This window comes from Marmota flaviventris, chromosome 12, assembly GCF_047511675.1.
Source record: "Marmota flaviventris isolate mMarFla1 chromosome 12, mMarFla1.hap1, whole genome shotgun sequence".
NCBI lineage: Eukaryota > Metazoa > Chordata > Mammalia > Rodentia > Sciuridae > Marmota > Marmota flaviventris.
The window spans coordinates 49,612,886-49,757,064 of record NC_092509.1 but is presented as its reverse complement, the minus strand read 5'-3'; the positions used below and the strand labels follow the sequence as shown (position 1 = coordinate 49,757,064).

The 144,179-nt window shown below is 39.0% G+C and overlaps 3 pseudogenes; 2 read left to right on the top strand and 1 right to left on the bottom strand.

Moving 5' to 3' along the window:
- Positions 1-4,898: 4,898 nt before the first annotated feature.
- Positions 4,899-55,912, bottom strand: LOC114087189 (melanoma inhibitory activity protein 2-like; annotated as a pseudogene).
- Positions 20,054-28,872, top strand: LOC114087088 (E3 ubiquitin-protein ligase SH3RF1 pseudogene; annotated as a pseudogene).
- A 5,235-nt stretch (positions 55,913-61,147) lies between the features above and the next one.
- On the top strand, positions 61,148-127,226 carry LOC114087087 (E3 ubiquitin-protein ligase SH3RF1 pseudogene; annotated as a pseudogene).
- Positions 127,227-144,179: the final 16,953 nt, after the last annotated feature.

Below are 144,179 nucleotides of genomic sequence, written 5' to 3'. Positions count from 1 at the left end.
TGAATCTGCAAGCAAGAGGATGAATCAGAAAGCAGAAGCGAGAAAAGCCATTTGAAAAGGAACAAGAAATGAAAACCACAGTGATCCATGTACTATGGGCATGAGAGGTGTGCTTAGCAGAAAATGACCTGACTTCTAAACATAAAGGGTATTGTCTCCTCAGCAATCAATGACAGCCTTTGGAATTTTGGCAAATATGGTTAGAAAAACAAGTTGCCTTTGTTAAGAGCTAAAACTTTGTGTTTTTTTCTTCATTTTCTGAGATATCTGTAAAATATTTCTTTCTTTTTTTCAAAATTAATTTTTAGGGATGGGGTTGTAGCTCAGTGGTAGAATGCTTGCTTGCCTTGCATGTATGAGGCCCTAGGTTTGATCCTCAGCACCACATAAAAATAAAATCAATTTTAAATTTTACTATTGATACAGGAATCAATTCTTCTATTGCAGATTAGTTCATCACAATATGTTATTCTGCATTTCCAAGCTTCCTTCCTCAAACATCCCCAATTATTACCATTACTATGGTATCTTGAATGTTACCCACATTAAAAATACTATTATAACCACATGGATATACATATAGAAAATACTTTGCATTATTCCATGTTTTATCACACAGAGCAATAATAATTTATAATCCTGTGTTTGCTTCATTCCACACCTTGTTTTTCAGCAGAAGGATTTTTGAGAGAGATTCATTTTATAAAGCAGATAGAAAGGAGATGAAAAGATAGTTTATTCAATCTTTATGAAGCTCTTTAGTTCCCCTAGAAAGCATCTGCTACTTGTCCATTCATCCTTCCCTCAATAAATATTAGCGAGAATGTGGTGAAAAAGGTACACTCATACATTGCTGGTGGGACTGCAAATTGGTGCAACCACTATGGAAAGCAGCATGGAGATTTCTTAGAAAATTAGGAATGGAACCACCATTTGACCCAGCTATCCCACTCCTTGGTTTATACCCAAAGGACTTAAAATCAGCATACTGTAGTGATTCAGCCACATCAGAGTTTGTAGCACCTCAATTCACAATAGTTAGACTATGGATCCAACCTAGGTGTCTCTCAATAGATGAATGGATAAGAAAATGTAGAATACTCAGCTTTAAAGAAGAATAAAATTATTTAATTTGCCAGTAAGTGGTTGGAGTTGGAGAATATCATGCTAAGCAAAAGAAGCCAATCCTAAAAAACCCAAAGGCCTATTTTTTATTAATATGCAGATACTAATTCACAATAAGGTGGGGGGCAGTATGGAAAATAGTGTTACCTTAGATTAGGTAGAGAAAAATGATGGGAGGGGAGGGGAGGGGATGTGGAGATAGAAAAGGTAGAATGAAACAGACATTTTTACTGTATGTATATACATGACTGCATGACTAATATGATTCTGCAACATGTACACTCAGAAAAAATGAGAAATTATATCCCATCTATGTATGATATATCAAACTGCATAAATGCATTCTACTTTCATGTATAACTGAAACAAACCAACAAAAAATAACTAGAGCAGAGCCTGTAACCTCTAATCCCATTTTCCCTTCCTATCATAACCCTCTGAAAATGACCCTATTAGCAATATAGGAATGCATTTCTTTGTGTCCATTTTATATTTTATGTATATGGAATTATATAGTGAAAGAAATAACTTCTTAACTTCTATGTTGTTTGTAAGAATCACATGTCCCACTGCCTGAAACCCAAGTCTCTTCATCTCCTTTTGATAGCCTCCTATTGTGAGTGTGTGTGTGGGGGGGTTTTTTTCTATGAATATATGGTACCTTGAAGAGATTTACCACCTGTGGGTATTTGGGTTATGAAGAAGTATTCTCCTATAATTGCTATGGTAAATGTGTTTAGGTAAATTGCATGTAAGTATTTTTTTTATTTCTATCCTAAGAGTAAATTTCTGGATCATCAGTTACACATATTTGAAATTTAGTATATATTACCAAATGCTTTCCAAAACAACTGTATGAATTCAATCCATTAGTAACATAGGGACACTCTAATCTATCCATGTCCTCACTTACATTTATTACAGTCTGTCTTTTGTTATCTTAGTGATTCATCTGGGTGGGCAATAGTGACATATTGTGTTTTAATTTGTGTGTCACCAATGACTAAGAAACTTCTGCATTTATATAATTTTTTTTTTTAATTTTTAAATGGGGCTAGGGATGTGGCTCAAGTAGTAGCGCACTTGCCTGGCATATGTGCGGCCCAGGTTCGATCCTCAGCACCACATACAAACAAAGATGTTGTGTCTGCTGAAAACTAAAAAATAAACATTAAAAATTCTCTCTTTAAAAAATTTTTTTAAAATGGCCAGAAAATAAACTCTTTATTTCTTAAAAAAATATTTAAAATGTAACATAATGTCCATTGCTTCTAAAATTTTTCTTCAATAGATATGATAAATACTGTTAATCACATTTTTTCTAATATTGTTATTTTAATTAAAATACATAAATAAATTTAACATAATTGGGATTAATCACCATAAATATGGTTTCTTAAATGAACAAATTAGAAATTACAACTGACGTCCAACTACTTTCTCCCTTTTTGTTCAGTTGTTAAAGAAACAACAGGATCCTGCCTCAAATCTCTCCACAGCAAACTGAATTAACCACCATCATCATGGCACTGAGATTATTTTCTACTACTTTAAACCATACCACAGATTCTGAATATATAGTTAGACTTGTTCCTCATATTTCTGTACCTATGTTATCCCCTTGTTTGGATTCCAGTTTACTATCTCTTTTTTTAACCCTTCAGACTCTTTCACAGGATCAAAAGTCCTCCATCTTCCTTGCTCATATGCATAGCCATACCAAGATTCCTGGACCTCTGACAGAGAATAACGCCCACACAGATTCAGCTGTGAGGTCCCTAATCTTTTATTGTCAGATGCTGTAAAACTCATGGTTTTCTCATCAAAAACTCATGGATTTTCTGCTCATGAATGAAGATGTTTTCCATTTCTTCCCCCAAAGCTCAGGCCACTGTCAATAACTTTTCTCACTGTACACCCTTCTGGGCCCCTATTTGGGAATCTGTAAACCTACAAGGACTACATTCTAATACACTTAGGCAAATGGGTGTTAACACATTTCCCTCCATTTTATTCTTATTTCTTTCTTCATATTTCCACTGATATCAATCCGGGCTTATTTGGGTTACTTCACAATGATCTAAAAATTTACCTTCTTACAATTCTCATTTATTACTCTGCTTTGCCACTATGGGGAAGCCTACTTATTTAAAAACAGATAACATCCCTGCATATATACTCTGTGCTTTTGCACAATTTGCTACTCATTGGAATATCATTTTAACCCATGGAATTACTCATACTCTTACCAAACAATCCTGGCTTGAACCAGCACATTGTACCCTAATGACATGCCACTTATATAAAAAAATAAAAAGGGGACTTAACCCACAGTAGAATAATTTTATTAAATTATTCTACTTAATTTTATGAAAATGGGCATCAAATAAAGGATATAAGGGACAATGGGGATCAAGTAAACTTACGTGGTGGCTTATAATTCCTAAAAGTTTTCCTGAGAACTGGAAATTTCTTATATTTGAAATATTCTGTTTACATGACAGTCATGTTTTCTTGCTTACACTTAATATACTCTGATTATTCTAATTTATGGGAAAATGAGCTGATTTTTATTATCATCAATGCCAAACAAGGCTTTAAATCAATTAAAATCTTTCATTAAGCATAAAGTTACTTTCACACATGCTACAATCATAATAAGTAAATTTCTTTGTATAAAGGCATATGCTTTGTTTGGATTTTAAAATATCCCTGACTGCAAGATTTTGTATATAAAACTCCCATTGTTGCTTATGTGATAGTAAATTAATCAAATGAAGTCACACTACCTAGAATCAAATAAAATGAAAATAATTTACTCATAGAATTCATTTTCAAATCATCTTTATTTACAAAATACTATCCTAAGAATTATAATTCCATTAAGCTTCAACTGGAGCAAAAGTATAATCATTTAATTAAGTAAAAGAAGATACTTAAACTAAAAGTGAGAGATAAGTCAAATTCCTTTTGAAGAGAGATCAGAAGCATCAGGTTTCTTGTTGTGGTCTCATTTGAAGGTGGAATCAACCCTGAAGAAAACTCACTTCTACATTCAGAATGTGGAGGTGGGGGAGGAATGCAGCTCTTGGGGGAAGATAATGATAAAAACACCTCAGTGAACAGACATTTCCCATTGGGAATGGAGGGGGTGGTGGGCCTGATGGAAAATAATCTCCAGATGCTCCATACATGTTTCCTGGAGGAAGTAGAGGGAAACAAGGTCCTCTTCTCATGAACTGATTCCTTGGGTCCACTGGAAACAATGCACCTCTGACTGGAGGGGAAGATGAAAAAAACAAAACCAGAGCCAGTTGCTTGGTTTTCAGCAGGGAGAGATGAATCAGGCACATTGGAATTACCAAGATTGAGTTTGGTATCATTTTTACTAGATTCCATTTCTGAAGATAGAGGCCCATCCACTTTATCCAAAGAAGGCATATTAAAATTTCTGTGTTCTGTGGGTCCAGAAAGTCTACCATAAATGAATAATATACATCCTGCCTTTGTAGAGGAAGATATGGATAAGAATATGGTTGGTTTAGTGGAGGGATCATCAGCCTACAGGCATTTTCCCATGGAGGTGACAAGGGCCCAGTATTATAAGACACTCTCTGAGGACCAATTCACCCAACATAGCCTGATTTTCTCCTTTCATTGATAATCTGAGGTCCCAGAGGATACTCTTGGCCTCTTGAGCCTCTTTCTCCTTCCATTGGCACCAAAGATGAGAATATGAGTGGACCCTTCTTTTCCAAAAGAGGACCTCTCATTTAAGATGAAGGTTGACTCAATAGTGAGAGACCGTTTGGGGCATGCTCTCTGCCAAAGGCTGTATTTGAATCATCAAGTGTATAAGCATCTTTTTTTCCTAAAAGTTTAAATTTAACCTAATTTTCAGTTAATTTTTATCTGTTGTAAGCATTTTGTTTCCTTAAAGCTTGAGGAATCTTTTAGCACTCTGAGCTGCTAGCTCATTATAATGTGCTTTTTTTCCCTCACAGTACATAATCTGCCCCTGATAAGAATGAATGGTTCTCTCCAATTCTTCTTTAAGATCTTTGACTTTCTTTCTATAGTTCCCCAGCTGTTCAGTTGTATTGCTGATGTTTTCATCTACTTTGGAAAGTTTCTCCTCTCACTCTACCTGTAATTTCCCTCTCCTATTAATTTTCTTTGGAGTTTTTTTTGTTTTGTTTTGTTTTTTTTTTAGGTATATAGTTTTCTTTGGAGTTTAATTACATTTTTTATATAGTTCAATCATAACATTAAATTTCTTCTGAAGATTCTGATTCTCTCTTTTAAATTGTGTATTTTTGACTGCAAAGATGCTTGCTCTGTCTTAAGATTTTGTAATATATTCTATAAGGTCTTCCTTTACTTCATCTACTTCAGATAATAAAGTAAACATTTTATTTCTTTCTCCTTTTAAGGTTTTAAAAGGGGCATTTAATGCATTTAATTAGCCCCATAAACCTATTCCTTCAAAGCTCCCTTTGGCTGATCATCTAAGTGAGCACCAATTTCTGATTTATCCTTCATTTTTAATTCCAAGTTACCATCATCTATTAGATCTTCTCCAAGTATAGAAGCCCAATCCTTCATCTGCACCAAGTGTTCAGTCAGAGACTTATTGTGATTTTCTTTCTCTCTTAGAACTTGTTCTGCATATACTGTAGAGTCTTCCAATGTTATTTTCTGTTTATTAAGGTCTTTCACTTTTTCTTTCCATACTTCTGCTTCTTGTAAAAGTTGTTTCTGACTATATGAATTTGGGAATTTTCTTTCACAACCTCTTTTATTGCTAACTTAAATCCTTCTGCATTTATTTGAAATATTCTCAAGACTGTGTCAACTTTGGCTATTAGTAACTTGAGGGGTTTTGATTCATCTTCTAGGGACTTAATCCTTCTTGGTATATGTGCTATCAATTCATCCTGTTGAGAATTTTTAGTTTTCTCTTCTTTTAGCTCTTTTTCTAGAAAGAGTATTTAATCCCCAAATAAAATTCAGACCTATTCAGCTTTTCATATATTGCCCCCAAATTTTCTGCTTCTATGGACTTCTTCTCCAAAATGGCATCCATTAAAGATGACTCTAAGCCTTCATACTCTTTTTGAACAAGGCTAACTTTTTCAAGTAGTTGAAATTTTTCTTCAATTAGTCCACCAGGATTTAGAGCAAGCTTTTTCTCTCTTTTCACATAACACCTTCTTCTAACACATTGACAACATATCCACAGAAACAAGAGAACAGGAAAAAATCCAATAGCTGCATATATCACCAACTCCCAAGGATATCTATAAGGATGAGGGCCTGGTTTCATATCTGCAGACAATGATACCAAAGCCCTGTGTACTTCTTTCAGGACCAGTCCCAAATACAGCTGAGGGGCAACCATTGGCACCTCCATCATGCTAAGGCTGCTTTGCTACTGCAGCCACAGCCTTCCCAGCCATGCCCAAACAGGCTGTTGACATTCAGGTCTTTGGTGAGGAACTCAAACCTGTACCAGGCAATGGAGCATACCATTGTGAAACAGCTGCAGAGGAGTGGGGGTGGAGCTGTGGGCATGGGCATGGGAATACACAGTCATAGGCTCCCAGAGGCCTAGCACACTAAAGTGCCTGTCAGGGAAGTTTCGCCCCTTCACTATGCTGTGCATCCTGAAGCAGTGCAGGTTCTAGTGTGTCCCAATTGAGCCCAAGAGGACTCCTCTCCATGCCACCCACCCTTGGTTTAGTTTCAGCCAGGCCAAGGTGGAGCTTATTATGTGCTATTCCATTCAGTCATAATGTCAACCACTTTGATGTAACTAAAATTCTAAAGCATTGTAAAATAATTTAAAGAGTTAGTACATAATATATTTATATTTGTACCACTTGCCCATTTATTGTAATGACTCATTTCTTTTCCTCCCCTCCTGCCTACTCCTTTTTTTTTCTTTCTTCCTTCTTTCTCCTTCTCTCCCTTTCCTTTCCATGCAGTGTTGGGAGTTAAACTGCAAGGCCTTCTCCATGCTAAGCAAGCTCTCTACCACTGAGCTACATCCGCAGCCTGTTGACACTTACTATAGAAGTAATCTGATTTATTTCTATAGGAAAAACTCTCATGTTAGGATATTTCAAAAGTATTTTTTAGAAGAGTTGCTACCATGAGCACAAATCAGTTATGACAAGTTGCTTTTTAAAAGTACAGCATATGTAATATTTTTTTTTAAAAAAAGGAACTTGAAACTTGAATTGGTTTTCATGTCAGTTTTTCTAGACTACCACTTATTTAAGTTTGCAAAATCATTTCTTTAGATGTTCTTTTGACTTCTTATAGGATATAAAAACTTCTAAGTAACTGGGTCAGTATAAATGTATATCAAAAAGAAGGATAAGATGTGACTCTTTGAAATGGCTTTGGCTCCTGAAGGTGAATTATGTTGTTGTTAAGATAGGGTTTATTGCTTGATGTAAATAAAAGACATATAATATATTTTTGTTCCTAGTTATGCTTGAATTGTTGATGAGCCAAATCTAATGTTTCAAGGAAAGCATTCACTAGTAGTCTTCGGTTTCCTAAATATCTCTAAAGTTCAAAGGCATTATGCCACAATGTATGATTAGTCCAATTCTATTTCTATGGCCAGAGTTTTATCAATGTAAACTAAAACACTTGTCTAGTTCCATAGGGTATGAATGTTTAGAAACTTTTTAACAAATGTAGTTATGTGAGGTCACAAATATGTTAATTAATTTGTGGTGAATATTTCACAATGTACATACATATATCAGAATCAAATTATCAGCTGGGCATAGTGTCACATACCTGTAATCCTAGTAGCCACTTAGGAGGCTAAGGCAGGAATATTATAGGTTCAAGGCCAGCCTAAGCAATTTAGTTAAACCCTGTCTCAAAAAAAAATGGGCCCTTCAAGCGACATTTCAGATCCATTAAACTGTAACACCATGTGCTATTCTCTGCCACCTCATGACCCAGAGGCCTCACCAGATGCCAGCACCATGCTCTTGAACTTTCAGAGCCATGAGCTAAATAAATTGTCTTTTCCTTATAATTTACTCAGGGTGACATTCAATTATACAACACAAATCATACTAAGTTTCAGAGAGATACTGGTCAAGGCACACAACTAAACAGCAACACATTTGGGACTCAAATCAATTGCCTTCAGTTCTAAACAAAATAGAAGTAGTTAGTCATCAAGTAAAACACACAAAAGCCAGGCTGCAGTTTCCTCTTTACTTGCCAGAGCTGTTTCTGTTTGGATGTAAAAGTCACTAAATGAGAGTAGCTTGTTTGCATCTACAGCATCTGTATCAAGGTACCTGCTTTCAAGTGAACTTCCTGAGCTTTTCCCTCATCTGAACATGCAAGTCAATAACACTTTTGTAATAATAATAATAATAATCACTATAACAGAGTTATTCCCATCATTAAAGGGACAAACAAAACAGACATCAAATGCTGTTCAATTCCTTCCCATTCTCCTTTTTCCATTTCTTAGTAGAAAGAATAAAAAGTGAAGATTCTTAAAAATCATTTTTCTTTGAAGGGTTATAGGATTTTCAAATGGTACAGAAATGATGATAGCATATCAAATAGTAATAAGACACCAAACCACACCCAGCTAAAAAAGTGAAGCCTGCGGTAATTACCTTTGAGACTTTCCATTCTGAGACATGGGAACCTGGTCTTACCACTTATTTAAATGTGAGAAAGTTTTGCACCATTCATGTCACCATTCCCAGATCACCAGAGATGATGATGACAGTTACAGTACCCCACGTGTTTCCTGAACATTTACAGAGTTCAGGAACAGCAATCCATGCACTTTCCCTAAACTTGTAATATCATTTTCTACCAAAATTCTAGTACTCAAAAATTTTTCTTTGAAACATGCAAGCATTGTGTTGTAGAAAATCAGTAGCATCCTATAATTAGAAACTGGTGAACTGGGTGTGGTTGCGAATGCCTGTAATCCCAGTGGCTCAGGAGGCTGAGATAGGAGGATCATGAGTTCAAAGCCAGCTTCAGCAAAGAGCAAGGTGCTGAGCAACTCAGTGAGACCCTGTCTCTAAATAAAATACAAACTAGGGCTAAGGATGTGGCTCAGTGGTCTAGCAACATTGAGTTCAATACCTGGTACCTTCCACTACCACCAAATAAAAAGACTAGTTTTTTCCTTTCTGACATGCTACCCTAGGAAATGGGAATCCTCATTCCAGAGAATCTACTGTGTATAACTTATCATACACAGTAGAGATATATAACTGAGACATGTCAATTAGCTTGACAAAAGGATTCACCATCACAGTACCATAAGGAGTTTGAAGGAGACATCAGAAGACTCAAGGAGAGATACTATGGGCACCCAGGGAGTCTGAAATATGATTCCTATGAGTTCCAGAAGCATCTATGGATCAAATATAACCAGTAAATGCTCTCATGATTAAAATGATTGTTACAGTGGGAAAAAACATTCCTCTTGGTAAACATCACTGAATCACCCCAGGGGTCCTGCAGGACCCCCCCCCCCCCACACACACACACAAATCACACAATCACACAGACCACTGCAACCTTGAGCACTGTGGCTTGGATCCACTCTGATTTACTGGCACTTATGCCAAGGCAGTTATAAAATACTTTGAATATCACTCCTGGGTATCATCAAAACTTCTTCTTAAGTAAAAATCTTTCTCCCCCCTAAAATTTTAGACACTTTTCCCTTGAGCTATTTGGCAGTGTTTTTTACCTAAAAAATATTAGCAGCTGAAAGTAAGATCCAGCTTCATGAAATGCATCTCTTTCCTATAGTAGATTTTCATCAAATTATGTATGTTAGAATTTAATTTAGAATTTATACACAGCCTGATTAAAGTTCTAAGCTGTGTCATTACAATTTTTTTAAACTATAGAGATAGAGGATTTGCTCATGGATGGTGCAAAACTATATGTTACAACACAATTAATCACTCATTTCTTTGGAACCATGTATTATTAATCTCTTTACTCATCCCAACTAAAAAAACGATTCAACCATAAAAGCTATACAGAGATCATTAATGACAAAGAAAATTTTTGGTTCTTTCCTGGAAATGCTTGAATTTATTAAACTACACAACAGTGCAACATTTAGAATGCCCCTAAAAATTATAGAGAAAGAAGATGGAGGATTAGAGGAGAACTCGTTACGTGATCCCAAGTTGGTGGACAGACGCTCCCCCTCATAGAGCCCTCACCCATGAATTTAAACTTCATGGAGCCTGTGACAGGATTATAAACAAGGGCTGGTCACAAATGCAGTCCAGAACATGTGAAACTCTGAGTTGTTCCATGCATGGAAACTGGCCAGCGGAATTGAAAGCTCCAGAGTTCTGGCAGCTTAGAGACACAGTTTCAGATCCTTTGGAGATAGAACGTGCCAGACTGTGATTTGCATCTCCAGGGGGCATCAGACCAAGGACTGAAGTTTGGACTTAGTGGAGATATAACTCAGTTCCCTCCCCCTCACCAGACACCCCTACGCAGAAACGGGTGGTCGCGCCATCTTGGAAAATCTACCTCATAGCTTTGGGTGGATCTCACGGACAGCGAGATTAGTGATAGATCAACAGTGATGACTTGGTGAGTTCCCAACAAAGAGCATTCAACTGATCATGAGCACTGGGTGACCATGGTGCCACACGCCCAGAGTGATTCCAGGGCTGTGGGGAGGAGTTCCAGTGACTGGGGCCTGGTGAGCAGAAGAAGTGAGGGGGATAGAGGCTGGGAGCAAATTAACGAGACTGGGATTGGAGAGGCTCCTGGCAGGGGAAGGAGAGCAGCCCCACATGGATTTCTTCCTACATCATGAGGGCAGAGACTCAATGTGGAATGCACAACACCATCTACTGGTAAAGAAGAAAACAGAACTCTAAGAGTGCATTTTTCTTTTCTTTTTATTTTCTAATTTTTTTCTTTCACTTTTTTCTTCTTTTCTTTTTACTTTTCTTCCCCCTTCTCTTCCTCTCCCACCTTCCCAAGCATTACTATTTCAACTATGTGTAATATACTAAATGCAAATGAATGTTTAGATGCTTCTTATAGTCTTCCCAAGTACTTAGCTACCCCAAAATACTCCTGTCTATTCTCCTGTTAATAACCTCCTTCATTAGAGCTCTCCTCCAAAGTAGCTAAGATATACTAGCCCCCATATCTTTACATCTTTCCTCCTAAACATAAAGTCCTACTTCTGACCCTCAGTTCTCTATAAGCCATCAGAACCTGAATGCCTTTTATGAAGCTAATGAATTTACTTTAAATTACAATTGAACCCAACATCTCTAGGCATTATCAAAGGAGAGACCTCGGAGATATACAAAAACAACAAAAATTTATAGGAGTAAATAATAACACAGCTGTCACACAGAGCTTGAAAGAAATGTGAGCATCATGAAGAAACAAGGGGAAAAAGGAACACAAACAATGCAAGACAACTCAACAATAGAGGAGTTGTTAGCTGCAGAAGAAAAAATGTCTGATAAAGATTTCAAGATATACATGCTTCAGTTGATCTGGAGTCTCAAGGAAGATCTTAGACAACAAATGCAGACAATGAAAGACAATAAATTACATAAACAAATCCAAGAAGCAAAAGATCAACTCTACAGGGAGATAAAGGTTATAAAAAAAAACAGAAATCCTGGAAATGAAGGAAATTATAAACCAAACTAAAAACTCAAATGAGAGCATCACCAGCAGAGTAGACCAATTAGAAGTCAGAACATCGGACAATGAAGACAAAATATATCATCTCAAAAAGAGCCTAAACAATTCAGAAAGGCTGATAAGAAACACGAACAGAACATCCAAGAAATCTGGGATACCATAAAAAGACCAAATTTAAGAGTTATTGGGATAGAGGAAGGTATGGAGGTCCAAATCAAATGAATGAGCAATCTGTTCAATGAAATAATTTTAGAAAACTTTCCAGACATGAAGAATGAAATGTAAATCCAAATCCTAGAAGCCTACAGGATGCCAAATGTACAAAACCACAAGAGACCCACACCAAGTCACATTATAATGAAAATATCCAACATACAGAACAAGGAGAGAATTTTAAAAGCTACAAGAGAAAGGAGGCAGATTACATTTAGGGGTAAACCAATTAGGTTAACAGCTGATTTTTTCATCACAGACGCTGAAAGCTAGAAGATCCTGGAACAATGTATTTCAAATGCTGAAATATAATGGGTTCCAACCAAGAATCTTGTATCCAGCAAAATTAAGCTTCAGGTTTGACAATGAAATAAAAATCTTCCATGATAAACAAAAGTTAGAAGAATTCACAGCTAGAAAACCAGCTCTGCAAAGCGTCTTGGGCAAAACATTACATGAAGAGGAAATGAAAAACAACAAAAATCAACAGTGGGAAGTAGTACAGTAAGGAGAAAAACTAATCAAAGAGGAAAAACAAATAAAGTTAAATAACAAAAATAAACAAACATGGCTGGAAGTACAAACCATATCTCAATAGTAACCCTAAATGTTAATGGCTTAAACTCACCAATCAAAAGACATAGGCTGGTAGACTGGATTTAAAAAAAGATCCAACAATATTCTGCCTACAGGAGACTCATCTGATAGAAAAAGACACACACAGACTGCCAAGGTGAAAGGTTGGGAAAAATCATACTACTCACATGGACCTTGGAAGCAAGCAGGGGTGTCCATACTCATATCAAATAAAATAGACTTCAAGCCAAAGTTAATCAAAAGAGATAAAGAAGGACACTACATACTGCTAAAGGGAACCACTCACCAACAAGACATAACAATCATTAATATATATATGCCCCAAACAATGGTGCAACTATGTTCATCAAACAAACCCTTCTCAAGTTCAAGAGACAAATAGACCACAACACAATAATCATGGGTTACTGTAACACACCTCTCTCACAACTGGACCGATGTTCCAAACAAAAGTTGAATAAAAAAAATATAGATCAAAATAACACAATTAATAACTTAGACTAAATTGATATAAATATATAGAATATATCAACCAAAATCAAGTGGACACACTTTTTTCTCATCAGCACATGGATCCTTCTCAGAAATAGACCATATATTATGCCATAGGGCAACTCTTAGCAAATATAAAGGAGTAGAGATATTACCATGCATTTTATCCAATCATAATGGAATGCAATTAGAAATCAATGACAAAATAAGGAAGAAAAATTCCTACATCACTTGGAGAATGAACAATAGGCAACTGAATGAACAATGGGTTACAGAAGACATGAATGAGAAAATTAAAAAATTCTTAGAAATAAATGAAAACACAGACACAACATGTCAAAATCTATGGAACACTATGAAAGCAGTACTAAGAGGAAAATTCATTGCATGGAGTTCATTCCTCAAGAAAAGAAAAAGCCAACAAATAAATGATCTCACAGTACATCTCAAAGCCCTAGAAGAAAGAGCAAATCCGCAGCAAATGCAGTAGAAGGCAAGAAATAACTAAAATCAGAGCTGAAATCAATGAAATCAAAATAAAAGAAACAATTGAAAAATTGACAAAACTAAAAGATGGTGTTTTGAAAAAATAAATAAGATGGACAGACCGTTAGCCAAGCTAATGAGGAGAAGAGAGAGAACCCAAATTACTAGCATACAGGATGAAAAAGGCAATATTACAACAGACACTACAGAAATACAGAAGATAATTAGAAATTATTTTGAAACCTTATACTCCAATAAAATAGAAGATAGTGAAGACATTGATAAATTCCTTAAGTCATATGATCTGCCCAGATTGAATCAGGAAGATATACACAATTTAAACAGGCCAATATCATGTGAGGAAATAGAAGAAGCAATGAAAAGATTACCAAACAAGAAAAGCTCAGGACTGGATGGATATACAGCAGAGTTTTACAAGACCTTTTAAAAAAAACTAATACCAATACTCTTCAATCTATTTCAGGAAATAGAAAAAGAGGGATATTTCCAAGTTTATTCTATGAGGCCAATATCACCCTGATTCCAAAACCAGACAAAGACACTTCAAAGAAAGAAAATTTCAGACCAATATCTCTAATGAATATAGATGCAAAAATCCTCAATAAAATTCTGGCAAATTTGATACAAAAACACATCAAAAAGATCATGCATAATGATCAAGTGGGTTTCATCCCTGGGATGCAAGGCTGGTTCAGCATATGGAAATCAATAAATGTAATTCACCACATCAATAGACTTAAAGATAAAAACCATATGATCATCTTGATAGATGCAGGAAAAGCATTTGACAAAATACAGCACTGCTTTATGTTTAAAGCACTAGGAAAACTAGGGAGGGGAACTTACCTCAACATTGTAAAAGCTATCTACTCTAAGCCTCAGGCCAGCATCATTCTAAATCGAGAAAAATTGAAGACATTCCCTCTTAATCTGGAACAAGAGAGGGATGCCCTCTCTCACCACTTCTATTCAACATAGTTCTTGAAACACTAGCCAGAACAATTAGAGAGACAAAAGAAATTAAAGGCATAAATATAGGAAAACAAGAACTTAAACCAGCACTATTTGCTGATTAATCCTATACCTAACAGACCCAAAAGGCTTTACCAAGAAACTTCTAGAATTAGTAAATGAATTCAGCAAAGTGGCAGGATATAAAATCAACACCCATAAATCAAAGGCATTCTTGTATATCCGTGACAAATCCTCTGAAATGAAAATGAGGAAAACTACCTGATTCACAATATCCTCAAAAAAAAAATACTTGGAAATCAACTTAACAAAAGAGGTAAAAGATCTATACAATGAAAACTATAGAACCCTAAAGAAAGAAATAGAAGAAGGCCTTAGAAGATGGAAAGATATACCTTGCTCATGGATAGGCAGAATTAATATTATTAAAATGGCCATATTACCAAAAGCACTCTATAGATTCAATGCGATTCTGATCAAAATCCCAATGGCATTCCTCACAGAAATAGAAAAAGCAATTATGAAATTCATCAGGGAAAATAAGAGACCCAGAATAGCTAAAGCAATTCTAAGCAGGAAGAGTGAAACAGGTGGTATCACTATTCCAGATCTTAAACTATACTACAGAGCAATAGTAACAAAAACAGCATGGTACTGGCACCAAAACAGGCTGGTAGACCAATGGTACAGTATAGAGGACACAGAGACCACCCACAAAATTACAACTACCTTATATTAGACAAAGGTGCTAAAAGCATGCAATGGAGAAAGGATAGCATCTTCAACAAATGGTGCTGGGAGAACTGGAAATCCATATGCAACAAAATGAAATTGAATCCCCATCTCTCACCATGCACAAAAGTTAACTCAAAATGGATCAAGGATCTAGAAATCTAACCAGAGACTCTGCATCTAATAAAAGAAAAAGTAGGCCCTAATCTCCATCACGTGGGGTTAGGCCCCAAGTTCCTTAATAAGACACCTATAACACAAGAATTAAAACCATGAATCAACAAATGGGATGAATTCAAACTAAAAAGTTTTTTCTCAGCAAGAGAAATAATATGTGAAGTGAATAGGGAGCCTACACCCTGGGAACAAATTTTTACCCCTCACACATCAGATAGAGCTCTAATCTCTAGGGTATACAAAGAACTCAAAAAAGTTAAACAACAACAACAAAAAATAACCCAATCAACAAATGGGCCAAGGACCAGAACAGACACTTCTCATTATAGGATATACAATCAATCAAAAAATACATGAAAAAATGATCACCATCTCTAGCAATCAAAGAAATGCAAATTAAAACTACTCTAAGATACCATCTCACTCCAGTAAGAAAGGCAGCCATTATGAAGTCAAACAACAACAAGTGCTGGTGAGGATGTGGGGGAAAAGGTACACTCATACATTGCTGGTGGGACTGAAAATTGGTGCAGCCAATTTGGAAAGCAGTATGGAGATTCCTTGGAAAACTGGGAATGGAGCTACCATTTGACCCAGCTATTGCTCTTCTCGGACTATACTCAAAAGACCTAAAAATGGCATACTACAGGGACATAGCCACATCAATGTTTATAACAGCATAATTCACAATAGCTAGACTGTGGATCCAACCTAGATGTCCTTCAATGGATGAATGGATAAAAAAATGTGGCATTCATAATGATAGGATATTACTCAGCACTAAAAAATAACAAGATCATAGCATTTGCAAGGAAATGGATGGCAATAGAGCAGATTATGCTAAGTGAAGTTAGCCAATTCCAAAAAAACAAATGCCAAATGTCTTCTCTGATATAAGGAAGGTGACTCAAAATGGGGTAGGGAGGAAGAGCATGAGAAGAAAATTACCTCTAGATAGGGAAGAGGGGTGGGAGGGAAAGGGAGGGAGAGGGGAATTGCATGGAAGAGGGAAGGAGACCCCCTTCATTATACAGAACACAGGTAGGATGATGTGAAGGGGAAAAAAGAATTGTGTCACATTAGATTGGGTAGAGAGAAGTGATGGGAGGGGAGGGGAGGGGGAGGGGGGAATGGAAGTTCAGCAGAATAAAATAGACATTATTATTGCTGTGGGTATATACGTGACTGCATGACTAATGTAATTCTGCAACCTGTACACTCAAAAAAATGAGAAATTATATCCCATCTGATTCAAATGTATGATATGTCAAGATCATTGTAGTGTCATGTGTAACTAATTAAAACAAAACAAAACAAAAAACAAATAAGAATAGTTCTTAATGTTTTGGGAAATCACACCACCAGTCTTAAGAATCTGGGCCTAACATGGACCTCCTCCAAGAAAATGTACATATATATGTACGTAGCATTCAGAGGCTCACCAAACTCCTGAAGTATATCTCTGATAGTAAGAAATACAGGTTAAGAATTGGGGCTTTCAGTCCCAAAAAGCCAAGTCCAAATGATCTCTCTGATATGTGGATGCTAACACACAATAAGGGTACAGGGGTTAAAACAGACATTTATTGTATTTGACAAAGGGGAATGAAGGGAAGAGAGGAGGATGGGAATTGGAAAGACAGTAGAGTGAATCAGACATAACTTTCTTATGTTCATATATGAATATATGACCAGTTTAACTCCACATCACATACAACCACAAGAGTGGAATCCTAATTAGAATAAGTTATACTCCGTGAATGTATACTATGTCAAAATACACTCTAATGTCATGTGTATCTAAAAAGAACATTTTTTAAGTTTAGATAAATAATACATTCACATAGATTTGAAATACTGATTGGGTTGGTGAACTTTGAAATTCTTTTTTTGTCCACTTCAAATATGGACAATAACACATACATCTATTAATGTAGAAGAAAATTTAATGTCAGGTTTTTTTTTTGGTTTAGATCACCTGTAGGTGCACTGTTCTCACTGCCTATTCAGCTTAAGAAGACAATAATGTTGGTAGCTTCTATGTTGTTTGTTAAGATTTTAATTAAATTAAGTTTGTATTACTTTTTGTCTGGTTACATGAAAACCCATTGGATGTACATATCATTTCTCCTTTGTTTCATATAATTATTTTCTTTTATTAATATTGCTATTATTAAAACTTGGGAAAAAATCAGGGCTTTAATTTAACTTGACTATTTAAAGGCAACTAAATTTTATGTTTAATTGAAGGCTAAAACCTTTCTTTATAAAAAGAATGTTATCAAAAATGTACAGAAGAAAGGGTAGAAGTAGAAAACTCACCCCCTGGGAAAATTTTAATTTGACCTGATGTTAGATAGCTTTAGGATATTGTTGTTACTTTCTTAGGTGACATAATAACATTGTGCTATGCATGTGAGTGTTCTTATTTTTAGGAGATGCATGTTAAGCTATTTAAGGATGAAGGGCCATGATGATGCAACTTACATTGAAAAAGTTCAACAAATGAGATGGTTGTCAGAGGATAGATGAAGTTAATCAGGGGAAATATTAACAACTCTAGAAACTAGGTGGTGGGTATGTGGCTCCTATTTTACTCTTCCTAAAAATTTCTTTGCTGTTTGAAATTTTTATAATAAATATCTGAAGAAAAAATGTCCCAGTTTTTGAACATTTGGGATACCAGGCAAGAAAATATTAATGTAATTTTAAAGTCTAGGGGGAAACTTAAGGTCTATGTGGATATTCTAATGTAGACAATGATACTAAACTATTTCAAAGAAAAAAAAAGAGTTCATATTTGTTATAGAAACAAGATTAGAAATCAGTACAAATAGGAATGTCTCAAATTAGGGTCACAAATTATCACAATCCAACTTAATTCAAGTAAACTGAAACTTCTTTGCAGATTTGGTTTATTTAAACTTTTTTGTGTGTTGCTATATGTATGAATAATGCAATCATGCCATTATTTTGTTTAAATACAGTTCATTATACAAAGTATAATAAAGTGTTCCTGATCTTCAAAAAAAATATACAGAAGACCCAAAAGGGTGACCATTTATCCTTCTGCTTAACTCTAAACTGTATGAATTAGTTACAAATGGGTACTATCCAGTCAGTAACAGCTTGTCATATGGAAAATAATTAAAATCATCATATAGATTTTTGAAGAAAAATATCTGCATTTGAAGACAGAAATAAAAGTCTTAATTTTCAAAAGAAAATGATTAGCTATTTGCAAATTTACAATTTACTAAAGCCATATCACCGTGATTTCATTACCTAAAGTATGTAACAGTGCCATGAAATTGTATTTGCCAAACAACAGCTTAGAACATAACCACACAGCTAAAGGTATTTGACAATAAATAATGGTTAATAATAAAGAGCCATGCACAAAACAACTGGTCAGAGCTATGAAGATGCAGGGAGACACACAGATGCCCAAGAAAGGCTGTTTCCATGAGCACAACAGGCAGCCACATAGATCACATTGCAATTCAATTTTCAAGTTAAAGATCTAATGGGGTGCTAGGTAAAGCAGAAGGTCAACCCCAAGGGAGTCACAAGTGAAATTCATTGACTTATCTCCACAAACACAATTTCCAATACCTGTAAGAGCCACCATCCCAAAGCAGTTGAGCACACTAAAATACTCCAGTCTAAAGTGTACTTGCCCCTTCCAACTTCTCCACCATGTTAGCCAGCATCTCCTGCAGGATATGCAACAAGAGGAACTGCTCCAGCCAAAAGGTGTAGATGAACAGGTCCTTGGGGACATTCTGCAAGAAAAAAGGGAGAGGAATGAATATGTCACCAGTGTCAAGCATCCAGGCCCCATCTACCTTGGTGTCTGTCCTTCAGCTGCTTCACAGAAAGAGTGAAGGTCCTTGCTACCTCTGCACTGTCAGCTGCTCATCACCACAAGACACTGTCATTACTGCTCTTGTTTCATACATTATTAAACTCAGGGTAACAGTAGCTGCCATGTCTTGAGTGTGTATCCTGACTCGCTCTGCATTGGAGCTTTGTCTGTAGTTCCTGTGGTTCCCTATGACAGGGACTACTACTACCACCAGAGAAAAAGAAAGCAGAGAAGTTAGGTCACTTCTCCAAAGTCATACAGTCACAAAATATTCAAGCCAGGATAGAAATTTGGACTATTCCATCTCGCATGTATTGGTTTCTAATCCATCAAGCATTCTGTTGATTTAAAAAATAACATTTAAGGCTGGGCAAGTGGGAGGTGGTGATACCTGTAATGTGTCTTCACAGAGAGGGGGGCAGCAGAGAAGAGTCTCCAGGGGCTGCTGCACCTGCTTCAGAGACATAGGGAGCAGCAGGCAAGGCTGGGTGGAATCTGCATTGGCCATGGCCACCACTGGGGGGACCAAGAACAAGAAGGAGGAGCCAAGGTGTAAGAGCAAAGTATGACATGGATGTTACATGAATCATTTTAAGAGCTGCACACAACTATGAACATTTCTAAAGATTTTTCTCATTAGAGTACATCAAGATGGATGAATCTGCCTCCTTGGATCTTTTGGAGTGTCCTGGGTTCTTCTGCAAAAGTCTTTCTTCGCCAGCACAGGTTTTACAAAGGATGTTTTCTGGAATCTTAGGTTCCCTCAGTTGTCCCAAGTAGAGGACTCTTGTTGGCTCCCATGATGAGCTTCCAGGTGACATCCTATTGGTCAGGCTTCTGGATGGCCTCAAGCAGAGGCCCTGGAAACCTAGCTGGTGGGGGCAGTGGGACCAACTTCACAAATGCATTAAGGGTTCATGTCAGCACTATGGCTAACTATAGTGCAAAAGATTTGGAGAAATCCCAGTGTGGATGGAAGCCTCAGGTGCAAGCCTGGAGGCCCCAGTGAGGGGTATACCTCTTACCATGTCCTCAAGCATTAAATAACTATGAATGAAAGGACCCTGGAGACTTTAAATTCAGCAAATGTGACATCATCATTTTTTGAGGACACATTGATAAAAACTGGCTCCACAGGGTAAGTCAATGGGATCCATGGCTTTTCCCCAACCAACTTAGTGCAAATTATTAAACCATTGCCTCAGCCCCCACCTCAGTGCAAAGCACTTTATGACTTTGAAGTGAAAGACAAAAAAGCAGCAGATAATGACTGCCTTCCATCTGTTAAGGATGATATTCTGACTGTGATCCAGAGAGTGGATGTAAGCTGTGCTGAAGGAATGTTGGCAGACAAAATAGGAATATTTCTGATTTCCTACACTGAGTTTAACTTGGCACTAAGCAACTGACAGAATGGGATAGCCTTCCATGCCAGAAGTTGATGCTGAAGAAAGTACCTCAGCAGCAGCCCAGAGCAGCACTGCCCCAAAGCAATTCGACATCAAGAACACCACCAAAAAGCACCACTCCTTCACTTCTCTCACCATAGCAAACAAGTCCTCTCATGCATCCCAGAACTGCCAGTCCATGGAGATAAGCCCTCCTGTCCTCATCAGCTCCAGCAACCCTCAGCTGCCACAAGGATCAGAGAACTGTTTGTGCTTTCCTTCAGTGCCCTTTCTCAGATTCATGTGAGTACTGCCATATTCATTTTGACCCCACACCCAAGCAGCCCAGTGACAACTGGCCCCTCGTTCACTTTCTTGTTGGATGTCCCCTCTCCAGGTGCTCGTGGAACTATGAATCCTCCCTTTCAAGCACCCCCTTCTCCTGGCTAACACTGTCCTCTCAACTCCATCCTGCCAGGTGCTGTGCTCCTTCTTCTGGAATGGGACCCAGTCTCATGGCAGAATCCATTGCTCACAGGTGAGAAGATAGAATATTATGAAGATGTTAGTTCTCCCCAAATTTATCTACAGATTTGATGCTATCTCATTTCAAATTCTAGCTGTCAATTTTGTGGAAATGTATATATTAATTCCAAATGTATATATTAATTAACATATGTTAATGCCAAAATTTAATCAGGTATAAATCATCTTAGAAGCTGGGATCATAGTATGGTAAAAGTAATTAGAAAATTATGAATTTTGAGTATTAATTATTCCCAATTTTTCTATGATCTACTTAATTTTTTAATAATGGTTGGATTTAACAATGATTTGCAAAATTTATAAAAAATTGTTCTCATAAATAAGTGTGGGCTGACTTTAGCAAACCAATGATTCCTGGTATCCAGAGAAGTTTAGGTATCTATGATTTTCTTACCATCCATTCTTAAGTACTGGAAGAATATTAGCCTAGTTAAGAAAAAGAAAGGAAAAATAAAATGAAAGAAACTTCAGCCCCTGCCCCAGAATATATAATTTGATTTTCAAGAATAAGCAGGTTTTTGAAGTTATAAATAGGTCAAATTTTTTCTACTACAAGGCTGGCTTTCCTTACAGATTATAGGTAAAGTCTATGGATTTATATCTGGAAAAAACTTTATATAATGTTCTGCAAACCATTTAAGAAAAAGAGGGTCATGAAGTGTTCATGGATCCTTTAAAACAATATTAATTTTGCCCAAAGTCATCTACTCTGGCCACAAATTGTAAGTTGACCATTGAAGTTGCATATTGCTGTAAGAGGTTGGGCTTCGACAATCTTCTGTTCCCTTTGTTTCTGGAGCCCACCATTGTTTGAGTCTTTTCCTATGCTTCCTCTCCAGGATCAGGAACTCCAGGTATCTGTGCTACAGAGGTGCTGAAAAATATCAGGGCAAAACATACAGAACCCTGAAAGCAGGGAAATGGCTTTCTCTCCAGGGTGTTGGATTTAGTGGAAACGTTGAAAGGAGCCATTGACATCCAGGGATGTGGTCATTGATTTTTCTGAAGAAAAGTGGAAATGCCTGGACCAGCTTAGCAGACTTTATATGGTGATGTGATGTTAGAGGTCTATAGAAACCTGGTTTGTGGGTATGTCTTCTCATCAAAACCTAGAATTTTCAGGAAAACAGAACACAAAATATTTTTTGCAAGAATTTATTAAGAAAAGGAAACATCTGGGTGATCATTTAAAAAAGATTTACAAAGATAAAAGTGACAACTTTTAAATTCATAATCAAAATTCATTCATCCAGTTTTCATGTTCATGAAAAGAATTACAAATATAAGGAATGTGAAAGCATTTTATATAAAATTACAAGTATTACTCAATACCAGAGTATTCATACTGGAGAAAAACCATTCAAATGTAAAGAATGTGGCAAAGATTTTAATCAAAATCATGCCATAGTAGACACCAGAGAATTCATACTAGAGAGAAACCATATAAATGTAAAGAATGTGGCAAAGCTTTTTTTGTTTTGTTTTGTTTGTTTGTTTGTTTTTTATTGGTTGTTCAAAACATTACAAAGCTCTTGACATATCATATTTCATACATTAGATTCAAGTGGGTTATGATCTCCCATTTTTACCCCAAATACAGATTGCAGAATCACAACAGTTACACATCCACAATTTTACATAATGCCCTATTAGTAACTGTTGTATTCTGCTACCTTTCCTATCCTATACTATCCCCCCTCCCCTCATCTCCCATCTTCTCTCTCTACCCCATCTACTGTAATTCATTTCTCTCCTTGTTTATTTTCCCATTCCCCTCACAACCTCTTAAATGTAATTTTGTATAGCAATGAGGGACTCCCTCCATTTCCATGCAATTTCCCTTTTCTCTCCCTTTCCCTCCCACCTCATGTCTCTGTTTAATGTTAATCTTTTCTTCCTGCTCTTCCTCCCTGCTCTGTTCTTAGTTGCTCTCATTATATCAAAGAAGACATTTGGTATTTGTTTTTTAGGGATTGGCTAGCTTCACTTAGCATAATCTGCTCTAGTGCCATCCATTTCCCTGCAAATTCCATGATTTTGTCATTTTTTAGTGCTGTGTAATACTCAATGGTGTATAAATGCCACATTTTTTTATCCATTCATCTATTGAAGGGCATCTGGGTTGGTTCCACAGTCTAGCTATTGTGAATTCTGCTGCTATGAACATCGATGTGGCAGTATCCCTGTAGTACGCTATTTTAAGGTCTTCAGGGAATAGTCCAAGAAGGGCAATAGCTGGGTCAAATGGTGGTTCCATTCCCAGCTTTCCCAGGAATCTCCATACTGCTTTCCAAATTGGCCGCACCAATTTGCAGTCCCACCAGCAATGTATAAGAGTACCCTTTTCCCAACATCCTCACCAGCACTTGTTGTTGTTTGACTTCATAATGGCTGCCAATCTTACTGGAGTGAGATGGTATCGTAGGGTGGTTTTGATTTGCATTTCTCTGACTGCTAGAGATGGTGAGCATTTTTTCATGTACTTGTTGATTGATTGTATGTCCTCCTCTGAGAAGTGTCTGTTCAGGTCCTTGGCCCATTTGTTGATTGGGTTGTTTGTTATCTTATTGTCTAATTTTTGAGTTCTTTGTATACTCTGGATATTAGGGCTCTATCTGAAGTGTCAGGAGTAAAAATTTGTTCCCATGATGTAGGCTCCCTATTTATCTCTCTTATTGTTTCTCTTGCTGAGAAAAAACTTTTTAGTTTAAGTAAGTCCCATTTGTTGATTCTTGTTATTAACTCTTGTGCTATGGGTGTCCTATTAAAGAATTTGGTGCCCGACCCCACAATATGTAGATCGGAGCTAACTTTTTCTTCTATCAGATGCAGAGTCTCTGATTTGATATCAAGCTCCTTGATCCATTTTGAGTTAACTTTTGTGCATGGCGAGAGGAGGGGATTCAGTTTCATTTTGTTGCATATGGATTTCCAGTTTTCCCAACACCATTTGTTGAAGATGCTATCCTTCCTCCATTGCATGCTTTTAGCCCCTTTTTCAAATATAAGACAGTTGTAACTTTGTGGATTAGTCTCTGTGTCCTCTATTCTGTACCATTGGTCCACCCGCCTGTTTTGGTACCAGTACCATGCTGTTTTTGTTACTATTGCTCTGTAATATAGTTTGAAATCTGGTATCGCTATACCGCCTGATTAACACTTCTTGCTTAGCATTGTTTTTGCTATTCTGGGTCTTTTATTTTTCCATATGAATTTCATGATTGCTTTATCTATTTCTACAAGGAATGCCATTGGGATTTTGATTGGCATTGCATTAAACCTATAGAGAAATTTGGTAATATCGCCATTTTGATGATGGTTAGTTCTGCCTATCCATGAACAGGGTATATTTTTCCATCTTCTAAGATCTTCTTCTACTTCTCTCTATAGGGTTCTGTAGTTTTCATTGTATAAGTCTTTCACCTCTTTTGTTAGGTTGATTCCCAAGTATTTTATTTTGTTTGAGGATATTGTGAATGGAGTGTTTTTCCTCATTTCCGTTTCAGAAGTTTTGTCGCTGATATACAGAAATGCTTTTGATTTATGCGTGTTGATTTTATATCCTCCCACTTTGCCGAATTCATTTATTAGTTCTAGTAGTTTCTTTGTAGACCCTTTTGGGTCTGCTAGGTATAGAATCATGTCACCTGCAAATATTGATAATTTAAGTTCTTCTTTTCCTATTTTTATGCCTTTAATTTCTTTTGTCTGTCTAATTGCTCTGGCCAGTGTTTCGAGAACTATATTGAAAAGAAGTGGTGATAGAGGGTATCCCTGTTTTGTTCCAGATTTTAGAGGGAATGCCTTCAATTTTTCTCCATTCAGAATGATGCTAGCCTGAGGCTTAGCATAGGTAGCTTTTACAATGTTGAGGTAAGTTCCTGTTATCCCTAGTTTTTCTAATGTTTTGAACATAAAGGGATGCTGTCCTTTGTCAAATGCTTTTTCTGCATCTATCGAGATGATCATATGGTTCTTATCTTTAAGTCTATTGATGTGGTGAATAACATTTATTGATTTCCGTATATTGAACAATCCTTGCATCCCAGGGATGAATCCTACTTGATCATGGTGCACAATTTTTTTGATGTGTTTTTGTACCCAATTTGCCAGAATTTTATTCAGGATTTTTGCATCTAGGTTCCTTAGAGATATTGGTCAGCAGTTTTCTTTCTTTGAGGTGTCTTTGTCTGGTTTCGGAATCAGGGTGATGTTGGCCTCATAGAATGAATTTGGAAGAGCTCCCTCTTTTTCTATTTCCTGAAATAACTTGAAAATTATTGGTATTAATTTTTTTCTTTAAAGGTTTTGTAAAACTCTGCTGTATACCCATCCGGTCCTGGGCTTTTCTTGGTTGCTAGTCTTTTGATTGCTTCTTCTATTTCTTCCATTGATATTGGTCTGTTCAAATTGTGTGTATCCTCCTGACTCAGTCTGGGCAAATCATATGACTTAAGAAATTTATTGATGTCTTCACTATCTTCTATTTTATTGGAATATAGGTTTTCAAAATAATTTCTAATTGTCTTCTGTATTTCTGTAGCATCTGTTGTGATATTGCCTTTTTCATCCCGTATGTTAGTAATTTGAGTTCTCTCTCTTCTTCTCTTCGTTAGCATGGCTAAGGGTCTGTCGATCTTATTTATTTTTTCGAAGAACCAACTTTTAGTTTTGTCAATTTTTTCAATAGTTTCTTTTGTTTCAATTTCGTTGATTTCTGCTCTGATTTCAATTATTTCTTGCCTTCTACTACATTTGCTGTTGTTTTGCTCTTCCTTTTCTAGGGCTTTGAGATGAAGTGTGAGCTCATTTATTTGTTGGTTTTTCCTTTTTTTGAGGAATGACCTCCAGGCGATGAATTTCCCTCTTAAAACTGCTTTCATTGTGTCCAATAGATTCCGATATGTTGTGTCTGTATTTTCATTTATTTCTAAGAATTTTTTGATTTCCTCCTTTATGTCTTCTGTAACCCATTGATCATTCAGTAACATATTGTTCGTTTTCCATGTGATGTAGGATTTTTCCTTCCTTCTTTTATCATTGATTTCCAGTTTCATTCCATTATGATCAGATAAAATGCATGGTATTATCTCCACCCCTTTATATGTACTGAGGTTTGCCCTATGGCATAATATATGGTCTATTTTTGAGAAGGATCCATGTGCTGCTGAGAAAAAAGTATATCCACTTGATGATGTTTGATATATTCTATATATGTCAGTTAAGTCTAGGTTATTGGTTGTGATATTGAGTTCTATAATTTCTTTATTCAACTTTTGTTTGGAGTATCTGTCCAATGGTGAGAGAGGTGTGTTGAAGTCACCCATAATTATTGTGTTGTGGTCTCTTTGATTCTTGAACTTGAGGAGAATTTGTTTTATGAATGTTGCAGCACCATTATTTGGTGCATAAATATTGATAATTGTTATGTCTTGTTGGTGAATGGATCCTTTTAACAGTATATAATGTCCTTCCTTATCCCTTTTTATTAACTTAGTCTTGAAGTCGATTTTATTTGATTTGAGGATGGCCACCCCTGCTTGCTTACAAGGACCGTGTGCATGGTATATTTTTTCCCAACCTTTCACCTTCAGCCTGTGTATGTCTTTTGCAATCAGATGTGTCTCCTGGAGGCAGCATATTGTTGGATTTTTTTTTTAATCCATGTTACCAGCCTATGTCGCTTTATTGGAAAGTTTAAGCCATTAACGTTTAGAGTTACTATTTATATATGGTTTGTACTTCCAGCCATTTTTGAATATTTATCTTTTTTTAAAATTTAGTTTGTTTCTCCATGATTAGCTTTTCCCCCACCCTCTGTCTTTACTGAGGCACTTCCACTGTTGGTTTTGGTTATTGTTTTTCATTTCTTCCTCGTGTAGTGTTTTGCTCAATATGCTTTGCAGTGCTGGTTTTCTGGCTGCAAAGTCTTTTAACTTTTGTTTATCATGAAAGATTTTTATTTCGTTGTCGTACCTGAAGCTTAATTTTGTTGGATACAAAATTCTTTGTTGGCATCCATTGTCTTTCAGTGTTTGAAATACGTTGTTCCAGGATCTTCTCACTTTCAGCGTCTGTGATGAAAAATCTGTTGTTAACCTTATTGGTTTTCCCCTGAATGTAATCTGCCTCCTTTCTCTTATAGCTTTTAAAATTTTCTCTTTGTTCTGTATGTTGGATATCTTCATAACAATGTGTCTTGGCATGGTCTACTGTGATTTTGTATGCTCGGTGTCCTGTATGCATCTACAATTTGTATATCCGTTTCCTTTTTTTTTTTCTGGAAAGTTTTCTATAATTATTTCATTCAGCAGGTTGCTCATTCCCTTGGTTTGAACCTCTATACCTTCCTCTATCCCGATGACTCTTAAGTTTGTTTTTTTTATGTTATTTCCCATATCTCTTGGATGTTTTTCTCGTGATTTTTTACCAGCCTTTCTGAGTTGGCTAGACTCTTTTCAAGATGATATATTTTGTCTTCATTACCTGACATTCTGGCTTCTACTTGCTCCACTCTGTTAGTGACACTCTCATTTGAGTTTTTAATTTGGTTTATAGTTTCCTTCATTTCTAGAATTATTGTTTGATTTTTTTAATAATCTCTATCTCCTGATAAAGATGCTTATTTGCTTCTTTTATCTGTTTATGTAATTCATTTTCAATGTGTTCTTTCACTATTTGAATTTGCTGTATCATATCCTCTTTAAGGTTCCATTCCATCTGTCTAAGGTATTCCTTGAGTTCTTTATTTGACAATTTTTCTGATGACTCTAGGTCCTCCTGAATATTTAGGCTGTCCTGCATTGTTTGTACTCCTTTTCTTCCTTGCTTTTTCATGCTGGTCATGTTACTTCTTGTTCTGTTTGACTGCTGAGTTACTGTTTACTCCTATAAATTTATTTGATGCTTGGGAGGAAATGTACTAGAAGGGAAGGGAAGAAGTCACTAAAGAGAATGAGAGTAAGCAGGTAGAATTCAAGAAAGGGGGAATAAGGAAATTGAAACGCAATGAAAAGACAAAAGAAAAAAATAGAAAATAAAAAAAATTAAAAAATAATAAAAAAAATTAAAATTAAAATTACAAAAATAATAAAAAATTATTTTTTAAAAAATTTAAAAAATGAAAATAAAAAACCCCAAATAATATGAAAAAAAATTAATAAATGCAGTCTTAAGAGTTTGATTAACTTCTCTTCCAGTAGGTGGAGCTGTGCCCACCGGGCTAAGCTTCTCCTCTCAATATGCGGGAACCAATCACTGTGTAGCAGCTCCTCCTCCCAGACTGGGCGGGTCTCCAATCCTGAGTGCCTAGGGCCTTCTCTTGTGTCTAGCCACTTCCCCACTTTTCTTCAAGCCAGGCCCGGCTCACTGGTGACGTTCTCCACAATACTGACTACACGCCAGGTCTGCTGCTTCTGGGAGCCCTATTTTCTTGAACGACTGGGCACACTCTCCCTCTTTGCCATTCCCTCAGACCCTAAGTTTGTGGAGCTTGAGGCTGAGACCCCTCAGCGAATTTTGCTTGCCCTCCGGTAGCCACGCCCCTGGTAGCTGGTGCAGGAGACCTCAGTTGTCAGCACTGGTGGGAGCGGTAGCCGGGGGTTCCGCGCCGTGGGTCCCGCGCCACTCCTGATTCCCTCGGTCTATCGCGCTGACGGGAAAGCTGGGAGGGGCCCTTACGGGGGAACTGGGAGGGGCCCTTATGGGGGAACTGGGAGGGGCCCTTAAGGTTTCCCTGCTGTGTGGAGAGGGAGGGCTAGGCGGTTACACACCTGCTGCCACCAGTTTCAATGAAGTTATCTTCCCCGCCACATTCTGGTGACGTCAGTTCTCTTTATTCAACTTTTGTTTGGAAGATCTGTCCAGTGGTGAGAAAGGTGTGTTGAAGTCACCCATAATTATTGTGTTGTGGTCAATTTGTCCCTTGAAATTGAGGAGAGTTTGTTTTATGAACATAGCAGCACCATTGTTTGGGGTATATAAATTGATAATTGTTATGGAATGGTTCCCTTTAACAGTATATAGTGTCCTTCTTTATCCCTTTGGATTAATTTAGGCTTGAAGTCAATTTTACTTGATATGAATATAGCCACCCCTGCTTGCTTCTGAGGTCCATGTGCGTGGTATGATTTTTCCCAACCTTTCACCTTCAGCCTATGTATATCTTTTCCTATAGAAGAGTCTCTTGACGGCAGCATATTGTTGGATCTGCTTTTTTAATCCAGGTTACTAGCCTATGTCGCTTAATTGGTGAGTTTAAGCCATTAACGTTTAAGGTTACTATTGATATATTGTTTGTACTTCCAGTCATGTTTGTTTAGTAGTTTCATTATTTTTTAAATTTGGTTTGTTTTTCCTCTCTGATTAGATTTTTACCCCCCCCTCCTTTACTGAGGTACTTCCTACTGTTGGTTTTGGTTGTTGTTTTTCATTTCCTCTTCATGTAGTGTTTTGCACAAAATGCTTTGCAGTGCTAGTTTTCTGGCTGCAAATTCTTTTAACTTTTGTTTATTATGGAAGATTTTTATTTCATTGTCAAACCTGAAGCTTAGTTTTGCTGGATACAATGTTCTTGATTGGCACCCATTATCTTTCAGCGTTTGAAAAACGTTGTTCCAGGATCTTCTCACTTTCAGTGTCTGTGATGAAAAACCAGCTGTTAACCTAATTGGTTTACCCCTAAATGTAATCTGCCTCCTTTCTCTTGTAGATTTTAATATTCTCTCCTTGTTCTGTATGTTGGAAATCTTCATAATAATGTGTCTTGGCGTTGGTCTGTTGTGATTTTGAATATTTGGCGTCCTGTAGGCTTCTAGGATTTGGACATCTGTTTCATTTTTCATGTCTGGAAAGTTTTCTAAAATTATTTCATTTAACAGATTGCTCATTCCTTTTGTTTGGATCTCTATACCTTCCTCTATCCCAATGACTCTTAAAATTTTTTTTTGATATCCCATATCTCTTGGATGTTTTGCTCGTGATTTCTTACCAACCTTTCTGAGTTGACTAGACTCTTTTCAAGATGATATATTTTGTCTTCATTGTCTGATGTTCTGACTTCTTCTTGGTCTACTCTACTGGTGATACTCTCATTTGAGTTTTTAATTTAGTTTATACTTTCCTTCATTTCTAGGATTTCTGTTTGATTTTTTTATAACCTCTATCTCCCTGTAGAGTTGTTCTTTTGCTTATTGAATTTGTTTATGTAATTCATTGTCGAACTGATCTTTCATTGTTTGCATTTGCTGTCTAATGACCTCTTTAAGATTTCATTCCATCTGAATCAAATATGCTTTGAGTTCTTTATTTGACCATTTTTCTGATGCATCTAGCTTTTGTATAGCTCCAAGATCTCTCCTTTGTGATGGGAGGAAATGTCTAGAGATGTTGGCTTTTATTGTGATTTAAAGTATATTCATTAGTTTCATTAAAGACCTACAGATTCTGATGGTGTATAGAGAATTAAGGTTTGGTCTTAGGATTTTATGTTAAGGTCGGGAGATGTGATGATATGGAGGTTAGTATATCTTAGCTTCTTTGGGGGATTGCTCAAATACGGGAGGATATTAACAAGAGAATAGACAGGAGTATTTGGGAGCAGCTAAGGACTTAGGAGGACTATAGACCACCTCGGAACATTCACCTATTTGCATTTAGTAAATTATACGTAATAGAAGTGGTCATGCTTGAGAGGAAAGATAAGGAAAAAGTAAGGATAAAATCCAATAAAGAGAAAGGGAGATGAATTAAAAGTAAAATAAAGAAGAAATGAAAAAAATAATAAAATTAAAATTAAAATTAAAAAAAAAAATGCACTCTTAGGATTCTATTTTCTTCACTTCCAGTAGGTGGAGCTATGCTTTCCAGACCAAGACTCTGCCCTCTGGATGTAGGAAACAATCCATGTGAGGCCGCTCCCCCTCTCCAAACCAGATGCCTCTCCAATCCCATTCAGTTAGGGTTGCTCCTGGTCTCAAGCCTCCTCACTTCTCCCGCCAGCCAGGCCTTCCCCACTGTGGTATCTCTCCACAGTTCAAGCTACACTCTGGGCCTCCAGTTTCTTGGATACCCTGCTCTCTTGAATGACTGTTCTTTATTCACCCAGACCTCACAGCTGCTAATCGTGGGAGTTGGGAGCCGGCAGCCTATTCTTTCGTTTTCCTCCAATAGCCACGCCCCGCCCCAGAGCTGGCGAGACAGGTTTTAGTTTTTGCTGCTGGTGGGAGGGGGAGTTGGAGGTCAGTGCCTTTTCTGTTTCCTTTGCCTCTGATATTTATGCCCACAGAGAACTGGGGACAGATTTTATGAGATTTCCCAGCTGTATGAGAGAGGGCCTGAGTGTCACACACCTGTTCTGTCGCCGAATTTGCCATGATGGGATGGGATTTGCCGAACACTGATGACGATGATGTCAGCTCCCCAATATGGTGGCCAATGGCTTCCTTGGTGTGGTGTCCGGTGTGGAGGGCAGATCTGGGCCGTTTCTCTCCCCCATCCCAACCCCAGAACTTGGTCTGGAGCACTGTGGAGGCACGGTTGACAGGACCCCACAGGATCCATAGCTCCGTTTCTCTGTGTTGCTGGTGCATCAGTGTGCAGGAGCCAGCTGGGGGGGGGGGGGAATCAGTCAGCCTGAATCTCAGTGCACCAGTTGGCTCAGATTCACTCGCGATTGAGCCACGGTCGCTGATCCTCAGGTGTTGAAAATCTTCCCCTAGGTTTCACTGCATCCCAACTTTGCTGAACATTTCTGTCGAGACAGCTTCCAGCCATTCTGCAAATGCTCATCACCAGCGCAGTGACATGGGACACAGCGGTGCTACACTGCCATTCACCGCCATCTTCCTTCAATCCCTCATGTCTTTATACATTTACTTTTTTTTTGCATTACAATTCTTATAACACATATATACCTCAGTTTTTCATATCTCTGGTTGTATATAAAGTAGGTTGACACCAAATTCATGTCTTCATACATGTGCTTTGGATAATAATGTCCATCACATCCCACCATCCTTGCTAATCCCCTGCTTCCTCCCTTTCCCTCCCACCCCTCTTCCCTATCTAGAATTCATCTATTTTTCACATGCTCCCCACTCCATATTCTACCATGAGTCAGCCTCCTTATATCAGAGAAAACATTCGGCATTTGTTTTTTTGGGGGGGGATTGGCTAACTTCATTTAGCATTATCTTCTCTAATGACACCCATTTACCTGCAAATGCCATGATTTTATTCTCTTTTATTGCTGAGTAAAATTCCATTGTGTATATATGCCACATTTTTTATCCATTCATTCACTGAAGGGCATGTAGATTGGCTCCACATTTTTTTTATCCATTCATCCACTGAAGGGCAATAGTTTAGCTATTGTGAATTGTGCTGCTATAAACATTGATGTGACTGTGTCCCTGTAGTATGCTGTTTTTAAGTCCTTTGGGTATAGTCCAAGGAGAGAAATAGCTGGGTCAAATGGTGGTTCCATTCCCAGATTTCCAAGGAATCTCCATATTGCTTTCCATATTGGCTGCACCAATTTGCAGTCCCACCAGCAGTGTATGAGTATGCCTTTTCTCCCACATCCTCGCCAACACTTATAATTGTTTGTCTTCATAATAGCTGCCATTCTGACTGAAGTGAGATGATATCTTAGAGTAGTTTGATTTGCATTTCTCTGATTGCTATTGATGATGAGCATTCTTTCATTTATTTGTTGATTGATTGTATATCCTCTTCTGAGTCTGTTCAGTCCTTGGCCCATTTGTTGATTGGGTTATTTGTTTTTTTGGTGCTTAGCTTTTTTAGTTCTTTATATACCCTAGAGATTTGTGCTCTATCTGATGTGTGAGGGGTGAAAATTGGCTCCCAGAATGTAGGCTCTCTGTTCACCTCACAGATTGTTTCTTTTGCTAAGAAGAAACTTTTTAGTTTGATTCTATCCCATTTATTGATTCTTGGTTTTAATTCTTGCATTATCAAAGTCTTATCAAGGAAGTTGGGGCCTAATCCCACATGATGAAGATTAGGGCTTACTTTTTCTTCTATTAGATGCAGAGGCTCTGGTCTAATTCCTAAGTCCTTGATCCATTAAGAGACACAGAATAGCTAAAGCAATTCTTAGCAGGAAGAGCAAAGCAGGTTGCATTGCTATACCAGACCTAAACTGTACTACAGAGCAATAGTAACAAAAACAGGATGGTATTGTCACCAAAACAGACTGGTAGACAGTGATAAAGAACAGATGACACAGAGACTAACCCACAAAACTACAATTATCTTACATTAGACAAAAGTGCCAAAAACGTACACTGGAGATAAGATAGCATCTTCAACAAATAGTGCTGGGAAAACTGGAAATCCATATGCAACAAAATAAAATAATACCCCTATCTCTCACAAGAAATAGAAATCTTGAGAATGTTTACACAATGCATGGAGGAACACGTCCAAGCAAGAGAGTCTCTAGAGCACAGGCCACTAGTAAAGACAGGAGGTGGAATACTTCTTGAAGCTGCAGGAAGTGACTTGAACAGGAGTGTGACTTCCTGCAACTATGTGTGCCAAGATGGGAAAGGGCCATTCTCACCAGGTCACCTTCATTCCTGGGAAGTAGGAAGATGTCTGCCCAGAGAGGTAGGCAGGCTGGAGTTGGGATGGGGAAGCACAGAGAGGAGGTGTTTGGAAACCAGTACACACAGTGCACTGTGGGGGACTAAAGACCCAATTGGACCTGTGATGACTCAGATGTGAGACTTCAGTGGTAACAATGGAAACATCTACTTTATAATAAATTCTTCTTGAAAATTGGCTTATAAATGACATTTTGACAAATTCTTCCTCTTTCATCCAGAAAGACAAATCAGAAAGTTGTGTGCTCATTATGCCTGGGCCTGGGCAATAACAACAATTAAGGCAGAGGATCCAGCCTCATAAAAGAGCTCTATCTACAGGGGGAAAAGGCCATGCACAGACCAGCCTGTTGCAAGGAGGCACTGTGGAGTCTGGGCTATAAGGGGCAAAGAGGAGGACATGTGTGGACTGCTTCAGAGTCTCTAGAAAGTTGATAATTGTGTTAGTCCACTTTCCTTCACTAAAACAAATATGTGAGCTAATCAGCTTATGAAGAGAAAGGTTTTCTTTAGGCCCACAGTTCTAGAGTTGCCAGTCCCTGATGGGCTGGTGCTGTTGCTTTGGGCCTGTGGTGGGGAGGCCCATCATGGTGTGTGGTGAGCCGTTCCTATAGACCGTGGCCGCCATTAGAAGATGGCGCCGGCTTCCACTGTGGCCTGTGATAAACAACTCCTTTTTTGGAGAGTTGGCACGTAATCCCTTATCACCCTATGAGAAAGCTCCACGTGGCAGCTTTGCATTGGGGCTTGAGATGCTTTATTAAGGCTGGGAGGGGCATCCGAGAGGAGGAAGAAGAAATATCAAGGGCCTGAATAAACTGCTGAAAGAAGATTCCTGAGTTGCGTCTTCCTTGCGGGCAAGGGGTCGCGACAAGTGGTGCTGAGACCCGGGAACCAGAACTTTCAGCAGTCAGGGGTGGTGCACCGGTTAGTCCCAGGTAAGTGGGATCCGCGACCAAAGCGGGGTTAGTCCCAGGTAAGTGGGATCCGCGACCAAAGCGGGGCAGCTCCTCTGTAAAGAAAGAGAGAGCATTACATTTTATTGCAGCTGCACTGTGTACTTTCGCTTTTGTTTTTTGTGCTTCTTTTGTTGTTGTGTCATGGGTGCCGCATCTTCAAGTCCGCTTCTCCTGGCCCTAGATGGCCTGTTACGTTCCAAGGGCCTGGAAGTGAAACATAGTACTTTACAGAGATTTTTACAGAAGATAGATATCGCTGCACCGTGGTTTGCATTTTCGGGCAGCCTTACTGTACCTAGTTGGGATAAATTAGGCAAAGATCTTGACTTTGCTTCTGAGCAGGGCATATTAGAGGGTGGGGTGATACCCCTTTGGAAAATGGTCCGTAGTTGCCTTACAGATGGTAAATGCCAAGAAGCTGTGAGTGAGGGTCAGGCCGTTCTTGAACAACTACATGAGGAAAAATCTGAAAGATCACATAGTGAAGTGGCAGAGAGTATCAAAAGTAACAGTAGTGAGAAGGCAAAAGAGCCTGAAGATAAAAATAGGAGAAGGCTCTACCCAGACTTGACCGAATTAAAAACGCCTGAGAACACAAGGGACTCAGAGAGTTCTGAGGACCTTGATATATTGTTACAACAACTACATAAGCTAAAAATGATAAAGAAGAAAAAGGAGACACAAGGCGCGCATGCCTACTGTAAGAAGGGGGAGGGATCTAATATTGGTCAACAGAATTCTGAGGAGGAGGAGGTTGAAAATTTAGAAGAAGATATGATGCCTGTTGCCCCACCCCCGTATGTGGGGGGCAGCCAAGGTTCCGGGAGATCTTTTCATGCGCAAGTTTGGAGAACAGTCAATACAGATATGGGACTTGCGTACCCGGTGTTTCAGGACAATAATAGAGGAAGATATCATGAGCCTTTAGACTTTAAGATAGTTAAAACCTTGGCAGAGTCCGTCCGCACTTATGGCATAGATGCCGCTTTCACTCTTACTCAGGTGGAGGGACTTACTAGATTTTGCATGACTCCCTCAGATTGGGCTAGTCTGGTGCGCGCTTGTGTCTCCCCAGGCAAATACTTGGACTGGAGAGCATTTATGCTAGAGGGCGCGGTAGAGCAGGCTGCACAAAATCATGCAGCGGGATGCCCTGCCTGGGATAAGGATATGCTTTTTATCTAATGCTACATTACCTTCCGCAGCAGTCTGTCTCCAATCTCCGTTCCTGTTTCTTTTGGCTAATGTTACATTACAGGGGATGCTTAATTGTTCTAATGTTACTTGCTACTTGTCTGAGTGTTGGAATGGCTCCTGGACTATGGCAGTGGTTATGAAAATTCCAACCTTTGTCCTGATCCCGGTTACTGCAGATCCAGAATCTTTTCCTATTGTTGAATTGATTAGAGCCCGTAGAGATTTTGGAATTACGGCAGCTATAGTGACAGCTGTGGCGGTATCTGCTGCTGCAGCAGTTACAGCTGGAGTAGCCATGGCCAGCCAAGTACAAACTGCTGCCACTATTAATCAGGTTATTCAACAAACTTCCACCATACTTGAATCCCAAAATACAATTAATCAACATATTTTGTCAGGGATTTTAGCTGCCAACCAAAGAATAGATTTACTCCAAACTCAGGTAGAAGAATTGGCTGACTTGGTGCTTTTGGGTTGTGTTGACCAACGTGCACATTTATGTATAACCTCTGTCAGATTTAATGATTCCAGGAATGCCTCCCGCATCATTGGCGAATATTTGGCCGGAAATTGGTCCATGGCAGCGGAAGACATGATCCAGTCTCAACTAACCCAGATAGCTGTCTTGAACAGTACCCGTGTCGAACCAGTGACTTTGGGTCGATTCACCGATTGGATATCTTCTGCCTTTTCCTTTTTTAAGGAATGGGTGGGAGTAGGCATTTTGGGGGCAATGTGTTGCTTCGGTGTTGTACTTTGTTTGTGGCTTCTCTGTCGCCTTAAAGCTCACCATGCGCAAGAGAAAGCTATGATCATACAAGCTCTTGCGGCCTTAGAAAATGGCATTTCTCCACAAATCTGGCTTGCACATCTTAAACAGTGATTTTCTGGGCATGGCCATTGCACCCCAAGTTAGTTTCACATTGCACTGGGATTGGCATGTCCTCTTCTTTATGCTCTCCCGGTACTGAATAGCCCTTGCACTCTGCAGGTCTTGTTACCATTGCACGCAGATGGGTTTCAGGACTGGTCTTTCTTCTCGGCTACAGACTCTTTACCTTCCTCTGGGGCTTAGGGATTTTGTTGCCAACTTAAATTTTGTCATCATTACCAGGCTACCTGTGTTATCCTACTTCTCATCGTTGTCACGATGCAGGATGCGAGGCAAGACACTGCACTTGAGTGATCCCTCAACGGACCTCAAGGAAAGCATGTCCTATTGCATGCGGGTTTGACGTCCACGCCCCGCCCTACGAAAAAAGGCGTCGGCTGATATGGGATCAGGTCTGGGGAAGGCACCTCCTTAGGACTGAACCATACATTGCAGCCACTTCTGCACAGTGGGATAGGACCTCTACTTTCGCCTGCATTGTTTTATAAAACAGAAGGGGGAACTGTGGTGAGCCGTTCCTATAGACCGTGGCCGCTATTAGAAGATGGCGCCGGCTTCCACTGTGGCCTGTGATAAACAACTCCTTTTTTGGAGAGTTGGCACGTAATCCCTTATCACCCTATGAGAAAGCTCCACGTGGCAGCTTTGCATTGGGGCTTGAGATGCTTTATTAAGGCTGGGAGGGGCATCCGAGAGGAGGAAGAAGAAATATCAAGGGCCTGAATAAACTGCTGAAAGAAGATTCCTGAGTTGCGTCTTCCTTGCGGGCAAGGGGTCGCGACAATGGTGGGAGGGTGTGGCAGAGCAGAACTGCTCCTGTCATCAGCCAGGAAGTCAAAGGGGAGGAGGGAATGGCTAGGGTCCCACATTCCTCTTCAAGGTCACACTCCAGGGGCCTCAGGACCTCCCATTAGATTCTCAAAGGTTCCACCTCCTCCCAGTAGCACCACCTAGTGGACAAAGCCTCAGTAAATGGGCCCTGGAGGATCTGTCAATACCCAAACTATAGCAAGGAAAGACACTTAAAGGATCCATGAAATGGACAAGCATAGCTGTTTCTCATACCCATCCCATTTTGGAGTCCAGTGGCTCTGTGGTCTCTCTGCCCATGCTGACCCAGGGATCCATGCTGGTTCTGTCTGGCACTGCAACCACCTGTAGTGCATGGTTGTCTGTTCTCCCCAGAAGAGAGAAACTGGAGGATTTTGCTCCAGGCCTGAAAGTGAGGGAGATGATCCATCCAATCTACTGTAAGGGCTCAGTCACATGCACCCAGACCAACTTCAAAGGGAGCTGTGCCATGAAGAGATGGCAGGACTCGAGAGCACCTACCCAGCTGTTCAGCTTGATCCTGCCCAGCATCCCTCAATATCTATATATCTACCCACCCACTCCCACATGCACACACTCACAGACATACACTTGACTTCAAAGAGAAAAGTATACCGACAGCATATTTACTAATTACACCTACAAATACTATGCCAATGCCTTGTCCATTATATAACAAAGATTCTCTTTGCCAATTGGAAGGTGAATGAGATTATTTTCTGTTGAATTTTATTCTTGTGAAGGCTCAGTTTCTGTTACAAGTAAATATACCTGGAACAGTGTAATAGCATGAAGGTATTCAGTACTCATATTGATGAGTACATCTTTAGATTTATGGGTGGTTGATACACAGATCACATCAGAATTGATTTGGTTGTTTTGGAAAAGTTAAACAGCTTGTGTGTGTGTGTGTGTGTGTGTGTGTGTGTGTGTGTGGCCAGTGTTGCTTTAGAGTTCTCTCAAGTGGGTCTGTTTTTAACCCATGTCCTTCTTCATTTAAAGTAAGAATTATATTTGGAGCATGTGCCTTTAGTAATTTATTTTGCTTGGTCTTTATAGTGTGTTGGATGATGCACTTCCCAATTCATGTTCACCTTGAACTTTAGAATGTGAGGTTCATGGTCTTTGCAGATGTAGTTCATTTAGGATTATAAGGTGAATCATCACAATTTAAGGGTGTACCCCAAATCAAAGAGGACACAGAGAGACAGAGAAGAAGACCAGGTCAAGACAGAGTAGGCCCTGAAGTGAACAGCACCAGCTGAGGACAACCAGCCAAAGCAGAGACCAGGAGAGATAAAAATTCCACCTATGATCACAGTCTCTAAGGAGCAGCCACGAGGCCCCCTCATGAGAATAACCAGGAGTGATAGAACCACATGGCAGCCAGTCTTTCCCAGGAGAAAAAAAAAATTACCTGTCCTTTTTGACTATTGCTAATTTTAAAAACAATTTTAAACTAGACATGAAATTATACAGCCATCTAACAGAATAGATGAAAAATGAAGGGGAAGAAAAATTCCCCATAGTCCCACATCCTAACACATGGTGCAGTTCCTCCTCTTTCCAGACCTTCTCCTCATCTCTAAGTTCTGCATGGTGCATGCCATTTCCCCCCTTTCTCTTCACTTGATTTTTTTTGAAGATTCTAATTTGTGGAGGTACAGAGGAGGTGTATCTAGTATCAAGTGGAATGGAACCTGCTCACCTACCATGGAGACTCCACTCACTATTGTTGAACTTCTCTAGAAATAACAACAATTTAGTTACTATATTAGTTAATTTTTTTAAAGAAGAGGGAGGGAGGGAGAGAGAGAGAGAGAGAGAGAGAGAGAGAGAGAGAGAGAGAGAGAGAGAGAGAGCGCTTTTTTAATATTTATTTTTCAGCTTTTGGTGGATACAACATCTTTATTTTATTTTTTATTTTATGTGGTGCTAAGGATCGAACCCAGTGCCCCACGCATGCCAGGCTAGTGCGTTACCGTTTGAGCCACATCCCCAGCCCTATATTAGTTAATTTTAAGTGTCAGTTTGCCAGTGTTCCTAGATATTAGACCATGATGCAAAGAAAAGACCACTGACTCCAACTGAAATCAAATTAAAGCAAGCTTACAATTTTGACTGGACAGCTGCCTCTCCCAAAAATCACAGGAACAGAAGACAGCCCCTTAGCTCTCTAAGAGTACAACTTTATAGCACAGAAAGTTACACAAAGTGGGGGGGGGGGGTTGAGAACTTGCAGATAACAAAATTTTGACAAGCATAACACAAAGGCTAGTTAATATTTTAGCTGGCCCTGACATCAGAATTAATTAGGCTCATTAGAGCCTCAGAGAGGGTCATTATCTGGCCAGGGAAATCCAGGATTTTTGAGGTGACACTAAAGTTTTGGAGAGGGTTGTTATCTGGTCTGGGTAAGCCAGACATAGGTGAGTTAAAGGCATGGGCAGGCATTCCAAGCAAATTTACAACATCATAGGGCAGGGTGCACATTGATCACTTTGACTGACAGTTCTGGACTCACAGGTCGAGTGCACACAATCTTGTGACTTATAGTTCTGGACACACAAGACTTGGTACATGCTGTCCTCCATGACAAAATTCCTGGGCACAAAGGGCAGGGTGCACACAGTCCACTATGTCTGAGAATCCTGGACACACAGGGCAGAACACACACTGTCCACTGTGTCTAAAAGTCCTAGAAACAGGCAGGATGCACACTGTCCACCTTGACTGAGAGTCCTGGACATAAGGGTCTGGGTGCACACAATCCTGTGACTGATAGCCCCCAGACACACAAGGTTGGGTGAACACTGTCCACTATGTCTGACAGTCTTGAACACCTGACCAAGTACACATAGTTCACTGTGACTGTGAGTCCTTACACACAGGACAGGATATGCACTATCCACTGGGACTGAGAGTACTGGACATATAGGACCAGGTACACACAGTCCACTGCAATTTAGAGTCCTGGACAGAGAGGACTGAGTGCTTACTAAGAGCCAAGTATATGATGCATGGCATTTTTGGTTGAAAGGTGATGCCAGCTAGCCATTGAGATGATATGATTATGTTAAGATTTGCATTCATATGGATATTGGACTCCTGATGTTCACCTCGGCCTGCTACGGGACTCCTGGAGAGTTCCCATTGGTTGGGGAAGTACAGTAGGAGGGAGTTCCGGGGGAGGAACTCTCTGGCAGTTCCGGGAGGAGGCCGCGTGTGTGGATCGGAAATCTTCCCGGGTGCGTACCGGACGTTGGCAGCAGTTTCAAAAAATAAAGTTTGTTCCTGCTTGAGTGGCTCATGATTTTGTGCCCAGCCAGACTGCAGCATTTGGCGGCCTGTACGGGGAACGCCTGAAGCTTGTAGGTGAGAAAAATTGCTCACCCCTGAGGGAAGGCAACAAAATGGGTGACCATTTCAAAAAACAATGTGTTCTCGTTTTGATTTATCTTGTTTTTGTTTCAAGCTGCCTATCCCTAGAATTTTCTCAGGCAAACTGGGAAAAATGGTTGGCTCAAGGTTTGAAGTTGTTCGGCCCTGAGAAAGAGAAAATTAATACAACGATTCTTTGTTCCGTTTTTGTTTCATTCTGTTTCGGTTTTGTTTTATGCTATCTTATTGGGTTGCATTACCTTTATAGTAGATTAGAAACTAGTAAAAAACAAACCAAAAGACTGTTAAGTAAATTGTTAGAGGTCCAGACTATGGTAGAAAACATGTTAGGTCAAGCAAAAGAGAAGGTCTCTCGAGCTAGTCAGACAGAGGAAGATTTGAAGAAAGAAAGCTTAGAGGAAAAACAACCATCAGGTGGGGAATTACAACAGGAGGCTGCTACTAACTCCGTTCTATCACCAGAGGGCGTAATTCAACCAACAGCTCCATCTACAGCTGAGTGGCCCTCAACTCCCCTAGTTGATGGACAGAATCCTGAGGCAGGACCCCAAAGATTAGCATGCCCTGTACTTGAGCAGGCAGGAGGGCAACGAAGTCACCGTGCTTTAGATTTCAAAACAGTGAAGCAATTAAAGGAGGCTGTAACAACCTACGGGCCACAAGCACCCTTCACTGTGAGCATGGTCGAATCCATTACCAACTTAGACATGACGCCAGCAGATTGGGCTAATGTGTGTCGATCTGTGCTAAATGGAGGACAATATTTGTTATGGAAGGTTGCCAATGAGGAATTTTGCATGGAGACAGCTAGGCGAAATGCAGCAGCCAGTTACTCTCAAAGAAATCTAGATATGTTATTAGGAAAAGGACCTTATGAGGGTCAACGGCAACAAATTGAATATGATCCTGGCGTATACGCACAAATTGCTGTAGATGCAGTTAGGGCATGGAAAACTTTACAGGGGCATGGAGATTTACAAGGACAATTATGTAAAGTAATACAAGGAATTAATGAACCTTACACTGAATTTGTAGATAGGCTTATTCAAACAGCTTCTAGAATATTTGGAGATACAGAACAGGCAATGCCATTTATAAAACAACTGGCTTATGACCAAGCAAATCGTTGCTGCAGAGAGGTCATCAGACAATGGAGACATGAAGATTTAAACACATGTATTAAATTATGTAGAGACATTAATGAACAAGGGCAAGTCTTAGCAGCAGTACAACAGGGTTTAGATGCCAGGCCAAAAACATGCTATAATTGTGATCAAACAGGACATTTTAAAAGGAGTTGCCCCATAGGAGGAGGGTTTAACAAGGCTAGGTATCAAAGGAATAGAATACCGGGTATTTGCCCACGATGCCATAGAGGGAAACATTGGGCTAATGAATGCCATTCTCAAACCACCATAGAGGATATTCCGTTATCAAAAAACAGACAAGGACCAAGTGTTTACCCACGATATCATGGAGAAAGGCATCAGGCTCCATTGCCAAAAAACGGACTGGAGGGCCCAATGCTCCGGGCCCCAAAACCACAAATATACGGGGCAATGGAGGAACCCAGCAGCACCATCAAGGTAGTGCCCAGGACGCATTATCCATTAAATCCCTCATCAGACAAACTAGAGGGAGCGCAGGGTTGGACATCTGCACCTCTGCCAGAGCAGTACTAACTCCAGAGATGGGAGTTCAAATCATTCCCACAGGAGTAAAATGACCACTTCCCCAAGGAACAGTAGGGAAACTAGTACTTACTATTCAGCTTACTGGGTGTTAACTATTGTACTGTGCATTAGTTAGTTTATAAAATATCACTACATATCTCTCATTTTAATCAGATTTTAAGTATACACATGTAAGGTACTCAATGTCAACATTCAAACAAAAAGTAGAGAATGAAAACCTCCTTCATTTCTCTGCCCATAGGGCATTGTGCTGAATTAAATATCTGTTAAGGAGATATGCATTTCTATGTTTTTGAAACAAAAAAGGTATATATTAACACACTTATACTTTTGGAAAGTCAAAATAAGAGAACTCTTCTAAGTTCTCTGAGGACTTTAGACTTATTTTATAAACCTCTGTACAGTATGGCTCTTTGTTTTTTTACAAAGAGTATGCATGGCTTTTGTAATTGAAAAGACATGAGACCAAGCAGAAAAAAGAATGGAAGTAGTTCAAATTTGATCCTTTCAGGGAAGGATTCAGCCTATCCTCTCACTCCTTCCAGAAATGCTTTCTGCTGGGTTGTGTGTGTAGCTCTATGGTGGAGGCCTTGCGCAGTGCAAAATGCCCTGGGGTTCAGTCCCTTTTGCTGCAGAAATGAGCAAAGCAGAACAACAGCAAACAGGGCTGGAGTTGTAGCTCAGTGGCAGAGCACTTGCCTAACTTGTGTGAGGTACTGGGTTTAAATCTCAGAACCACATTTAAATAAATAAATAAAATGAAGGCTCATTGTCAAACAAATAAATAAAAACCAACAGCAAACATTTTCTGGAATGCTGTTGCACAGTAGGGAGGTGAGTATTGGTAACAGTTAGATATAGTATATTTAATCAAGCTGGAAGAAAAGAGCCCACACGTTTTCACCATATACAAAGGGGAAATGTTAAGGAGGTAGGTGTCTTTAACCTGATTTAAACATTGTACCTTATTTGGTGTATCAAAACATCACATGGTACTCTATAAATACATATAATTTTTACATTTTATATATCAGCTACCAATTTAAAATATTTTCCATATTCTCAGAAGTTTTATAAACAACAAAAAATGGATAAAAAGTTATTTATGTATCTAATCAATAACTTCTGAGAATCCTAGGCATTCTCATTTTTATTTCATTTTATATAGGCTCAGTAATACTTATGCATTTTTCTAGGATTTTGGTATTCTCGTTTAATATATTTTGGCACACTATTAAATGAAAATCAAAGTCAAGGTTGCTCTTCAGCAGACATACAAGTCAGGTTTTGGAACTTGTGTTCCTATGATAAGATGTTAGGATGACACAGTCAGTCTCTGTCCCTGCATCAGATCCCTTGTGATACTCTGCCACCCCCGCCCCCATATATCTACTTTTTCTGAATTACTGGATTATTTATTGTATTTATTATTTGTTGTCTGCTTCTCTTCATCAGAATGACACCCACAAGGCAGGTGATTTTTTTTTTTTTTTGTTTATTGATATATTATAAGCTACTGTGAAGCAGTGGTTGGCAAATAGTGGGTACAGTATAAATGCTTGTGTGAGTGAATACAAAACTACCTACAACTCTAAAATGTGTATCTGGTGAATAAAGTTAAGGAATCCTGCCAGGTGACCTGCAAGTAAGAGTGATTGTGTAAGAAAAGCATCATGAGGCACAGGCTACATATTGAGTTTAAGGATGCTTCAGAAATACTATTGGATTACTCCTTCATTCACTCATGCAAAATTAACTTTTATTGAGTGCATACGTATGTTACTTGGAACTGGGAAAACTAGGACAGCTGCCCCTGAAGGACAGGAGATTTTCTACCTCAGGGGCAAGTCTTCTGGGATAAAGGTCAAGGCAAGGTGTAGATCCCCATCTGCGCTAGACTTTTCCTTGGCTCTGAGTGTAGATTTAAATGAGGAAATACATAGAAAATGAAATCCCTTTTTCTTAACAAATAAGATAACTTGGACTCCGGGGTTTCTTAAAGTAGAAACTATTTTGCTTTCCCTCTTTTACCAAAGCAGCAGATTTGAATTGGGGGAGGAGGCAGCTGCCTTTGTCCCTGGGATCAATTCCCTCACTCCCAGAGCAGGTGGCTACAGACTCCCCAGGCCCCACCCTGTAGCAACTGAAGTGCAGGCAGCCTTCCTGCCAAGAGCACCTTCCCAGTGGATGATCTGGTGACTGACAGTGCCCCTGGACCAGGTAAATGCTGCCTTTGCCTGTATTACCTGCTGGGCCCTGGTGGGGCACCTTCAATTAATGAGAGAACAGAAACAAAGTTAGAGGCACCTGCCAGGAACAATAATGCAAGCCAGGGGAACTGGGACTCTCATTGCTGCAAAGCAGATTTCCCTGACATCTACCTGCATATTGCTGTTTCACCCCAGGGGTGACCAACACCAACCTAACATGAATGAGTTTGTTATTGTCTGGTTGTACAATAAAGGAAGGAGAAGCATAGGCCTGACCTTGTGTATCCTATTTTTTTCTTTTTAAAAAATTCTCTTGTGCTGCTGGGGATGGAGTCCAGGGCCTCACACATGCCAGGCAAGGGCTGTGCCCCTGAGTTCCACCCTGGTGCCATCTTCTCTTTCTTGATGTTTCATTCAGTTGTCAGCAGCTGTGTTGGTTCTTACTTCCAGTGCATCCAGAACCTGGCCTCCACTCCATGCCTCCATTTCTCTGGCCTCCCTGGTCAAGCTGTGGTCTCTCCTGATCGCTGGGATGATCCCAGGTGGGCTCCTGGCTTCTCCCACCTGTAGAGTCCTATCTGTAGGAAAAGAGTGGAGGGTATACTACTAATCCTTTCCTTTTTAAATTAAGCACTGCCAGTACTAAAGTTTGAATATGGAATGACCCCTACAGGCCCAGGTGGGAAAGCTTTTGTCTCAGCCACAGGTACTATTGAGAGAAGGTGGGACCTTTAAGAGGGCGGGGGGCAAGTGGGGGGCTTCCTGTTATGGGCCTGCTTTCAGGGGACTGAGGAACCCTGGCCTCTTAATTTCCCACTCTCTGCTTCCCAGTCACTATAAAGTGAGTCACTTTCCACCATGCACTACCAGGGTGATATGTGTTTCACCCCAGACCCAAGAGCAACAGGGCAACCAACCATGGACTGAAGCCTGCAAACAGTAATCCAGAATATTCCTTTGTCTTTCTAAGCTGATTACCTCAGATATTTGTCACAGTAATGGAAAGCAACACAAGTACAAAGCTGGGGAGGGGACCACAGTGAAAAAGGTGTAACAGTGAAAAATTGGTAGAAACACCCTAGAACCAATTCAGGAACATCACCTTGCCAGCACCCCTCATGGCTGCATCCTAGCCCTAGTCCTTCCTCCCTCCAGAAGTAACCAGCCCCATAGTCCACATGCTCAAAGGCTAAGACACCCCATGTACCACTTGGTATGTCTTGGGGCAGGTCTTGGTTTGCAGATTCCTACCATGTGTGTTTTTTTCTTAGACTCTCTTTGTTACATTGGCAGGCCCTGTGACCCATGGAGGTTCTCACATCTGTATTCTGTTAATTCATATTTAGAATATAGTCCACACCTTCCTTTCTCTTTCCTCCATATCTCTTGCAGAATGGAAGCTGGATGTGAGACCTGTTGAGAGTGACCTGTGATGCTGAAAAAAAGTTTTGAATTTTAAAGTATATATTGGGACCTGAGAGAAATAACATTAGAAACAAGATCACAATGCTGATGTCCACCAATTGAAGCTCACAAGGCTATCACCTGTGTTCAGAGTCAGTTTACTTAGATTTCTGTTGGCTTCACAGCCACAGAGAAGCATCTCATAAAGAAGCATGGACCATGCCCCTTAGAGGATTCTGGCTTCTATTCAACAACTTCAAGATGTGAGTCAGGACAGGGACAAGAAGTAAGGTAGCTTAGTGATTGGACATCTTAATTACTTTTGTCTCAGGGGTGGGAAGATTACTGGAGAGTCACAGTCTATGTTGGTAAAGAGGCAGCTGTCACTCATGTTAGAAAAAGGATAGACTCAGATATTTCTGTGGCCTCAGAGTCAGTCTCCAACTAGTTTTTGATATGACTACCATGTGGTCCTGCCTGAGGTTTTCATTCTATTAGCAGTGCATGTTTTGAGTTGGGGAGATCATGGACGAGCCACCTATTGTCAGGAAGGTCATTTCCCTTTCTCAGTTCCTCTCAGGGTCTAGATGAAAATAGCACTGATTTGGGGACTCTTGAGATGGCGGCGAGGGGAGTCCATTGCCCCCGTGTGCCGCATCACTGTGTGGGAGGATGACGAGTCAGGACTGCTAAAGGCTATCTTGTTAGGAATTTCCAGCAATAGTGGGGTGCTCCGGAACCTGGAGGAAGGATTTCCATCACACGAGTATCGGCTGCGGGGACTCAAACACAAGAGATTTGTCGCACGGAGGGTAACACTGCTTATTCAGCAAATCGCCCCGTGGCTAGAGTCTGCAGAGCGCACTGGGAAATGAAGAGATAGCGACGCAGGGATACAGCGCTGCAGTTTCTGCCAGCCGTGCAAGCACCATACTCAGTGCTGAATTCTGGGTTCGAGACGGGGAAGGAAGCGGTCCAATTCAGTTCTCCACAACGGTCAGATCACAGAGGAGGCCAGCGGCCACCATCTTGGAGAGCTGACGTCACCATCCCTGTTTTCGACTGACTGCAGCTCATTCAGCCATAGAACAGGTAATTTCAGGCTGCCATTCTCCTGCGGCTTGCAGACAGATTACTCAGGCTCAGTGCTAGATGACCTGCGGAGACTGCTTCTTGGAGCCTGCTCTTATCGGAGCATACACCGAGCACGGAGCGGCTGAGTTCCAGCTCCCGGAACTGCTCTGGCCCAGGGCTAAGGAACCCACGGAAACTGCTTCTTGGTCCGGGTCCTGCTGAGTACTGTGGAGGTAAATACAAACCGAGCCTTCATGGGCAGTGGCAACAGGACTGAGATGGGGCCTGTGAGGGCCGGGCAGGACTCACCCGTTGCTTTGGTCACCCAGCAAAGGGAACGAAGTGCTGCCATTCGCATAGGATACCAACATGGCAGAGATCTGGTCTCCTGGTAGGGAGGATGAGTCACAGACACCCGAGTCTCTCTTGCTTTGTCTTTGAGCCAGAGGGGAGGAGCCGGGCCACCGCCCGCGCCCGGAGCAGGCCCAGTGGCTCATGGGTGTGGTGGTCGCATGACCCCAATTGGACAGGGGGCGGAGCGGAGCCGCCACCCACGCCCGCAAGGTGGGCAGACCTGCGACCCAGTGGTACGCGGGCATGGTAGGAGGGGCAGGGCAGAGCCGCCGCCCGTGCCTGCAAGGTAAGCAGACCTGCGACAGACTGGCGGGTCAGGCCCAGCGACCTGCCAGCGTGGTACACACGTCACCCCAACTGGAGTAGGGGCATAGCAGAGCCTTCGCCCGCACCCGGATCAGGCCCCGCCGGTGTGGTGGTCACATGACCCCAATTGGAGTGGGGGTGGAGCGGAACCGCCACCCATGCCCGCAGGGTGGGCAGACCAGTGACCAACTTGCAGATCAGGCCCAGCGGTCCGTGGGCGTGGTAGCCTGCCAGTGTGGTACACACAACACCCCAATTGAAGTAGGGGCAGAGCAGAGCCGCCACCTGTGCCCAAAAGGTGGGCAGACCTGCGACCGACCAGTGGGACAGGCCCAGTGGCCTGCCGGTGTGACAGACACGTCACCCCATTTGGAGTAGGGGCAGAGCACAGCCGCCGCCCGTGCCCGCAATGTAGGCAGACCTGTGACCGACCGGTGGAACAGGCCCAGCGGCCGGCCGGGGTGGTAGGCACGTCACCCCAATTGGAGTAGGAGCAGAGCAGAGCCTTTGCCCGCGCCCAGGACAGGCCCAGCGGTCCACGGGTGTGGTAGACAAGTCACACCAATTGGAGTGGGGGCAGAGCAGAGCTGCCGCCCGCGCCTCCAGGGTAGGCAGACCTGCAACCGACTGGCGGATCAGGCCCGGTGGCCTGCCGGCATGGTACACTCGTCACCCCAATTGGAGTAGGGGCAGAGCAGAGCCGCCTCCCGCGCCCAGAATAAGCCCAGCGACCCGCCTGCATGGTACACACGTCACCCCAATTGTAGTAAGGGCAGAGCAGAGCCACCGCCCGCGCCTGCATGGTAGGCAGACCTGTGACCAACCAGCAGAACAGGCCCAGGGGTCCGCGGGCGTGGTAGACACCTCACACCAATTGGAGGAGGGGCAGAGCAGAGCCCCCGCCCGCGCCTGCAAGGTAGGCAGACCGCCGCCCGACCCTGCAAGGGAGACTTTTCGACTATACAAGAGCAATATAAATATATAGGGGAAAAAAACATTTCAAAAACACAACAGTTTCACCAAGCAGAAAGAAACGCAAGCAGTATGAAAAGACAAGGAAAGAAAGGACCACAAGCAATGCAGGTTAACTCAACTTTAGAAGAGGTAACAGCTGCAGCACATGGAATGTCAGATAAAGAATTCAGGATATACATGCTTCAGATGATCTGGAGTATCAAGGAAGACATTAGACAGCAAAATCAGACAATGAAAGATCACTTTGACAATGAATTACACAATCAAATCCAGGAAGCAAAGGATCAACTATACAGGGAGATAGAGGTTATAAAAAACAAACAAACAGAAATCCTAGAAATGCAGGAAGCAATAAACCAACTTAAAAACTCAATTGAGAATACTACCAGCAGAGTAGAACACTTAGAAGATAGAACATCAGACAATGAAGACAAAGTATTTCAACTTGAAAAGAACATAGACAGCTCAGCAAGACTGTTAAGAAACCATGAACAGAACATCCAAGAAATATGGGATAACATTAAGAGACCAAACTTAAGAGTCATTGGGATACAGGAAGGTACAGAACTCCAAACCAAAGGAATGAGCAATCTATTCAATGAAATAATACGAGAAAACTTCCCAGACTTGAAGAATGAGACAGAATCCCAAATCCTAGAAGCCTACAGGATGCCAAATGTGCAAAATCATAAGAGATCCACACCTAGACACATTATAATGAAGATGCCCAACATACAGAATAAGGAGAGAATTTTAAAAGCTACAAGAGAAAGGAAGCAGATTACATTTAGGGGTAAGCCAATCAGGATAACAGCTGATCTTTCAACACAGACTCTGAAAGCTAGAAGATCCTGGAATAACATATTTCAAACACTGAAAGAAAATGGGTTCCAACCAAGAATTGTGTATCCAGCGAAATTAAGCTCCAGGATGGAAGATGAAATTAAAATCTTCCACCATAAACAAAAGTTAAAAGAATTTGCAGCTAGAAAACCATCTCTTCAAAACATCCTCGGCAAAACATTACAGGAAGAGGAAATGGAAAATAACAATGAAAACCAACAGTGGGAGGTAGGACAGTAAAGGGGGGGGGGATAATCAAAGAGGAAAACAAACCATGTTTAGTAACAGAAATAAACAAATATGGCTGGAAGAACAACCCATATCTCAATAATAACCCTAAATGTTAATGGCTTAAACTCACCAATCAAGAGACACAGGCTAGTAGAATGGATCACAAAACAAGACCCAACAATATGCTGCCTACAGGAGACGCATTTGATAGGAAAAGACATACATAGGCTGAAGGTGAAAGGTTGGGAAAAATCATATCACTCATATGGACTTCGGAAACAAGCAGGAGTGTCCATACTCATATCAAATAAAATAGATTTCAAGCCAAAGTTAATCAAAAGGGATAAAGAGGGACACTGCATACTGCTTAAGGGAACCATACACCAACAAGACATAACAATCATAAATATATATGCCCCAAACAATGGTGCAGCCATGTTCATCAAACAAACTCTTCTCAAGTTCAAGAGTCTAATAGACCACCATACAATAATCATGGGATACTTCAACACACTTCTCTCACCACTGGACAGATCTTCCAAAAAAAGTTGAATAAGGAAACTATAGAACTCAATAACACAATTAATAACCTAGACTTAATTGACATATATAGAATATACCACCCAACATTAAGCAGTTACACTTTTTTCTCAGCAGCACATGGATCCTTCTCAAAATAGATCATATATTATGTCACAGGGCAACTCTTAGACAATATAAAGGAGTAAAGATAATACCATGCATCTTATCTGATCATAATGGAATGAAACTGAAAATCAACGATAAAAGAAGGAAGGAAAAAGCATACATCACTTGGAGAATGAACAATAGGTTACTGAATGATCAATGGGTTATAGAAGACATCAAGGAGGAAATTAAAAAATTCTTAGAGATAAATGAAAACACAAACACAACATATCAAAATCTATGGGACACACTGAAAGCAGTTCTAAGAGGAAAATTCATTGCTTGGAGTTCATTCCTTAAAAAAAGAAAAAAAACAACAAATAAATGATCTCATACTTCATCTCAAAATCCTTGAAAAAGAAGAGCAAAACAACAGCAAAAGAAGTAGAAGGCAAGAAATAATTAAAATCAGAGCTGAAATTAATGAAATTGAAACAAAAGAAACAATTGAAAAAATTGACAAAACTAAAAGTTGGTTCTTTGAAAAAATAAACAAAATCGACAGACCCTTAGCCATGCTAGCAAAGAGAAGAAGAGAGAGAACTCAAATTACTAGCATAAGGGATGAAAAAGGCAATATCACAACAGACACTTCAGAAATACAGAAGATAATCAAATATTATTCTGAATCCTTATACTGCAATAAATTAGAAGATAGTGAAGGCACAGATAAATTTCTTAAGTCATATGATCTGCCCAGATTGAGTCAGGAGGATATAGACAACCTAAACAGACCAATATCAATTGAGGAAATAGAAGAAACCATCAAAAGACTACCAACTAAGAAAAGCCCAGGACGGGATGGGTATACAGCAGAGTTTTACAAAACCTTTAAATAGGAGCTAATTCCAATACTTTTCAAGCTACTTCAGGAAATAGAAAAAGAGGGAGAACTTCCAAATTCATTCTACGAGGCCAACATCACCCTGATACCTAAACCAGACAAAGACACTTCAAAGAAAGAAAACTACAAACCAATATCTCTAATGAATCTAGATGCAAAAATCCTCAATAAAATTCTGGCGAATCGGACACAAAAACATATCAAAAAAATTGTGCACCATGATCAAGTAGGATTCATCCCTGGGATGCAAGGATGGTTCAATATACGGAAATCAATAAATATTATTCACCACATCAATAGACTTAAAAATAAGAACCATATGATCATGTCGATAGATGTGGAAAAAGCATTCGACAAAGTACAGCATCCCTTTATGTTCAAAACTCTAGAAAAACTAGGGATAACAGGAACATACCTCAATATTGTAAAAGCAATCTATGCTAAGCCTCAGGCTAGCATCATTCTGAATGGAGAAAAATTGAAGGCATTCCCTCTAAAATCTGGAACAAGACAGGGATGCCCTCTCTCTCCACTTCTGTTCAACATAGTTCTCAAAACACTGGCCAGAGCAATTAGACAGATGAAAGAAATTAAAGGCATAAAAATAGGAAAAGAAGAACTTAAATTATCACTATTTGCAGATGACATGATTCTATGCCTAGAAGACCCAAAAGGGTCTACAAAGAAACTATTAGAGCTAATAAATTAATTCAGCAAAGTGGCAGGATATAAAATCAACACGCATAAATCAAAGGCATTCCTGTATATCAGCGACAAATCCTCTGAAATGGAAATGAGGACAACCACTTCATTCACAATATCCTCAAAAAAAATAAAATACTTGGGAATCAACCTAACAAAAGAGGTGAAAGACTTATACAATGAAAACTACAGAACCCTAAAGAGAGAAATAGAAGATCTTAGAAGATGGAAAAATATACCCTGTTCATGGATAGGCAGAACTAACATCATCAAAATGGCGATATTACCAAAAGTTCTCTATAGGTTTAATGCAATGCCAATCAAAATCCCAATGGCATTTCTTGTAGAAATAGATAAAGCAATCATGAAATTCATATGGAAAAATAAACGACCCAGAATAGCAAAAACAATGCTAAGCAGGAAGTGTGAATCAGGCGGTATAGCGATACCAGACTTCAAACTATACTACAGAGCAATAGTAACAAAAACAGCATGGTACTGGTACCAAAACAGGCGCGTGGACCAATGGTACAGAATAGAGGACACAGAAACCAATCCACAAAACTACAACTATCTTATATTTGATAAAGGGGCTAAAAGCATGCAATGGAGGAAGGATAGCATCTTCAACAAATGGTGCTGGGAAAACTGGAAATCCATATGCAACAAAATGAAACTGAATCCCTTTCTCTCGCCATGCACAAAAGTTAATTCAAAATGGATCAAGGAGCTTGATATCAAATCAGAGACACGCCGTCTGATAGAAGAAAAAGTTGGCTACGATCTACATACGGTGGGGTCGGGCTCCAAATTCCTCAATAGGACACCCATAGCACAAAAGTTAATAACTAGGATCAACAAATGGGACTTACTCAAACTAAAAAGTTTTTTCTCAGCAAAAGAAACAATAAGAGAGGTAAATAGGGATCCTACATCCTGGGAACAAATTTTTACTCCTCACACTTCAGATAGAGCCCTAATATCCAGAGTATACAAAGAACTCAAAAAATTAGACAATAAGAGAACAAACAACCCAATCAACAAATGGGCCAAGGACCTGAACAGACACTTCTCAGAGGAGGAGATACAGTCAATCAACAAGTACATGAAAAAATGCTCACCATCTCTAGCAGTCAGAGAAATGCAAATCAAAACCACCCTAAGATACCATCTCACTCCAGTTAGATTGGCAGCCATTATGAAGTCAAACAACAACAAGTGCTGGCGAGGATGTGGTGAAAAGGGTACTCTTGTACATTGCAAATTGGTATGGCCAATTTGGAAAGCAGTATGGAGATTCCTGGGAAATCTGGGAATGGAACCACCATTTGACCCAGCTATTTCCCTTCTCGGACTATTCCCTGAAGACCTTAAAAGAGCGTAATACAGGGATACTGCCTCATCGATGTTCATAGCAGCACAATTCACAATTGCTAGACTGTGGAACCAACCCAGATGCCCTGCAATAGATGAATGGATAAAACAATGGTGGCATTTATACACCATGGAGTATTATGCAGCACTAAAATATGACAAAATCATGGAATTTGCAGGGAAATGGATTGCACTAGAGCAGATTATGCTAAGTGAAGCTAGCCAATCCCTAAAAAAACAAATGCCAAATGTCTTCTTTGATATAATGAGAGCAACTAAGAACAGAGCAGGGAGGAAGAGCAGGAGGAAAAGATTAACCTTAAAGAGAGACATGAGGTGGGAGGGAAAGGGAGAGAAAAGGGAAATTGCATGGAAATGGAAGGAGACCCTCATTGTTATACAAAATTACATATAAGAGGTTGTGAGGGGAATGGGAAAAAAACAAGTAGAGAAATGAATTACAGTAGATGGGGTAGAGAGAGAAGATGGGAGGGGAAAGGAGGGGGGATAGTATAGGATAGGAAAGGTAGCAGAATACAACAGTTACTAATAGGGCATTATGTAAAATTGTGGATGTGTAACCGTTGTGATTCTGCAATCTGTATTTGGGGTAAAAATGGGAGTTCATAACCCACTTGAATCTAATGTATGAAATATGATATGTCAAGAGCTTTGTAATGTTTTGAACAACCAATAAAAAAAAGAATACAGACAACAATTAATGTTGGTGAGGATGTGGTGAAAAATGTATACTCATACACTGATGGTGGGACTGCAAATTGGTGCAACCACTATGGAAAGCAGCATGGAGATTTCTCTGAAAATTAGGAATGGAACCACCATTTGACTCTGCTATCCCACTCCTTGGTTTATACCCATAGGACTTAAAATCAGCATACTGTAGTGATGCAACCACATTAGTGTTTGTAGTACCTCAATTCACAATAGTTAGACTATGGATTCAAACTAGATGTCTCTCAATAGATGAATAGATAAGGAAATGTAGAATATATAAATATTGAGTTTTAAAGAAGAGTAAAATTATGGAATTTGCCAGTAAATGGTCCAATTTATGATTTACTTTTCTTTTTCAATTCCAAGTTACCATCATCATCTTTTAGGTCTTCTCCAAGCACAGAAGCCCAATCTTTCATCTGCACCAAGTGTTCATTCAGAGACTTAATGTGATTTTCTTTCTCTCTTAGAACTTGTTCTGCATATACTGTAGAGTCTTCCAATGTTATTTTCTGTTTTTTTAAGGTCATTCACTTTTTCTTTCCATACTTCAACTTCTTGTAAAAGTTGTTTCTGACTATCCTGAATTTGAGAATTTTCTTTCAAAACCTCTTTTATTGCTAACTTAAATCCTTCTGCATTCATTTGAAATATTCTCAAGGTTGTTTCACCTTTGGCTATTAGTAATTTGAGGGGTTTTGATTCATCTTCTAGGGACTTAATCCTTCTTGATATATCTTTCATCAATTCATCCTTTTGAGAATGTTTAGTTTTCTCTTCTTTTAGCTCTTTTTTTCTAGAAAGAGTATTTCATGCCCAATTTAGATTTAGAACTATCCAGCTTTTCATATGTTGCCTCTAAATTTTCTGCTTCTATGGATTTCTTCTCCAAAATGGCATCCTTTAAAGATGACTTTAAGCCTACATACTCTTTTTGAACAATGCTAACTTTCTCAAGTAGTTGACATTTTTCTTCAATTAGTCCACCAAGTTTTAAAGCAAGATTTTTTTTTCTCTTCTCACATAACACCTGCTTCTAACACATTGACAACATCTCCACAGAAACAAGAGAACAGCAAAAAATCCAATAGCTGCATATATCACCAACTCCCAAGGATATCCATAAGGATGAGGGCTTGGTTTCATATCCGCAGACAATGATACCAAAGCCCTGCATACTTCTTCCAGGACCAACCCCAAATACAGCTGAGGGGCACCCCTTGGCCATTCCATCATACTAAGGCTGTTTTGCCTACTGCTATTGCAGCCACAGCCTGCCCAGCCATGCCCAAACGGGCTGTGGACACTCAGGTCTTTGGTGAGGAACTCAAACCTGCACCAGGCAACGGAGCATACCATTGTGAAGCAGCTGCAGGTATGGTGGTGTGGAGCTGTGTGCATGGGCATGGGAATTCACAGTCATAGGCTCCCAGGAGCCTAGCACACTCAAGTTCCTGTCAGGGAAGTCTTGGCCCCTTCACTATGCTGTGCATCCTGAAGCAGTGCAGGTTCCAGTGTGTCCCAATTGAGCCAGAGAGGACTCCTCTCCTTGACACCCACCCCTTAGTTTAGTTTCAGCCAGGCCAAGGCAGAGCTTTTTATGTGCTATTCCATTCAGTCATAATGTCAACCAGTGTGATGTAACTAAAATTCTAAAGCTTTGTAAAATAATTTAAAGAGCTAGTACATCATATATTTGTACCACTTGCCCTTTTATTGTAACGACTCATTCCTTTCCCTCCCCTTCTGTCCTCTCCCTTTTTATTTCCTTCCTTCCATCTTTCTCCCCTCTCTCCATTTCCTTTTCTTGCAATGTTGGGAGTTAAACTCCAAGGCCTTCTCCATGCTAGGCAAGCTCTCTACCACTGAGCTACGTCCGCAGCCTATTGACACTTAGTATAGAAGTAATCTGAATTATTTCTATAGAAAAACTCTCAAGTTAGACTATTTCAAAAGTAATTTTAGAAGAGTTGCTACCATGGGCATAAATCAATTGTGACAAGTTGTTTTTAAAAAGTATAGCATATGTAATATTTCTTAAAAAAAGGAACTTGAAACTTGAATTGGTTTTCATGTCTGTTTTTCTCGACTACTACTTATTTAAGTCTTCAAAATTGTTTTTCAGATGTTTTTTTGACTTCTTATAGGATGTAAAAACTTCTAAGTAACTGGGTCATTATAAATATACAGCAAAAAATAAATATACATAAGATGTGACACTTTGAAATGGCTTTAGCTCCTGAAAGTGAATTATTTTGTTGTTAAGATAGAGTTCATTGCTTGATGTAAATAAAAGATATCTAATAGAGTTTTTGTTCCTAGTTATGCTTGAATTTTTGATAAGCCAAATCTAATGTTTGAAGGAAATCATTCACTAGTAGTCTTTGGTTTCCTAAATGCCTCTAAAGTTCAAAGGCATTATGCCACCATGTATGATTAGACGAATTCTATTTCTATGGCCAATGTAAACTAAAACACTTGTCCAGTTCCATAGGGTATGAAAGTTTAGAAACTTTTTAACAAATGTGATTATGTGAGGTTACAAATATTAATTAGTTCATGGTGAATATTTCTCAGTGTACATACATGTACAAATTGTCAGCTGGGCATGGTGTCACACACCTGTAAGCCTAGTAGCCACTTAGGAGGCTAAGGCAGGAGTATTACAAGTTTAAGGCCAGCAATTTAGTGAGACCCTGTCTCGAAAGAAAGAAAGAAAGAAAGAAAGAAAGAAAGAAAGAAAGAAAGAAAGAAAGAAAGAAAGAAAGAAAGAAAGAAAGAGAAAAAACATGGGCCCTTCCAGATCCATCAAACTACAACACCATGTGCTGCTGCCCTCTGCCACCTCATGAGGGAGTAGGCCTCACCAGATGCCAGCACCATGCTCTTGAACTTCCAAAGCCATGAGCTAAATAAAATGTCTTTTCTCTATAATTTACCAAGCAACAGAATTATAGCAACAGAAATCATAATAAGTTTCAGAGAGATTACTTGTCAAGGCACACAACTAAAAAGCAAAACTTCTAGGACTCAAACCAATTGTCTTCAGTTCCATACAAAATAGAACCAGTTAGCCATAAAGTAAAGCTGCAGATTCCTCTTTACTTGTCAGAGCTGTTTCTGTTTGGATGTAAAAGTCATGAAATGAGAGTAGCTTGTTTGTATCTACAGCATCTGTATCAAGGTACCTACTTTCAAGTAAACTTCCTGAGCCTTTTTATCATCTGAACATGGAGGTCAATAACACTGTCATCATCATCATATTCACTATAAAAGAGTTATTCCCATTATTAAAGGGACAAAGAGAACAGACATCAAATGCTGTTCCATTCCTATCCACTCTCCTTTTCCCATTTCTTGGTAGAAAGAAAAAAAAGTGAGGATTCTTAAAAATTCTTAAAAATCATTTTTCATTGAAGGATTTTAGGATTTTCAAATGGTATAGAAACTATAATAGCATATCAAATACTACTAAGATACCAAACCATACCCAGCTAAAAATGTTAAGTCTTGGTCAATTACCTTTGACTTTCCACTCTGTGACATGGGCACCTGGTCTTACCACTTATTTAAATGTGAGAAAGTTTTGCACCATTCACGTCATCATTCCCCAGGTCACCAGAGATGATAATGACAGATGCAGTACCCCATGTGCTTCCTGAATATTTTGAGAGTTCAGGAACAGCTATTTGTACACTTACCCACAACTTGTAATATCATTTCCTACAAAAATTCTAGTACAAAAAATTTTTCTTTGTAAGATGCAAGCATTGTGTTTTAGGGAATCAGTAGCACCCTTTAATTGGAAACTGGTGAACTGAGTGTGGTTGTGCACACCTAGAATCCCAGTAGCTCGGGAAGCTGAGATAGGAGGATCATAAGTTCAAAGACAGCTTCAGCAAAAAGTGAGGTGTGCAGTGAGACCCTGTCACTAAATAAAGTACAAACTAGGGCTAAGGATGTGGCTCAGTTGTCAAGTGCCCTTGAGTTCAATCCCTTATACCCCCCCCCCACTAAATAAAAAGATTAATGTTTCCTTTCTGACATGTTACCCTAGGAAATGGGAATCTTCATTCCAGAGAATCTACTGTGTATAGTTTATTAACTGAGACATGTCAATTTGCTTGACAAAAGGATTCACCATCATAGTACCACAAGGAGTTTGAAGGAGACATCAGAAAACTCAAGGAGAGATGCTATGGGCATCCAGGGAGTCCAAAAGATGATTCCTGTGAGTCCCAGCAGTATCCATAGATCAAATACAACCAGTAAACACTCTCATGATTAAAATGATTATTATAGTGGAAAAAAACTATCTCTCTTGGTAAACATCACTGGACCACCCGAAGGGTCCTCCAGAACCCCCCACAAATCACTCAGATTACCCCAACCTCCAGCACTGTAACTCAAAGCCACTCTAATTCACTGGTACTTATGCCAATGCAGTTGTACAATATTTTGAATATCACTCCTGGGGTATCATCAAAGCTGCTTCTTAAATAAGAATCTTTCTACTCCCTAAAATTTTAGACACTTTTTCCTTGAGCTATTTGACAGTGTTTTCTACCTAAAAAATACTAGCAGCTGAAAGTAAGATCCAGCTCCATGAAATGCATCTCTTTCCTATAGTAGGTTTTCATCAAATTATGTATGTTAAATTTTAATTTAGAATTCATACACACCCTGATTAAACTTCTAAGCTGTGACACTAAAAGTTTTTAAACTATAGAGATACAGGATTTGCTCATGGATGGTGCAAAACTATATGTTATGACACAATTAATCACTCATTTCTTTGAAACCACGTATTAATAATCTCTTTACTCATCCCAAAAAGAATAACGATTTGACCATAAAAGCTATACAGAGATCATTAATGATAAAGAAAAATTTTGGTTCTATTCCTGGAAGTACTTGAGTTTATTAAACTACACAACAGTGCAGCACATACAATTCCCCTAAAAATTATAGAGAAGACCACAAAAGGTGACCATTTATCCTTCTGCTTAACTTTAAACTGTATGAGTTGGTTACAAATTGTACTACCCAGTCAGTAAGAGCTTATCACATGGAAAATAATTAAAATCACCATATAGATTTTTGAAGGAAAATATCTGCATTTGAAGACAGAAATAAAAGTCTTAATTTTCAAAAGAAAATGATCAGCTATTTGCAAATTTACAATTCACTAAAGCCAGATTACCGTGATTTTGTTACCTAAAATATGTAATAGTGCCATGAAATTTTACTCACCAAACAACAGCTTAGAACATAGCCACATAGTTAAAGGTATTTGACAATAAATAATGGTCAATAACAAAGAGCCATGCACAAAACAATTGGTCAAAACAGGAACAGTCAGAGCTCTGAATACACAGGGAGACACACAGATGCCCAAGAGAGGCTGTTTCCATGAGCACAACAGGCAGCCACATAGATTACATTGCACTTAGATTTCTGTTTTCAAGTTCAAGATATGATGGGGTGCTGGGTAAAGCAGAAGGTCAACCCCAAGGGTGTCACAAGTGAAAGTCATTGACTTATCTCCACAAACATGATTTCCAATACCTGTAAGAGCCACCATCCCACAGCAACTGAGCACACTAAATGCTCCAGTCTAAAGTGTACTTGCCCCTTCCAGCTTCTCTACCATGTTAGCCAGCATCTCCTGCAGGATATGCAACAAGAGGAACTGCTCCAGCTCAAAGCTGTAGATGGATAGGCCCTGGGGGATATTCTGCAAGGAAAGAGGGAGAGGTGTGGATATGTTAACAGTTTCAAGAATCCAGGCCCCATCTACCTTGGTGTCCTCCAGCTGCTTCACAGAAAATGTGAAGATGTTTGCTACTTCTGCACTGTCAGCTGACCATCTCCACAAGTCACTGTCATTACTGCTCTTGTTTCATATATTATTAAACTCAGAGTAACAAGTGCTGTCATGCCCAGATTGTGTATCCTGACATACTCTGCATTGGAGCTTTGTCTGTAGTTCCTGAGGTTCCCTATGACAGGGACTATTACTACCATCAGAAAAAAAGAAAGCAGAGAAGTTAGGTCACTTTTCCAAAGTCACACAGTCACAAAATATTCAAGCCAGGATTGAAATTTGGACTATTCCATCTCTCACATATTGGTTTCTAACCCATCAAGCATTCTGTTGATTTAAAAAAGAACATTTAAGGCTGGTCAAGTGAGAGGCACTGACACCTGTGTAATGTCTCTGTGCAGAGAGAGGGACAACAGAAAGGAGTCTCCAGGGGTCACCACACCTCCTTCAGAGAAATAGAAAGCAGCAGGCAAGGCTGGGTGGAATCTGCATTGGCCATTGCCACCACTGGGGGACCAAGAACAAGAAGGAGGAGCCAAGGTGTAAGAGCAAAGTATGACATGGAAGTTACATGAATAATTTAAAGAGCTGCACACAATTATGAACATTTCTGAAGCCTTTTCTCAGTGAAGTACATCAAGATGAATGAACCTGCCTTCTTGGATCTTTTGGAATGTCCTGTGTGTCTAGAATGCCTGGGTTCTTCTGCAAAAGTCTTGCCTTGCCAGCACAGGATTTGCAAAGGATGATTTCTGGGATCATAGGTTCCCTCAGTTGTTCGTACTGGAGGGCTCTTGTTGGCTCCTGTGATGAACATCCAGATAACATCCTGCTGGTCAGGCTTCTGGATGGCAAACCTAGCTGGTGGGGGCATTGAGACCAACTGCACAAATGCATTAAGACCAACTGCACAAATGCATTAAGGGTTCAGGGCAGTACTATGGCTAATTGTAGTGCAAAAGATCTAGAGAGCTCCCAGTGTCGATGGCAGCCTCCAGTGCAAGCCTGGAGGCCCAAGTGAGGGGTATACCTGTTACCATGTCCTCAAGCATTACATTACTATGAAGGAAAGAACCCTGGAGACTTTAAATTCAGCAAATGTGACATCATCATTTGTTGACAACATGTTGATAAAAACTGGCTCCACAGGGTAAGTCAATGGGATCCATGGCTTTTTCCCAACCAACTTAGTGCAAATTATTAAACCATTGCCTCAGCCCCCACCTCAGTGCAAAGCACTTTATGACTTTGAAGTGAAAGACAAAAAAGCAGCAGGTAATGACTGCCTTCCATCTGTTAAGGATGATGTTCTGACTGTGATCCAGAGAGTGGATGTAAGCTGTGCTGAAGGAATGCTGGAAGACAAAATAGGAATATTTCTGATTTCCTACATTGAGTTTAACTTGACTGCTAAGCAGCTGACAGAATGGGATAAGCCTCCCATGCCAGTAGTTGATGCTGAAGAATGTACCTCAGCAGCAGCCCAGAGCAGCTCTGCTCCAAAGCACTCCAACACCAATAACAACACCAAAAAGCATCACTCCTTCACTTCCTTCATCATGGCAAACAAGTCCTCTCATGCATCCAAGAACTGTCAATCCATGGAGATCAGCCCTCCTGTCCTCATCAGCTCCAGCAACCTTCAGCTGCCATAAGGATCAGAGAACTGTCTGTGCTTTCCTTCAGTGCCCTTTCTCAGATTCATGTGAGTACTGCCATGTTCATTTTGACCCCACACCCAAGCAGCCCAGTGACAACTGGCCCCTCGTTCACTTTCTTGTTGGATGTCCCCTCTCCAGGTGCCCATGGAACCATGAATCCTCCCTTTCCAGCACCCGCTCTCCTGGCTGCCACTGTCCTCACCTCCATCCTGCCAGGTGCTATGCTGCTTCTGCTGGAATGGGACCCAGTCTCATGGCAGAATCCACTGCTCACAGGTGAGAAGATTGAATATTATGAAGATGTTAATTCTCCCCTAATTTATCTATAGATTTGATGCCATCTCATTACAAATTCTAGCAGTCAATTTTGTGGAAATGTGTATATTAATTCCGAATGCATATATTAATTAACATATATTAATTCCCAAATTTAAGCAGGTATACATCATCTCAGAACCTGGGATCATAGTATGGTAAAAATAATTAGAAAGTGATGAATTTTGAGTATTAATTATTCCTGATTTTATACGATCTACTTAATTTTTAATAATGGTTGGGTTTAACAATGATTGGCAAAATTTATAAAAACTAATCTCATAAATAAATAAATTTGGGCTGACTTTAGCAAACCAATGATACCAGGTATCTGGAGAAGTTTAGGTATCTATGATTTTCTTACCAGCCATTCTTAAGTACTGGAAGAATATTAGCCTAATTAAGAGAAAGAAAGGGAAAATAAAATGAAAGAAACTTCAGCCCCTGCCCCAGAATATATAATTTGATTTTCAAGAGTAAGCAGGTTTTTTAAGTTATAAATAGATCAATTTTTTTTCTACTACACGGCTGGCTTTCTTTACAGATTATAGGTAAAGTCTATGGATTTTGATTTGGATAAAACTTCATATAATGTTCTGCAAGCCATTTAAGAAAAAGAGGATCATGAAGTGTTTGTGGTTCCTTTAAAACAATATACATTTTGCCCAAAGACTACTCCTCTGGCCCCAAATTGAAAGTCGACCACTGAAGTTGAAAATTGCAGACAAATTTGATTTATAACTAAGGTAATCTCAAAAGTCTAGAAATTTGTTTACCCATTACATCATAACAAGTCCAGAACCCTTTTATCTATCAGATAAATATTGGTTGATGAATGAAAACTAACAAGCCATTAGTCTTCAGGAGCACCCTAGAAATGAGACTATGCTGCATTCTTGTAGGAGGTTACCTTCCACCTATTATTCTCTAATTTAAAGATGACACTAGCAAAAATTCCTTAAATTTTAATTGATGGAAAGCAGCCTGTGTCTTGTGCATTGTGTAGGTGGCAGTTTCTGAGGTTTCAGATTATATATATGGAAAGAAAAGCCCCCCTGGCTAACACAGGAGCTGAAACAAAGGGCAGTAAGAGCTATTTTGTTTCATGAATATTTTTGGACATGGAATATAAAGAAGAATGATGATTTGACTGAAGACGAATTTAGAAGGAGTTGTATATAAATAAGAAAAAGTCTAATGAAAAATGATGAAGATCTCACTGCTCTGAACCATTGGAGAAATGAATCCTATTTTAAACTAAAGATAATACTGTAAACAGGCCAGATTTTATGTTAATATGAATCTATAATTTTCTTCTTCCATGCACTTGAGTTCAACATATTTATGGAACACATCTGCTGTGTTGTGTAACCTTCTGCCTGAGTCCTGATTCCTCAAGTTTCCAGATCTGACATACCTATAACATCTTGAGTTGTTGAGGTCAACCTGAGGATCCTAAGTCCATGAAAATAAAACTCTTGTTCACATTCTGCAATTAAAAATAAGTTAAAAGGAAGGGATTCATAACATAGGGTAACTACTTTTTGAAAAGTCAAGAGACTCTGCTATGTTATTTCAGTTTTAAACCATCAACTTTATATGTTTAGGGCTTTAAATTATGGAACAATCAGGCAATCTTTATATTTAACATTAAATACCTGAATATTATAAATCACCTTAGATGAACATTTATGGGGGATTTTCAGTGAAACTTCTGAACAAATTGTCATTTTATTGTACAGCAATGAATTGTAAAAAAATAATATGCTAAATAATCCTAGAGTATAATTTAGGGAAACAAAAACAACTGGCTTCGAACTTCTGCCTCAGTCTCCATGTGACAGGACACCAGCCTCAACCACACTATTCTGAACATACAAGATTCCTGTCATCTTTGTATTCATTCCAGAATCAACAGCAAGTCTTGTGGAGAGAGCTCTTCCTAAACGTCCTGCCTTTCTTTAAACTCCTAGGGTTCCTTTACTGTCCTCCTGTTCATATGGCTGTTTTACTGACAGACTGAGCCCCAGCATACCAGCTAGAGGTTTTTAACACCTCCCAGGTGCCCCCACATTGATATCTCTGGCCTGAAACTCTCCTGAACTCTGACTCATCACTCAACTGCCCAGATAAATCAAAATGCAACCTGTCCAAGTGAAAATCTTCATGCCTTCACTGTAGCCTTAATGCTGGTTGCCTCCACACCAAAGGGTGAATCCTGAAACCAAAAGTATCAGGAAGGGCCTCTTGGAGGGATTAGGTCATGTGGATATGTCTTTATGAGTGAAATTAGTATCCTTATCAAAGAGGCCCAGGAGCTCATTCACCTGCAGGGATGCATGCAGAAGGCCTCTCCATGAGCCAGAAAGCGCAAGACATGGAAACTGCTGGCACCTTGATCTGAGACTGTCCAGCCTACAGAATGGTGAGAAATGACTTTATGTCTGTCATGTATAAGCTACTTGGTCTATGGTATTTGGTACAAGCAGCCTGCACAGATGGAGACAACCTCCCTCTAAACCTGCTGCTCCTGGAGCAAGATCATGGTTTCAGTTCTCAGGACCTAACCTGGGAGTCACCTTTGTCACCTTTCAGCAGTACATCTGGACAATTGACCCCATCTCTGGAATATACCATGCCTGCCCCAAGCTTTCCTCCACTGTCCCCACTGGATCTCAGCTCCATCTCTCCCAGCCTCTTACCTCTTGCTCTTCAGGCCTATAACAACTCCTGGCCTCTTCTATTCAAGAGCGCACTCTGAATGATATCCCCCAGCATGGAGCAGGCCCTATGAGTCCTCTGCTCCAAGCCCTCTGTTGATTATTCATCTTATTCTCAGTGACAGGAAGGGAAGAGAGCAAGACCAAGAAGTAGATCTGGCTCCAATGCCAAATTTATCCCTGATTTTAGAAAAATGGATAACTCTGTGACTCACTTCCCCCATATCTATTCCTGCTTTAAAGTCACAAGATGTGGATATTTTAAAAGATAGAGGGGTTAGTAGACCAGGGGTCCTCCCAGGCCTCCTCCCCACCATTAAACTCTGACTCACCATGAGGCCTGTGCTCCTGATTGACAGTACTAGCCCTGCACCCCACACCTCCATGTCCTCCTCCTGCTGCTTACAGAAGCTCTATCCCTCCTACAGGCCACTCTGCTGATGCACAGGATCTTAGAGAGTGCGGTGACCACTACATTTGTAACATTGAAAAAATGCAAAGAAAAAAAAAAAGAAAAGGCACAGAAGAAGAGAAAGAGAAAATCTCCTGTGAGGAGTGGGCGGTGGCTGTATAGTTACAAGGGATGTGGTTTATTTTCCTGGCAGGCTTGGAAGTGCAGTAACACAGCCAGGCCCTGAACTCACTAACTCCTAACAGCAATATCTGAAAATGTGGAGAACAATTAGTCTCTGTTTACCAAGGATCCATGATCACTTTCTGGATTCCTCTCCTGTGACATAATCCACACCCTGGGGCCAGGGTACTGCCTGCTTCCTCACAGGCTGTAGCCTCTGTCCCAAGATGCAGATCTTGACATTCACTGTCAACATACTTCCTGGAAGATTCTAACAAAGTTTGTTTTTTTTTTTTACCCACCCCCAGTACAGCTGTTGAGGATTGTTTTAATATATGAACAAATAAAAGGTTAACAGATCTGTTTGTTTACTTTCACATTTCCTTTTCATTATATTTAATAATTCTGTTCAGGATAATGTAAATTGTTCTAAAAATTGTTTTCTTAGTACCTGTTGAAATGTTACATATTTTTTTTTAGCATCATTGTCAGAATTCCTATTTTCATCCCAGTGCCGGTGAAGACAAAGATGAAACCAAACTACAACTTCTTCGAGAGTTATCACAACAAACTGTATAAACTGATACATCAATGATTTATAACTCAACAAGTAATGCTCAATCAATGAGTCGATTTATTTTGGGAGAATATGGACATATTTATAGATTCCTCTGCTTTGAACTGCTTACAGAACTTGCCTGGACTATGTATCACTTGTATGCTTTGTGATCTACCTGTTGATGCAGCGAATTATGGTAGTGCTAGCGTATCTTTGCTGATGTGTCACCAGTGATGCAATTTTTCCTAGGAGCCATCAATTGACTTGGTGTCATGGCATTTCTGTATCCTCCTCCCTTCTACTAGTGATGGTCTAATTTTGGGGGCCAACAGAAGTGAGGCAAAGAACCTCATCCCCCCACTGGTACATAGGCCTATCCACAAGTATGGCTATATGCTGGACCTGTAGTCAGTGACGGGTATGATCCAATTGCAGTGGTATCAACCTAAGACAGGAGGCTGACGCCTAGAAGTCAGTTTTCCGATGACGGGTAAGAACCATATGTTGAATTGGACAAACCTAACAGGCACAGTCCCTAGCCAGATTGCTTGTTACTTAAACAGAAGGTGGGAGATGCTAAGAGCCAAGTATATGATGCATGGCATTTTTGGTTGAAAGGTGATGCCAGCTAGCCATTGAGATGATATGATTATGTTAAGATTTGCATTCATATGGATATTGGACTCCTGCTGTTCACCTCAGCCTGCTACGGGACTCCTGGAGAGTTCTCATTGGTTGGGGAAGTACAGTAGGAGGGAGTTGCGGGGGAGGAACTCTCTGGCGGTTCCGGGAGGAGGCCACGTGTGTGGATCGGAAATCTTTCCGGGCGCGTACCGGACATTGGCAGCAGTTTCAAAAAATAAAGTTTGTTCCTGCTTGAGTGGCTCGTGATTTTGTGCCCAGCCAGACTGCGGCAAGTGCTCACTGTCCACTGTGACTGAGAGTCCTGGACACAGAGGGCTCATGCATTCAGTGCACTGTGACTGAGAATCCTGAGCACTGGACCAGGTACACACAGCCCACTATGACTAGGAATCCTGTACATACAAAGCTGGGTGCACAGTGTCCACTGTGACTGAGTCCTGGACACAGGAACAGGTGCATGGTGTCCACTGTGACCAAGTCCTGAACACAGAATCAAGAGGACATTGTCCACTCTCATGGAATCCTGGACCCAGTCCTAAGTGGAGATCATCCACTCTGGCTTATAGTCCAGGACACAGGCCTGGGTCCAGTGAGGTTTCTGGACCCACAGGCCTGAAGTGATCACTGTTTGATGTAAGTTGGTCCATGCTCACAGCAGCACTGCCCTCCAATTCAGTGGGATGAGGACACCTTCCTGAAGATAAACAGAGTGGAGGGGTGCCTCAGAGACCTCTGGAAGCAGCATCCTGGGCAGTGACTATTGTCCTCCCACCATCCTCCTGGCCTGTTATCTTTCTGAACCTGAATTTCAAACCTCAGGCCATTACTTACCTGTGCCTGCAGTGGCCATGCTGTGGCCAGCCTCAGGATTCAGCAGTGGTTCTGTGGGGCCCCAGCCTGGAGAGCACAAGTATCCTGGAGAAGCCAGTGGAAGGATACACCCTCTGCAAGGACAGGCAATGCCTGCTTTCTGCAGGTACAATGTGCACCTCCTTTGCTGCAGCTGTCAGCTGATAGATGTCTGGGTAGCTTCAGTTAACCAGAGTGAGTTAAGACAGGCAAAGAAGGAGGGCTGGAGGACAAGCTCTCATTTTTCTCTTGATTCCACAAAAGTTTGTAGGAAGGCACTTTGGTAGAAAAATTGGAGACAAGCCATTTTCCTTAGAGGTTTTGAGGTTTGCAACACAATTCACATCCCTGAGTACAGCATGTGGAGTTTGTTAAATGTAATAGGAGAGATCAAATAGGACACAGATAGGAGCAACAGCAGGTTGATAATGGACAAGGTGGACCCACACAGGGTCTCCTAAGCATCTCAGCTTTGCTAACCTCTAGAGCTTCCCTTCTGGAGTTCCTTAAGACCCATAATGACTAGGGCTCTAGCTGTCACTTGTGTGCTCCCCACCTGTACCAGGAAGTACAGAGAGCAGTAGGCATCCATGGCATCCCTTCTGTCTTCTCCCTAGAAATCCTACAACCCTTTACTCAAAGTTGAGTTGTATGACCACACCAGAACCATGATCTTAGATGGGAGTGTGGCTACTCCCAGCACATTGCTGATCTCTTATGGAAAAGCAGGAGGGAATGAGCCTTGAGTTGATAAGTTGCTATCCCAACTACCAACCCAGAGGACTAAGACCATCTATTGATGAACTCCTGGTTCACAGGTCAGTCCCTCCTGCTCAGGAAATCATGCTCTCCTACCTTAGGTATCCACATTCCTGTCCAACTTGCTTGCAAAGCAGTGGCCACAAAAGTACTGTGAACCATTGGTTTTTGACTTGTTATTTAAAAATTTATCTCAGCTATGTTATGGTTTAGATATGAGGTGTCCCCCAAAAGCTTTTGTGTGAAGCAATGCTATAAGTTTCATAGGTGAATAATTAGATTATGAGTTTTTACCTAATTAATGAACTAATCCACTGATGGATTTACTGGGTGATAACTGTAGGAAGGCTGGAGGAGGTAGGTCACTGGATATTTGTTTTGGGGGTTTATATTTTGTTCTTGGTGAACAGAACCCTCTCTGCTTCCTGTTGCCATTTCCTGAGATGCTTTCTTCCACTGTGCCTTTCCACCATGATATTCCACCTCACCTCAGGCTCAGAGCTATGGAGCGTGCTAACCATGGACTAAACCTCTGAAACCAAAATAAATGTTTCTTCCTTTAATTGTTGTTGTTAGATCTTTTGGTCACAGTAAGAAAAAAAAACTGACTGAAACAGGTATTAGTAGAGATACTCATGTGGGTGAAGGATTCTCAGCCAGCCAGTCCCATCCCCAGGTCATCCAGTTCCTGTCCTGATCCATGATGGAAGCCCTTTCTTACTTGGAAGCTCACCACTGAGTCCCCAGCCAGCCCCAGCTCCATGTGCAACCCAACTACCTAGGATTCAGTCCCCATTTTCTATGGGTCCAGGTCATCAGATGGGGTATCAGAGGGAAGATGTTTCCAGTATCTGAGAGTATTTTCAATCACCATGGAATTCCCAGGGTGAAACTTTGATGGCCTAGGCACACTTGGAAATGAAGCTGAATCTTGTGAATAGGGAGACTTCCCCAGCTGATTCTTGGGTGGCTGATCCCAACACCTAGAAACAGCAGGTCCCAAGGAAAGAGGGTCCTGGGAGGTCAGGCCTGAGGCTGTCCCATAGATAATCTGGGTATGCTCATAGGCAGGTTTCCACCCCTGTACCCGAATTTTCCAAATGCAAAATGTCTCAGGGATGGACAAGAAGGCAGGAACTGGAGGAAAAGAAAGAGCCATGGAAAGATACCCTAAGCAGAGACTTAGGAGAGATAGCTTGAGGGAGTCCCCAAGGATTGAGTCACTGGTGTTGATGTTCAGGGAACTCAATGTAACCCATCTGGAGCCAGGGGATAAGAGACGGGATGTTCAGGGCTGGCGGGGGGGGGGGGGGGAGAGCACCCTTGCTCCTCCTGCTTCTGTTTTCTCCTGGTGCCAAGCTTCAACCAGAAGAAAACCCAGGTCTCAACATAGGCTGCATTGTATCTTTTATAGAAGAAGGTCATGGGGAGGAGCTGATCCTCCATCAGGGCTCAGCATGAAGGATCACAGATCAGCAGAGGCCCACCATGCTTAAGTCCCTGCCAGACACAGGACTATGAGATATAGAAGGCACCAGGGCTCCAGGACATTTGCCTGACAGCCATCAGTGTTTTGTAGCTTGTGATGTGGGATTCAATCCCTCTTATCCACTGAGAGAGAGGGAGAGGGAGAGGGACAGGGACAGGGAGCAGGGAGAGGGACATGGACAGGGAGAGGGAGGGAGGGAAACCAGGTGAACACTGAGTTGGCAAAGGCATGACAACAATGTAGTAAGTAAGTGACATTTTTGAATACTTGAACAAAAGCATAGACTTACCAAAATAGTCTTTACATTATCTGAGGAAAGTACTAAGAGTCAACCCTGAAGAAGTAAGCAGCTTGGCCTTTTAATGCAATAGAACACAAATGAAGAAAATCAAAGGTTGATGAAGAATCTGGGTAACTTAGGTTTTAGAATTTAAAGAATTAAATGTAAAGGAAATACCTAAAAAGCCAATTACATGGACAAGTCATTAAAAGACATGGAGAATCCTTAACAACTTCTAGAATAGGTCAAAGTCTCAGGAACACAGTTGAGTTGAGGCTGGCTGAGCGTCCTTGGGAAGGACAGTTTTGTCAAGAGAGAAGGTGGTGAAGGGCTACACAGTAACCTGTAAGAGATTATTGTCAAGGGTTACACAGGGGGCTGAGAAAGGAGGTGGTAGAGGGATACACAGGAGATGAGAGCAGTTGGTGAAGGAAAACACAGGAGTTGAGAGGTGTTGGTGGAGGGCTACAGAGGATGGGATGAAAAAGAGATGGTGGAGTGCTACAAAGAAGCCATGAGAGGAGATGGTCAAGGGCTACACATGAGCCCTTGAGAGGAAGTGACAAGAGAGTACACAGGAGGTGGTGGAGGGCTAAGTGGGGAGATTAGAGGAGAAGGTGGAGGGACACACAGAAAGCTTAGAGGAGGTGGTGGAGGGTTACACAGGTAGAGATGAAAGGTGCTGGTGGGGTTTTACACAGGAGAGATAAGAGGAGAAGGTTGAGAGCTACACAGGATCAGTAAGAGGACAGTGGAAGGCACAACAGAAGCCATATGGGATGTGATACAGGGCTACAAAGAAAATTGATAAGTGATGTAGAGCCACAGAGCAGGTCCTCAGAGGTGGTGGTCAATGTTAATACAGTATGGAGGCAGTGGTCAATGTTAATACAGTATATTCAGTATCTCAGGATTCTGAATTCTAATGAAGTCTTGGTTTGACCCTTATCCTGACCTCTCTTACCTATTCATAACTCTAAAACACAAACATTATTTCCTATCTCCTAGCTTTTACCTCACCCTAGAAACCCTAAATCTAAGCCCACAAACCATGTGCTTCTATTTAACATCTACTCTGTAAACCACTCCCACCTATTCTGTACTCAACACCTGACCACAAACGAAACCACAAATTTTCTCAAGCTCAACCCCAACCATAATTCCCATCCTAATCCTAATGTTCACCATAAAATTTTGGTTTTCTGATTTTGACCTTGAGAAGGGGCTAGGCTTCAGCCTGGCTGACCTTGAGAAGGGGATGGTTTTAGTGTGGATGACATTTGAAGGCAGGCCTCATTCCTCCATCCAGGGCTGGTTGGCCACATCTGCTCTATTCTTAGAATGTATTCTTCTGGAGCAGGTTGGAGAGATCATGATTTGCCTGAATGTAAACTTGACCTGAAACAATCAAGCCACTTTTCCCACAGTTATTGTGAATATTGTATCTGAGTGTCACACCAAACTTGTACTGGAACAAATTCATATCCTATTAATGGTATTAAAACAGACTCTGAGCATTCAGATGTTCTCTGGGGCACATGCTGGTAAGTGGGCACTATCCCAAACCCCACTCCCAGATCCTCCACCACCTTTACCATATCTAAGACGAGGAAGAAGGGATCTCAGTCCTTGACAGGGACAGTGTTCTCTGAGGCAGATGTTGCTTCTGGGGATGGGATACTATAGGAACAGCTGAAGTGTAATGAAGCAGGGTGAGGGGGCATTAACAAGATATAGTATAAATGTCATATTAGTATTCAAGGCCTACAGGGCAGCTATTATACTAGTTTTACAAGATGTAGAAGGATATTATATTAGAATAAAAGGCCACAAGGCAGTTGTTATTTCTGTTTCCGAGGCCACATTATTAATATTATATTAATATTAAACACACAGAACACCTATTATATTAGCTTTAGTTGCTATAGTATGGATATTACAGTACTATTAAGGACCACAGTGCAAGTATTATACTAGACTGGCACAATCAGATGGCAACCTTTTTCAGGGCTCCTCTTGCACTGCTCACACTGCGGGAGTCCTGTTTCTATGCTCTTATGAATAAATCCTGCTGTCACACTCACGCATCCTGGTCAGTGGATTTCATTCTTCAAATTCACAAGACAAGAACCCAGAAAGAAGAAGAAACTGACAGTGAGTCGCTGGGGTCTGCTGTGTCACTGGAGGGCATGGCCCACCACTGAGAGATGCAACACTTCTCAGATGCAGAGGGCTGCAGCTTGTGCAAACCTCTCTGCCAATAGAAGGAAGAAACTCTAGTTTCAACAGGGCAACAATTATATTAGTTTTAGATGCAATCATGTGGATACTATATTAAATGCTGCAGTGCAGCTATTATATTGATTGTAGATGCTATATTATGGATATCACATTAGCAATAAATGCTACATAGCTGCTATTATATTAATTTAACAGATTATAGTATTAATATTACATTGATGTTAAGTGTCACAAAGCAGCTATAACATTAGCTTTAGAGCTACAGTATGGATATCATATTAGTGTTAAAGGCCTCAAGGGATCTATTATATTAGTATTGATGCTAAAATATGGATCTCATTTTAGTAATAAAGGCCATAAGACACATATTACATTACTTTAAGATGCTTTAATATGTATATTACATTACATTAACAAATGCAGGACACATTTTATATTAGTTTTAGATGTTACAGAATGCATATTACACTAACATTAAAGGCCACCAGGCATGTATTATATGTTTAAGGTGCTATTATATGTTTAAGGTGATATAACTAGTATTAAAGGCCACAGTGCAATTACCATATTAACTTGAAATGCCATAGTATGGATATTTTTTACTAAAAAAGGCCACAGGGCAGTTATTATATTAGTTTTGAATGATATAGCATGGGTATTAATATTAACAGCTACAAGGCCACTATTATATTAATATTAGATACTATCATATGGATATCATGATAGTATTAAAGACTCAGGCAGCATTATATTAGGTTTAGATGCCATAATACAAATATTACATGAATATAAATGGCCACAGCACAACTATTATATTTAGATATGAGTATCAAATGTCACAGGACAACTATCATGTCAGTTTTATAAGCTACACTACATATATTAGTAGTAAAAGCCACAGGGAAGATGCTGCACTTTGTATATTTTATTAGTAAAGAAGGCACAGGAAAGCTATTGTGTTAGTTTTAGATGCTAAAGTATGGATATTACATTAACATTAAAGACCAGGGGGAGGTTAGGTGGTATAGTAAGGATATCATGTTAATATTAAAGTCCACATGGCAGCCATTATATTTAATTTTAGATGCTAAATATGGATATTACATTAACATTAAAGGCCACAGGGCAGCTAATATATTACTTTTAGACTAACATGAAATATTATATTAAAATTAAAGGCCATAGGACAGCTAATATGCTAGTCTTAGATGCTACAGTAAGGACAGTCCATCCATTACAGGTAAAAGTGCAGCTATTATTTACCTCCTAAATGCTCTAGTAGAATATCACAGTAATATTAAAGTCCATAGGAGAAGTATGATGTTAGCTTTAGATGTCATATTGTGGATATCATATCAGTATTAATTGACACAGGGCAAGTATTATATTAGTTTCAGATGCTATAGTATTGACATCTCATTAACATTAAAGGCCACAGCATGCTTATTTGTTATTTTTATTTATTTATTTTTTTTTTGGTATCAGGGATTGGGCATGGGGTGCTTAACCACTAAGCCACATTCCCAGCCCTTTTTATTTTTTATTATTTCTAATATGTATTTTTTAGTTGTAGGTGGATACAATACCTGTATTTTATTTTTATGTGTTGCAGAGGACCAAACCTAGTTTATCACATGTGCCATGTAAGCACGCTACCACTGAGCCTCAGCCCCAGCCCTTTATTTTTATTTTGAGTCAGGGTCTTGCTAAATTGCTTAGGGCTTTGCTAAGTTGTTGAGGCTGGCTTTGAATTTGTGATTCTCCTGCCTTAGTCTCCCAAGTTACTGAGATTACAAATGTGTGTCTCTGCACCCAGAGACACGCTACAAATTTGACATATCACGCTACAAATATTATAATATTTTAAAGGCAACAGGAAAGCTATTGTATTAGTTTTAGGTACTATATTACAGACATCATATTAGCATGAAAGACAACATTTAAGCTATTACTAGTTTCAGAGGCCACAATACATTACATTAATGTTAAAGGCCACAGGATATATATTACTTTTCCAGGCTACACTATTGATATTATTAATAATAAAGGAAACAGGGCAGTTATTGTATTAATTTTAGTTGCTACAATATCTATATAATATTAACATTTAAGGACACAGGGCAGAAATAGTATATCTGTATTAGATACTGTATCAATGATGTTATATTAACAGTAAAAGATGAAGGGCACTAATATATTGATTTTCAATGCTATTGTGCAGATATCATGTTAATATTAAAGGTCAGCTATTATATTACTTTTAGATGCTATAGTATGGATATTATATTAAAATTAAAGGTCAAAGAGTACCTATAATGTTAGTTTTAAAATCTATAATGCTGATATTATATTAATCATAAATGTCACAGAGCGTCTATAATATTAGTATAGGATGCTATATCATGAATAGTTTATTAAAATTAAATGCCATAGAGAACCTATTATATTAGTTTTACATCCATAATGATGACATAATATTAATTATAAATGTCACAGAACAATTATTATATTAGCTTTGAATACTATAGTATGGATATCATATTCATATCAAAGTTCAAAGTGCAGCTGAAGCCAAAATTAGACAGATAGTCAGTAAAGATAGGTAGATTGAGTCAGGTCAGATCAAGGAAGCCAATTACAGTTAGTCCAGGATGTTGGAGAGGGATTGAAATGCTAATGCCTTCAGAGCCCTTCCTCCACCCTTATCAAGACAATCTGCCCCTGCTCTAACTTGTTGCTAAGGTAACCTGCCCAGGAATTGTCCTTCCCTAGAGGGAGTTGTAAAAATTGCTAATTAATTCACCCTAGGCCCCCTTCCTGATTCAATAGCTATTACTTTAGGATGCTAGAGCATGAAAATTTCCATAGTATTAAAGGACACATGGCAGATATTATATTAGTTATAGATGTTATAGTGTGGACATCATTTGGTTTTAGAGACCACAAGGCAGCTGTTATAATAGTGTTAGCATCTATAGTTTCTATATGATATCAGTTTTTAAGGCCAGAGGGCAGATATTTTATCAATTTTAGGTATTATATTAATATAAAAGGCCACGAGACAACTATTCTTTTAGTTTGAGATTCTCTAGGATGGATATTATATTAGTAATAAAAGACATAGGAAAACTAACTAACTAGTTTTAGAGGACTCGGTAGGGACATCATATTAATATTAAAGGCCACAGAGCAACTATTATAACAGTTTTAGATGCTAAAATATGGATTTCATATTAGTATTAAAGGCCTCAGGATAGCTATATCATTTTTGATGCTATAATGTGAAAAATCATGTTAATATTAAAAGATACACTATAGCTATTGAATCAGTTTTAGATGCTGCTATGGGTATTAAATGAATATAAAAGGCTACAAGGCAGCTGTCCTTTAGTTTTAGATGCTACAGGATAGATATTATATTAGTAACAAAATTCATATAGAAGCTACTAAGCTAGTTTTCAAAGACTTAGTAGGGATATCCTATTGATATTAAATGTCACAGGGCAGCTATTATAATAGTTTTAGATACTGAAGTATGGATTTATAAAAATATAATTATAAAGGTCACAGGACAGATATTGTATGATTTTTAAGATGGCATAATATAGGGTTGGAGTTGTGGCTCAGAGGTAGAGTAATTGCCTAGCAGGCATGAGACACTGGGTTCGATCCTCAACACCACATAAAAATATAAATATTTTTTAAAAAGGAGGCATAGTATAAATGTTATATTAATATTAAAGGCCAAAGGGAAGCTATTAGTATTGAATGCTATAATATGAATATTACATTAGTGTTAAAGATCAAAGACTTATATTACATTAGTTTAAGATGTTTTAAAGTGAATATTATGTTAGATTAAAGAACACGGGTTACATTTTATGTTAGTTTTAGATTCTAGCATAAATATTATGTTAATGTTAAAGGTCCAGAATATCTATTACATCAGTTTAAGATGCAATAAAATGAATACTACATTACTATTGATTACCAGAGGGCAGCTATTATATTAGCTTGAGATGCTAGAGTATGGATATCATTTTACTAAAAAGGCCTACAGGGCAATTATTACATTTTGGATGATATAGCATGGATATTATACTACGACTAACAGCTACAAAAGCAACTATTATATTAATATTAAATGCTTCCTTTGAATTTCATAATAGTATTAAAGACTCAAGGAAGCTATTATATGAGCTTTAGATGCTATAGTACAAATATTATATCATATTAAAGGCCAAGGCACAGCTATTATATTTATTTCAAATAGTATATTATGAATGTTATATTAGTATCAAAGTCCACATGGTAATTATCATATTAGTTTTAGATGCTATACTTTATATATTATCTTAGTGGTAAAGGCCAGTAAAGGCAGGTATTATATTAGTTTTAGATATTGCACTATGCATATCTTTAGTATTGAAGGCCACAGAGAAACTACTGCATCACTTTCAGATGCCACTGTATGGATATAAGTATTAAAGGCCATAAGAAAGCCATTATATTAGTTTTAGGTTCTATATTATGAATATTATATTGATATGAAGGCCAAAGTACAGCTGTTATTTTAGATGCTAGCATGTAGATATTATTTTAGTATTAAAGGACACAGAGCAGCTATTATATATTCAAAACTAAGGGTACAATATGTTTATTATATTAATATTAAAAAATCCAGGAAGCTATTATATTATGTTTAGATGCTATACTATGGATAGCATACTAGTATTAAAGGACATAAAGTATCTAGTATACTAGTGTCAGATCATATGTGATTATTACTAAGGGCACAAGACATGTATTAATATAATATCAATATTATATTAATTATTATGATATTAATATTTAAGGTCACAAGGCACCTATTACATTAGTTAGAGATGGTACCATATGATTATTACATTAATCTTAAGAAATGCAGGGCATCTATTATTAGCTTGAGATGTGATAGAATACATATATTATTATAAAAAAACATAGGCAGCTAATATATTAGTACAGAATTCTATAGTATAGATAGTACATCAATATTAAAGGTCACAGGGCAGCTATTGTATCAGTTTTAGAGTCTATAATATGGATATCACAGTAGTATTAAGGAACACAAGTCATCTATTATATTAGTATTAGGTGCTGTAGTATGGACATTGTGTTAGTATTAGAAGCACAGGGACATATGTTAGTTTAAGATGCTATATATTGATATTGCTTTAATATTAAAGGACACAGAAAATATATATTAGGTTATTAGTATTAAGTTAGATTACATAAGACAGTATGTATATTACATTGGTATTAAAGGCCACAGGAGAGCTATTCTGTTAGATTGAGAGGCTATAGTATGAATATCATATTACTGTAAAAGACTACAAGGCAGCTATTACTTTAGTATCAGATAATATAGTATGGATATCATATAAATATACAGGCCACATGGAAGCTGTTATATAAATTTTAAATTCTATATTATTGATATTACAGCATTTTTAAACCACATGGCAGCTATTATATTTTAGATATTACATGTTGGAAATCATTAATATGAAAGATTACAAGAAAGTTAATATATTAGTATATGATGCTATAGCATGGATATCATATCAACATTAAAGGCTGAAGGGCAGCTATTATATTTATTTAAGTGCTGAATTATTGATAGTTTATTAATATTAAAGTTCACAAATCAGCCATTATATCAGAATTAGATGCTACAGTATACCTATCACATTAATAATAATGCCACAGGGCAGCTACTATATTAGTTTAATATGCTATAGTATTTATATCACATTGATAATGAAGGCCTTAGTGCAGTTATTATATTAGCTTTACATTCAATAGCATGCACATGATATTAGCATTAAAGCCACAGGGCAGTTATTATACTAGTTTTAGAGGCTGTGCTGTGGATATATTTAGAATATTATAGGCCAAAATACAGTTATTCTATTATCTTTAGAATTCATATTATATTAGTATTACAGGCCACAGAACAGCTCTTCTGTTTTAGATGCTATAGTATAGATATTACATTATTATTAAAGACCACAGCCGAGTCACTTTGTTATATTTATATGGATGTCATTAGATAAGAGGAATTAGTCCATTTTATTAATTTTATTACTTTTAGATGCTACAGTGCAGATATCATATTAGTATTTGATGTCACAGGGCAGCTATTATATTAGTTCTAGACTGTATAGTATGGAGATCATATTAGTATTAAAGGCCATAGGGCAGAAATTGTATTAATTTTAGAAGCTATAATATGAACAATATAGTATGGATATTATATTACTATAAAAGGCCACAGGGTAGCTATTATATTAGTGGTAGACTGTATAGAATAGAGATCATGTTAGTATTAATGGCCATAGGGCAGCACTTATATTAGTTTTAGAATCTATAATAGGATAATATATTAATTATAATCACTACAGGTGTTATGGTTTGGATGTGAGGTGTCTCCCAAAGTTCATGGGTGAGACAATGCAAGAAGGTTCAGAGAAGAAATTATTGGGCTATAATAGCCTTAACCCAATCAGTAAATCAATCACCTGATTGGATGAATTGAGTGGTAACTGGAGGCAGGTGGGGTGTGACTGGAGGAGACTGGGCATTGGGGGTAAGTCTTTGAGGTATATATTTGTATCTGGCAAGTGGAGATCTATCGAGATAGTGAGCTAGCCAACTATCTCCTTCCTGATCATCATGAGAGCTGCTTCCCTCTACCACACTCTTTCACCATGATGTCTTGCTTCACTTTGAGCTCCAAGGAATGGAACCAGCAATCTGTGGACTGAGACCTCTGAAACCATGAGTCCCCGAATAACCTTCCCTCCTCTATAATTGTACTGGTTGGGTCTTTTAGTCAAAGCAGTAAAAAATCTGAATAAAATAAATTAGTACCAAAAAGTGGAGTCACTGCTGTGACTCACCTCACCATATGGTTCAGAAGCTTTTGGTGCTTTTTTGAAAGTGGTGCAAGAAATTTTGAGATGCTCAACAGTGCAAGCTGGAAATGGTTTGGACTTTGTAAGAAGAACTTAATGGCCAATTCTGTGAGAGCTCAGAAGACCAGAATCCCAATGGGACCATGAATAGTGAAGACAGGGCTTGAGAGGGTTCAGAGGAGGACACTATTGGTAAGTGGACTAGAGGCCATTAATGTTATGATCTGGCTGAGAAGTTGTCTGCATTTTGCTTATGTCCTGAGATTTTCTGTGAGGCTGATTTTAAAAGTGATAGACATCTTAACCTGGCCCGAGAAATGTCTAGGGAGCATAGAATCAGGAAGTGGCACGGGTATTGTTGGTGGCTTTTAGCCAAGTTTATTTTGATATTCAGGAGCAGAAAGCAGAACAAATTTGAAACATGAACTTGAAAGGTGGGAGTAAAACTGGGACTAAGGAAATTGCAGTTTTGAAAGACTTTACCATTACTAATGAAATGCTAAAGACTTTGACCAGAGAAAATAAGAAAGGTGGCTTGAGGGCATCTCAGGAGCTAGATAGACCACACCCAACTCACACTCTTCCACCACAATGTCCTGCCTCATACTAAGCGCCAAGGAATGGATCCAGCTGTCTGTGGACTGAGAACTCTAAAACTGTGAGCCTCCAAATGAACCTTTCCTCTTCTACAATTGTGCTTTTAGTCACAGCAATGAAAAAGCTGACTAAAACAAGAGGGCAGCTATTTTGTTAGTTTTTGATATGACATGTGGATATTATACTAGTATTAAAGGCCACAGGGCAGCCATTATATAAGTTTATATGTCGCAGTTTGTATATTTTATTAATATTAAAGGTTACATGGCAGATATTATGTTAGTTTTAGAGGACAAAGTTATAGATATTATGTTAATATTAAATGCCACAGATCAGTTATTTTATTAGTTTTAGTGATTGAAGAATGGCGATAATATTAATATTGAAGTCCACAGTACAGTATTATATTAATTTTGGATGCTATAGTGTGGATAAAATATTAGTACTAAAGACCACAGGGAAGATATTAAATTAGTTTTAGATGTAATACTATGGATATTCCAGTAACATAAAATGTGACACAGCAGCTATTGTATAAATTGTAGAAAGTATAGTATAGACATTATAATAATATTAAAGGCTAGAGGGCAACCAATCGATTAGTAACAGATTCTACACTATAGACATCAGATTGGTCTTTAGCACCACCACATACCTATTTTATTAGTTTCATGTGCTACATGTGGATAAAATGTTAGTATTAAGGCAATAAGACAACTATTGGTATTATATGCCTCACTATGGATATCATATTAATAATAAGGCCACAGATTAGCTACTACATTCATTTTAGATGCTATGTATGGATATTACATTAGAATTAAAAGCCACAGGGCAGCTATGATATCAGGTTTTGATACTGTACTATGGATAAAATAACAAGCCACAAGGCAGTACTACATTAGTTGTATATGCTCTAGTATGGATATTATATTAATATTAAAGGCAATTGGACAAATATTATATCAGTTTTAGATGATATAGTATAATATTAGTTTTAGATGCTATAATACCTGTTTATGATACTAATATCATATTAGTTTTAAAAGCCACCAGACAGATATTATATTAGATACTAAATAAAAATGTTACCTAAATATTAATATATTAGTATCAGATGCTACACTATGGATAGTACAAATAAAAGGAAAGGTGCAGCTATCATTTAGTTTTAGATGTTGTAGCAGGATATCAAAGTAATATTAAAGGACACAGGAATAATTATTATATTAGCTTTAGATACTATGCAATAAATATTGTATTAGTATTACTTGCCTCAGGCCAAGTATTATATTCATTTCAGATGCCATGGTATTAATATCAAATTCATGCCAAGACTTCAGTGCAGCTATTGCATTAGTTGTAGATGCTATTTTATGGGCATCATATTAGCAAGAAAGCAACATTGAAGCAATTACATTGGTTCTAGAGGCCACACTGTGGATATCATATTAATGGTAAAGGCCATAAGAAATGTATTTGAAACTTGAAAATGTCACAGGAAAACTATGATATTAATTGTGAATACTATGGTATGAATATCGTATTAGTACTAAAGGCCATGAGACAGCCATTTTATTAGATTATAGGCCACGGTGTACATATTATATTAATATTAAAGGCCACATGGCAGCTACTATGTTAGTTTTATAGGCCAAATAATGCATATTAAATTAATATTTAAATGCTACAGGGCAGTTGTTATTTTAGTTTTATGGCTAAAGTATGAATATTATATTAATATTAGATGGCCACAGGCCATCTTTTATATTGGTTTTAGAGGCTGTAATATGGATATCATATTAATATTAAAGATCACAGAACAGACAATATTTTAGCTATAGAAGCTATAATATGGATAACATAATAGTTTTTAAGGCTACAGGGCAGCTATTTTATTAGTTCTAGCTGCCACAGTATTGATACTGTATTAGTATCGAAGGCAACTGAACAGCCATTATATTCATGTTAGATGCCAAACTTTGGATATTATATTAGTATATATTATCTTATATCTTTATGCTACAATATGAATATCATGTTAATATTAAATACCACAGGGCAGCTATTATATTAAATTTTGATGCTACAATTATAGATATATTAGTTATGAAGGCCACAGAACACCTATTGTAGTAGTTTTAGATGTTACAATTTGGATACTGGATTAGTATTAAAAGGACACAAGGCAGCAATTATTTCAGTTTTAGAGGCCACCATATGAATATTATATTAATATTAAACCCACAGCTAATCTATCAGTTTTTAATGTTTTTATATGGATACCATATCAGCATTAAATGCCACAGGCAGCTATCACATGAGTTTTATAGTCTATAATATGAATATCATATGAATACTATAGGCCATAAAGCAGCTGTTCTTTTAGTTTTAGATGCTACAGTATTGATATCTTATTATTATAGGCCACAGGGCAGCTATTATATTAGTTTTATATGTTACATTAGTATTAAAGATCACATAGCAGATATTACATAAGATTTAGGTGCTATTTTATGGATGCCATATTAGTACTAAGGGCACAGGATAGGTAGTATATTAGTTTTAGATACTGTAGTAGGAATGCTACATTGATATTGAGAGTCAGAAGAGACCTATTATGTTTGTGTATGGATATAATATTAATATAGAAGGCCACAGGTAAGTTATTCTATTGTTATTAGAAGTCACAATGTGTATGTATGTATGTATGTATATTCATACATTAGTAATATTAAAGGCCACAAGAAAGCTATTTTATTAGTTTAAGATATTATAGTATAGAGTTTGGGTTTGGAGCTCAGTGGTAGAGCACTTGCCTAGCACATGTGTGGCACTGCGTTTGATCCTCAGCACCACATAAAAATAAATAAATAAAACAAAGGCATTGTGTTCATCTACAACTAATAAAAACATTTTAAAATTAAAAAGATGTTACAGAATGGATTTTGCATTAATAATAAGGGCCACAGGGCAGATATTATATTAGTGGCAGTTAGTAGTATGGATATTACATTACTGTTAATAGTCACAGGCAGGTATTATATTCGTTTCTGATGGTTTATTATGCATATTACATTAGTATGCAAAACCAATGGGCAATTATTGTATCAGTTTGAGACACTATAGTATGAACATTTATACTAATATTAGAGGCCCCAGAGTAGATATTATATTAGGTGCAGATACAGTTGTATGGAATATAATATGTGTAATATATATTATATTCATTATGTTCATAATATTATTGCATTGATATTAATGGCCACCATGCAGGTTTTATATTAATTTTAGATGCTATATATAAACACCAATTAGTAATGAAGCCATTGGGTACCTATTATATTAGTATTTGATTCACTAATATAGATGTCATATTAATATTAAAAGCCACAGGACATATATCAGTTTAAGATGCTATTTAGTTTAAGATGTTAAATTAATACTAAAGTTCACAGGCCATCTATTATATTAGTTTAAGATGCTATACTAAGGATATTAATTTAGTATTAAAAACTCAGTGTAACTATATTATAGCTTCAGCTCAATAATGAATATCATTTTACCACAAAAGACTACATGGGCTATTACATTAGTTTTCAAAGATATGACAAGGATTAATATTAACATTAAAGGCCACAGGGCAGCTATTATTTTGCAAGCTATAGTATGGATATTATTGAGTATTAAAAACAGAACAGCTATTAAATTAGTTTTACATGCTATAGAATTGATATTACATCAAATTTAAAGGTCACAGAGCAGCTATTATATTTATTTTAGATGCTATTATATAAATATTATATTACTGTTAAAGGCAGCTAAATATGTGTATGGGTATCATATTAGGATCAAAAGCCACAGAGCAATTATAATATTAGTTTACTATTAGTTTTAAATGCTATAATATGAATATTATATTAGTACTAAAGGCCTCAGGGCATCTATTTTATCACTCTAAGATGATAAGAGTATGGATATTACATTAGTATTAAATATTTATTAGCATTAAATATTTATTAGTATTAAATATTAGTATAAATATCAGTACTACTACTGTGTTATTTTTAGATGACACAATATAGATAACATCCTAGTATTAGATTTCACAAGGGATTTATCATATTATTTTAGATGCTATTGTGTGGGTACCATATAAGCACTAAAGGCCATGGTGAGCAATTATATTAGCTTTATATTTTATATTATGAATAACATATGAATACTAAATGCCACAAGGCAGCTTTTATGTTAGTTTTACATGCTGTAGGATGGATATTGTATTAAGATTATAGGCTACAGTAGAGTAATTATATTAGTTTTAGAGGTGGTAGCTATAATATTAATATTAAACTGCATAGGTTAGTTATTTTATTAGTTTTAGATGCTACATTATGAATATTAGTGTCAAAAGGCCACAGGGCAGGTATTATTTCAGATTTAGAGGCCAAATATTGATATTATACTAATAACCACAGGAAGCTATTTTATTAATTTTAGATGCTATAGTACAGAAATTAGTATTAAGGATCAGATGGCAGATATTAGACTTAGATGATCTCTAGTATGGATGTCATGTTAATATTAAATGTTATAGAACAACTATTAAATCAGCTTCAGATGCTTATAGTTTGGATATCATATAACTTAAGGCAATGATGGAGATATTTTGTTAATTTTAGATGCTATTTTACAGATACCATATTAGTACTGAAGGCCACAGATCAGCCATCATATATTAGCTTTTGATGCTATACTATGGATATTTATTAATATTGAAGGTCACATGACAGCCATTGTGTTAGTACTAGGAGCCACAGTATATTTATCTAATTAATATTAATAGCTACAAAAAGTTATTTTAGGTGTGATACTATGGATTTTACATTAATAATAAAGACCACATTGCAGCTATTAAATTACTTTTAGATGCTATTTTATGGATACCATATTAGTATTAAAATCCACAGGGCAATGATTATATCGGTTTTAGATGTTTTAGGATGGATATTATATTAGTATTAAAGAAGACAGGGCAGCTATTATATTCATTTCAGATGCTGTAATATGGTCATTATTTTATTATTAAAAGCTTTATGGTGACTATTAGGTTAATTTTTGATGCTATAATATGCATATCACATTAGAATTAAAGGCCACAAGGCAGTTATTATATTCAATTTTGATGGTATAATATGGATATTTTATTAGTACTAATGTCCCCATGAACCTATTACAATAATTTGAGATGTTATAGTGAGGATAAAATAAAAATACTAAATCTATAGGTAGCTAACATATCAATATTCAATGCTATCATATGGATAATATCAGTATTAAAGGTCATGAGGCGGCTATATATCAGTTTTAAATGCTATAATATAGACATGAATTAGTGTTAAAGGCCACAATGAAGCCACTTTACCAGTATTTCCTAATAATGTGAATAAGATATTAGTATTAAAAGACATGGGCAAATATTATATCAGTTTTAAATATTATAGTATAAATATCATACTAGCATTAAAGGCCACACAGGACAGCTCTTACATCAGTTTTGTATGCTCTAGTATAGATATCACGGTAGTATTAAAGGCCACAAGGCAATTATTATGCCAATTTTAATTGCTTCAGTGTGTATATTTTATTAGTATTAAAGGCCACGGGATGCTTTTCTGTTTTAGATGTGAAAGTAAAGATATTATTTTAATATTAAGAGCCACATGGAAGCTACTATATTAGTCTAATAGGTATTATATGGATTTATATTAAATATCACAAGGCAGCTATTATATTCGTTTTTTATGTCATAGTATTGATGTTATATTAATATGTAAGAGCATATGAACATCATATTAGTGTTAAAGCCATAAGGCAGACATTATATTAATTTTAGGTAAAATTATGTGGATATCATATTAGTGCTAATGGTACTGTATTATTACTAATGGTACTAATGACAAGTATTATATTAATGTTGGATGTTATAATACAAATATCATAGTAGTATTAAAAGCCACAGGACAGCTATTATATTAGTTTTAGATGCTATAGTATGGATACTATATTAATATTAAAGGCCATAATGGAGCTATTATAATAGCTTTAGAGCCACAGTATGGGTATAATATTAATATTAAATACCCATTTTAGTTACTATATATATCAGCTTTAGATGCCACAATATGGATATCATATTGAAGTTCACAAGGGAGTTATTATATCAGTTTTGGTTCCATAGTAAGGATGATAACATATTAGTATTAAAAGACCACAGGCAGCTGTTATTTCACTTTTAGAGGCCACATGACTGATATGATATTAATATTAAAGGCCATAGGGCAGCTATTGTATTAGTTGTAGTTGCTATATTATGGATATCATCGTAGTATTAAAGGACATAGTGCAGGTATTATATTAGTTTTGGATGCTATAGTATTGATATCATAATAGTATTAAATTAATTTAGATGCTATACTATGGATATTATATTAGTACAAAGAGCCAAAAGACCATTATCATATTATTTCTAGATAGTATAGTATTATTTTAGTCAGCTTTTCCACTATTGTATCTCAAAGTCCTGACAAGAACATATTTAGAGAATGAAAATTTTATTTGGCACTCACAGTTTCCAAGGTTTCAGCCCATAGAAGGCCAACTCCATTGCTGCGGAGGAAGAAAGCAGCTCAGAATGTGGCAAACAGGAAGCAGACACAGAGCTCTGCTCATCAGGAACAAATACACCTCAAAAGAATGCCCTCAGTGAACCACCTGCTCCAGCCACATATTACCTGACTACAGTTTCCATCTACTTAAACCCTATCAGTGGATTAATGGACTGATTGGGTTAAGGCTCTCATAACCCAATCATTTCATGTCTAAACTTTCTTGCATTTTCTTACACATGACATTTTGAGTGACACCTCTTATCTAAACCATAATAATCTGCTCCAGCCCTCAAAAGTTCATGCTCATCTCACAATGCAAAATACATTGAGTCCATTGCCAAGAGTCTAGATGTTCTTAACAGTTTCAGCATTCCCCAAAAGTCTAATTCCAAAGTCTTTTCTGAGATTCAAAACAAAATCATTTGTGAACATAGTGTGAACCCCTTTAAAAATCAATATATACATACATCCAATATATAGTGGCACAGAGTAAACATTTCCATTCTATAAGGGAGAAATATGGGCATAGAGAGAGGGGATGGGACAAAAGCAAGACCAAAATCCAGCTGGGCAAACAAGATGGGTATTTTCACATCCAGCATCTGAGGCATATGGCATTGTGATGCTCTATCTGAAGAGCCTGTGTAGCTCCACTCCTATATTTTGTTAGTAGCAGTCTACATGGCCTCTTCTTGGCCTGTCTCTGCTCAATTCCTCGAGCTTTCCTTGGCAGATGTTCCATGATACTAGTATCTCTTAAACGCAGAGTTCTCCACTGCAGTTTCAGATTCCTTCTCACTCCTTCATTCATCAACCTCTCAGGGGCTACCTGCAAGGACTCCAACCCTGTAACAATTTGCCTGGTCTCCCAGGTTTCCCTTTGACATCTCCATGGATGCATCCATGACCCCCTTAGTCCAGCATCTTTCAATCCTATAGAACCAGCACCACATGGTTGATGCCAAGGTCCCACCATCTCAAGCAGTAGCCAAGCCTCCTTGAGACCATGGTTTCAGCAGAGTCTAGGTGCCTGAGCCTCTAAGCATGGTGAAACAACTTCCTAGGCCTCCTTGTGCAAACAGGATGGGGATAATCTTGCCAATTCCTGAGATGCCCCTCAGGCCAACTTTCTTATTGTCTCTGAGTAAAATATTTAGATTACTTTTGTGGTTCTTATTTCTTCAACAACCACAACTTCCTGAGGCTTCCTTAGCCTCAGTTTGCCTCACAATTTTCTGGCAAAACTGATTTAGATGCCACAATATGGATATCATATTGAAGTTCACAGGGGAGTTATTATATCAGTTTTGGTTCCACTGATTTCAAATCTTTCTCCACTGATTTATGATCCTGATTATCACAGTAAACTTGGCTAAAAGTTGCCAGCAATATTTGTGTCACTGCTAAATGCTATGCTGCCTTGAAATTTCCACCACCAGTTTACATACACTATCATCTTTAAATTCAGCCTTATAGAAAGTCTCAGAACAAAGCAAAATATACACAACTTTTTAGCCAGAATTTAACAAGAATGGCCTCTCATCCTATTTCCAATATAGTTCTCTTCTCCTAAAACCTCACGAGTCCAGTCTTTACTGTATATACTCCAATCAACATTACAGACTTCTGGGCTCCCACCAGAACCCCCATTAAGCTCCTACAACATTCTAAAGCTTCAGCTTGCATCTCTAAACTTTTCAAAATTTCTTCCCCCAAAAAACAGCTTCCAAGGCTTCTGAACCCCATGTGACCACGTGCTGTTATTTACAGCAATTAACCCACTCTAGGTACCACTTTGGTTTTAGTTAGCTTTTTCTGCCACTGTGATGAAAAGACCTGACAAGAAAAATTTTAGAGGAGGAAAAGTTTATTGGGTGTTCATAGTTTCAGAGGCCTCAGTCCAAATATGACCAATTGCATTGTTCTTGGCCCAAGGTAAGGCAAAACATGATCATGGCCAAAGGGTATGGAAGAGAAAAGCAGCTCAGGGCATGGCAAATAGGAAGAAGAAAGAGATCTCTGTTCACCAAGGACAAAATATAAACCCCAAAGGCATGTCCCCAGTGACCCATCTCTCCAGCCACACCCTAAGTTAACACCCATCCTAAATTAACAGCCTCTGGTTAAATACCACTTAATCCCAATGTGTGAGTTAATGCACTAATTAGGTTAAGGCTCTCGTAAGCAAATCTTTTGACATCTCAACTTTCTTCCACTGTCTTATACAAGGGATATTTTGGAATTTCATATCTAAACCATAACACGTATAGATTTGATATTAATATGAAAGGCCAAAGTTTAGCCATTACATTACTTTTAGGTGCTCTAGTAATGGATATCATATTAAAGACAACAGGGCAGCATAGATGTTATTATGGAGACTATATTAGTATTAAAGGTCACAGAGCAGATATTGTATCAGTTTTAGATAACAGTATGCCTATTATATGAGTGTTAAAGGCCACACTACAGATATTATATTAATATAAGATGCCATAGTATGAATAACTTATTAATATTAATTGCCACATGGCAACTATCATATTACATTTAATGCTGTAGTATGGATATCATATTAGTATTGAAGGTCAGGGAACCTACTGTGTCACTTTTAGATTCTCTAGTATGGTCATCATAAAGACAATAAGGCAACTATTATATTAATTTTAGAGCCCACAGGGTGAATATTACAAAAACTTAAATGCCACAGGGCAGCTATTATATTACTTTTAGATGCTATAGTATGATTATCATATTAGTATTAAAAGCCACAGGGCAGCTACTATATCAGTTTTAGGTGCTGTATATTGGTATCACATTAGTATTAGTTTTAAATGCTCAAATATAGATATCATAATAATATTGGAGGCCAAAGGAAAACTGTTATGGAAGTTTTAGATGATATAATAAGAATATCATATTAGTATTAAAGACCACAGCTCAGCTATTTTATTAGTTTTAGATGCAATAGCATGGATATTCCATTAATATTCAAAGCCACATAGAAGCTATTGTATCAGTTTTAGAACAAATAGCGTGGATACTCTATTAGTATCAAAGGCCACATGGAGCTATTATATTAACAAGTTATATTAGTCTTGAAGCCAAAGTTCAGCTATTATAATAGTTTAAGATGTTATGTTATTAATATTACCTTAATTCAAAGGCCACTGGGCAGCTCTTATGTTCGTTTTAGATGTTATACAATGGAAATATATACTAGTAAGAAAGCCTATAGTGCAGCTCTTATATTACTATTGGATGCTACACTACAGAAATTATATTAATATTAAAGGCCACAGAGCAGGTATCATACCAATTTTAGATGCAATAGTATGAATATTATCATAATTAGAAAACCAAAAAGTAGATATTACATTAATTTTAGATGCTATATTTAGATACATATAAGTATAAAATGCCACAGGGCAGCTAATATATTACTATAAGATGCTACAGTATGGATATTACATCAATGTTAAAAGCCACTGGACAGGTATTATATTGATTTTGGATACTATAATATGGATATCATGTTACTACTGTTAAAGTATTATAGTGTGGCTATCATATAATTGTAAATTTATTATATTAATTTTAGATACTATGTATGTATATTAACATAATAACCACAAAGCAGATATTAGTTTTACATGGTATATTATAGGAAAAAAGTATAGGTCACAAAACACCTATTTTATCAGTTTTTGAAACTATAGTATGGATGTTATATTAATATTAAAGGCCACAGCATAGCTATTATATCAAATTTACGTTATATTAAGTTTTAAATACTATATTATGAACATTATATTAGTATTAAAGTCCACAAAGCAGATATTATATTAGTTTTAGATCCTATTGTATGGATATTACATTCATATTTAAGGCCACAGGACAGATTATATTTGCTTTAGAACTCACAGTATGGATATAGTTGAATGCAAAGTTCAGCTATTGTATTAGTGTTACATGCCACAGGCTAAGTATGATATTCATTTCAGATGCCATGGTATTGATATCACATTCAGGTCAAGGCCTCAGTGCAGCTATTGTATTAGTTGTAGATGTTATCTTATGGGCATAATATTAGCATGAAAGCAACATTGAAGCAATTACATTGGTTCTGGAAGTCACACTGTGGATATCATATTAATGTTAAAGGCTACAGAAAATGTATTATATTAGTTTTACAGGCCACAGTTTGGATATTATGTTAATAATAAAGGAAACGGGTCAGTGATTTGGTCAGTTTTAGCTGCAGTAGTATCTACATCTTATTAACACTAAAGTTCACAGGGCAGATATTAAATCAATATTAGATGTTCTACTAAAGGTGTTATATTAATGTTAAAAGCCATGGGGCACTAATATATCAATTTTCAATGCTATTGTATAGATATCATGTTAGTATTAAAGATCATGGAGCAGCTCTTCTATTAGTTTTAGATGTCATAGTATGGATATTGTATTAAAATTAAAGGTCTCAGGGCACCTGTTACATTAATTTTAAAATATGTAATATCTATATTATATAAATTATAAATGTTAGAAGAAATCTATTATATTGTTATCAGATACTATAGTATGAATATTATAGATTATGAATATTATATTAATATAAAAGGCTACATAGCAGCTATTATATTAGTTTTAGATTATATAATATGGATATTACATTGGTATGAAAGGCCATAGTTTATTAGTTTTATTTTATTAGTTTTAGAATCTAGAGTATGGATAATATATTAATATAATCACCAGAGGGTAGCTATTATATTAGTTTTGAATATAATACTGATCATAAGTTCAAGACCAGCCTCAGCAACTGAGTGAGGTCCTAGCAACTTACTGAGACCCTGTCTCAATTTTTGTTTTTAAAAAGGGGATGAGGTGGGGCTGCTCAGTGGCAGAGCACTTTCCTTGCAAGTGTGAGGCACTGGGTTCGATCCTAGCACCACATAAAAACAAACAAAGGAATTGAGTCTCTATACAATTAAAAAAAAATTTTTTAAATGGGGGTGGGTGTGGTGGCTGGGGATGTAGCTCAGAAGTGCTTTGGGTTAAATTGCCAATACCAAAAAAAAAAAAAAAAATGACTGGACAGCTATTATATTAGTTTTAGAAGCTGTAGTTGGGTATCATAATGGTATTAAAGGTTACTGGGCAGTTATTATATTAGTGATATATTCTATACTATGAATATCATACTAGCATTAAACACCATCATGTAGTTATTTTATTATTTTCAGATGCTATGGTATGGATAATATATTAGTATTAAAGGCCACAGACAGCACTTATGCCAGTTTTAGATGCTATATGTGGATATCACATTAGAACCAAAAGCCACAGAGCAGCTATTATATCAGTTTTCAATGAAATATTATGTTTAACATATAATACAAAAGGGCACAGAGCAGCTATATCAGTTTTTGATACTATAGGATGGATATAATAATAGTGTTAAACACAACAGGGCAGCTATTATGTTATTTTTAGATGCTGCAATATAGATATCATATTATCTATGAAGCCACAGAGCAAATACTATATCAGTTTTATTTTTATTTTTTTGGTATCAGAGATTGAACTCAGGAGAAGTTGACCACTGAGCTACATCCCCGACCTTATTTTATATTTTATTTAGAGACAGTGTCTCACTGAGTTGCTTAGCACCTCACTTTTGCTGAGACTAGCTTTAAACTCATGATCCTCCTGTCTCAGCCTCCTGAGTCACTGGGATTACAGGTGTGTATCACTACACCTGGCCCTATATCAGTTTTAGGTGCTATATTATGGATATCATATTAATATCAGAGGCCACGGAGCAGTTGTCATATCAATTTTAAATGCTATATTAGTCTTAAAGGACAGAAGGCAGCCACTGTATCAGTTTTTTTATGCTCTAGTATGGATATCATATCAGTATTGAAGACCATGGAGCAGGAATTATATCACTTTTAGATATAACAGTATGGATGTTGCATTAGTATTATATTATTATATTAACTTGAAATGCCCTTATTTTACTTTATTAATTAACAGATATCATTTTATTATAAAAAGGCTACAGTGCAGCTATTTTAATAGTTTTGGAAGCTAGAGCATAAATATTATATTAACATTAAAGGCCAAAGGGAAGTTAGTATATTAATTTTACATGTGCTGTTCTATGGGTATCATAATAATATTAAAACCACAGGGCAGTTATTAGCTTAAGATGCAATAGGATGGATATTACATCAATATTAAAAGCCACAGGGCATCCATTATATTTCTTTCAGATGTTATAGTATAGATATTATATTAGTATTAAAGGTCACAGGGAAGCTAAGTATTAGTTTTAGAGTTTATACTATGGATATAGTGTTGATATTAAAGACAACAGGGCAACTGTTATATTATTTACAATGATAAAGTATGGATACTACATTAGAACTATAGGCCACAGGGCTGCCATTTTATTAGTTTAAATGCTATAGTATGGATATCATAAAAGAATTGAAGGTCACAGTGCAGATATTGTATTCATTTTAGATGCTGTAGTGTGGATTTTATATAGTATTAAAAGGCCACAGGGAAATTATTATTTCAGTTTTAGAAGTCACCGTGTTGATATTATTAAAGGCCATAGAGCAGCTAGTATATTAGCATTAGATGCTATATGTGGATATTGTATTAATATGAAAGGCCACAGGAGAGCTATAATATTACCTTTAGAGGCCACAGTATAGTTATAATACCAATAATAGTGTCACAGGCAGCTCCTATAGTACTTAGTATAGATGCTGTAGTATACACGCCATATTAGTATTAAAGCCCAGCCAGGCAGTGGCACATGCCTATAATCCCAGTGAGTTAGGAAGCTGAGGCAGGAGGATTACAAGTTCAAGACCAGTTTCAGCAACTTAGTGAGTCCTCCAAGTAATTTATCAAGATCCTGTGTCAAAATAAATTTAAAGAATTTTTAAAAGGCTGGGGATGGGGTTAAATGCCCCTAGTTTCAATTCCTAGTACCAAAAAAATGTACTAAAGTTATTATATTAGTTCTATATGCTATACTATATACATCTTATTAGTATTAAGCTATTATAGTCATTTTAGATACTAGTTTGGATATCATATTACTATGAAATGCCAGAACTATAGGCATTTAGTTAAATTAATTTTAACTTTAGATGCTATAGTATGGATATCATAATAGTATCAAAGTCCACAGGGCAGCTATTATATTACTTTTAGAAGATATAGTATAGAGATTTTATTAAATTTAAGGCTAAAGGCCATAGGGATGATATTATATCCATTTTAAATGCTATATATTATAGATATCATATTATATGGATATCATATTAAAGGCCACAGAGTAGCTATTATATCAATTCAAGATGCTATAATAAGAATGTCATATTGGTATTAAAGGATACAGGGCAGCTATTATATAATTTTGGGGAGGCAATCATATGGGTACTACATTAGTGGCCACAGGGTAGATATTATATTAGTTTGAGATGCTATAGCATGGATATTAATTTTGTATAAAAGACTACAGGGCAGCTATTATATTAGTTTTAGATGCTATAGTTTGGATATATTATTAACATTAGAGGTTACAGGGAAGTTATTATATTAGTAATATTATTAAACCCTCAGGACAGTTATTATATTAGTTGTACTTACTATAGTGTAGATATTACTTCAATATTAAAGCCACAGATCAGCTATTATATTAATGTAGATGCTGTAGTATGGATATCATACTAATATGAAAGGCTACAGTAGAGCTTTATTATCCTATTCTGCAGCCATGTAAGCATATATTAATACTAAATGCCACAAGGAAGTTTTTACAGTACTGTAAGATGCTACAGTAAACATACTACATTAGTATTAAGGCCAAAGTTTAGTTGTTATATTAGTTTTAAATACTATATTATTTTTAGATAGTATTCTGGGTATTGTATAGTATTGGCAGCTATTATATCAGATTTAAATGCTACATTACGGAGAATTTATTAATATTAATGGCCATAGGGCAGCTATCTTATCAGTTTTAGATGCCAAAACAGGTAATCACATTAGTACTAATGGCTGCAGGTCAGCTATTATATTAGTATTAAGACCACAGGGGAGATATTATATCCATTTTAGATGATAGAGTATGTATATCTTATTTGTATTCAAGGCTACAGGGCAGCTATTATATCAGTTTTAGATGCTACACTAAGCAGTTTTAGATGTTCTACTAATATGATATCATATCAGTATTAAAGGCATCAGGGCAACTATTTGTTTTAGGTGATACAGCATGTATATTATTTAGTATTAAGACCACAGTACAGACATCATATTAATTCAGATGCTACAGTATGATATTATATTAATATTAAAGGTCACAGGGCAACTATGTTATCAGTTTAAGATGATATAATATGAATATCAAATAGTATTTTATATATATTATATCATATTATTAAAGGTCACAGGGCAGCTCTTATATTAGCTTTGGATACTATAGGATGAATATTTTGTTATTTTAAAAGATCTCAGGGAAGACATTATATCAGTTTTAGATGTTCTAGCATGGATATCATAAATTAGTATTAAATGCCCAGGTCAACAATTATGTCACTTTTAGATGTTCAAGTATGCATAACATGTTAGTATTAAAGTCAACATGGCAATTGCTATATTAATTTCAATAGTATAGCATGGATATCATTAGTTTAATGGCTACAAAGCAGATATTTTACTAGCTTAATGTACTATAATATAAATTTCATGTTAATATTAAAGGCCATAGAGCACCTGTTTATCAGTTTTAGATTCTATATAATGTATATTAAATATTAAAATCCACCAGAGAGTTATTATATTGGTTTCACAGGCTGTAGAAAAGGTGTCACATTCATATTAAAGGTCACAGGACATCTATTACATTGGTTTTAGAGGTCATAATGTGGATGTCATATTAGTATTAAAAGCTACAGGGGAACTGTTATACTAGTTTTAGATGCCATAGTATGGATATCACATTAGAGTTAAAGGCCACAGCCCAGCTACCAAATTCATTTTAGGTACTATAGTTTAGATATCATAGTAGTATTAAAGGCCTCTAATGGCTCTGATATGTGTTTTTGATGCTATAATATGAAAATCATATTAATAGTAAATTCCACAGAGCAGCTATTTTATCAGTTTTCCATGCCATATTATGGTAATCATATCAATAACAATGGTCACAGGATAGATTTAGAGGTCATAATATGGATGACATTTTAATAGTGAAGCCTATAAGGAAGCTATTGTATTAGTTTTACATGCTATCATATAATATAATAACAAAGTTATTATATTAATATTAAAGACAGAGGAAAGCTATAGGATGGATATAATATCAGTATTGGAAGGCCACAGGACAGTTTTTATATTAATTTCAGAGGCTGGTTTCTTACCCAAGAGCATCTGCTAAATTCAAACTCATTTCCAGCCTCCTGGGAGCCAGAAGTAGACTTCATCAGACCCTCCAGGTATGTCCTGCCTCATCTCAGACTCCAAACATAGCTTCTTCTCTGCTCAGAATGGCCACAGTCCAATCTGACCAGTCATCCATGCAGGCCAGAACAGAAAATGTCCTTTCCAGATCAGGCAAAGGAGGTGTCTGGAGACTGTTGGCATCATTCAGTCTTACCTATATCCCAGTAAAAGAGGAGATGGAGGCCAACTCTGCTGGTCCACTGGAGCTACTAGGGCCCCAACTGGACAAATGGGGAAACCCAGTGCTCTTGTGGCAAGGGTTTTTATACTTGTATACTTGGCTTAAAGTTGCACATAGCATAAAAGTGCAACCAGAACTTGGCACAGGACTCTGAACATGGTGGGTATTTTGCCAGGTCCAGAGCCTCTTGGGACACTTGGAGATTAACCTGTGCAGATGGAAGTCAGTCTCCACTCCTTTCTTTGTTTCTCTCATTTGTGCTGCTGCTATTCATGTCAGCAAGAAAAAAAGAAACTCAGCTTTTCCTTCTCTATTTCTTTCTTGACTTTCCATTCCTTTCAGCCTTCTTTTTCTCCTCAGGAACCTATGTTAAATCTGGCTAGGCTAGAATATGTGCTCATGTAACCCATAAGGCTCAGAGTCTAGAATCACTGGTACCACAGGCTTCCATGCCTGTTTATAATTTTGGAAGTTCTGAATTATCTTCTAATTTGTTTCTCCAGATTCCACACTGCTGAGAGCCATAGCCAAGTAGGAATGACATATGGCATTTGGGGTTGAAAGGTGACCCTGCTCAGGGATTAGGGTGGCTCCAGGTTTAGGGCGGATCCTGCTGGGATTAGGGCGTATCCTGCTGCCTCAGGCGCCCGTTCCTTTGGAGTTCCTGTTGAGTTCTCGCGGGGTTCTGAGAGAATTGGTGCGCAGAGCCAGTGGAGGCAGGGTGTTCACGGGAAGTGGGTAGAGTGTCGGTGAGAGTTCGGGAATAAAGAGTTGCTGTTTGAATCTACAAGGCTTTGTGGTGGCTCGGTTATTTTGTGCCCAGCCAAACTGCGGCACCACACAGAATTTATCTTCACAGACTTTATGTGTAGCCTCTTGTGGTTAACTTCTCAGCCAGAAGAAACATTTTATATGCTACTCATTTCTCCTAAGTGTTTTGGTTTTACTTGATATTGTTTCTTTGGTTGTCTTTCACTTACTTCTCCTTTCTTCTCTCTTCTACTCTCTCTCTTTCCTTATATATCTCTTTCATTGTGAATAAATGCAGCATGAAAGTGTAAAACCTGATTTTTCTTTTATTTCTTCCATGACTCTACATTCCTCATAAACCCTCTTTTTCTCCATGGTGTCCTAGATGTGCTTTCAGAGTCTGGGCTGATACACTTGCATCCTCATCAAACCTCAGCCGTCACCTCTGAAATCACTGGTACTTCAGGCTACCTTACCTATCATTTCTGATTTGGAAGATCTGAATTATCTTCTACCTTGTTCCTCCTGATTCTGCATGAAAATTTCTTTGAAGATTTGACTTGTGTCACTTGAACACATTTTAATATTCCTTTTGACATCAATTGTAGCTACTTCTGAGGTAGAAAAACAATTCTGTAGGTTATAACATCATATAAACATTTTTATTTAGCTTGATTTTGTTCTTTGGTTGCCATTCATTCATCATTTATCCACTCATGTATACTGCAGTTCCAGGAATCCAACTCAGGCATTACTTATTCCAGAGAAAGCGCCCACCACAAAGCTCCATGCACAGCCCTGGAAGGTGAGCAACTGACATTATGGAAGACTTATTTTCCCCAGTACCACTAAGACTAGGTGAGACAGCCTGAGGCACAAAGAATTCATTTATCCAGCCTCAAGAGAAAGCCCCAGATTTCCTGTGGTACCTGGGTGTGTTCATTTCATGTGTAACACAAAGGATACTCTGACTAGTCACCAGGGAAGCTGAGGCTGGAGAATGGGAGGATGGCATGTTGCAAATGATCCTGGGAAACCTCATGAGACCATGTTTCATAAAAAGGACTCATTATGGCATGGTGACACTCAGTAACCCTGCAAACATGGCACTGAAAGTGGCATGGAGCACTCCAACTGAAGCCTGCAGCACTCTGCCTACTGTGCCCTGGCAGCTTTGCATGGGATCCACTCTGGTTTTGGTGCATAAATTAACACAGAAACATTAGTAGATTACAGAAGAAAATGGTATTGGAACAATGGGAATCAGTACTTTTGCATAGGAAGCTCTGGGAAATGTTGTTTACTGTAGTCTGCCTGAAATTGAGACAAAATTAAAAAAACAAGATGAATTTGGTTGTTTGGAAAGTGTGAAAGCTGCCAGTGAACTCTATTCTCTTCTATCAGAAAAAGTAACTGAAGTTAATGAGGCACTTTGCAGAAAATTCAGTGCTTGTGACAAACCGTGTTATGAAGATGGTTGGTTGAGGAAGATGACACTGAGAGAAGAAGAATTTGAGAAGTATGTGAAATCTGTTGGGGAGTAAAAATGGCACTCTAAATACACTCATTCAACACAGCTGTCTTAAGTAAGTGGTGATAGGAAGACTTAAAAGACATTACTTTCAATACTGCTACTGGAGAAAGATACCCCGTAACTTTCCAGAAATTGCAGATAAACACAATATGCATTATTTTTACAATTCCTTATGATTTTTAGAGTAAGTTTTAGGCTCTGGTGAAATTATCTGTGGTAAAAACTATTTTTACAAATTATGTAATTCAAGGAGTCTTGATATAAGCCTTATGTAATATTGTAATTTGCTTACAACCATCCTGCATTGGGGTCAATAGACTTAATGATCTTCCCACTGGAAAAAACTAGGAGTGGAGGAAAGTGTTTATCATGCAGTGTCAGAAGAACAATACTGTCTTAATTGTATACTATACTGTATTTGCTGGTGTTATGTTTATACACTAAAGGAACAGCTTTGCAGCAAGAAACAAAGTATTCAATTTAAAAAAAAAGCAAAAAGAGTGGGGCTGTGAGATGGCATGCCCCTGGTTTCCATCCTCATATCTTTTCTTTAGTTATCAATACTGTGCTGCCTTTCTTAAAGAGAGAAATCTGATTTTTTTCTTCTCTGTTTCTTCCATAACTCTCAATTCCTCTCAGTCCTTCTTTTCTCCAGTGTCCCAGCTGTGTTCCCCGAGGATGGGCCAGAACATCTGCACTCAGGTCAAACTCCAGCCTAGGCTTCTGGATTCGTGGGTATCAAAGGCTTCCATACCTACCTGTTTCTGATTTGGAAGGTTAAATTAACTTCTAAGTTGTTCCTCCTGAGCACATAAGAACTTTCTAGTTAAAGACTGGACTGTCCTCTTGATAACATTTTGATGTTTCTTTTGCACCAACCATAGTAAACATCTCCGCTAGAAAACAATTTTTATTTTTTATTACTAGCATCCCATACATGTTTTTGTTTTGACTGATTTTGTTTCTATGGTTGCCATTTGTTCCTTCATTCATTCACTTATTTATTTCACAGTTCTGGGAATTCAACCTCAGGCATCACACACTCCAGGGAAAGCCTCCAGCACTCCGCTCCATTCCAACCCTGGGGAGTGTGCAGTTCAAGGTACAGAAGGCTTTGGGTTTCCCAACAATTCTAATCCCAGAAAATACAGGCTGAGGAACAAAAAAATTGTTTTTCTTCTTTAAACAGGAATCACAGATTTCTTTGACATCCATGTTCATTTTTAAGAAACTTCCCTGTGACTAGGGTGGCTGAGATGGGAGAATATTATCCTGGACAGCCTCATGAAACCCTGTCTCAAAATGAAACATTAAAGAGGCTGGGGCTGCAGGTACTGTGTACCTGGGTTCACTCCTTAGCTTCATAAAAAATAAAATTATTTTCTGCTATTTCTCTCTCTTTTATTTCCCTGTTCAATGCTGTATTTATTCCAGGAAGAAAGAGAAATGACTTTTTCTTCTCTGTCCATGATTTTCTGCTCCTTTCTCTCCTTTTTCTCTTCAGTTTCTCTACTGTGTTGGATGATCGTAGGCCTATGCTTCTGCACTCACATGACCCCCAACCTGAGTTTCTGGAAAAGCTGATGCACAGGCTGAAGTTGCTAGCACCACAGGCTATCACACAGACATTTCTTCTGGCACCAACTTCAGTTAAATTCTCCACTACCAAAAAATTTTGTAGGTTAATCCCATCCCATATATTTTTGCCTTATATTATTTTCTGGTTGTTATTCATACATCCACTAATTTATATTGCAGTCCTGAAAATCCATTCCTAGGCATCATAAATACGAGGGAATGGTTCTGTCACTGAGCTCCATCCGCAGTCATTGGAGTTTTGCACCTCAAGGTAGAGAAGACTCCATGTTCCCCAACAATGTAAAGCTTCCAGGGTGAAAATCAGCATGAGAGATCCTCAACTTTTCCTTCATGATATCTTCCATGACTTTCCATTCTTCTCAGATTTTCCTTTTCTCCTCAAACTCCTGGCTGTGTTCCTCTGAGCTAGTCTTCTACACCTGCATTCATGCACCCTCCCAGTTCAACCTTCTGGAATTGCTGATACCACAAGCTCCTCCTCATGCATGATTCTGATTATTAACAGATTATCTTCTAATTTTGACTTTGATATTTCTTTTGATAACCAACCACAGTTAACTTCTCTGCTAGGAAAAAAAAAATATTGCGGGTTACAAGCATCCCATAAATGTTTTTGTTTTGCCTTATTATTTTTTTCTGTTATTTTTTGGTTGCCATTCATTTACTCATTTTCTGCAGTCTGGCTGGGCACAAATCGCGAGCCACTTGAAGATTCAAGCAGGAACAAACTTTATTTTTAGAACTCACGCTGCACTCTGCCCACTGGAACTCTCCAGGAACACTCCCAGAGCTCCACCGGAACTTTGGGAACTTTGGGAGCACTCAATTGGAACTCAACCTGCAAACTCCACCCAAGCGAACTCTCTAGGAACTCTGCCAGAGCCCAACCAGAACTCAACCAACCCATGAGAACTCTCTAGGATGTCTGCAAGAGCTCAAAAATAGCGGGCACTGGCTGGGGATGTGTGCTTGCCTGGTATGCGTGCGGCCCGGGTTCGATCCTCAGCACCAGGTACAAGCAGGGATGTTGTGTCCGCCTAAAGACTAAAAATAAATAAATAAATAAAAATTCTCTGGCTCTCTCTTAAAAAAAAAATAGCGGGCACCCCAGGCAGGAGGAACCGCTCCTTTTGGCAAAATGCCAGGCACCACCTTGACCTGGCTGTGGCTCTCAACACTCATTTATATTGCACCTTGGGAATACAATCCCAGGCATGACACTTTCCAAAGATAGTCACTACCCCTGAGCCCTCTTCCAATTCCTGGGAAATTAGCATTTTAAGTTATGCAGTACTCAATGTTTCCCTACAGAGATAAGCTGATGATAGACAACCAGACACATACTGAATTTATTTAACTTAAAGATGAAACCCAGATTTCTTTGATACCTACATTAGTAATTAAAGAAATGGCCCAGTGACTAGAGAGGCTGATGCTGGAGAATATGGAGATGGCATGTTCAAAGTGATCCTGGGAAGCAATGCCAGAACCCATCTCAAAATTAAACAAAAGAGACAAGGACTGTGAAGTATCATGCATCTATGTTTAATCATCAGATACAAAATAAATCATTTCATTCTCCTTTTTCTTATTTCTCTCCTTTGTGCTGTTTTTATTTTCTGGAGAAACTCAACTTTTCTCTGTTCCTTCTATGACTTTCCATTCCTCTCCTCATGGTCCTGACTTTGTTCACTCAGGGCTGCCTGGTATACCTATACTTGTGTGAACCTACAGCCTCTTCTTCTGGAATCACTGTAACATAGGCTACCACAACTATCCATTTTTACTTTTGGAATATCAGAATCATGCACAAAATTTATCTTCAAAGATTTAACTTGTGTCCACTTGAGCACCTTGTGATATTTCTTCTGACATCAAAATGTTAAAATCTCCATTAGAAAAAAAAAAAGTTCATATGTTGCTACCATACCATAAACATTTTTTTTTTTGGCCTGACTTTATTTTTGGTTGCCTTCATTCACTCACACATTTACATTACATTTCTCAGAATCATGTCCCAGGCAACACACATGCCAGGTAATGTTCTAACACTGAGCTCCATTCCTAGCCCTGGTGGTGAGCCAAGGAAAGACATCATGAGGCACACAGAATTTATCTTGGTTAAAGAGGGAGCCCAGATTCCTTTGCTACCCATGTGCAATATAAAGTAAACTCTGCTCAGTGACAGGAATGTTAAGGATGGAGAATGGGAGCATGCTATGTGCATTGTGATTTGGGGCAACCTTGTGAACATTTCATGAAAATATTCCAGGCAAAAGGCAACACAAAAAGATAAGCTCTACTTTTCCTTCTCTGTTTTTTCCATGAATTTTCAATCCTCTGTCTATTTTTATCTATAGAGTCCCTGTTGTGTCCCCCAAGCTAGCCTCCTACACATATACTCCGGAGGTCCTCAGCAACAGCTCCTGCAACCACTGGAACAACATGCTATTATACAATTTAATTTCTCATTGCAGAAGGTCTGATTTTCTTCTAATTTGTTTATCTTGACCATAAATGATATTTCTTTTCAAAATTTGATTTCTGTCATCTTAATTGCCTTTTGATATTTATTCTGACACCATTATTTTTTTAAAAAAAATTTAATTTGTATATGATAGCAGAATTCATTACAATTCTTATTACACATATAGAGCACAATTTTTCATGCCTCTGGTTGTATACAAAGTATATTCACACCAATTCGTGTCTTCATACATGTACTTTGGATAACAATGGGGCACTAACCATTTTGAAACACTTTACTGTAAAATTTTTTACAGGTTAATATTTTCTCAAATCAATTGGTACTTTATTCCTTCTCCCATCCATTCACTTTCCATATTTCTCTATCCTGATGCCTTTCTTCATGCAATAAAAATCAAACCTTAACTCTTAACACTAACCTTAAACCTCTACCCCATACCATAAATCCTAACTTAACACTATCCCTAACTATATTGCTAATCCTAACCCCAAAGCCAACCATTAACCTTAATCCTCTAACTCTAACCCCTAAGCCTAACCCTAAACCTTAAATTTAATCCTCACCATAAGCCTCTAACCATTTCCCTAAACCAGCCCCAACCCTTTTCCCAACTGCAAACCCCTAATCCAACCCATAACCCCAATCTTAATATCAACTCTAACACTACCTACCTGAAGATGGCAGCAACTCCCACTTGAACTTGATGAAGCAGCAAGTGCCCAGGTGGCTTACAACTTCTGTCTAACATGGACACAAATGAGATGTTCCATGACCCTCTTCTTTGAGTCATTTGCTATAGTGGCTCACAGCAGCCAGAAAATTATTTAGTACTACCAATTCACCATAAAGCATATCTTTCAAACATATTTTAAATAATATATTTTAACAGGCATATGACCACACACACAGGGAAGGTAAGTGGTAAAGGGCCTGTAGCTTTTATGCCCTCCCCAGGCAGCATCCTGCCAGTACCTTCAGCAACAGAGAATCATAAAACTCTATCCTTTTCTTTTTATGGATGCTTCATTAAGTACATATGATTCATTAAATCATTGATCATTTGTTACCAATTTAGCCTTCAATTCCTCTGTTCTCCTTAAATGTGTGGGAAGGCTCAAGTTCAAACCCTGTAATGACAGTTTTTTTCCACTGAACACAGTCATCCTGTGTTGCCCAGGAGCCCTAGACCATCAATCACCTCACTGGCATCAGAGAGCACATTGCTTCATAGATTGAAGAATGAGGAGCTAAGAGACAGGAAAATGAAGCACAGAACAAATGTGTATTTCTTAGCACAACACAGCTTCAAATTGACAAAGAACTTGAATACATACTTTTTACCAGTAAACATGAAAAGATGATTAACAGGATATTGTATTAGTGTCATTATAGACATGCAAGTTAAACTACAGTGAAATTTCCTCACTCCTACTAATAAAGCCATAATCAAAATATTTAAAAATAACAAGTGTTGGAAAGGATGAAGAGAAATCAGCACTCTTTATATACCTTTAACAATACATAATGTGAAGCTTGTGTGTGGAGTAGTTTGCTATTTCCTCAAAAAGTAAAAATAGAATTATCATAGAACTCAACAACTCCATTTCTATGTATTTAACCCCAAAGAACTGAAAGGAGGTATTAAAAGAAAAGTACATGTGTACACTCTCCATCTGTTAAAGTCATGAAAATGAGAGACAGGCTCAAAAGGAGTTTTAGGAAAAGAATCCTAGATATGAGTTAAAAAAAATGAGTTTTTTCCCCCAGTTGGGCAGGTAGTGAAAGTGAGGATTGATTACCATGGAGAAGCTTGCTGATGTCCTGATTTGCAGGTTATGTGGTGGTCACCTGGGATCATCCCTACATTGAGTAAAATACAGTGCAGTGTTTTATATGGAGATGCAAATTTGACATAGCAATGACCAGTGGAGAATGTGAGTGAAAGGATGCAGAGCATTTTGCACCACCAATTCAGGGTTCCTGTAAGCTTAGCACTATCAGAAAGTCAACTGCTTTTTAAATACCACCATGTCAATACTATGCCAGAAAAACAGACATCAGACTTTATTAGGGAAGCTGATCCTTATGAATCCAGCTCAGCCAAATCTCAGAAATATGATTGCAAGAAAAACTTTCATTAGAAGCAACTGTGTGTGTGTGTGTGTGTGTGTGTGTGTGTGTGTGTGTGTGTTACATTAGTACTAGAGGCTAAATTTTGGATGTTATATTAGTGATATAAAACCAATGTGTTCATAGTAGATTAGCATTAAAGACCACAGTCTGGATATCACTGTGAAGCAGTAAGGGTTCATGTTAAGTAAATATATTACTAGTAGAGGCCATCTATGTACACTGTAAGCATACTTGGGGAAACAATGTGAATATCACATTAGTATTAAAGGGTACAATGTGTATACTGTATTAATATCAATGACAAAAGGTCATGTATGCTTATAATCCCAGCAGCTCATAAGGCTGAGGCAGGAGGAGGGCAAGTTCAAGGCCAGCCTCAGCAACTAAGTGAGGCCCTAAGCAACTTAGAGGCACCCTGTCTCAAAATAAAAAATAAAAAGGGCTGGCATGTAGCTTAATGATTAAGTGCCCCTGGATTCAATACCTAGTACAAAAAAAAGAGCAAAAGATCAACTATTATATTAGACTAGATGTCTCTGTGAGGACATTGTATATGTCATGAGTGGCAGAGGATTCAATGAAGATATTATCTGCATCACAGGCCTCAGTGAGGATATTATATAGGTCAGAAGTTTCAGTTTAGATATTATATTAGTGGTAGAGTCCTGAATAAAATATTATATTAGTGTAGCAGGTCTCAGTGAAGATACTATACTAGTATCACAGGTCTCAGTGATAACACTATATGTGCTAGAGATTTCAGTAAGGATATTATATGTTTTAGAGGCTTCAGTGTGAATATTATGTGTGTCAAAAACTTAACTGGGAACAATATCTGAGTATCTGAAGCCACCGTGAGAATTTTATATTTGTCAGAGGCCTCAGTGAGGTTATTATTGAGTATCAGAGGCCTTACTGTAGAATATGATAACTATTAAAGGTTAATTGAGGATATTTGTAAGAGTACTCATTGAGAATGAGTGTCAAAGGTCTGAGTGAGTATATTATATATGTCATAAGCTGCAGTGAGAATATATATATACATATATATATTATGTATAAATTATGTATTTATATAATGTAGGAAAATATATATTTATGCAAATATATTATATATATATATATATATATATATATATATATATATATATGCATGTGTGTGTGTGTGTGTGTGTGTGTATTGGGAGTGCTTTACCACTGAGATACATCCTCAGCTCTTTTTATTTTTTTGAGACAGAACTTCACCAAATTTTTGAGGCTGGATTGAAACTTGCAATCTTCCTGACTCATGCTCCTGATTCATTGGGATTACAAGTCTATGCCACTGTATTCAAGTTATTGAGAATATTATTGAGTGTCAAAGTCTTCAGTAGGTCATTATGAGTTAGAAGACTCAATGAGTATATCACTCAGAGGACTCAATTAAGGTATTATTTTTGCCAGAGGCCTTGGTGAGATTATTATATGAATATCAGAGAACTCAATGAAGATAATACATGTGTTACAGTCTTAACTGATGATATTATATGAGTATCAGAGATTTCAGTGAGAATATTATGAGTATCAAGAGAACTTGGTGAGGTTATTATATCTGTCAGAGGTCTAAATGAGAATATTACATGAGTGTCAAAGGGATATATATGTCTCATCCACCTCATTAAAAATATTACATTTGGGGCTGGGGTTGTGGCTCAGCAGTAGAGCACTTGCCAAGCACATGTGAAGCACTGGGTTCAATCCTTAGCACCATATAAAAATACATAAAAAAATAAAGGTACAATACCTTTGTAACTAGAAATTTAAAAATTAAAGAATATTACATTAGTCTTAGAACTCAGTGAACATATTATATGTATTAGAGTCATCACTGATCATATTATGTTTTTCAGAATCTCAGTGGTGATATTATATGAATGTCAGAGGCCTCAATGAGGCCATTGTATATTATAGTCCATTTAGTTAATATATCTGTACGAGGACTCACTGAGGATATTTTATGTCCCCTTATATGTGACAGAGGACTAAATGATGATATCATAAATTTTAAAGACATCAACGTGGATATCATATGCGTCAGAGAACTCAATGTGAAAATATTGTGTCAGAGGCATCAGTAAGAATATTATATGTGTAAAAAAAGAATATTATATGTGTGCCATAATATATATATAAAATCTTTTCAGAGCCTCAGTGAGTATATTGTATCGGGTAGAGACTACAATGAAGATACTATATTAATGTCACAGGACTCAATGTGGATATTATATGTGATATAGAACTGAGAGAGGATGTTCTATGTGTTAGAGAACTCAGGGACATTATATGTGTCAGAAATCTCAGTGAGAATATTATATTCTTTAGAGGTTTTAATGTGGATAGTGTATTAAACAGAGACCTCAGTGAGATCATTATATGGGTTAGAGGCCTCATGTGGCCATGATATTTGTTATAGACCTCAGTGAAGATATCATATGAGTGCCACAGGCATCAGAGAAGATATTATATAGGTAAGGGCCTTAAGGTGCATATTATATGTCAGAGCACCGAGTGAGGGTATTATAGATGAAAGAGGCCTCATTACATGAGTGTCAGAGGAATCAGTGAAAATATTATATGAGTGTTACAGACCTCAATGAGTATATTCTGTAAAATGCCTCAGTGAGGCATTACATGTTTTACATATATGGAGCTTCACTGAGGACATTATATGAATAGCAGAGAACTCAATAAGAATATTGAATAAGAATATAAATGTGAAAGCCCTGACTAAGAATATTATGTATATCAGAAGTTTCAGTCCTCACTGAAGCCCTTATTATGTTTGTTAGAGACTTCAGTAAGGATAGTAAATGTATTAGAGTCTACATGAGGATATTATGTGTCAGAATCCAGAGCAAGGCTATTACCTGAGTGTGAGTAGTATATGTATTAGAGCCCTCAATCACATTGTTATATGACTATGAACATCCTTAGTGAGAAAAATATCTGACTGCAAGAGGCCTTGTTGAAGGCATTGCATGTGTTTGAGATCTCAGTATGTTCAATCTATGGCTCAAAGGTCTCAGGAAAGAAATCCTATGTGTCAGAGGTCTCACAGAGGATAAAACAGGAATGCCAGACTACTCAGCAAGAACATTAATTGTGTTCAAGTCCTCAGGGAAGAAGGTATACCAATGTCACATACTTCAGTGAGGGTATTATGTGTTGAAGGCCTTGGCATTTGTACTGCTTGGGTGAAAGTCCCCAGTGGAGCTACTGTGTCAGCGACCCCAAGGAGACTCTTAAAAGTATCAGAGGACCTCAAGGATTTAGAGTTCTCAGGGAGTATATTATATATGTCAGAGTCTTCAGAAAGATATTACATGAGCCAAAAATCTCATTGAGGCTATTAACTGAGTCAGAGGACTCAACACTGGTACTTCATTGTTGTCAGAGGCCTCAGAAGAGGATAGATTGTTTTTAGAGGGGTAGGAGAAAATACGTTTTCCTGAGGCCACTGGGATGATACCATGAGTCAGAGGCTTCAGTGTGGGTAGAACGTATGAGAATCTGAGTGAAGATTTTATCTTGATTTCAAAAACCTCAGGGGGATTATGATGAAGTATCTCAGAACTCAGTGAATAAAATCTGTTAGTGTCAGCAGCCACATGAGGAAATTTTGTGTATCGAAATCCTCTATATTATATGGGTTTCATAACTCTCAGAGAAAATATCACATGATTCTAAATGCTGTGAGTGAGGATATTTTAGAGCATCTTTAGGAAGTTGCTTATAGGTGTCTGTATACTCAGTGAAATCAAATATGAATATCAGAGGCCACAGTGTGTATAGGATGCAAACTTCAGAGGAGGACCCACGGTAGATATCCTATCAGGGATAAGACTACTAGGAGGGTTCTATTTGAGTAGTCACCATTAGAACGAGGATATTACATGGGTCATAGTCATCACTATACCAATGGTAAGAGTAAGAGGCCTTTGCAAACACAATATATGCCTTAGATATGTTAAAAGTGTGAAAAGTTAATGCCAGAGTGAGGCTATTAGTTGAGTTTCAGAGGCCTCAGCAAGAATCACATAAGTGACCCAGAAATCAATAATGAAATATTATCCAGCTACAGGCCTCATTGAGGATGTATCAGGGGCTTCATTGAGATTAATCAATGATTGCCACAGGACTCAACTAGGGTATTGTCTCTGAGGCCTTAGTGAGTTGAATACATATGTCCAAGGACTCAGTGTATATAATATGTTTCAGATCCCTCAATCACACTATTATATGACTATGAACATCCTCAGTGAGGAAAATATCTGACTGCAAGAGGCCTAGCTGGAGGCATTGAATGTGTCTGGGATCTTAGAATGTTTAATCTGTGCCTCAAAGGTCTCAGGGAGGAAATCCTGTGTAAAAAGACTTACATAGAATGTGATAGGAGTGCCAGGCTACTCATTGAGAACATTATGTGTGTTAGAATCTTCAGGGGAGAGGCTATACCAGTGTCACACCCCTCAGTGGGGATATAATGGTGTCAAAGGCCTGAGCATTTGTACTGCTTGGGTGAGAGTCCTGCATGGAGCTATTGTCTGTGTCAGAGACCTCAAGGAGACACTTAAAATGTCAGAGGAGTCTGTGTTGACAGAAAGATATGGTCTGAGCCCTCCATGATTTTTAAATATGACTAGACAATCAGGATCTCTGCCAGTGAGGCTCTTAGGTGTGCCTGAGCTCTCATTGAGATATTCACTGAGGGACAGACAGAGGCTTGAGGGAGAATATTATTTGCATCCAACAAGCCTCTGTGAATATGTGATATAAGTGTCAGAGGCAACTGGGAGGAGAGGATACTAGTGTCAGAGCCCTGAGTTTATTGTATACGTGACAGTCCTCAGGAGATAGAAGAATTTTTGGACTCAGTGAAATGATCAAGGAATTTCAGAGACCTCAGTAAGTACACAATGTTGAGTGTCAGAGGAGACTCAATGAGGATATTTCTTGAGTGTCAGGGACCTCCATGAGAATGTTTCCATGAGTGCTGCAGGCCTGAGTGAGGATATGTATGTGCTATAACAGGAAAAGACCTGTGTTGGCCTATTATATGTGACAGTGCCTTCGAGGCTATCACCTGAGTGTCTGAATCCTCATTGAGAATAATACATTTTCAGAAGATATATTGAAGATGTTTGGTCAAAGTCAGAGGCCTTAATAAGGATGTGATAGGTTCAAAGTCTTCACTTTTGTGAAGATTTTGTGAAGATTATTTTGTTATTACTATACGTCTCAACCAGGGTATTTTCTCTTAGAGGCCTCAGAGAGTTGAGTATATGTGTTAGACACTAGGGGTGGAGAATGTAGGTATCATAGTCTCACTCACTCTGTTATGTGACTATGAAGGTCCTTAGTGCAGAAAATTTCTGACTAGGAGAGAATAGTTTCCTGTGAGTATATTTTAGGGTTGAGATTTCTAGTGAGGAAGTTTTTTATTTTTCTTATTATTTTAGTTATACATGGACACAATATCTTTATTTTGTTTATTTATTTTTATGTGGTGCTGAGGATCAAACCTAGGGTCTCACATGTGTGAGGTGAGTGCTCTACTGCTGAGCCACAACCTCAGCCCTCTAGTGAGGAACTTCTATGTGTCAGATGTTTCATTGAGAATAATGGTGGGAGTGCCAAGGTACCCAATGAGGACACTGTATGTGATGGAGTTTTCAGGGTTGAAAGAACATCAGTGTGAAAGGCCTCAGTGAGATAATGAAGTGAGTATCAGAGGCCTTAATGACTATATATATATTACATGGAAGAGGCTTTACTGAGAAGATGATCTTTCTCAGATCGGTCAGTGAGGAAAATATGGGCTCAAATGACTCAGTCCCTACTCTACATAGTTTGGAGCCCTCTGTGGGGATTTCATATGTTTCAAAGACCTCAATGAGACACATGAATATATCAGAGGATTCATTGTACATACTATATATAACCTTTGGAGGTCTCAGTTATATTTTGAATATCTATCAGAGCATTAATCTGTGCAGACATCAGTTGCCCCAAAGAACTTGGTAAGATAGTGCTTAAGTGTTAGAGGTCTCAGGAGGTCATTATCTGAGCTTTAGAAGCCTAAGGGTGGATATTATATTCATTTCATTGTCCTACATGAGGATGATATCCACTGCAGAGTCCTCAGGCACTATGTTACCAGTGTGAGTGGACTCAGTGCCATATGATGTGAATGTCAGAGGCCTCAGGGAGGAATCATTGGAGTTTCAGAAGAGGATACATTGAGGATATGATTATCAGATACCTGCTTCAGGCTATTATAAATGTGTCCAAGGCCCAAATCAGTATATTTTATGTATCAGAAGCTTCAGTGATGACATTGAATCTGACATAGGCCTCTGTGAGCATATTGTAGGTGGCCAAGGCTTCACATGGATATTAAGTGTCAGAGTCTAGAGCCAGAGTGTTACCAGACTGTCTGAGGCCTCAGTAACAATGTGAATATGACCAAAGTCACAGTGTAGATATACTATTGAGGGCAGAGGCCTCTGTGAAGATGTGATATGTATCCAAGGCTTCAGTGAGAATGTAATGTGTTTGTCACAGGCCTCACATTTGATATTATACTTCATAGAGACTGCAGTAAATTTACTATACCTGTCAGAGGCCTCAGATTTCTCCTCTGGAAAGAGGCCTCCATAAGCATATAATGGCTGTGTCAGAGGCCTCTCAAAAAGATCCTAAGTGGAAGAGATCTCTGTTAGCCAATTACATGTGTCAGATGTCTCCAATACATCATAATATTAGAGGCCTCAGTAAGCCTCTTATAGGTTCTATAGGTCACAATGTAGATACATTGTGTCAAAGCCCTCAGGGAGTTAGAGGCCTAAAGGAGTATATTATATCTGCCAGAGGTTTCAGGTAGGATATTATATGCTCCTGACTCTTCAGTGAGGCAATTAACTGAGTAAGTGGACTCAGCATTGATACTTCATTGCTATCAGAGGCCTCCATGAGGATACTATTACGGTCACAGGCCTCATTGAGAATACTAAATGGGTCAGAAGCTTAGTGACAATGGAGGATGGGTCAGAGGCCTGAGGATATCACATGCATCTGAGTCTTCAGAGAGAATATTTTGTGTGTCAGAGACCTCAGCAAGTATATGGGCTACAGGCCTCACTGTTTATATTACATGAGCATCAGAAGCCTGAGGGAGGACATTCAAAATGTGTCAGAGGCCTAACTGAGGATAGTTTGCTTTTTGAAGGGCTAAAGGAAGATATTGTTTGTCAGAGGCCCCAGAGCAGATACCAGGTATCAGAGGCTTCAGTGTAGGTAGAAGGTGTGAGAACCTTGAATGAAGATTTCATTGATTTCAGAAGCAATGTTATTATCATAGGACTCAGTGAATATACTAGGTTAGTGTCAAAGGAAAAGAGAGGACATTCTACGTATCAGAATCCTCTAGGAGTTTATTATATGGATTTCAAAGACCTCAGGGAAGATATCACATGATTCTTGGAGCTGTGAGTGGGACATTTTAAGTTTCAGAGTCCTCAGGAAGTTGATTGGGGTGTCAGTAGCTTCAGTGTGATTGTATATGAATGTCAGATGCCTCAGTGAGTATGGGATGTGAATGGCAGAGGAGGCATGGAGGATATCCTATCAGGGTCAGAGACACCCAGGAGAATTCTAAATAAATAGCATGGCCCAAATGAGGATATTGCAGGGGTCAGAGTCCAGTGTACATACAGTAAGAGTAGGAGTATCTGTAAGCCTATTATATACCTTAAAATCTTCATGTGGATATTTACTGTCAGAGTCCAGAGCGAGGCTATGAACTGATTGTCAGAGGCCTCAGTGAGAATCATACATATGATCCAGGACTCTGTGAAAACATTATGTCCAAGTCAGAGGCCTCGGTGAGGATGTGCAATGGGTCAGAGTCTTCATTGAGCTTACTCCATGATTGCCGCAGGACACGGTTAGGACATGTTCTGTGTTCAGGGCCTCAGTAAGTTCAGAACGTGCATCTGAGGACTCAGTGTGGATAATATATGTGAGAGACACCCAAGTAATACTATTACTATAAACATCCTTAGTGAGGAAAATATTTGATTGCAATAGACCTTGTTGAAGGCATTGTATATGTTTGACATCTCAGTATGTACAATCTATGGCTCAAATGTTTCATGAAGGAAATCCTATGTGTCTGAGGCCTCACAGAAAATATTATGGAAGTACCAGGCTACTCAGTAAGAACATTGCATGTGTTAGAGTCCTCAATGAAGAGAGTATACCACTGTCACATCCCTCAGTAGGATATTACAGTGTGGAATGCCTCAGCATTTGTACAGCTTGGGTAAGAGTCCTCTGTGGAGTTATTGTCTGTGTCAGAGACTTCAAGGGGATACTTAAAAGTGTCAGAGGGATCCGTGTTGATAGGAAGGTACTGTCAGAGTCTTCAGTGATTTTTTAATATTTTAGACAATAGGTATCTTTGCCAGTGAGGCTCTTAGGTGTACATGAGCTCTTGCTGATATATTCACTGAGAGCCAAGAGGATTGAGGGAGGATATTTTTTGAGTCCCACAAGCCTCTATGAATAAGTTGTGCAACTGTCAGAGGAACCAGGGAGGAAAGGATATGAGTGATAGAGATCAGAGTGAGGATATTGTACACTTAAGAATCCTCAATAAACAGAATAGGAGTGTTTATGGACTCAGTGAGATGATCAAGGAATGTCAGAGGATTCAGTGAGTATCTGATGTGTCAGAGGAGGACTCACTAAGAATATTACCTGAGTGTCAGAGACCTCCATGAGAATGTTTCGTAAGTACCATAGACCTGAGTCTTGATATATATGTACTGTAATAAGAAGAGGACTCTGTTAGCATATTATGTGTGAAAGTTCTTTGAGGATCAGAAATGTGAGTGAGAATAATACATTTGTCAGGGGACATACTGAAAATATTCTGTCAAGGTCAGAGGCCCCAGTGAGGATGTGATATGGGTCAGACTTCATTGAGTTTATTTTGTTATCACCTCAGGCCTCAATTAGGGTTGTTGAATATTTGTGTCAGAGGCCTCAGGGTAGATAGTACAAGTGTCAGAATCCTCACTAACTATTTTATATGACTGTGAAAGTTCTTAGTGAAGAAAACTTCTGAATATGAGAGGCCTTGCTGAGGATATTGTCCTCAGTGAGTATATTTTAGGGCTCAGAGTTCTCAGTGAGGAAATTCTATGTGTCAGAGGCCTCCTTGAGAATAATGATGGCAGGCTAGGGTACCCAGTGAGGACATTGTACGTGATGAAGTTTTCAGGGTACAGAGACTATATCAGTGTGAAAGGCCTCAGTGAGATTATGAAATGAGCACCACAGGCCTTCGTTATGACCTAATATGTGTAAGAGGCCTCACTGAGAATATAATCTCTCTCAGACTGGTCGGTGAGGAAAATATGGGCTCAAATGACTCATTCTATACTGTACATAGGTTAGAATCCTCAGTGGGGTTTTATATGTGTCAGAGACCTCAATGATACACATATGTCTCAGAGGACTCATTGTACCTCACGTTACCTTCAGAGACTTCAGTGATTTTTGGATGACTCTCAGAGGGTTTAAATCTGTGTGGACTTCCGTGCCCCAGAGCACTCAGTGTGATATTCCTTGAATGTCAGAAGCCTTGATTAGGATATTTCTAAATGACAGAAGCCTCAGGGTGGATATTATATTGATCCCATTGTCCTGTATGAGGATGAAATCCACTTCAGAGTCCTCAGTAAGAATGTCATTAGTGTTTGGGACTCAAATGAGATAGGGTGTGAATGTCAGAGGCCTCAGGGAGGATTCATGTTAAGTGTTAGAGGAAGACTCACTGAGGATGTGATATGAGTGTCAGAAACCTTTCTGAGGCAATTATAAAAGTATCCAAGGCCTCAGTGTGGTTATTTTATGTGTCAGAGACTTCATGAGGATATTAAGTGTCAGAGTCCAGTGCCAGGGTATCACCAGAGTATCTGAGGCTTCACCAACAATTATGAATGGGACCAAGGTCACAGTACAGATATCCTGTTAATGGCAGAGGCCTCGATGATGATATGTGTCAGATTCTTCAGTGACAGTATAATGTGTTTGTCACAGGCTTCACTTTTGACATTATATTTTGTAGAGTCTGCAGTAAACTTACCATACTTGTCAGAGGCCTCAGTTTTCTCCTATAGAAAGGGGCCTCTGTGAGTACATGATGGCAGTGCCTGAGGCCTCAAGAAGACATTCTATGTGGAAGAGACCTCTGTTATCCAATTATACATGTCAGATGTCTTCAATACTTTATTGTTAGTATTAGAGACCTCAGTAGGCCTCTTATAGATACTGTAGGTGTCCAGGTAGATATTATATATTTCAAAGACCTCAGGAAGTTAGAAGCCTCTGGGAATATATTATACCTGTCAGATGGTTCAGGGAGGATGTTACATGCACCAGCCATCTCAGCAAGGCTATTCAATGAGTCAGATGTCTCAGTACCAGTACTTCATTATTGTCAGCAGCCTCGGTGAGGATACTATTAGGGTCACATGCCTCAGTGAGAATACTAAATGCATTTGAATCCTCAGTGACAATGGGACTTGTGTCAGAGGACTTAGGATATCATGTTTTAGAGGCTTCTCTGAGAATATTATGGTTGTCAAAAGAGTCATTCGGTAATATTTTATATGTCAGAGCCTTCAGTGAAGACAGTACCTTTTTAAAAAGTTTCATGTGTTTAGTGAGGGCCCTGAATAAAAATATTATTGTGTTTCAGAGGCCTCAATATGTTTTTTCCTTATTTGTCACAGGCCCTCATATGGATATTTTATTACACAGGCCTCAGTGATGATATTGAGCATGTTAGAAACCTCTGTGAGGACATTATTGTCAGAGCTCTCATTGATTATATGTGTAGAGGCCTCATTGATAATATTATATGTGTCAAAGAACTTAGTTTTTTATGTGAGTTTTAGAGATCTCATTTTTTTTAAAGAGAGAGTGAGAGAGAGAGAATTTTAATATTTATTTTTTAGTTTTCGGCGGACACAACATCTTTGTTCACATGTGGTTCTGAGGATCGAACCCAGGCCACACGTATGCCAGGCGAGCACGCTACCGCTTGAGCCACATCCCCAGCCCTAGAGATCTCATTGAGAATATTTTTATGTGACATAGGCTTCCACAAGAATTTTATAGGTGTGTCAAATGCCTCAGTGAAGATATTATATTTGTCCTAGTTCTCTTTGAGGATATCGTATGAGTGTGCAGGACTTGAGTGTAGACATGTTATTTTTTTAGGGGTCTCAATGTGTATGTGATATCAGCCAGTGGTATCATTAATGATATTTATTGATGTCATACTCACATTATTTCAGTGCATAATATACATGTTAGAGTCTTCATGAGGATATTATATTGTATTTAAAGCCTCAGTGAAATGTTTTATAAGTTTAAAAGGCCTAATTGAGGGTATTATACTATTCTTTGAGGCCACAGTGAGGATATTATTTTAGTATTTAAGGCCTCAGTGAAGATGAGTTTCAAAGGCTTGTATGTGGACCTTATATTATAGTTTGTAAGGCCACTGTATGGATATTTATATGTGTGTTCAAGGTCACTCTATGAAGAGTATATTAGCATCATGGGCCTCATATGGATGTATTAACATTAAAAGCTACTCTAGAGATTGCATTCAAATTAGAGTATACATAAAAATAACAGTTTTATATAACACTGTATGGACATTATTCTAGCGGACACACCTTGGTTGTCCATGGAATCAGTGGTCATTGTGTATTTCATTTCTGATAGTAAGACTTCTCTCTGTGTGGTCTCTGAGGTCTTCATCTGCACTGAAAGCATAGACAGAAAACTTTCACTCACCATTGCAGGGCAGACATTGTTCCTTTGGTTGTCTGTCCTCCAATGAGTTGCTGCCTCCACCCTCGACACTGTGTGGTTGGGTTAGGCAGCAGGATGCAGCACAGGATGCTGCAGTTCAGGAGTTTATGTGTGACACTCCTAGCATTTCTGAAAAATGAATAAAAGTCAATACTGTAGTTAGATTATATTGAATGCCATGATTTTGTAAGTTCAAACAGAAATGAACCCCATAACCCATAATTTTTCAAAAAATGGTGATAAAACATATTTTTGGAAACTATGCTGAAATGAAATAAATGTAGACAGAAACTGAGGCCTTGGGTACAATCCCCAGCACCACAAACACAAAAATTATATTTTCTACTCAGTGAAAAAGGTCATTTAGAGAACAAAAACATAAGTCACAAATGGGTGTAACTTACTTACAAAACACAATTTTTGAAAAAAAAATTTATTTACAACATATATCCAGGTGCGGTGGCACATGACTGTAATCCCAACACCTTGGGAGGCTGAGACAGGAGAATCATGAGTTCAAAGCCAGCCTCAGCAATGGGCAAGGTACTAAGCAACTCAATGAGACACTACCCCCCCACCCCCCCACCCACCCCCCTCCCCATCTCTAAATAAAATACAAAATAGGGCGGGAGATGTGGCTCAGTGGTCAAGTGCCTCTGAGTTCAATCCCTGGTACCAAAAATTAAATAAATAAGAATTTTTAAAAAACATACAAAGACCTCTTAAAAACTAAAAACCCAAACAAAAATGGGTAAATATCTGATACACGACCAAATAAAATATGAAGGTGGCAAAGAGCTATATGAAATGATGCTCTAAAATTATGTATGTTAGGGAATTACAAATTAAAACAATAGCATGGCACAGCTATTATAACTGCTAAACTTTAAAAGAATGACAATATGTCAATAGCAAGAGGATGCAGGACATTAGTACTCTCATCCACTGCTGGTAGAACACATGGCAAAGCCACTTTGGAAGACAGTATGCCAGTCTGACCAAAGCAAAACAAGTCTAATCTATGATTCCAAACAATTGCACCCCTAAATTATCTGCATTTACACAAGTGCTTTGAAAAACTTTGTCCAACCAAAACCAGCATATAATTATACACAATAGCTCTGCTGTTGCTAATCAGATCAGAAATCAGTCCTTCAAAAGCTGAATGCATAACCAAAGTAGAGTACATCCACACAACAGAATATATTCAATAATATAGAATAGAAAGGAATGAAGTACCCACTTATGCAAAGATAAAGATGAATCCCATCTGTATGTTAAGTGAAATAAGCCAGGCTGAAGAGTCTACAACCTGTATGACTTATTTTTATGACATTCTAAAAAAAGTAAAATGACTAAAAGGATAAGCAGACTAGTGGTTACGGGGGGTGGGATTTGTAGTATGGCACTTTAATGAAGTTTACCTAACATTATTTGAGAAAACATATGGAAATCTCAAATTTTATTACATTATTTAGGATTTGGCAATACCCAAGGAAGTAATACAGAACATGAGAAAGAATCTAACTATATTACAATTGAATGGATATATCCACCACAGGTTGTAGGCAAAAGGTATAGACCTAAGCCATTTAGAAATGAGAAGGATGGGAAAGAACCCTTATAAAGGCTTCTTAAGGGAGCTGTTTCTACATTCTGCAATGAGGATATGGCTAGAAAACACAATCTATGAAGAGCAGGTCCTCACTATACATCACACTTACCAGCGCCTTGGACTTGGACTTGCCATTTTTCAGAGGTATAGGTAATAAATTTTTGTTGTTTATAAATTGTCCAGCCTAAAGTATTCTGTTATAGCAGCCTAAGAGAACTAAGACACTGGTTTGTTATAAAGAATAGACCTGAACAGTCAGATGAGGAGATGTGCAGGATAAGACCCAGGAGGGTTCCCAGGGCACAAGCCTCTGTCCACATAGAACTAGGCTGTACTGCCCTCCCTGCACATGGATACATTTGACCACTCAAGAGCTCCCTACCTCACTCCTTTTAGAGATGATTTGTGGAAACTTAATCATGTAGGCATGATGGATTATTAACTCAGTCCCCAGCTTCTTTCCCCCAGTAGATGTGGTGCTGAAGGTTCTAAGCTTCTAAACCTGGTTTGGTCTTTCTCATGACCATCCTCCATCCTGAAGCTGTCCAAGAGACCATCAAGAATCCTTATGAGAACAAAAGACATTTCTATCAACCAGGAGATTCCAAAGGATTTGGGATCTCTGTGTGAGTAACCAAGGTCAGAGGACAAATATTAAAACAAAAGATGTTCTTAGCATGCCTATCACTCAGCAAGTATGAGTATTTTATGAGCTCTCCACCAGAAATGGGGGGCAGAGGCCAAATATGCATTTCTTACATCAAAACCTATAATCTGGAACAATAATGAATTAATTGTGCATAATGGGACAATGAATTAATTAGAAAGCAGATGCTAGAAACCAGGTTTCTCATTACTGAGGTTGGAAATTACAGATAAGCAAGGGGTAAGGGGGGAAGCCTAGAAGGATCTGTGTCATAATTGATCACAGTCCATTGCCTGCAGATCAGAATAAACTCACATTTAGCTTAGTAGAAACACAGATCTTTCCACATAAAAGAGTTATAATTAGATGTGTGTTTAGATAAAAAATACATATAGCAAATTAAAACTACATTGAGATTCCATTTCACTCCAGTCAGAATGGCAATTATAAAGAATATAAGTAACAATAAATGTTGCAAGGAAGTGGGGAGAAAGGTACTCTCAGACACCTTGGTGAGACTGCAAATTGGTGTACCCACTATGGAAAATAGTACAGAGATTCCTCAGAAAACTCGGAATGGAACCACCACTTGACCCAGTTATCCTACTCCTTGGTCTATAAACAAAGGACTTACAGCATACTACAGTGACACAGCCACATCAACATTCATAGCAGCTCAACTCACAATAGCCAAGCTATGGAAACAACCTAGGTGTCCTTCAATGGATGAATGGATAAAGAAAATGTGGTATATATACACAATGTAATATTACTTAGCCATAAAGAAAAATGAAATAATGGCATTTGCCAGTAAATGAATGGTACTGGAGAATATCATGCTAAGTGAAATAGCCAATCCCCAAATACCAAAGGCTGAATGTTCTCTATGATTTGTGGATGCTAACCCAAAACAAGGAAGGATGGGGAGGGGAATAATAGAAATCCATTGGATTAGATGAAGGGAGGGAAGTGGGGACGGGAATAGAAAAGACAGTAGAATTAGCTTTCCTAGCCTTGTATTTGAAAACATGACCAGAATAACTCCACATCATGTACAACCACAAGAGTAGGATCCTAAATAGAATAAATCATACTCTATGTATGTATAATTTGCCAAAATACATCCTATTGTCATGTATAACTAAAAAGAATAATTTAAAAAAAGAACACACATATAAACTTCTTTGCATTGTCAGCTGTCAGGGTCAAGATGCAATGGGCATATTTACCTGCCAAATGAAAGTTTTTGGGTGGGGGGAGGGAGGAGTTTTTTGTTTAATTTTTGTCTTTATTTATTTTAGTACTAGGGATTGAATCCAGAGGTGATTAACCATTGAGCGACATTCCCAGCATTTTTCATGTTTTATTTTGAGACAGGGTTCCACTAAGTTGCTTAGGACCTCACTGAGTTGCTGAGACTGGTTTAAACTTGTGAAGCTCTTGCCTCAGCCTCCTGAGCTGCTGGGATTACAGGCATATGCCACCACAACTGGCCAGATGAAAGTTTTTAATATCACTAATCAAAAGATCTAGGGCTCTTTGAAGAAGTAGCTGATACTATGACTGAGACAGTAAAGACATGAGTCAGGGTAATCCTCAACTATCAGAAGTAAGGAATTTTGTACAAAATCATTAAAGTATGTTAAAAGAAATCAGGAAACAATAGAAAGAACTCCCAGTGGAAAGAATGGTCAAAGCTATTCCCAAAGGCTTCAAGCAGGAATGAATTAAGCAACAAAGTACTATAGACTTGGATAACAAAACAAAAGCTTGGAGTAAATATCCAGATGCTCACATTGGTACAAATAAATGACTAAATAGACAAATAAAAAAGGTTAAATAAAAATCTCTTATGCAGAATTTCAAATAATTGAGGTGGACATTTGGCCCCCAAGGAGTTAGGCCTAACTTCCTACTCCTTAAGAGGGGGCTCTGCACAGTGACTTACTCCAAAACAACGTATATAATGTGGACATGCAGAGAAACATAACTTCACAGTGAGAAACCTGGCAAACACTACATCAGTCAGATGAGCACAGTTAATATTAACATGAACAATTCACCTTGAGGATATAAAATGAAGAACAGCACTTCATCTGTAATCTGCTTTCCCCAATCCATAACCTGTCTACATATGAGAAAAACACCAACTAAAAATCTAAAAAGTACCTGACAGGTACTCCTAAACTGTCAGGTCCTCCTCAACCAACAAGGGCATCAGAGAAAGGAAGGTCAGAGAAACTGTCGCCACCAAGAAAAGCCTATGGAGACAGGATGACTGAACATCATGTGGGATCTTGGATGGGGTCCTGGAACTGAAAGAGGCAGTACTGAAAATCCAAAGGAAACACAGACATTAGTTAATAAGAGCATATCAGTATCTGTTCATCATGAAAAATTATGTATGATGTTAACACATCTGAGATAGCTCATGTAAGTCATAAGAGAAAAAAACTGGGTAGAAGTTACATAGTAGATCTTTGCACTTTCTTTGCAATTTCTGCATAAACATGAAACTACTCTAAAATAAAATCTTAAGACACGGCTATATTTTTCCAAATACCTGCTCGTTTAATTACTCAGAATGTTAATTACTAATAATTGATATTCTTAACTAGTTCTTCATTTTGTTAAGAGCATTTATAACAAAAATATTTCAAACTAATAATGTAAGATAAGTATTTCTTTTATATATTTTATGTTAAAGTAATAACATGTTTAAATTTATCATTATTTATTTTGCTATTGCTAGGTTCTGGATTTTCTAAAAATTTCAAAACTTTAAAGAAAAAAATCTACATTTTAAAGACACTATTTCAAGCCATGGTTAAACTTTTTCAAAAGAGTGATGATAAAAAAATGTTACAAAAGCAGATTGATTCATTGTGAATGAATCATTCATCCCAAAGAATTCTTATCTTTTGTTTGTTTCTATGTATACCCTTTAACAGTAATAGTATCAAATATTTGTCACTGGGAAAAATATTCAAACAAAAATGTATACAGAATTTGTGACAATAACATATGATGCTTTCTAAAAAAAGAAAAATTTAAAAGAATATCAAAGTCAATTTCCTCCATGATGCTCTTCAGAAGTGGTAAAACTAGAGAAACATCAATGAAAGCATGGTTTATGAGTGTTTTATGGGGAAATTATATTTTAGAAATCACAAAAAAATATTGGATGCCCAAACTCTGGAATGTTTTCAAATGTAGTTGAATTTCTATGTAAGTTTCTCATTGATATAGCTAGTCATAAAGCTAATAAAAACAAAGAATCTATGGAGCTGGGATGTAACTCAGCGGTAGCATACCTTATCCAGAATTCAGGAGGCCCTGGGTTTGATCCCAAACACCATAGAATTTTTAAAAAATCAGTGCCTTATTTGTGTAATCAAATAGAAAGTGAACAATTACCACTCTTAGGAAATGTTAAGCCTGAAAAACAGTTAAGACTATCAGAATCAAAATACTCTTACTGTGGGTTGTATAATAGAAATAGCCTATTGTGAACAGATGTGTCACATCATAAAGTATATTCACATTAAATATCCTGTCAGAACAACCAAAAAGACTTTGATGATCATTTAGAAGGAGAAAATGGCTATATTAGATTAGAAAATTATTAAGAAATTATAAACATGATAATGATATAAAAATTCTCTATGCCATACTAGGCACTTTGACCTGTAATCACAGCTATTTTGGAGGCTGAAGCAGGAGCATCATAAAGTTTGAAGCCAGCCTCATTACCTCAGGATCTTAGTAAAACCCTGTCTAAAAATAATATTTAAAAAGGGCTGAAATTCATTGCTTGCCTAGCATGGTCAAGGTTATAAGTTTAATCCTCAACACCATAAATAAATTTAAAAGAATAATTCCAAACCAAGCATATAATATGAGATAACTAGGGCATTTATAGAAAAGGGTGGAAGACATTATGTTGAATACCCCCCAAAATTTAACTATATTTAATTATTTTTTCAGCTCATGATATTAACATGTCTAATCTCCACTTCTATAACTTCAAATTAATCCATTAAAATATGGTAAAAAGTGTATGTACTTTTTTAATTATTTCAAAATATGAGTTATACTCAACTCTATTCTAAAAACTACCTTTGAAGCACATAGAGGTACCAACATTTATAAAATGAAATCAAGCCATTTCCCACCCAAAGTAATATTTAGTAAGTACTAATATATACACACATAATTTCAAAAGAAATTAAAATTGATGAAATCAAAAGGTCACTGGTATGCTTTTAAATGCTATTTTGAATATAGGAGAAACACTTAATAGATTTCTCCAAAAATAACTTCTGATAATATATAAAGCATGCTTAGTAGAAGGTCAATTCCCTTGCTTGCAAGGAGTAAGAGAAACTAACTACTTGATGAATGTAAAACTTTAATAAGATATACGAATATGCTTTCTAAATTTGAAAAGGTAGAAAAGGTCTGTTTAAAAAAAGTCTATTTTTGGTAAATGTATCTTTTTTTTAAAAGAATCAACTGACTTTTCTCTTACACTCTGTAATTATTTCAGTGGTTTTAAGCATCATGTATTATCAATAGCTGGCATTTTAAAATATCACCATCCTCTTTCTATCTATAAAATTGATTGGCAAATTTTGCTCAGAATAATTTCAACCCAATTTGGAAAAGATCTGTGTGTGTGTGTGTGTGTGTGTAAATACATAATATTTTAAATAATTCCCCTGACACTTGGGTCCTGTCAAAGACACATTGTCTGTGTGTGGTGCTGGAATGGAACCCAGGGACTTTCAAATGTTAAGCAAGTGCTCTGCCACCAAGCTACACACACAGCCCCAAAGACCTTAATAAGCAGAAGATAATTAAAATTTTTTTGAGATAATGAGAATTGTCAAACAAGATAAATCAATCAAAACAAAGTAAACTAAAAAGTATATTTAAAAGTATTATTGATGAAAATAGCAGAAGTTCAAAGTTAGAGGAGAAATTAAAAATCAAACTGCAGAAACCTACCGCATAAAATTGGAAACCTAGAGGGAATGGGTGATATCCTAATAAAAATACACATTAACAAAAGATTAAAATAAGAAAACTATGAATGATCAATCAGCTTAAAAAGTTTGAAATGATGCTTATAGATCTCCCATTGGGGAAAAAAACAGGAACACAGATTCACAGTTGAGTGTTAACCGACTTTTAACAATTCTGGATTTACTTAAAATGTTCATGATCTAGGAGAAAAGAGTGAAATTATTACTTAAAATAAATTCTTCAATTAATTAAAATTAATTTTCTCAATTAATTTAAATTAATTTCTTCAATTAACTTTATGGTCTAATACCAAGCAAGACCTTATCTAGTCAAGATATTTCAGCAGACATAGAATATCAACACAGTATTTAGCATACCATTACAAATACACTGCCAATTAAACTGACTTACTCAACTAAAGACAAAATGTATTCTCAATCAAAATGTTGATTAATTTAGTTCCATAAAATCCATGAACTATTTTTTTCACAAATTCTGGCTTTATTAGAAATAACATATTTAAACGTAAATAACCTTGTGGGTTTCATACATCTACTTTTCCATTTTTAATATTTTTCCTGCTTTAACACAGTAAGAATAACAATTAGAACAATTCCTCCCCCCTCTGTGCCAGGGTTCCCCAGAAATCACCAAAATAGCTGAATTATGATGACAAGTAATCAGAGCCTCATGAAGGGATGTTTCCCTAAAGTAAACCTTGCTGAATTAATAAAGGAGAGCAAGGCTCCCTCCTCAGTGAAATCAGATTCACTCCCTCAGGGCATGGAGTGAATCTGATTTTTCTGCACTCTTTCAACCTTTTCCTTACCTGCTGCCTATTTATCCAGAAGTTTCTGGAAGATCTCTCTGAGGTTGCTCTGGGCATGCCTATAGACATGACCCACAGTATCCCCAAGCCAGGATCTCTCCAAGGCTAGTCTGAGAGCTCTAGGAGTCCCTGTAGATATGACTCATAGTGTCCCCAAGCAAAGCAACATTCTGAGGTTGCTCTGAGGAGAAGGGACCTCTGGATGATCCTACACACATGACCCACAGTACCTTCGAGTCAGGCATCTGCCTGAGGATGGTCTGAAAAGAATGGAGCTCAAGGTGTCCCTATAGCCTTGACCCACAGCTGGTCTGAGAACGGAGTTACAGCCTTGATCCACAGTATCCCCAAGCTGTGTGTCTCTCTAGGGCTAGTCTGAAGAGAAGGGAGCCCTAGACGTCCCTGTAGATACAACACAAAGTGTCCCCAACCTGGGACTATTCCTGAGTCTGCTCTAAGAGGAAGCTCCAAGTCCCCATACACAGGAACCACATTGTCCCCAAGCTGGGAGTATGCCTGAATCAGCTGAGAAGAAGGCAACTCCCTGTCCCAATACATATGACCCACGAGGGTACCCAAGCTAGGAGAGTCTCCTCAGACCAGAGGCACACAGGGGACATAGTGTCCCCGAGCTGGGAGTACCTCCTCAGACCCCTGGCACAAGGAGGACCCAGGGTCCCCGAGCTGGGAGTATGTCTTCAGACACAAGGCATACATAGAACCCAGGGTCCCCGAGCTGGGAGTATCTCCTCAAATCCTAGGCACACAGAGGACCCAGGGTCCCCGAACTGGGAGGACCTCCTCAGACCCGAGGCACACCGAGGACCCAGGGTCCCCGAGCTGGGAGTATCTCCTCAGACTGGAGGTACACAGTGAACCCAGGGTCCCTGAGCTGGGAGGACCTCCTCAGACCCCAGGCACAGGGAGGACCCAGGGTCCCTGCGCTGGGAGTATCTCCTCAGACCCGAGGCACACGGAGGACCCAGGGTCCCCGAGCTGGGAGGACCTCACACCCGAGACACACGGAGGACCCAGGATCCTGGAGCTGGGAGGATCTCCTCGGATCCGAAGCAGGTCTGAGGAGGAGCTCCGTATCCCCACACACAAGACCCACAGTACCTTCAAGCTGCGCGTCTCCCGGAGGCCGGTCTGAAGAGAATGGAGCTCTGCCGCTCCCTGCTGGTAGACCCACCAAACTCGCGATTGTTCCTGAGGCAAGAGCTCCAGACCTCACACTGAAGAAGGCAAGACAAAGATGGAACCGCGAGGCACCTCCCCCTGCTGACCCCGCCCAGTGCGGGACTCTGCTCAGCGCAGAGGCACCACTCCCTGATGGCCACGCCCAGTGCAAACCTCTGCTCATGCGCAGAGGCAGTTGCATACCTGGTCTTCTGGGCGAGTCTCTCTTTGTAACCACAGCTGTTACTGAATAGAATCTGTTCCACTTCCCAAACTAAGTCTGGCTGTGTTTATTTGTGGCATCACCAGAAGTGGAATCTAAGGAGAGGAGAAAAGGGAGGCCAAGAGATGACCTCTCTCAGACCCCGACCCCTGTACTCAACCAGGCCACCCACTGCTGTAGCCAGGGGCCAGGCAGGCAGAGGGGCAGATATGACATCTGCAGGGAGCCCCTGGACACTTCACTCTTGTGCCCAAGGGCAGAAGGCCAAAAAAAAAGGTCAACACAGAGGCCTCTGCGAAGTGTAGTCTTTGAGACGAAGTGACAGTGATGTAGCCAAGGACTACCGAATTTAAGGATCATGGGTTTTAAGAAAAGCAGTTAAATCCCAGCCCATGTTGACTACTTTCAAGGTTGGGAGACCCTGAACTCACACCAAGACCCCAGCAGCCTCTGGTGCACCCCCTTGCCCTGGGGCAGTCTAGATAATTCAGTCTGTCTTTCTTTCCCAGCTCTCACCATGAATGCCTCTGGGAGGTGCACAGTTATTCCCAGAGATTCTGGACAGTCTAATTTGATGTTCTGCCCACACAGTCCTCACCAGGCAGGACCATCAGAGCTATGTGCTACATACTATCCCAAGTGCCCTGGAGGACCCTGGCAGTGGAGACTGGTGTTCTGCCCATGTAGCCTTCATTCAAGAAGGCTATGGGGACTACAAGTAGCAGATTCACCCTCATACCCCATGCAGACTTCACTGCAGAGGCATCTGGGGGCTTTAGGACCCCCATGATCATGGACATTGTAGCCTTGTGCTAGGTTGGTGCAGCCCACACTAAAATTGTCCTCAGAGCTTTGAGGCCCCAGGAATTCTTGGTATTGTAGTCCAGTTTGCTCAAGCATTCCTGACCTCACAGTTCTAGAGCTGTGGGCTATTGATTACTCTGGGCAGTGCAGTCCATCCTACCTAAGTGGATCTCACCATCAAGGCTCCCAGTATCAGAACACCACAAGCCTGCCTGGACACCCCTGAGGAGTCTGGGTAGTGCAATACAAATCTTGCCCATGCAGTTGTCAAGAGGTAGGTGTCTGGGAGCTGCAGGCCCCAGGGGATTCTAGTAGTGTATTCTTGCCTTCGGCCTGCACAGCTCTCACTGTGGAGGCCTCCGAGTGGCAGGCCACACAGGCACCTGGACATCTCCAAGAATTCTGTGTAGTGTAGTTCAGTTCTCTACCCTGCAGCCCTCACCACAGAGTATTTTGGAGGCTGCAATTTCCTGAGGATTCTGGGTAATGTAAGTCAGTGTTTTGCCTATGTGCCTCTCCTGTGAGGGCCAAGATAAATGCAGGCCACATGCTTGCTTGGTAATGAAGACCTCACTGTGTATGGTTCTTGGACTGTAGGTTTCACAGTCACCAGGGTAACCCCAGGAATTATGGATAGTGTAATCTGACCTTTAGCATGAACAGCCTTTGCTGTGGAGGCCTCTGGGAGTTGCAGGCCACTTGCTTACCCAGGCAACATGTCCCCCTAATGATTCTGGGTAGTATAGTTAAGTTCTCTTTCCTACAATTCTCATCACAGAGGATCCTGGGAGCTGCTGGCACTAAGATTTGTGGGTAACATAGTTCTGTGTTTTACCCATTCACCACAGAGGGTTCTGAAAGCTATAGCCCATGAGGATTGTAGGTAATGTAGGCTAATGATTTGATCACCACAGAGGAGCCTAGAAAGTGCAGCCCATGAGGATTCTGGATAATGTAGTCTAGCATTTGCCTGTACAGCCCTGTTGGGAGGACCACAAGAACTGCAGACCCATGTTTTCCCTGGTACCCTGGAGATTCTAGGTACTGTAGCTCTCATCACAGAAACCTCTGTGAGTTATAGGCTGAATACCAGGCTCAGGGCAGACATACCCTGCATTGAGCCTGGTGTTCTGCCTTTGCAGCTCTCAACTCAGAGGCTCCTAGGAACAGCAGCCACCCAAGGGATATTAGAAGCATAGTTTGCCATTCTGCCACACAGACCTCACTGTAGAGGTCTCTGCAAGCTGCAGGTCTCTGAGGGCTCTGGGTCATGCAGTCTGTCATTTGGTCCATACTGCCCTCAATGCAGAGGACTCTAGAAACTGCAGATCCTGAAGGATTCTGGGTAGCACAATCCATCATAACCTTTGCAGCTCTTGCCCCAGAGCCTCCTGGGAGTTGCTGACCACATTCTCCATAGCCACTCCTGAGGACTCTGGGCAGTGTAATAACCAAACACTGAATAAGTGTTCTCTTTTCTACATTGTATCTGAAATAAAAGGGCCACACTGCCATTTTAAAACCTGGCTTTTTTCTGTTTTAACTATGTCTATTTCTTATTATTAACACTGTTTCTTAAATGTTTAAGAGATCAAAAGCTATCCTTTCACTTTTTGCTAGTCCTGCTAACATATGCAGACCTGTGATTATAATTATTATACACTATGGATTCTAAATTTTACTTTAAAAGTTAAACTTATTTAATTGTGATACTAACCATTACTAGCTTTTTCATATTTTGGACATATTCATGTTCTTACAGTATACAAGTCCTTTAAAATGTAAGGCTTGGGAGAGCCCTTTACCAAGATGATGTTCTCTAAACTAAAACTATCTGAAGCAATAGTCTCTTGCAGGTTTATATAGAAATAACAAATTTGATTGGTATTTATTTATGTTATTTAATGTTTTATAACTGGATAAAGGTAACCTGTTATCAATAAGTTATATATAAAAATTTGTGTTACTCTTTATACTGGGATGTGAATTTAAATGTATTTTTGGAAAGTAATAAGCAGAGCCTGGTTTGTTTAAAGGCTGATACTGTGAAATATGCATTTTGCCACTTTTTCCACGAAAAGGAAGTTAAGAGCTCTCTTAGCCTTTCTGTTTTATTCATGTTTCAGATGTAATATTGTTTGTTTGTTTTAATTATAAAGAAAAGAGGGTTATTTTGGCTCAAGGTTCTGGTCCAAGATTGAAGAGCTGAATCTAGTGATGGCCTTCTTGCTGGCAGAATATCGAGGTGGCTCAGTACATCATATAGTGAGGGAAGGGACTAGTATTCTCAAGATACCTAGTGTCTATAGCAGCCTCACTGTCCAGTTAACCCATAAGTAAGTCCATTAATCTGTTCATGGTGTGAATGGATCAACCTTTCTCAAGTTAACCCATAAACCTGTTAATCTGCTAATAATGTGAATGGATCAATCTTTCACAGGACAAAGCTCTGATTGCTTTATGACCTCTTAAAGGTCCCATTTATTTTTCTTTCTTTTTTTTTAACTGAGGATTTTACCCAGGGGTATTTTCCACAGAGCTACATCCCCAGTACTTTTTAATTTTTTCTTTTGAGACAAGATTTTGCTATATTGATGAAGTTGGCCTCAAACTTGTATCTTCTCCCTCAGCCTTCAGAGTCTGAAGGATTCTGGGCAGCACAGGCCATCATAACCTTTGCAGCTCTGGGACTTCAGGTGTGTTCCACCTTGCCTTGTGGTTCCACCTCATTTATTTATTTATTTAATTTGTTCAAATTAGTTATATATGGCATATTGACATACACAAATGGAGCACATCTTCTCATTCCTCTGGCTGTACATGGTGCAGAGTCACTCCAGTTGTGCAATCATACATGTACATAGGGTAATAATGTCTGTCTCATTCTACCGTCCTTTCCATCCCCACAGCCTTAATCTTCCCCTCACAGCCCTCTACACAAACCAAAGTTACTTCATTCTTCCCTACCTCCCTACCACACTATGGATCAGTATCTGCTTATCAGAGAAAACATTCAGCTTTTGTTTTGGGGGGATTGGCTCATTTCACTTAGCATGATATTCTCTAGTTCCATCCATTTACCTGCAAATGCCATAATTTAATTCTTCTTTATGGCTGAGTAATATTCCATTGTGTATATGTACCACATTTTCTTTATCCATTCATCTGTTGAAGGGTATCTAGGTTGGTACAATCACTTATATATTGTGAATTGATCTTCTATAAACACTGATGTGGCTTCATCACTGTGGATGCTGATTTTAAGTCCTTTAGGTATAAATTGAGAAGTGGGATAGCTGGATCAAATGGTGGTTCCATTCTGAGTTTTCTGAGGAATCTACATACTGCTTTCCATAGTGGTTGCACCAATTTGCAGTGCCAACAGCTAGGTATGAGAGTACCCTTTTCCCCACATCTCTGCCAACACTTATTATTGCTTGTATTCTTGATAATTGCCATCTGACTGAGATGAAATCTTAGCATAGTTTTGATTTGCATCTCTCTAATTCCTAGAGTTGATGAACATTTTTTTTCATTTGTTGATTGATTGTATTTCTTTTTCTGTAAAGTGTCTGTTCAGTACCTTAGCCCATTTATTGATTGGATTATTTGTTTTTAGGGTGTTAAGTTTTTTGTGTTTTTTATATATCCTGGAGATTAGTGCTTTATCTGAGGTGCATGTGGTAAAGACTTTCTCCCATTCTGTAGGCTCTCTCATTATGTTATTGATTGTTTCCTTTGCTGAGAAGAAATGTTTTAGTTTGAATCCATGTCATTTATTGATTCTTGATTTTATTGCTTGCACTTTAGGAGTCTTGTTTAAAAAAGTCAGGTCCTAAGCCACCATGGTGAAGATTTGGGCCAACTTTTACTTCTATTAGGTGAAAGATCTCTGTTCTAGTGTGTAAGACTATGATCCACTTTGAGTTGATTTTTGTGCAGGGTGAAAGATAGAGGTTTAATTTCATTTTGCTACATATGGATTTTCAGTTTTCCCAGGGCCATTTGTCTCTTATGTTTCCAAGTGAATTTTCATTATTGCTTTTTTTGGTCTATGAAGAATACCATTAGGATTTTAATAAGAATTGCATTTAATCTGTATAACAGTTTTGGTAGTATGGGCGTTTGGACTATATTAATTCTGCCTATCCAAAATCATGGGAGATCTTTCTATCTTCTAAGATCTTCTTTAATTTCATTCCTTAGTGTTCTGTAGTTTTCATTGTAGAGGTCTTTCACCTCTTTTGTTGGATTGATTCCAAAGTACTTTATTTATTTATTTATTTATTTATTTATTTATTTATTTATTGAGGCTATTGTGAATGAAGTGGTTTTCCTAATTTCTCTTGCAGTGGATTCATCACTTAGTGTAGAAACATTTTTGATTTATGGATATTGGTTTTATATACTGCTATGTTGCTGAATTCATTTATTAGGTCTAGAAGTTTTCTGGTGGAATTTTTTGGATCTTCTAAAAATAGAATCATTATTAGCAAATAGTAATAGTTTGTGTTCTCCTTTTCCTATGAATATCCCTTTAATTTCTTTTGTCTGTCTGATTGCTCTAGCTGGAGTTTCAAGAACTTGGTTGAATAGAAGTGATGAAAGAAGGCATCTCTGTCTTGTTCCAGTTTTTAGAAGGAATGCTTTCAATTTTTCTCCATTTAGAATGATGTTGGCCTTGGGCTTAGCATAGATAGCTTTTACAATGTTGAGGTATTTTCTGTCTATCCCTAGTTTTTCTAGAGTTTTTAACATGAAAAGGTGCTGTATTTTGCCAAATGCTTTCTCTGCACCTATTGTGACAATCATATGATTCTTGTCTTTAAGTATATTGATGTGATGTATTATGTTTATTGTTTTTAGTATGTTGAACCAACCCTGTGTCACTAGAATGAACCCCACTTGATTGTGTACACTACCTTTTTAGTATTTTTTTATGCAATTTGCCAGAATTACAAATTTTATTGAGAATTTTTGCATCTATGCTCATCAGGGATATTGGTCTGAAGTTTTCTTTCCTTGATGTGTCTTTGTCTGGTTTTAGTATCAGGGTGATACTAGCTTCATAGAATATTTGGAAGGTCTCTCTCCTTTTCTATTTCATGGAACAATTTGAGGAGTATTGGTATTAATTCTCTCTGAAGATCTTTTAGAATTTGGCTGAGAATCCATATGGTTCTGGGCTTTTCTTGGAAGGTAAGCTTTTAATGGTGTCTTCTATTTTCTTGCTTGAAATTGATATGTTTAAATTGTGTGTGTCCTCCTGATTGTGTTTGGACAGATGATATGCCTGTATCTTTAAGATTTTCTATTTTACTGGAGCATAAATTTTCAAAATGGTTTCTAATTATCTTCTGTATTTCAATAATGTATGACATGATATTTCCTTTTTCATCACAAATTTTAGTAATTTGAGGGTTTTTTCTCCTTCTTTTTGTTAGGGTGTTTAAGGGCTTATCAATCTTATTTATTTTTTCAGAACCTTACAAGAAGGGCTCTTGATTTCTAGCAACAAGCTTCAATCTCTGGCCACACAGCAACCAAGCAACAGCAGCAGCCACCCTCACCAAGTCAGAATCCACGAAGGTGCTAAGCTAACACTGCAAATCTCTCCATCAGTTTAATAGGTGACTTAAAGAACATGTGCCCTCCATGATGATCTAGTCCCAGAACACCTACCTACATGGCTAAACACCCATCTCTGCCCTGTTCTGTAGGCCGAAGCTGTCAATTTCTGTGGCAGCTGTAAGAAAGTACCACGAGTGGGTGACCTAAAGCAGCAGAAATGTGTTCTCCACAGTCCTGGACGCTGGGAGTCAGAGTCCAGGTGGCAGCTGTGCTTCCTCTGCAGGCTCTGGGGGAGGGCCACCTGCCTCTTCTAGCTTTTGGGGTCTCCCACATTCTTTTGGCTTGTGGTAGCATAACTGCAATCTGCCTTCATCTTCTCATGACCTTCTTTACTCTGCCTCTTTCAGTGTCTCCCCTCATCTTGTAAAAACACCAGCACTCCTGGATTAGCACCCTAACTTCCTGTGATCCCCTCATTTGTTGATTACATCCACAAACAGCTTGTTTCTAAACAAGGCCACAGTCACAGGTACCAGACTTAGGACTTCAACAAGTCTTCTTGGGGGCTACAATTCAACCCATGATAAGGATTTTTGAGGAAGTTCCCCCCAGAGCCCTTTCTTTCTCCTAATTTTCAATTCAAATTTTTATAGAAGTATAATCTGCATGACTTTCCATGATCAGTTGCTATCTCATTCTTTTTACTGCAGCATTTTAATTACCAAGCACAACAGATTTTGCTCGAGTGCTAGAAATTACCTGGAGCACATGCGTATTGCCCACCATCTTTACCATTTGATTTACCTATTCTGGAGTTGATTCTAATTTTTCCAGGTCCACTGACTCCTCTAGAGCTCACTTGCTCTGCTCACTCATGACCAAGGACTCCTGGGAGCTGTGCACTGTGATCCTGAGCAACTACTTGCTTCAGGCTCACTAGCGCCCCCTGGCCTCCTAAAGCCCACACCACCTCATGCCCACTGGGTCCCCTGGCCTCCTGAGGCCCACACCAGTGTCTCTGGTCTTATAAGCCTCACATGATTGTAATAGACTCCAAAGTGATGAGTCTACTTTGGTGTCGTCTTGCACTACCAAACTGCTTTTCATGTGACTCCTTTAATTAAAACTTTCTGAAAATATGTCTTTCTTTGAGAAACAAAAAAGAATTCTTTAACTTAAAATGAAAAGTATTATAGAAATTAACTCTATATGTGTCATGCTGATGGAAAAAAATCACATCCAGATTGCTTATATATATTGTGTCAAAATAAATTAGATTTATAGCAGGGAACCCAAGACCCTTCAGGACCCCAATCTTTTATGAAATTGAATTTCATTCCTGTCTCTTTTCAAAGGTAGAAAATAGAAGTCATTTTAACTTAGTGGTAAATCATTTAACAATAAATTATTTAGCGAAAAATATTTCTTTTTTAATGATAATGGCTAATATTTGGCAAGTATGAAATCAATACCTGCTTATTGCAGGAAATTTGAAACATACCCAGCACTGGCTCACCTCTGAACTTTCTTGCACTGTCTCACACATGAGCTTTGGGGAAAAGGTTCATATCTAAACCATAATGATCTTGACTCTTCCTGAAGGATCTGATGGAGAGGAAGGAAGTGAGAAGTTTGCAGACCACAGCACTAGTGAAACTTTGAGAGCAATTTTCTAGAAGTGAGATGCCCAGATCAGAGAAGAGCCACTCCTTCACCTTTCATGATGGAAGACCTCACCAAACAACCTGATCTTCTCATTTGCATTCTTGCTTCAAAGTGGCCCAGCATGGTTCTGAACTCAACTGCCCAAGAAAGAGATCCTGGTGTCACATGGCTGTTTTATGTTCTTTCTGATGCAGTTTGTGAACCTGGCTAGTTAAAGATGCACTTGGCTTCACAGCTCTGTCTAGCCTCCCTTCCATCAAGAAAAGAGACTGAGGATGGCTTTGATATGGAAATGGTTGACTGTGAAAGCTCCCAGAAGGTACAGCAGCAGTCAAGAGTGTCCATTGATGTCACCTGTGGCCAAATAAAAAAGCGAAGTCTCTGTTTAATCCCTGCCTCATCCTCCTTTCTCCGTCTTTTGAACTAGGGCAGCAGTTCAGAAGAACTATGGACTACAAAGTTGCATTCTCTCACATTTTACATGTTGAAAACTCACCATCATCATGTGATGGCAACAGGAGACTGAACCTTGGAAACGTGATTGGGTCATGAGGTAGAACCCTTGGGAATGGGATTAGTGTCCCCAGAAAAGAGTCTCCAAATCTCCACCCCTTTCCTCCCATGAGGATACGAAAAGAGAATGGTTGTCCATAAACTAGGATTGAGGCCTTCACCAGACACCTGATCTGCAGGAACTTTGACCTTGGACTTTGTAATCTTTAGTACTATGGCAAATACATTTCTGTTGTTTATAAAGTACCAGTTCATGAAATTTTGTTAAATCATTTCAAATTGCCTAAGATAAGAGGGTGCAGGAGATTGCCATGTGACAAATCTGAGTAATGTTATGATGGCTTACTTCTTCCCTTCAATCTGCTAGTTCTTGAAGCCCAGTGCCAAGGATTCTACTTCCAGTCCTGGACATGCATTAGGAATTCTGTCACCACAGTCTCCTCCTGATCCAATCATTATTCTTTCTGAGCTAGATCAGCACACTCGCATTGAGCATTATTCTTGTGCTAGCAAGAGATACTGAAAAAGGTGAAAACAATTCTTGCCTTAAGGAAGTCAAAATTTAGTAGGGAAAGCAGTAAGTTAAAAGATACAGATATTCTGAAATTGTCAATCTCTAAAAAATATTCTGCAAACAAGAAACAGGATACAAAATAGGTAACGTGTTAAGAGAGAAATTACTTGAGAACCCCAGTGCCATTTGTCCCGGCATCAGCAGAAGCCTCTCAGTGGTGTGGAGATAATTTATGTCAAAACTAAGAAAAGAAGCTGCAAGGAAATAGAGTCAGCAGGCACCTCACCCAGAAGTCTGGGAAGCAATGACCAAGTCAGGGACAGCAGCGCATGTGTACTCCTGGTGATTTGTGCTGTCACACCTGGCACATTGCTGGCTTTGTTGCAATTCCATATACAAAGTGAACAGACTTTCTGCGGCACGGATTATCTACCCATTTAATAAAGGCATACCCCAGGTTTCTTCCTTAGGCTGCCTGGACTCAGTCAACCTACCTGGGAGAGAGTAGTTGCTCCGTTACAACTTGGCCAACTCTGCAAGGGGAATTACAGACATTTTCACTTTTACTAGCCATAAGCAGAGGCTGTTGGAAGAACATTGATTGAGGGAAGCAAAATGTTAGTGTTTATGGTGACCTAGAAAGAAACACCATGGGGACCCTGTGTTGCAGTTGAAGTACCCATGTTCCCTGTCTACACCCTATTCCAACACCCACATCCCCATGCCACAATCTACCTCGTTTCCTATTCCCAGAACCTATATTCCTGCTTTTAAGCACATCTGGTGTTGGGCCAAGGAGAATGTCCTGGAGATTGCACAGGGGCACTGTTCTCCAGCTGCAGCAGGGGTGTGAGTGAGGCTGAGCTGTGCCTGGAGCATGCGCATGAGGGTAGGAACAGACCAGAGAGGACAGCAGACCTGAGAGAAGGGCCAGGGCACTGAGAGTTAGGGAAGGAGAAGCTTCCATTGAGAAGACTGACATTTTAGGCAACCTTCAGCGCTCACCATCCACTGACCTTAAGACTCAGGGAGTACTCACCTCCACTGACCACGAGGTCGAGGGAACGTTCTGACAATGGAGTCCAGGGAGTGCTCACTGCAACTGACCATGGGGTCCAGGGAGTGCTCATCACCACTGACCATGAGGTCCAGGGAATGCTCTGACCATGGGGTCCAGGGACTCCTCACTGCCACTGACCATGAGGTCCACGGAGTGCTCGCCGAGCCTAGGGAGCTCTCACCACCACTGACCATGGCACCCAGGGAGCACTCACCACCACTGAACAGGGGATCCAGAGGGTGCTTACCAACACTGACCATGGGGTCCAGGGAGTGCTCACTGCCACTGACCATGAGGCTCATGGAATGCTCACTGCCACTGACCATAAGGTCCAGGGAATGATCACTGCTACTGACCATGAGGTCCAGGGGGTGCTCACTGCCACAGATCATAAGGTCCAGGGAATGCTCACTGTCGCTGACCATGAGGCCCAGGGAGTGTCCCTGACTCCTGACCATGAAGTACAGGGACCTTCAGCATATAGACTCCCCTGCTACTGAGCTTGCACTCCCAGGAGGATTGCTGCCTTTGAAACAGGTGAATGTGCTGATGTGACGGAGCTCCTAGGGCTGTTTTGGGTTGAGACAGTTTTTTAAATCATCAAGTACAGACTTTGGAGACTGTGTGGGATTCAGTTGCATGCGTTATAGAAATGACCCACAGGCCTGAAATTAGGCCGTGGTTGGAACAGCACAGAGGGTCTCCAGTTAAAGCTTCCCTCAGGTCTTGGAAAACCTTGCTGCAGTCCCTGGGCCTGACACCGGGTGGTGCTTCTACACCATTATACCCAGGCCTCTTCAGCAAACCAGGGATTGGTGGGCCCTGTCCCAGATTGAGCTGGTCAGCAGGGCCTTGCCCCTCCCTGCCTTCCTCTATAGTAACCTTCTTCCTCTTGAAGCCACAGAAGGTGGCTTAAGGTAGCATTAAATTTGTCTTTCATTGTTTGAGGTGATGGGTTTTTACTTTATTTTATTTTTTTGGTACAAGGATTGAACCCAGGGGTACTTAACCTCTGAGGCACATCCCCAGCCCTTTTTATTTTATTTTTAAATTTTGAGACAGAGCCTCACTGAGTTTCTTAGGGCCTCACTAAGTTGCTAAGGCTCGTGATCCTCCTAAACTTGTGATCCTCCCCAGCCATTGGGAGGCTTGGCCACCACTTCTGGCTAAGGTAACCTATGTGGAAGCTTTTGTTTCATGATGGATATTAAGGGATATTTAAAAATACTTTTTAAAAGGGCAAGACTATGCCATGAGGTTCAGTTTTTTTTTTCTTGGATGCTAAAATGATATTAAAAACTTATTTTCTTTGTCAGAGTAAAACTTATTCCCAGAGGGTTCTGCCCCAAAGTTCACATTACTTCTTGTTCTTGCCTGGAGGAAAGAAGCCATTTTGAAGTTATATTCATAAAATTACAGAATGAAAGAACTTTTAAAATCATAAAATGTTAAAAATGGGGGGGGGGAGTGTAACTTTTAGTGCCAGTCACAAGATTTAGCTGGGAAAGAAGTTTCCGGTCTTGACATGGCGAGGACATGCTTGTATCCTTCCAACGACCTTGGCACCAGTGCCACTTGACAGGCCTGTTTTCCTCATAGACGTCTGCCAACACTTTCCCTTGGTGGGAGGAAAGGAAGGCTGCCACATTGGAGCTTCCTTCCTCTGCTGCCATCAGGAGGACTCCAGGCCTCTCTGAGTGCCTCCCTGGCTCTCCAGTGCTCCAGCCCCTTCCATGCCGTCCTCAGCAGGCACTACTGGATGCAGTCAGCCTCTGACAGTGCTGCCTGGTCTCACAGCTGGCTCGGGGCAACCCTGGCACCCATCGTGGTTGTTTTGTGCTTATCTGCTTTTCTGCTTTCTTGAGCACTTCCCACTCTGACTGGCATGGCTCCCTCTAGCCCTCAGTCAGCTTTCCCAAGGCCCAGCCAACACCACCCAGTCACCTTCTCTCAATAGTCTTTGACATCTCTCTACCATTGCTGAGTGTGAGAGATTGTCTTCATTTCCACTTCTCCAGTTAGTGCTTTATCTTGGCTTAATTACACAACTCTCTGTTTAAAGTACCCATTTTCTTTCATGCTTCTAAAAGCCAAACTTGTGAACTAGAAGAATATGTGAGATCAAATCTAAATAAACTACCTTTCAATATAAGTAAGTTGTTAGCAAAAGGCCCAATACATATTTAACAATCATTAAATAAAGGGCATTATTAATTGAAATTCTCCAAACAATTTAATTCAACACACTTTCCAATATCAACTAGATGGAAAATGCTTTATATTAGAGAAGGCAGGATTTAATAATCCGCAATCTTATTCTCCCAGAAGCTCAGAGACTATGGGAGAATATAGATATCTACATGGGTAACAGAAAAACATATGATCCTTCTCCTTAGAGACTGTGGGAAGAATGACAGAATATGAAAGGAGAATCTAGGGGTCACGTGATAGTGGAGATGACAGTGTTTATGGGGTGCAGAGTGATCTCAGCCCTGGAACTGCCTAATTGTTCTCCTCTGAAATCACCTGGTACCAGAAATCTCTGCTGCTGTGCATCTCAGTTCCCCTGAGAGGTCCCTCACTCTCGCCCTCCCAGGGGGAAGGCACACTGCTGTCATATGTCCTGTTGGCTTTTCTGGGAAGGCTTCTTGCTGTCTACCTCTAGGGCATTGCCTTTTTAAAAAAATTTTTAATATCTTCACTTTATTAATTTATTTTTATGTGGTGCTGAGAATTGAACCCAGTGCCTCACATATGCCAGACAAGCGTTCTACCACTGAGCCACAACCCCAGCCCCTGGGGTGTTTTTACATTAGTGGCATAGAGCAACTAGTCTCTGGGGCCATGTTGCCCTCTGAGGTCTTGGAAGTGAGCCCAGGTGTGCAGTCAGCCTTGGGGTACCTAGAGGTAGGGCAGGGGACCCTGCATTTTTGTGACCACATGGTCTCCATACTTGGTGCTCTTCCCCAGTTTTCCAGGAGACTCACTGGTCCAGGGGACACCATGCTGGGGTCCTGTTAGTCATTCCAGATCCCTTTTCCACCCCTTGTTGCTCCCTAACTTCAGGGAAACATCCCCAAAGCCCCCTTTCCCTCTAGTCCTGATTCCACCTGTGGCAGGTACTGGGGGGAGATGGAAGGTTCCTGGCCAGACTCTCTCTGTAGGCCTCTGGTTGGCAGAGGCTTGTGCTTCTGAGGCAGGGCTTGGCCCTTGGTCAGCCCTGAGTCCTCACTGTGCTTTACTCCACCCTCCATCCCAGGAAAGCAGGGGCTTTCCCTCTTTCTTACTTCTGCTGCATTCTTGTATAAACCTCTCTTATTACAATTTCTTTTTTGTTGGGGGGGGTACCAGAGATTGAACCCAGGGGCATTTAACCACTGAGCTACATCCTCACCTTTTGGGAAGGCTTCTTGCTCTCTACCTCTAGGGCATTGCCTTTTTAAAAATTTTTTTAATATCTGCACTTTATTAATTTATTTTTTATTTTGAGACAGGGTCTTGCTAAGCTTAGGGCCTCCCTAAGTTGCTCAGGCTTTCCTTGAACTTGTGGTCCTCCTGTCCCAACCTCTCCAGTTTCTAGGATTACAGGTATGTGCCATTACTCCTGGCCTTATCACAATTTCTTCAGCCACCCACTGAGGATGCTGCCTTATCCTGCTGAGGTCCTGAGTGGCACAGATACCCAGAAGCAGAGTCCAGTGTTGGGCCAGGGTGGTGGGCCAGAGATTTGGTGGATGGTCTTTCCTCCAGCCACAACCTGCTCACCAATGTCCTGACTACAAAGGCAATGTCTCATGAGGAAACAGGACCCCTTGATGGGACTGTAGTCTTAGAGGATCTGAGCAAGGGTTAATTGTCATGACATGCGACTAAATCAGGGTCACTTCAAATGAATTGGGTTGGCATGAAATAATCACACAGAGACAGAGAAAATACCTTTTTCTTGGGGTTCAGTGATGGTTCCTCATCCCCAGCTCCCACAATGGAAGCAAGAGAGGCAGCCAAAGTGAGAGAGAGCACACCTGAAGCCCTATTTATTGAGGAGAAGGTAATTGAGAAAGTTCCACCCAAGAGATTGGGTTTCAGGGGGATGTAGCCCAGTCTCATTGGGTGATGCCCACTTTCAAAACTGTAACTCCCCTGCCATGCGGAGATGGGTATCCACCTACTTCCATGAGCAGCGGAAGCCAGTCTACACATTTCTATTGCTCAAAGCTAGGGGGTGCTCAGCTCCTATGTGGCAACTCCCCACAGTTAATGCTCTGCTGTGCCGTCTGGAAATTCTTAGTAATTTTTTAGCAAGAAGCTCTGGTGACCAGTCCTGTGGGGACTTGGACTTGAGGGCAGTTCATTGGTGAATCTGCTCCCAGGGGAACTCTTGGTGTCACTTCTTACTCCTCACGGATCTTACTGTGTTGGGACATCTGCATCCTGGTTGAAGACACAACAGGCCAGCCTCAGCGCTCTCTTCTGTGTCCTCCAGCTGTTCTTAGCCTAGGGTTAGTGCTCTTTCCTCTCCATCAACTGGCCCTCAGGAAGGCTGGAGCCAGGCCAGGACAGGGTGGAGAGTCTGGCCTTAGAGCTCTCTCCAATTATTCTGTTTATGTTCTGATGCACCCTTGTCTGCTTGGCCTTGACTTCTGTGACAGACTGGAATTCCGGAGTCTGGGCTTCGGAAAAGGAAGAGGCCTTACAACTCCTTCCTGGGCCCTGGGCTTTAGTTGAACCAACACCATCATTTAGAGCTGCAGTGTGCAGTTTCAGGTTCAGAGGCAGATGGCAGCTTGCATTCTGCTAGCCAGACAGCACTTAGGATTCTGCTAGCCAGTCACCTAGGAGTCTGCTAGCCAGTCAGCATCTTGGAGTCTGCTAGCCAGTCACCTTTGCTCTTTCCCATTGTTTCCTGAGTGCACAATCATCCAAAGCTCAAGAGATGCATTACTAGTCAACAGGTGGAAAAAGGTACAGAACTCACCTTCATTCCCCTCTGCTCCTCAGCAGGAACATCCTGCTGGACATCCAGACTGTGCCTGTGTTAATATTTAAAAGTATGCATCTGCACACACATTTGTAAAATATAATTGCACCATAACTGTGTATGCCTATCAGTTTCTGGGCTGTTTGGTTTTTGTCTTACGTGAAACATCTTATTGGGCTCTCCATGTGGCTCCATGATGTCTGCCCAGCATCTTCTTCTGGCAGTGTTCACAGGCTGGAGTCCATGGTCCTGTGGCATTTGTACTGCTTACCACCTTCCTGTACAGCCAGCCCTGGCCCTACAAGTCTAAGGGTGAACATTCTCCAGGACATACCTAGTAGTGAGCTTGTTCCATAGGTAGTGTTGAGCATGCTATTCCTGTTCCCATTCCTGATGGTGTGACATGACTTGATATCAATTTTATTTCACTTTTTATTAGTTCATTATAGATATACATAATATTGGGGTTCATTTTGACAACATTATACATTCTTAAGCCCACATATTCTTCCCAAGGTGCCTCCTCCAGCCTGTGCCCTGCAGGTTGGCTGGTCTTTGGGGAACATCTCTCTGCAATCCTGGCCCACATCTACTGCCCCAGGCATCCTGCCTGTGCCCTGCAAGGTGGCAGGTCCTTGGGGAACCTCCTGTGCTCTGGGTGACCCCTACGTTCATTTGTTTTTATTTCCATTTCTTCTGAGCACTTTTCTCAAATGGCATCCTTAGACAGTTTCTCTGCCAACCTCTCTAGGGTTTGGACATGGCTGATATCAGAGTCAGAGGGCTGTGCTTTGCTGTCTTCAAGCTCATGCACTGGGTTTATTTTGAGGATAGGATTTGACCTCTCTCCCTTGGTGTGTCATGTCTGCATGAGGCAGGGACCCTGCTCTCATCCCCAAGGTCTTTGTCCTCTTATGCATCTTCTACATGGGCTTCTGGCTCAGACATGGCCTCCTGCCCACACACTGTCAGAATCCCCTTTCTCAATGCAAATCTGACTGTGCCACTGCTTGAAGCACTGCTGGCCGAAGCACTTTGGCAGTAGCTCTTGTCCCCAGCCAGACACTGCTGTGACCTTTGTCTTTCTCCATGCTTTCCTCTCTTGGGCTGTCCTCTCCCTGAGCTATTCTGTGCTGGACCAGTTTTGTTAGCCATTGGGTGCCAGTTCAGGTGAGCTGCTATCCACAGAAACTTCCGACTCCTGCATGGAGTTGATCGTTCTTGTTTCTCTGCTCTCAAGCTATGACCATCTTTAGGTGTGGGTCTGCATTTCCATTGCCATGTCGTCTGCAGAGATAGAGACCATGGCTGATTCCTTTGTGCTTTCTTGCTGGCTGGACAGTTCCTGGCACACACCCAGGAATTAACCCTATATGTCAACAGGCCCCTGCTCCTGGTCTGGCTTTGTGTTCCTGGCACGTCTGTCTCAATAGGCTGGTGAGGTGTTGTCCTGGGGATGCTTTCCTCCTCCTCACTCTACGCTCCCTCCTGGGGAGTCTTCTCTAGGGGCAAGGGTGAGTTTATGGAGAAGCCCTCCCCAGTGGTAGAGATGACCCCAGCACTACCATTCTGGTCTCTGGTTGTAGAAGAAGGTCACTGCTGTCTATAGAGAACCTTTTCAAATATCATGAGAACTAGAAACAGACAAGAAGTGACTAATGTGAAGGGAAGGGGTATTTGTGGTGTGAGAGAAGACACACTCACCCCTTCTGCAAGTGACAAAACAGTTTCCTCTGTTTCTGATGGTGCCCAGAAAGGAGGCGCTGCCATTAAAACACATGCAGCTTCTGTCCATTGTGGAGGTGCAGTTTCTAGTAGCGAGCCAGAGCTCGGGTCACTCTGAGTGCCTCAGCCCTTCCTGCACCCAGTGGATGAGGCTGACTGTCCACATGACCTTTAAGCCAACCTGCTAATTAACAAGAACCACAGGCCGGAAGCATGTCAGACCCCAGAGTGTCTAAAATTAGACCATGTCTGTGAACATTTAAATCAATACAGCTGCCCTGTGCCTCAGTCACCCATGGGCTCGCTGTGGTCCTGAGACCTAGGGGACAATGGGAGGCAGGGACATGCCACAGGACAAAAGCCTCAGGAGGCTGCTGAGTAATGAGACCTTTCCCTCGAGGTCATGGAAGGCCAGGCTCAGTCACACTTTCTACAGAGTTGGCACCTGATTATCTATAGAAGCAGAAACTTCTGGTTTCCCTCCTCTATCTGGAGCTGCATTATTGAGCTCTTGGTGCCAGAAAAGTGACAAGGCAAGCCCTGGGCGAGGCAGTGGGTTTAGCTCTGAGTAGGGACTCTGCCCCTTTCTCACTGAATGCTCTGAATGAATCACTTCACTGTCAGCAGCTCCTCTCCTCCCTTTGCTGTTGATGGGGATGCCTGCCCATGGCAGAGGCTTGTCGGGAACCCCAAGTGCTTGCCTGTGAGCCCAGAGTACTGCTGTCACTCACTCGGCAGCCGACAGGGATGCAGGGCTATTCTGGAGGGGTAGCCCTGTCCTCCAGGCAGCGAGGACCCAGCATTGCTGGGCTCATGTGATAAAGAGAATGAATCAGATCCGGGAC